Raw genomic sequence first — 144179 nt, 5'->3', positions numbered from 1 at the left:
CTTTCCTACAATGAGATGATTCAGATCAGTTTCAATAATCTTGTGATGAAGAGAGCCATCTACAGAGAGAGGACTGTGGGAAATGAGTATGGACCACAACATAGCATTTTCACTCTTTCTGTTTTTTGCTTGAATTTTGTTTTCTTTCTCATTTTTTTTTCTTTTTGATCTGATTTTTCTTGTGCAGCAAGATAATTGTATAAATATATATATATATATGCATGTATATATATATATTTGATTTAATGTATATTTTAACATGTTTAACATATATTGGATTACTTGCCATCTGGGGAGGGGGTGGGGGGAAGGGGGAGAAATTTGGAACACAAGGTTTTGCCAGGGTCAATGTTGGAAAATTATCCTTGCATATGTTTTGAAAATAAAAAGCTTTTATTTAAAAAGGGGGGACTGATGTAAGCAGTTTCTATAAGAGTCTCCATGAATATGAAAAAAAATAGTAATAAATTCTTACTGAGGTAAGGATGCACAGAAAGCAATGCCAATAACTCATATTTGGGAAGTATTTTCAGATTTATAAAGAACTTCCCTATTTTACAGATGGGGAAACTGAGGCTCACATTAGGAAAATATTTGAGTCTTTAGATCCTAAGACTAATGTTTGTTCTATTTCTTGATTTTTTTCTACTTCTTTGGTGAGGTAGCAAGGTATATTGACAAGAACACTGGGATACAATGGTCACTCCTTCCAATATAAGCCTGACTGACCTTGAGAAAATGACTTTGCCTAGTTTACTCTCAGTTTTTCCATCTATGAAATGGAAACATTGCCATCTGCTCTGCCAAAGGTTATTGTTTTTGTAATTGTTCTGATCATTATTTCCATGATGGTCTGCCAGTTCCTATTCTTTTGTCTTCAGCGCTCCTCACCCCCACCTCATACACCCCTCACTCTGACTCCCTTGGACAGGGTAGAAAAGGATATCTGAAATTAGATGCAAGTATTATTCCTTGGCATCCCCATGATGCCACGGGCATTCCTCCTCCCACCATTATTCTGAACTTACCGCTTATCTTCTTTGGGATCTTAATCAGGGTCCCAGGTAAAAGCCAGCTCCCCAGGTCAGACAGACAGGTGGGGACATTGAGCTGGCTTCAATATTACCTTGGGGTTAGATAATACCAGGCTTGGACCCATAAAGAAGGCATTTTTGAACTGTCTCTCCTCCTTGGAAATGGGGTTGGAGTGGGGAAGAAAGGAGAGATTGGAACAACAATTTCTTAATTCAGCTTGGTGAAAATCTAAGGACCACCCATGGACCCTAGGAGGGGTCCCAGAATGCTTCTGCCTCCCCCTCTCAGCAAATATTCTCAGAACAGAAAGGTTCACTTAGTACTGAATTCCAAGAATGCTCCTTCCTCCTTTTATTCCAAATGTCACCTCACCATTTCAGCCTCTTTTCATTATGTTTCCATTTCATTTGTATTATCCCTTTTATCAATAGTTCTCCCTTTGTCTCCCCTCCTCCTTCCTTTTTTCACCTCTCTTCTCTGATTCCATCCCCACATTTCCATCTGTCCTCCTCTAATCTTTCCTTCCCTTCCTCCCCCTTTGGCTCCTTCCTCATCTCTCCCTCCCTTGTCTCCCAGTGCTCACCCTCTCTCCCTCTCCTATATTTAGTTCTAAGCAGAGAGTTTAGGAAGGCGCCATCAGCGTCTGGTCCTGACAGCATTTCCGAGCCAGACTGAGCTCTGATGGGTTTATAGCTGGTCTGTTTTCTTTCCCTGCCCCCATCAGGCCCTGGACTAAGAGTCTCAGGACTAGACATCACTTCCCATCCTGCCAGTCCCATCCCCACCCTTCCCTAGGTATATTTACTGTTTAAAAGAAGGAAACTTAACTGAGACCTATCCCATGAGAGAGGATGGCTGGGTGATGCAGTGGATCGAGAACTGGGCTTAGAATAAGGAAAACTCATCCTTATAAATTCAAATCTGGCCTCAGACTTACTAGCAGGGTGATCCTGAGCAAGTCACTGAATCCTGTTTGCCTCAGTTTCCTCATCTGTAGAATGAGCTGGAGAAGGAAATGGCAAATCACTCCAGTGCCTTTGCCAAGAAACTCCCCAAAATGAGATCTTAAAGAGTTGAACACAATAGAAATGATTCAAAAGCAACAACAAATCCTCTGAGACTCAAGAGTGGTGGGGGAATTGTGTGGAGGAATTCCTTCCTCAAGAAAAAGGAATTAGTCTAGGTTATTTCCAAGATTCATTACCAATTGGAGGTTCTATAATTCCATGACTGAAATAACCCTGAGTTTCTATATGGGGCTGAAGCTCAGGAATGTGAAAAGGATCTGGCTCCTCTGGTCATTGCCAGCAAGATTGACTGAACATAAAACATTATGTAGGACCCATTCTAAATGTAGACAGAACTGCACCACAAATTTCTCTCCATTTGGCCCACCACTGAAGGGGAAATTTGCTATTTTCACTATTTTATATTGAGTCATTTAAGGATCCTTCAGAAATATCTAAGATACACACTGGATCCTGAAAGGTATCACATCACTACCCATTCCACTCATCATCCCATCAAATTAAAAGGATGGGAAAGAAAATAGATTGTTGATGAAATTGGAGGGTCAGGGACAATCTTATGGTATTGTTTAAAAGGAAAAGACCCGTTGGTGAGAAAGGATCCTGTTAGATGGTCAGGAAAAAACAGGAAAGGAATGCTCTAAAAGAACTGAGAGAAGGGGTTTTGATGAAGGACGAAGTTAAGCTACCTACTGAATGATAATCTCACAAATTATAACTGACGTGTGCTTGGTCTTGCCTCAAATAGTTGCATATATTATCTAATTTTATCTTCATCAAAGTCTAGGGTATAAGGGAGGGTTGGAAATTGGAAACCCTGTTCCCATCATCCCATGTGCTACGAATAGTTCACAGTTACATGTGACCTACTCAACCCCGAGGTAGAAATAGCTGCATTTCAGGGAGAAGTCAAGTACTATCCCTTAAATTGATTTTTCTCTTTCCTCCAACTTCAATATTCAATCACTCAATAAATCTTATTGAGAGGATTCTACTTTCACAAGATCTCTTGCATCCACCCCTTTCTTTCCTCTCATAGAACCAACACCCTAGTTCAGTCCTTCATCCTCTCTCACCTATACTACTGTAATAGCTTCCTAATTGCTCTCCCTGCCACCATTCAATATCCTCTCCAATCTCATCACACAAGCATCAAATTTTTATTCCTAAAGTACCAGTATTACAAAATTTCTCTGCTGCACAAGAAGTTTCAGCGACTCCCTATTGCCTCTTGGATGATTTCCTATTTTGGGCTTTTAAAGACATTTACCATCTGCCTCTAACCTATTTTTCTACACTAATTTCATAGTAGTTCTCATCACGTGTTCTATTTTCTGGCCAAACTGGTTTCCATGCACAATATCCCATTTCCTGCCTCCAGATCTTTGCAGATGCTATTCCCCACTCTTTGAATGTTTTCCCCCTCCATTTCTGTCTCTTCATCTTCTAGATAAAGATTTCCTTGATTTCTCAGCTGTTAGGGCTCTCTTTCCTACATAGATACATCTACCACTTTCCTGTTGTTTGGTATTATTAACTTATTTAAGTACATGTTTTTTCTTCTCAAGAGAATGTAAGCTCCATGAGGTTAGCAGTTTTTACATTTTTGTCTTTATATTCTTCTCTGAGAGGTGAGTGGGATAGACCAATAGAAAGGCAGAGAGGGGAGGGAGGGAAAGAGAGAGAGGAAGAAGAAGAGGAGATGGGAGAAGGGGGAATGGAAGAGGAAGAGGGGAGAAAGATTGGGGGAGAGAAAAACATACATGGAAAAAAGAGAGGTAGCTCTTTTCATGGTGGCAAAGAATTGGAAAATGAGTAAATGCCCATTAATAAGGGAATGGCTGAATAAGTTGTGGTATACGAAAGTAATAAAATACTATTGTTCTATTAAAAATGATGTACATTCTGATTTTAGAAAGGCCTAGAAAGATTTACATGAACTAATGCTAAGTGAAACAAGCAGAACCAGGAAAACATTGTACACTACAGTGACAAAATTATGAGATGATCAATTATCATGGCCTTGCTTTTTCTCAGTGGTTCAGTAAACCAACGAGATCCCAATAAACTTTAGATGGAAAATAAGATCCAAGTCCAGAAAGAAAATTATGGAGGCTGAATATAAATTGACACATGCTCTGTTTACTTTTATTTCCTTTTCTTCTGTTTTTTTTTTCTTTTACGGTTTTTCCCTTTTGTTCTGATTTTTCTCTCCCACTATGGTTCATAAGGAAATATGTAAAAAATTGAAAGTACATGTATAACCCCCCAAAAAATTGTTTCTACATGTAACTTGGAGAAGTAATTTTTAAATATTTTTAAAATGAAATGAAATATTGGCAGAAAAAATAAAAACAAAGAAAGAGAAAAAGAGGAGAGGGGAAAGGCAGTGAGACAGGGGGAGGAGAGAAAGACACAGAGACTTTGAATATCAGTCTGAAGCCCTCTGAGACTGAGAGACCTTGGGGCTTGCAATTCTAGAGTCTGTTGATAGAATGAAAAGTTTCACATCTAAAGATTTCTAGAGAAACTCAATTACTGCTCTCCTATCCCATGCAAGGGAGCCCATCCACTTAGTGATTAGTCAGTAGGGTTCCTACTAGGGGCATGTTCAGGACATTTGGTTTTACCCTAATCTCCTAAGACCCTCTCCCCCTTACACAGTCTTCATAAGCTACCTCCTCTTGAATTCCCTCATTCATGTTTTCCCCTTCCCCTTGATCCTTCAGTTTCTCTCCTACATTCTTCCTTTGTTGCCTCACTTCAGTTTTTATCTCTCAACTACCTGTCAAGGAGGAGCTGGGACAGCACCAGACTCTGAGGGAAAAACAATTGCCACTGACTAAAGCTGGGGATTCAAATTCTTATTCCCTGCAACGTCAAGGGGAAGTTGGGATGGGGAGGGGAGAAAGGTGAGGAGGAGAGAGAGAGAGAAGAGAGAGAGAGAGAGAGAAAGAGAGAGAGAGAGAGAGAGAGAGAGAGAAGAGAGAGAGAGATGAAAGGAAGGAGGGAGAGAAAGATGAAAGAAAAAGAAAGGAAAAGAGAGAAAAAGATAGGGAGAGAGAAAGATGAGAAAAAGAAAAGGGGGAGAAAAAGATGAGAAACAAAAAAGAAATGGTGGAGAGAGAAGAGAGGAAAGAGAGAGGGAGAAAGAGACAGAGCAGAAACAGAAACAGAGCTTGGGTTCCTCATTTTCGAAGTGGGCATCATTAGATCAATTTGCTGCATCCAACTGAGGAATGATGGAGCCCATAAAATATTGAAAAATGCTTTTTCCTTCTCCAGATGGTGCTCAGCTCACCACCATCAATTAACATTTATTGAGTATCCATGATGTGATAGACCCAGAAGAGGCAAAAAGGCTTTTTAAAGATCTTTCTCTGCCTTGGGGAACATATATAAACCAGCCAACTTTGACAAGAAATAAGACAAAAATCACTGACTTACTAAATTATTTTCCTTGCTTCCTCTGCCCCAAGGAGGGGTCATGGAAATGGCATCTTGTTTCCTTTTTACTGTCCTGGCACCAGGGGGTTATTTACAAGGCGATTATAAAGAAACTAGAAGAATTCATGTCAAACCATGACTATTATTTATTCAGTCAACATATCCAATTCTATAAATTCCTTCTTTACAAAGTCTGTTGTGTTTTTAGGGACCTCAGAGCCTCTCACCACCCCCCCCATTTTAAAGATAAAGAAACTGGTCCAGTCACACATATTGAGAAAGAATTTGAATGGAACTCTTCCCTCTTCAAATCTGGTGCCCCAGCTGCTGCACCGTATATAGTTCTTTGACTTTTGCTACTACCCCAGACCTTCAAAATCTCATATATTCATGCCTGAAAAAAATAGCTGCAAACGAGTCTCTCTGCTGTCAGGTCTCACTTCTCCAATCTAGCCTGCCCATTAGACTCAGAGGAGTCTTCCTAAAACACTGCCTTCCTGCAATGGCTCCCTATGGTCTTTGGAAGGAAAGAAGATAATCCAAATCTCTGAAACCTTACTCAGACTCCATGAAACTGCTGCTGACTATTCTGTTTCATATTACCTTTCTCTTCTCCTAGCTGCTATCTTAGGACCAAGGAGGTAAAGAAGAACAAACTATCAGACCTGAAAATTGCCTCCAAACCCCAAAACTTTTAGAAAAACTATAACTTTAAAAAAGTAGAGGAAACTTTAGAGGATAGTTCCTCTGTGTACCAAGAGGCATAGATTACTGCAGGAATTTCTTATAGTTTAAATAATAGTAACTGAGATGGAAGGTTTGCAAAGGTGATGCAGTAGATAGAGGGCTAAAGCTGGAGCTAGGATGAACTCAAGCTGAAATGCAGCTCTAATCATTAACTATGTGGCCCTAGGCAAGGAACCTAATCTTTGGTTTCTTCAGTTTTCTCATCTGTAAAATGTATAATAATAGCACCTACCTTTTGAGGTTGCTATGAGGACCAAAGGCAATCACAATTATTAAGGGTATAGCAAAGTGCCTGGTTCTACACTAGTAGTTGCAATCTAAATATCAGTTATTAATTACTATTACTTAACTTCTATCTGCCTCAATTTTCCCATCTGTAAAATGGGGATTGTCACAGTGTCTATCTTATTATGGTATTATGAGGATCAAATGAGATAATATTTATAAAGCCTTAGCATCGAGCCTAACACATAGTAGATATTTAATAAATGCTTGTTCCTTTTTTTCCCTACAAAGCACTTCACATATATCTCATTTGAACCTTACAATAATCTTGTAAAGTAATATGCAGCCTGGCACTTGTGTTTTGTTTCCATTTTACAGATGAAATCATTGAGGTTCAGAGAGATTAAGTACTCTGACCATTATCACATGGCTAGAAAATGTCAGAGATGGAATTAGAATGCAGGTTTTCCTGATTCCATGTCCAGTATGCAAACAAATTACCCTGTCTCCCAAATCCAGAATGTGGCAGGAGAAAGACAGGGTGAACTAGAAAAGGAATCTACTAAAGAATGGGCTTGGGGTTTCCTTGGCAGAGATACTGGTTTGCCATTTCCTTCTCCAGCTCATTTTGCACAGAAGGAAATTGAGGCAGAGTTAAGTGACTGAGGTTAGATTTGAACTAATGAAGATGAGTCTTCCTGATTCCAAGCCCAGCACGCTATCCATTGCACCATCTAACTAACCTTAAGTCTCGGCTAATTTTTGGTCAATGCTGATCACAAATTTCCCCCAATTTATAAAATCAAGGCTCAGATTAAATGACTTGCTCAGAAACACAAATGTTAGTGTCAGTAACTAGACTGCAATCCCAGACTTCTGATGCCTGGTCCCCGGATCTCAGTGTCTCTAATCCAACCCACACCTGAGAAAGAAGCTCCTGGATGTCTCCCAGATAATTCATCATCTGGCTTTTGTTGACAACATTCAAGGACACCCGCTATTTCCTGAGGTCACCCATTCCACTTAAGGAGAGCTCTAATTACTAAGAAATTTTTCCTTCTATCAAGGATGAAGAGCCCATTATTTCCTGAGGTCACCCATTCCACTTAAGGAGAGCTCTAATTGCCAAGAAATTTTTCCTTCTATCAATTTTATGCAGCTTTTACCCAGCGCTCCTACAAAACAAGTATAATCTATTTTTCAGGCAACAGGTTGTGTCTCTTCAAATCTTTAAAGACAGTTGTTAAGACCTCTTCTTCCTTCCTTTCCCTTTGCCCTCCCTCCACCCCAGTCTTCTCTTCTCTACTTGTATTTCCTTCAACCTGTTCTCACTAAAATCCATTTCTCAAGTCGATACCCTTGTGATGTCTTTGGTCTCCTTCAAGAACAAAAGACAAATAATAGCAAAAATAGCCACAGCTCTGAAGATCCAGAAAAGAAAATTCTTTCCAACAAAAGTTCTCACCAAATGATTTAGCATCAGAATTTGGCAGTATTTTAGCAGTGAAAACAACATGAAATAAGACAGAGTACCGTCATTAGCCTCCATGTTCTAAGGACCAGGAGACTCTTCCATCTGACTTACAGCTGAAACCTTCCATATGTACCATTTCTCCCATTGAAATGTGACATCCTTGGAAGTAGAGTGTCTTCCTTTTCTTTTGTATCCACAGAGCTTAATATGATGTTTAACATACACTAAATGTCATCCATTCAGTCATTCATTTCATTCATTGGCAGCGAATTTTCATTTATATGGCAGGGACTTAAGACTCTCATTTAAATGCTCTCTGGCTTTTCAATGATCTCCTTAAAATGGGACACACTTAATATTCCAGATTGTATTATAACTGACCAGGCAGAATAGGAGACCATTGCTTCTCTCGTTCTGGACAATCTGTCTCTCTTATTAAAGCTAAAGATCAAATTACCTTTCTTGGTTCTTAGATCATATTGTTGACACATAGAGTTTGCAGTTCACAGAATCCTTCAGTTTTAATTTTTTTTAGACACAATGCTGTCTAAACATGCTTTTTTCCTCTTGGACTTGTGAAGCTGTTTTTTTTTTTTTAACTCAAATGTGATACTTTACCTATACCCATGACCAAAGTCTACTTATCAGTTGTGTGACCCTGGACAAGACTTGCCTCAATTTTCTCATCTGTCAAATGCACTGGAGGAAGAAATGGCAAACTACTCCAATATCTTTGCCAAAAAAACCCAAATATAGTCATGAAGAATCCTATTGACAGAAAACAACTAAGCTACAATAACAACAAGGTCTAGATTAGTTAGATAGTAATCCTGAACAGCTGCCTAGAATGCCAGGGGATGCCCAGACAGTGGAAAGCTATGGGATAGTTAAGCCATAACCATTGTTCAAAACATGTGAAACCTAGCAGGCTGGTTATTGCCTGGTTATTATCCTGTGGGGAGGACCTCATGTTGATGTGCTAGGGCAGTTACCGCCAGCAGTTATAACCCCTGACTATGATAACAGGTGATTGTCATTAAATCATTTAAGTTGTGTCTGACTCTTTATGGGGACTTGAGTGTTTAGGCTCCAGTGTCTTCCACAGGCAAGGCAAGGAAGGACAAAAGCATCTGGGAAAGATGACTGACCTAGAAGGTAGGAGCCATGGGGTGGAAGCCAACTGGCTTTGGCATCAGAGGACCTGGACTTAATCCCAGCTTCACCAGCTATTAAATGTGTGATCCTGGCTAAGACCCTCTGAGACTTTTTTCTCTATAAAATGGAGCGTCTGGTGAAAGCTGATCTGTAGGGTCCCTTTTAATTCCTAATCCTATGATCCCAGCACAGAATCTCAAAAGCAGAGAAGGGATTCTAAAGAACTAAATCCAACCCTCTGATTTTTACAAAAGAGTTAACTGAGACCCAGAGAGGCAGCAGTATTGGAACATGAAGAGGGAAAGGGTTCTGATTGCTAGACTGATGAACTTTTCCCTGTACCAAGCTCTGGAGGTTCCTAAGTGTCTAGAGCACAATCTGGCCAGATGTTTTCAGCCTATCACAAGGTTTGGGGAGAGCAGCATGACCTGAGAAGGCTTGAGGCAGCTCATCTTATCTTACATCAAAAGGGTCCATTGGTTTCTGGATCTGAGGTTTGGCTTGTTTCCACCTCAATTTAGTCTTTGCCCCAGGGAGCCATATGTCTTAAGAAATTAGATTATTTTATAATCCTACCTCTTTAAGGAACCGGATGAAAGGGGTTTCAACCAACTGGATTTACAGTAGCTTTGGGGGTGGAGCTTAGAGGGAACAGGGAAATGAGTTGTTTAGAAAGCTCCATCAGTCTAGAAGTGCATGCTAACTTTGACAAAAGGAGACTGTTACATGAATAATTGTAGCTGTTCAGATGGCATCATCGCACGGACATGGAATTTAGATTTGGAAGGAGAAGTTCTTAGATGTTCATAAATTTGGATAGAAAAAAATTATGTCTTTATTTTCATTACTTTCTTTTTTATGTTTATTTTCAGTTTCAAATTTTTTCACCTGTCCATCCCAAGCAATGAGATTTCTATTATACATTTCACTAACTTCCAATTGACATCTAGAATTTCCTTCAATTAGAGATTTTAAAAATGTGATTCTGACACAGAGTCCCAAAGCTTTATCAACCTGCCAAAGGGGTCCATAATACTAAAGGCTAAGAACCACTTCTTCAATCCATTTCCCTCATTTTATAGGAGGATCCCAAGTTCTAGAGCTAAGAAAACTGAGAGATTATCAAATCCAACCATTGATGAGGAGGAGAAGAGGGAGGAGTATGACCATATGGTGTTGGCGATGATAGCTAACATTGATATAACACTCTAAGAACTTGCAAAGAGCTTTACAAATATTGTGGAGGGTCTTTAACAACAAACTGCGGGGTTTGGTCATGAAAATTTCATGATGAATTTATACCTACTATGAAGAATCTTACCAACATCTTATATGAATACAGCTTGGATATGTAGTCTTGGATACAGACATATTAATTATAGCAATTATATTACATGATTGTTGTGAGGATAAAATGAGATAATATTTGTTTTTTTTAAAGTTTAAAAATGTATATTCTTTTCTTAAATTCTTTTTTTTTTATTTTTATTTAGTAATTACTTTATATTGACACTCGTTTCTGTTCCGTTTTTTTTTCCCTCCCTCCCTCCACCCCCTCCCCTAGATGGCAAGCAGTTCTTTATATGTTGGATATGTTGCAGTATATCCTAGATACAATATATGTTTGCAGAACCGAACAGTTCTCTTGTTGCACAGGGAGAATGGGATTCAGAAGGTATAAATAACCCGGGAAGAAAAACAAAAATGCAGATAGTTTACATTCGTTTCCCAGTGTTCTTTCTTTGGGTGTAGCTGCTTTTGTCCGTCATTTATCAATTGAAACTCAGGTCTCTTTGTCAAAGAAATCCACTTCCATCAAAATATGTTCTCATACAATATCGTTGTCGAAGTGTATAATGATCTCCTGGTTCTGCTCATTTCACTTAGCATCAGTTCATGTAAGTCTCGCCAGTCCTCTCTGTATTCATCCTGCTGGTCATTTCTTACAGAACAATAATATTCCATAACATTCATATACCACAATTTACCCAGCCATTCTCCAATTGATGGGCATCCATTCATTTTCCAGTTTCTAGCCACTACAAACAGGGCTGCTACAAACATTTTGGCACATACAGGTCCCTTTTCCTTCTTTAGTATTTCTTTGGGATATAAGCCCAATAGAAACACTGCTGGATCAAAGGGTATGCACAATTTGATAATTTTTTGGGCATAATTCCAGATTGCTCTCCAGAATGGTTGGATTCGTTCACAACTCCACCAACAGTGCATTAGTGTCCCAGTTTTCCCGCATCCCCTCCAACATTCATCATTATTTTTTCCTGTCATCTTAGCCAATCTGACAGGTGTGTAGTGGTATCTCAGAGTGGTAATAGTTTCAATTTCATCCTCTGAAAATTGTCTGTTCATATCCTTTGACCATTTATCAATTGGAGAATGGCTTGATTTCTTATAAATTTGAGTCAGTTCTCTATATATTTTGGAAATGAGGCCTTTATCAGAACCTTTAACTGTGAAAATGTTTTCCCAGTTTGTTGCTTCCCTTCTAATCTTGTTTGCATTAGTTTTATTTGTACAAAGGCTTTTTAATTTGATGTAATCAAAATTTTCTATTTTGTGATCAGTAATGGTCTCTAGTTCATCTTTGGTCACAAATTTCTTTCTCCTCCACAAGTCTGAGAGATAAACTATTCTATGTTCCTCTAATTTATTTATAATCTCGTTCTTTATGCCTAGGTCATAGACCCATTTTGATCTTATCTTGGTATATGGTGTTAAGTGTGGGTTCATGCCTAATTTCTGCCATACTAATTTCCAATTATCCCAGCAGTTTTTATCAAATAATGAATTCTTTTCCCAGAAGTTAGGGGCTTTGGGTTTGTCAAACACTAGATTGCTATAGTTGACTATTCTGTCTTGTGAACCTAGCCTTTTCCACTGATCCACTAATCTATTTCTTAGCCAATACCAAATGGTTTAGGTGACTGCTGCTTTATAATATAATTTTAGATCAGGTACAGCTAGGCCACCTTCATTTGATTTTTTTTTCATTAATTCCCTTGAGATTCTCGACTTTTTATTATTCCATATGAATTTTGTTGTTATTTTTTCTAGATCAATAAAATATTTTCTTGGAAGTTTGATTGGTATAGCACTAAATAAATAGATTAGTTTAGGGAGTATTGTCATCTTTATTATGTTCGCTCGGCCGATCCAAGAGCACTTAATATTTTTCCAATTATTTAAGTCTGACTTTATTTGTGTGGAGACTTTTTTATAATTTTGCTCATATAATTCCTGACTTTCCTTTGGTAGATAGATTCCCAAATATTTTATGGTATTAACAGTTATTCTGAATGGAATTTCTCTTTGTATCTCTTGCTGTTGGGTTTTGTTGGTGATGTATAGAAATGCTGAGGATTTATGGGGATTTATTTTGTAGCCAGCTACTTTGCTAAAATTATGAATTATTTCCAATAGCTTTTTAGTAGAATCTCTGGGGTTCTCTAGGTATACCATCATGTCATCTGCAAAGAGTGATAGTTTGGTTTCCTCATTGCCTACTCTAATTCCTTTAATATCTTTCTCGACTCTTATTGCCGAGGCTAGTGTTTCTAATACGATATTAAATAATAATGGTGATAGTGGGCAACCTTGTTTCACTCCAGATCTTACTGGGAAAGGTTCCAGTTTTTCCCCATTGCATATGATGCTTACTGATGGTTTTAAATATATGGAGATAATATTTGTAAGGCACTTAGCATAGCTGGCCCATAACTATGTAACTATTCACTATTATTATGTATTGATAAGTTTTACTAAATCCTTTTTTATTCTTTGGCATAAGGGATAGTTTTCTGAGAAATAGAAGGGAAAAGGATATATTGAGAAATATAAGTAATGTAAAAACAGAAGAGCAATATCATTTAAACATCATTATTTGAATGCTTCTCCCGTCACTTTCACTAGTACAGCAAAAAGAGCACTACATTTGGAGTCAGAAGATCTAGATTCAAGTCCTCACTCTGCCACTGACTTCATGGGTTTGAGCAAACCAGCTAACTTTTCTGGGCTTCGTATTTCTTACCTGAAAATGGGCATAGTAATACCAGAGAGGGCTATTGTGACAAGAGTTATATAAATGTAATAAATTTTGAGTGCTTAGCAATCCTCATCCCTGAGAAGACAGCCCATTGTTTTTTCCTCTATCCAATGATCCCACCACCATCATTTCTCCTACCATCCTTATTTAAGGCACAAAGAAATGGAAGGCACCAATGTCCAGCATACTCCAAAACAGCACAGGGCAAAGTCAGGCATTAAAGCAATAGCTGCAGTCTGAATTTGAAATAAGAGGATCTGGGTTTGAATTCTATCTTTGCTACTCACTAGCTATACAGCCAAAAGAAAATCCATTTTCTCTAGATTTTAGCTTCCTTATTGTAAAATAAAAGAGGACAGGAGGGATTGTCATATATTTTTTAATGATGTGAATCACTAATAGTAAAAGAATTGTAAATTAAAGCATCTTTGAAGCTTCATCTTATCCTTTTCAAAGCAGCAAAGATGATGAGACAGAAATAATCAATGTTGAAGAGCCTGTGGGAGGACAGGTACACTAAAATACATAGTGGACTTATAAATTGGTCCAACCATTCTGGAAAACTCTTTGGAATTATATAAGGAAAATCACTGAACAGTTTGCCCCAACAATTCTGTTATTGGGCATATTCTACAAGGAAGTCAAAGACAGAAAGAAAGGTACCCTATATCTCCTGTGAATACAGCTGTATTTGTGGAAACACACATATTAATAGCAATGCTTTGTATGGTAACAAAAAAAAAAAAACTGGAAACAAAGCAGGTGTCCATTGACTAGGGAACAGATTGATTGTGGTGTAGGAATGTAATGGGATATTACTGCTCTGTGAGAAACAACAAATGTGAGGAAGTCGGAGAAATATGAGGACATTTGTGTGAACTGATGCAAAAGAAGTAAAAACAAATAAACCTAAAAAATGACTTGTTCAGTCGTTCCAACTCTTCTTGACCTTATCTGGGGTTTCCTTGACAAAGATGCTGAAGTAGTTTAGCTATTTTCTTCTCTAATCATTTTATATACTACAAAACTGAGGCAACCAAGGTTAAATGACTTGTCCAGGATCACTTAAGTAGTAAGTGTCTGAAATGATTTGAACTCAGGAAGACAACTCTTTCTGATTTTAGGTCCATCACTCTATATATTGTGCCAATTAGCTACCTATTTAAAAAAAATAACAAGAATAATGCAAGCTACATATATACTATACATATATATGCAAACTGTATAATATATATATGTATATATATATATGTATAATATATATATATATATTATCATTTATCTGAGTTCAGCTGCCTTTTAGTGATATATATATATATATATATATATATATATATATATATATATATCACTAAAAGGCAGCTGAACTCAGATAAATGATAATGAACCTTTCTCAGTCCAGAGACCAGATGATGAAACCCACCTTCCTCCAACTGGTAGAGAGAGGGAGCACACCAGGTGGGAAATATTACACATTCTGAGTCAGTTTGATTTTGATTATTCTGTGTAACTGTACTTTATTTCAAAGGAAGATAGAATGGGGACTGAACAGATTGGAAGCAGCTGGGATCCATTGCTAGATTTTTTGTGTGAGCATTTCTGCTTTGGAAATCTGCAAATGTTACAAACTGGAGCTTAGTTTAAAAAGTAATGGAGAAAGGTTTCTGATAAAAGCCTCATTTCTAAAATATATAGAGAATTGACTCAAATTTATAGGAATACAAGCCATTCTCCAATTGATAAATGGTCAAAGGATATGAACAGACAATTTCCAGATGAAGGAATTAAAGCTATTTCTCTAGTCATATGAAAAATTGCTCTAAATAACTATTGAGAGAAATACAATTTTTTAAAATTTTATTTTATTTACTAATAACTTTATATTGACAGAATCCATGCCAGGGTAATTTTTTACAACATTATCCCTTGCACTCGCTTCTGTTTCGATTTTTCCCTTCCCTCCCTCCACCCCCTCCCCTAGATGGCAAGCAGTCCTATATGTGTTAGATATGTTGCAGTATATCCTAGATACAATATATGTTTGCAGAACCGAACAGTTCTCTTGTTGCACAGGGAAAATTGGATTCAGAAGGTAAAAATAACCCGGGAAGAAAATCAAAAATGCAAATAGTTCATATTTGTTTCCCAGTGTTCTTTCTTTGGGTGTAGCTGCTTCTGTCCATCATTTATCCATTGAAACTCAGTTAGGTGAGAGAAATACAAATTAAGACTACTCAAGTATCACTCTACATCTCTCAGATTGGCTAAGATGACAGGAAAGGATAATGATAAATGTTGGAGGGATGTGGGAAAACTGGGACACTGATGCATTGTTGGTGGAGTTTGAACTTATCCAACCATTCTGGAGAGCAATTTGGAACTATGCCCAAAGGGTTATCAAACTCTGCATACTTTTTGATTCAGCATTGTCTCTACTGGGTCTATATGCCAAAGAGATAATAAAAAAGGGGAAAGGGACTCACATGTGTACATTGTTTGTAGCAGCCCTTTTTGTAGTGGCAAAGAACTGGAAATTGAGTGGATGTCCATTAATTGAAGAATAGCTGAGTAAGTTCTAGTATATGAATGTAATGGAATATTATTGTTCTATAAGAAACAATCATCAGGATGATTTCAGAAAGGCCTGGAGAGACGTAACATGAACTGATGCTAAATGAAGTGAATAGAACCATATACATAATAACAAGATTAAGTAATGATCAACTGTGATGGACTAGGTTCTATTTCAACAATGAGATGATTCAAAGCAGTTCCAATAGATTTGTGATGGAGAGAGCAATCTGTATCCAGAAAGAGGGACTGAATGTGGATGACAATATAGTATTTTCACCTTTTTTGTTGCTGTTTGTTTGCTTTTTTTTCTTTTTCATTTTCCTCCTTTTTGATCTGATTTTTCTTGTGCAGCATGATAACCTCACCAGTTAGACAACTCCAGGTAAGTAACTTCTCTTAAGGAAGATCACCAGTGTCATCCTTAGGGGCATTGAGATGCGAAGTGATTTGTTCAGTCCCCAAGCTTGTATGTAGAAGAGAAGAGACTTTCTGACCTCAGGACAGCTTTCTCTTAGCATAGTCTTGCAGCATCATTTTTAAAGATATCAATAAAACTTTAAAAATAAAATACAAGGAGATTTGAGAAGATGAGCTTTAAGGTCCTTGGGAGGTTTAAATCTTTGCCCATTTAGCAGAGATCGGATTTTGCATGCTGTAGATAAAAAGCCACAACCCATCTAATAGCCCTGGTGCAGATTTAAGATGTCTAAAACACCTCTCCTTTTCCCCTCAACAGTTTACTATCTTCTTTCCTTACCTTCTCCCCATCTACTTCATTGGGCATGGAATCAGAAAGTTCATGGTTGTTCGTCATTTCTGTTGTGTCCTACTCTTTGGGATCCCATTTGGACTTGTTTGGCAAAGATGCTGGAGCGGTTGGCCATTTCCTGCTCTAGCTCATTCTACGTATGGAGAACTGAAGCAAATTAAGTTAAGAGATTTGTCCAGGGTCACATTGTTAGTAAGTGTCTGAAGCTGGATTTGAACTCAGGTTATCCTGACTTCAGGGCTGGCACTCTGTCCATTGCTCCATCTAGGTGCCCTGGAGTGGGGAAGACCTGAGTTGAAATCTGACTGTAGATGCTTAGTAGCTGTGACCTTGGAAATATCACTTACCTATTTGTTCAGTGTCCTTATATGTAAAATAAAGATAATGATAGCACCTGGGAGGATCAAATCAGATAATAATTATCAAGTAGCTAGCACACTACCTGGAATATAGTAAGCACTATATAAATGTTAGCTATTATTGTGATTCTCCAAACAGAACAAACAAGTTACTAAGCTAAGGGATCTAGAAAAAGTGAATGAAAGAAGGTTGGAAAGGCAGCTTGATGTAGTAGGTGTTATACTGGGAATCACAAAAACGTGGGTGCAAAACCTTCCTCTCATGCTCACTTGCTTTGAAATCATGAGCAAATCAGTTCGTTGGCCTGAAGCTCAATAAAGATAATAGTACCTATAGTGCCAATCTACCTATCTGAAAGATTATTGTGAAGCTCAAACAAGGTAAGGGAAGTAAAGTACTTTGCCAAATGTAAAGCCAAAGATAAATCTGAACTGTTGTCATTCTGGAGTTGATCAGCATTTTTTGAGTGATTACCTTCACTTTTATCATTTTCCTGTCTTCAGTATCCCTTTTCTTCCATCTGTCTTTCACTTCACATTCACTGTGGGCAAAAGAAGGTGGGAGGAAGCTAGTGGAATTACTTAAGTTTAATTTTTGCCACTAGCATTTAGGTAAGAAGAGACGAGATTCAAGAAACTCCTTTACTGTGTGTCCTGTAACCAAAATTTGGTCAGAAATTTTAGTGAGGTTTTGTGGTTAGAGTGAACTTTCTATTTCTAAGAGGCATGAAAAATGGGAATGTGTTCCTCAAAAATGCTACCAGATTTTCTTTGGAAATAGTAAAGAAAAATGGTCCTTTGCCTGGACTATTTGAATTTCATTTCTGCTTGGGAATAGGTAAACACTTGGAGAGAGACTGTGACCCACTGACCTCCTTTTCCAGAGTCAATTAAGATGGGTTTTTCCAGGTTCCTTCCAGCAATGAGTGTGTGTGTGTGTGTGTGTGTGTGTGTGTGTGTGTGAGAGAGAGAGAGAGAGAGAGAGAGAGAGAGAGAGAGAGAGAGAGAGAGAGAGCTAGGAAAGGAGATTTGAGTGGAAAGCAAGCTGTTCATAGAGTCATAAATTTTCAGGGTTGAATAAGATCTTAGAAACCTTCATTTTACAGATGGAGAAACTAAGTCCCAAAGACATTAAATGATTTGCCTAGTATCACGCAGGTTGTAGACTAGAACCCATATTTCTACCCTAATTAACATTTTTTCAATAGCTTTAAAAAAATCAATGACTAGGGATGATGATAACCTATTTGAACTCATTCCACAAAGATTAATACCATACCACACTGTCCACATTTTTTTATTTCCCAGTTGCCATTGTTCAAACATCCTTCTCTGTTCTCTCTTCCCATGATTAATCTCATTCCCATCTTCCTCCACCGCCTCCCAACCAGACCTACCCACCCCTCCTATTGTGCTCCCTGGATTAATTGTTCTATGTCAACAGTCTGGCTTTCATCTTAAACCTTTTCCTTTTCTATCCATTCTATCTTCTTGTTCTTACAGGGACCCGTGAGATACATTTATACATTTCCTAATGATATAGTTCCCTAGATAGCCTTTCCATTGAAGGTTGTACTCAGACAAGCACCCTCCCCACTCCTCCCCACTATCTACCTGAGAGAGGGAGTTGGATTTCCCCATATTATTTTCTGGACACTTCCAGACTCTCCTTCAATCATGAGTACCCAATAATCTCTCCTCTACTAAATCCATATTTATGACCCAATCAAGATTTTGAGAAATCTTAATAAATTGTCCTCACTTTCAAGACAATCTCCTTCCTCCCTGAGTTTATGCCTGGCTCATGGTCTTTTTCCTTCTCTAATAAGGGAACCTTAACATATATATAATTTATAATTTTTTATTTATAAAATATATGCATGGGTAATTTTTCAGCATTGACATTTGCAAAACCTTTTGTCCCAATTTTTCCCCTCCTTCCCCCCAGATGGCAGGTAGACCAATACATGTTAAATATGCTTAATTAATTAATTAGTGCTAATTTGGATGCTATTTGGAACATCATTCCTTCCCAGTTCCTCAACTTTCTAATTTCTCACAACCCATTCCTTCACATACCTTTTTTTTCCTTTTCTTTTTTTTTATTGGTGAGGTGACTTGGGTTAAGTGACTTATTCAGGGTCACATAACTAGTGTCTGAGGCCGGATTTTAACTCAGATCCTCCTGACTCCACAGTCAGTGCTCTAGCCATGGTGTCACTTAGCTGCCCTTATACACAGAGATGTTCATACCCTTGATCTTGCCACCACCACAAATGCACAACTTCCATGTTTACAGATTTTGAAAATTCCTTCTGATCAAAATCTCTTGTCATTCTACTTTTCCCTCTGCCTGGCAACTCCAGAATTTTCCTCACCATAATCCTAATTCTTAAACTCTACTTTTTTTGGGAGAGCATCCTCTTTCCATGTGTACAAGATAAATGAGGCATGTTTACATAAACATCTGGGGGTTTTGGAGAGCTCCTAACTCAACATGAATCAACCTTGTGGCAGAACAGCCAAATGAGCTAATGCAACCTGGGCTACATTAAGAGGGGCTATAGTTTCCAAGAATAAAATAATAGCGGTAATAGTCCCTCTGTTGTGTGTCCAAGTTAGAACTTATTTGTAGTGTTGTGTTCAGTTCAAAGGTCAGAATTTGGGAGGCAGGATGGTACAGTGGAAAGAGCATCACTTAGGAAGGTGTCAGAGAACCTGCATTCAAATCCTACCTCCAATGTTTACTATCTATGTGAACTTGACTTCCCACGGGTCTCAGGTTCCTTATCTTTAAAATAGGAGGAATGAACTAGGTAGTCTCCGAAATTCTTATTTTTAGATCCTACGATCCTATAGAAAAGAGATGCTGAGATGTAGTGTCTGAAGGAAAGCCACCAAGATAGCGGTGAACCCAAAATATCTGCCATATATGAATCCATGGAAGGAATTGGAAACAGTCAGTCTGAAGAAGAAAAGTCTCAGGAGGACGCATGATAGCTGTTTTCAAGTATCTGAGAACTGTCACGTGGAAGCTGGAATTGCCTTGTTTTCCCAACCAATTGAATGCTGTGATTATATACTTAGTCAATATCATATTGTGTCCCAATACAATGGCTTTATTCCAATTCAAACTGGTTCACTAAGGGTTTGGCACGATAGCTGTTCAGTTTATAATTCCACTCTAAAAAATCATAACAGTGTTTACCACCCTTACCAGTGAATTCAGATTCCTTCTGATTCCTTGGATTGATAACAGCTTGGGATTCCTAATAGGGAAACAAAGGTAAGTCAATCAATCAAATAATCAGTACCCATTATTAGGCACCTACCAAATCTTAAGCCCTGTGAGATATTGTAACCTGGGGATACAGAGACCAAATTCAAACAATGCATCTGCTCTCAAGGACTTTGTTTGTGGGTGGGTAGTTATATGGATCCAAAAAAGCCTCATGTAGATCAAGTGATAATTTTTTAAAAACAACTTTTACAGCAATGATAAGGTTAAATGATAATCAATTCTCTTGGATGTGGCTCTTTTTAACAATGAGGTGATTCAGACTAATTCCAATGGTCTTGTAATGGAGAGAGCCATCTATATCCAGAAAGAGGACTTTAGGAACTGGAGGTAGCTCACAACATAGTATTTTTGCCTTTTTGTTGTTGTTTGCTTGCTTTCTCTTTTTTTTTTTCCTTTTTGGTCTGGTTTTTCTTGTGCAACATGATAAATGTAGAAATATGTAGAGAATTGGAATATATATATACTTATATATCCTTTCAGTCCACAGAAGGAACTGGAAATGGCCAGTCTGAAGAAGAAAAGTCTCAGGAGGACACATGATAGCTGCTTTCAAGTATCTGAGGACTGTCACATGGATTACTTGCTGTCTAGGAGAAAGAGGGGGGGAAAGGAAAGGGAAAAATTGGAACCTAACTTTTTGCAAGCATGAATGATGAAAACTATCTTTGTATATATCATGAAAATAAAAAGCTATTATTAAAAATAAATTTTATTCATATTCTACTGTCAAACACATTTTGAGAGTTTATCAAACTAAATTATATAGAAGGAAACCCAATATATGTGATCCTTTCATTTTCTTCTCCCTTCCTCCACACATAAATACACACAGAGGATCACAGGATTTAGGGCTAGGAGAGGGCTTGGAAATCATCTTGTTTTTAACTCTAGAAGAACTAGGTACATCATCTGAGGTTAGGATTTGCTTGGTCTTTAGAGGTATTCTTAAATTTCAGTCCACTTTTAACCTGAAATCTGTGGATTGTTTTCAGTGAGTCTATGAACTTGGAAGGAGAAAAAGGATATTATATTTTTATTGTAGCTGAGATCTAATTGAAATTTTGCATTTTCTACTACAGAAAAGCTTTAAAATCTTTTGTTCTAGTAAAAAACCTCCCATTTCAAAAGTGGGAAAATTAAAGATTGGAAAGGCCTTGTTCCAGCATCAAGGAGACGGCAAATAGAATTGAATTCAAATTGCTATGGCCATTTTTGAAGATTGAAGTAACCCAGGAGGCCAACGTGCTTAGGAAAAAAATGCTAGTCTAGAGCAGGCCAGTGTGGGTGTTAAAGCCTGACACTTTTCCAGGAAATAGATACCAGTTCTTCTGGTTCTCAGACAGGTCCCAATTCCTCAAATTCCCCATCTCCCCACCCTTCTGACCTGGGAAAATCCACAGGCAGACCTTGCCAGCAATATGGGAAATAATTGGCTATCAGACCCAAGTAAGTTATTCTGCAGTTCAGCCCACCAAGCTGTCTCTCCCATTATTGCAGTAGCTTCCCAAGGTCCATCTCGGCCATACAATGTACATAAATTTGTCATAAGAGAGCTGATGTTCATGACAAAATCAGTTGGGTTTTTAAGGAAACTTGACTAGACTACAGGATCTCACGTTGAGTGCTGGTACATGTCTGCCTGAACCTGAGCATCCCCTGTGAAAGACTTAGCATGAATCCCTGGGCTTGGTAGACCCAAGGTCATCCATTGATTATGGTCATCCGCAGATGGGTCCAGTAGTACCAGAATGGGGAGCAGCCACATCACCTATGCCCCAGGTCAGGCTGTCTTATGTCCCTGAGTCTCAACTTTACCCTTGAGAGGAGGCAGAGGTCATTGGAAACAGCCATCAGGAGGTATAAATGGAAGAAGGCAGACCCAAAGAGGCGAGGTTCACACCAGGAGGATCCCAGAGGTGACAACCATGAACCTCAGGAGGATAGATGTGGTCACACTGTATAGTACTAGACCACCAGGGACCGTGGAGTGATGAAGACAGTGGACTAGAAGTGCAACTCCTCCCCTCCACCAATGTCACAACCCTTGGCTACCCCACCTAGAACTGGCTTTGTTGAGGTCTTCCCCAGCCCTAGTATGTTTGGAAGCCTCTGTTTCCCCACTCTACTGCCCCTAATCTAAGTGTGATATGAATTCCTTCGTATTTACCCAATATTAGCTCAATGTTTGGATAGTAGTTGGGGAAATTAGAGGGTTCTTTCATTGATCCCAAGCTGTTTCCTATAACAAAACCAATGTTCAATTTTTCAACACTAATATTCTTCTAGTGATGAGATACAGAATAATGGAATCCTGTAATCTCCAAAAAAATCTGATGTTGAGACCCACTCATAGGGCTTTGGAGAGATCCTCAGACGGGTCTAAGCAGATGAGGAATCACCCAGGAGGTATTAGGGAGCGGTATAACTGTGGGGGGGATAGTGGGGCTCTTCCTATCATGAGATGAGGGAACAATTAAAGGACAGATTGTGCATTCTATTTGTAAAAAAAAAACAAAAACAAAAACAAAAAAACAAGCAATATCTAGAAAATCAGGGGGAAGACCCAGAATCTAATAAATAGACTCCAAAGGGTGGATTTAGAGAAGGATAATGGCCACACACAGAGAATGGACAGATATGGATGGGACATGACCAGCATCATTGCAGGAGACACCCACAAAAGTATGATCACATATACATTGACCTATTGAGTATTTGAATAGCTAACATTTACTTGAGTCTCTCTCATTTAAAAAGTCTGACATTGTTAAAACACTAGATTTTCACAGAAAGGACAGAGTAAATAGAGAGAATAGAATGATGGACCAAATTTAATAAGATGACGTGTATAGAGTGTAACATAAAAGCCTATTTTTATCCAATGGGGGACTGGTATGTGTGTAGACCCCCTTTGATGCCAATTATGTGGGAAGAAAAGGCTAAGGACTGTGTCTCTGGGATGGTTATGGCGCCATGTAATAGAAGCACCTTGGACACCCATTTATCAATAAACATTTCTTTACTATTTCTGGTTTGATCATCACCAGTGGACAGCAGTCGCTTTGATTGTTTGTAGTTTTTTGCCACCTAGAATGAGGAATGCCTTCAGAAAGGCTTAGATGGCCTCAATCCTCTCTCTTTCTTTCCCTCTCTTTCCTCCCTTTCCTTTTATCTCTTTTATCTCTTTTTGTCTGTCACTATCTCTCTCCCTTCTTCTCCTTCTCCCTCTCTCCCTCCATATCTCTCTCTCTTTCTCTCTTTTACTCTCTTTTTTCCTCTCTCCCTCTCTTTCCCTTTCTCTCTCTTGCTTTCTCTGTCTCTGTCTCTCTCTTTCTGTCTCTCTGTTTTTCTCTGTATCTCTGTATCTCTCTTTTACTCTTTCTCTTTTTTCCTCTCTCCCTCTCTCCCCCTTTAGCTCTATCTCTCTCTCTCACTCTGTGTGTGTCTCTTTCTCTGTCTGTCTCTGTGTCTCTGTGTGTCTCTCTCTTTCTCTGTCTCTCTCTCTCTCTGTGTCTCTCTCTGTGTGTCTCTCTCTTTCTCTCTCTCTCTCTCTCTGTGTCTCTCTCTGTCTCTCTCTCTCTCTCTGTCTCTCTCTCTCTCTCTCTGTCTCTCTCTCTCTCTGTCTCTCTGTCTCTCTCTCTGTGTCTCTCTCTCTGTCTCTCTCTCTCTGTCTCTCTCTGTCTCTGTCTCTCTCTCTCTGTCTCTCTCTCTCTCTGTCTCTCTCTCTCTCTCTCTGTCTCTCTCTCTCTCTCTCTCTCTCTCTCTCTCTCTCTCTCTCTCTCTCTCTCTCTCTCCTTTTCAAAGACTTTGTCAACTACCCCACCTAACTGCTCAAATTTCCCTGGCATCAATGCATTGGGGATTAAGAATTGACTTTAAAACTTAGTCACGAAGTAGTTAAGACAAAAATGAGAGAAGACTAGAGTAAAGCTAGCTACACATCCCCCTTAGAGTCCTGGGGGGATTCAGGTATCTTCTAATAAAACATTTGAATAAAAAAATCAACTGTGAAAGTATATGATGGGGGATAGATATGATGTGAAAAAAATATAAAAAAATTTTTGGGTGGACTCAGCTCAATATGAGTAAGCAATGTGACATGGTAGCTAAGAAGCTAAAATGATCTTGGGCTTGCTTTCAACCAGAACACAGGAGGCCTTTGTGCTACACCCTGGTCAGCCCACCTTCAGAATATCATGTTCAGTTGTGGACTTGCATTTTAGGAAAGATATTGATAAGCTGGAGATCATCCAGAGGAAAGCAATCAGGGTGGTGCATACCAAATGCAGATCTGTTGAAGAAATTGGGGGTGTTTGGTCTGGAGAAGTCCCACTCAGGGAAGGACATAATAACTATATTTGAATATTTGAAGGGCTGCCATATGGAAGACCATTAGATAGTTGGTCCCAGAGGTAGGAACTAGGAGTTAATGGTGGAAATTTCAATGGCAATTGTGGTTTAACATAAGGAAAAACTTCCTAACAGAAATTTCTGGAAGTGGAATGGGCTTTCTTGGGCCTTACTGAAAGCCTTCAAGTAGGGAGTGAATGCTATTTGTTTATTTGTTTGTGTGTTCATTCACTCATTTGTAGGTATTGAAATTGTTCTCTTGAGGTGAAGACATGATTTTGGAAAAATCCTTATTCTGTGATTCAGTGACTTGACTGTTCCATTTAGTTTGTTTGCTTTTTTCCATTGTGAGCTTTCAGAGGAAAGAGAAGAAATCTGTGTAATACTTTGCATTAGATGCCCAGATTATTGTTGTTGCTCATTCATTTTTTAGTCATGTCTAACTCTTTGTGATCCCCATTCAGGGTCTTCTTGGCAAAGATACTGGAATGGTTTGCCATTTTTTTCCCCATCTTGGTTTACAAATTAAGAAACTGAGGCAAATAGAATTAAATGACTTCACAGAGCTAGTGTCTGAACCCAGATTTGAACTCACGAAGATGAGTCTTTCTGACTCCAAGCCCCAGCACTCATCCATTGTGCCTAGTTGCACCTACGTATTCAGAACAAGGAAGTTAACAAAGGGCGAAGGAGGATGCAAAAGCTATCTTCAAATGAGATAATATAAGCAAAATGCTTTGCAAACTTTCTGGCTCTGCATAAATGAAACAATTATTATTATATAGGGAAATATTGAACCAGAGCATCAAAACATCCCTTAAACAGAATTAGGACTTTGTAGGATCAGAGATTTGAAATTGCAAGAGACTTTATAGGAGAGCTGGTCCAAACAACCCATTTACAGATTAAGAAACTGGAGCCCAAAGCCACATAAATAATAACTATCAGTCAATCAACTAGCATTTTACTAATGAGTATCTGCTTTGTCCAGGCACCATGCTAAATGCTGGTGATATAAAGAAAGGCAAAAAAGAGAGAGAGGAGCAAAATCAGGATATAAATCTTTGACTGTAAATCCAATCCTCTTTCTATTGTACCTTTCTGCCTCTGAAGTCTCCTTTTTCTCTTCTCCATACTTCACTTAGATTGAGTCCATTGATCCAAATTATAATGATAATAATAGCTGACATTTATGTAGCATTTTAAAGTTTACAAAAAATGATGTCATTTTTGTCCTTATAACAAACTTGGGAGGTAGGTGCTATTATTATTATTCATATTTTACAAGTGGGGAAACTGAGGCACAGAAAATTCAAGTGACTTGTCAAGAGTCATATAACTTGTAAGGGATTGGAATTCAGGCTTTCTTAACTCCTGGCACTGCTGTGCCATCCAGATGCTTCAGTAGGAGAGCACTAAGTTTCAGTGGGAAAGTGACTTAATTTCCTGTGGGCTCCCAGGAAATTAGTGGCAAAGCCAAGATTAGAATCTTAGTTTTCAACTTCCTTTTCGCTACACTATAAACACTGGATCTCTGAAGCAGAGAGTGTAGTATTTGTAAACTATCTTCACGTGACTGACTTCCCTTTTTTCCCCTACTCTTCTTCCCTGTAAAAGTCTGCCTTCCATGAAACTGTATTCTAGCATCACCAGGAAACTTGCCTTCAAGCCAGGACCAACGTGTTAGGGCAACAGGACAAAGAATCAGCAGAGACGCAGAAAATGAGTCCAGCTATGAAGAATGTTGTAAGCCCCCCTGTCTAAGCAGCCTTTTGAGAAGGTCAGCTCTAAGCCTGTAGAGAGAGTATGTCCTTTTAATTAATTAACTTTGAATTCCTGCTGTGGGGATTGAGACAGAGTTCCTGACAATTTACATCATCCCTTCTCCGCTGAAGCAACAGAAAATGGAATAAATGAAATTATCACTTGTCCAGCTCAAAAAGGGGTGAGCCCTGAGGTAGTCTTAGTCTTCCTCTATGATGTCCAGTTGGATGCCTTGAAGGCACCAGAGAAATTAGCTTAACTTGTGCAATTTCTACGACTGCTGTTGATTCTGATACCACGGGGCTTGGATGTAGAATAATATGATATTAATCTATCCACAAAATAGAAAGGGGAAGATAAGTTTGTGGAAGAATGCGAGCTCCAACCCATCTCCCTTTCTTTATAAGATCTTCAGCATCTGCTCTAGCCCACCTTTAACTTCCCCTTCTTTGAACCGAGACAATACTATCTACATTACCCACTTCTATTGGTCACTTGTTATACTCTGCCTTATTTTTATTTATATTTATTATTTATCAATTTGATGTGTATATCTATATATTTATCTATTTGATGTGTACCAATTAAATCTCTATAACTAAAAATAGGCAGCTTGAGGATAGAATCCATAACCTTCATTTCTCTTGGATATCCCACAGCTCTTGCACTGGAATGATAGAAGGAATGAATTTCAGTAGAATGAGTAATTAAGCAATAGAAATACCATGTACTGGTAGAGAGTGGGGGAGGGAGTGAAAATAAGGAGATGGATGAAGTAGGAGATACCTTCCATCTCTAAATGTCTAGAAATCTATGATGGTTTAGAAAAATCAAGTTTGGAAAATGAGACATATTACCCCAGGGGAAATAGCAATAGTAATAACATACATTTTAAAACATAGGATGACAAAAGCATCTTATATAACTTGTCATAGCTGATGGAACACTGGATTCGAAGTTGCGAATATCCGAGTTTGAAGTCTGCTTCAGACACTTACTATCTATATGACTTTAGGCAAGTCACTTAACCTGTTTGCCTCAGTTTCCTTAACTCTAAAAGGGGGCATAATAGCAGCATCTATGTTTCACAGTTGTTTAAGGACTGAATGAGATAATATATGTAAAACTTTTCTAGTTATTATTAGGAAGGAAAGAATAATGGGATAATATTTATAAAGTGTTGCTCGCTATTATTAGAAAGGAAGAAATAAGCATTTATTAAATATCAACTGTGGGCCAGGCTCTGTGCTTTACAATATTTTTGTATTGTAATTGTAAAGTTTTGTTTTTTTGCAAAAGCTTTACAACTTTACAAATGTCTTAGAAAAGCTGTGACCACTAAAAACTATACAGCTCAAAGGCTATGAACAGCTAATTCTCAGATGATGAAATTTAAGCCCTCTATAGTGATATTAAAAATGCTCCAAATCACTATTGATTAGAAAAATACAAATTAAAACAACTCTGAGGTACCACCTCATACCTCTCAGATTGGCTAAGATGACAGAAAAAGATAATGATAAACGTTGGAGGGGATGTGGGAAAACTGGGACACTAATGCATTGTTGGTGGAGAATAGTGTGCTAGAATTCAAACTTGCATCCTCTGGTTCTAAACCTTATCTTCCATTCCATGTTATAGAAACTGCACTGTTCATATTTTCTTAGGAGATAAGAGAGGCCTGAACTGCTGGCCACTGCCCAGTCCCAACCTCCTCTGGAGAGACTTTCCTACCTCATCTGTAAAATGAAGGGAGTTGGCTGGGTGATCTATAAGGGTGTATTCAATTCTCAAGTCACTGGATCACATTCTAGTCTCCGATCCCTCACTTTGAAGAAGTGGAGGACACGAGGCAGAGAGATGTTAGGAAAACTGAATCACATCATACAGAAACTAGAATTCAAGCCCAGGTTTCTCATGCTAAAATCCAGCATTCAATCCGGTGATCTCCACGGGGGATAAAACAGGACAGAGAATTGTTTGGAGAGTAAGGAAAGGAATCAGCAGCTGGGAGATGGGTGATCTTGGGAGTAAGAAAAAGTTAAGGCTGAGGGGAAAGTAGCCAAGCTAGCCTATGATTCTCCAGCTGCCTAAAGGCAGTGCCTAAGGCCACAAGGGGCAACTTGACTTTCCCACATTAAGCTGCTATTTTTATGGGTGGATTTATTTTTACCCAGCCTTCCCCTCTAACACAACAGGTCTCAAACCTGCCTATGGAAATCAGGTGTCCAGGCAGCTAGGGTCATTGAAGAACATGGGATGCAGCTGCAGGCCCTACAAGCCCAGAAGTGATGGGGTCCACCTGGTCTCTTTATACCCCTGTGCTTGACAAGGTTGCTTCAGACACCTAAACTCACCCAGTCTGAGCATCTCCAGTGGAGGACAAGACAGCACTGAAGGCCAGACAGAGACAGGGTACAAAGGAATTTGTATAGAAGATTTCTTTGTATAATAAAATATAATATGAATATTAAAAATAAAATAGAAATAAAGTCCAAATATAATATCAACCGGCATATTTTCTTTCCCCATCTCCTCCTGAATTCCCATATCTGAGAGAGGGATCCAGAAAGCAGCCAAAGAAATGGACTTAGTCTCTGAAAGGCCTCCACATTTGGCTTCAATTGTGACACTTCATCCCCTGCGAGGACCAGGATATTGAACAGCCAGGCAATGATGCCATAATAAATGACTATAGACAAGCTTTATTTGATGCATTTGTCAAGGATCTCATCGGGTGTTTTATGGGCTGGGTTTCCAGTGATAACAAAACCACTGATGCTTCGCATGCAAATAGAAAACTAAATTGTTATAATGTACCTGGAAATCTGAAAATAGGTAAAATGTGGGATTCTCTAAAAGCTCTTTTTTGTTCATATCACTGCCATCTTGTTTCCCTTTTTTTTCTTCCCAGGGCCAATACTTATGTTCACATCCTAATCATCACCCATCTGAATTACCATAATAACTTTCAGAAGAAACTTTCCCCTTGAACTGCTGTTTTGATCTGAAGGCCACTGATCAGCTCTATTGTAACAGAAAGGATATTGGAGGGGAGAAAAATAACATTTCTAGAGATTTGGGAGTTTATATCATTAGTCTATCCAGTAATCTCCACACCATTTCCTCCATCCCAGACTGCCACTTGGGAAGAAAAAAAGCTGGGCCCCGGTACCCAAATAAGTCAACTTCATTTCCATCCAGACTTCAGCCAGTCTTTAGTGTAGAAGTTAACAATTAAAGCCTGGCTCTTTAAGGCCAGGCTCAAGGGGCAGTGATTGGATAACTAATCTAAAATCATATAGTTAATTAGGTGGTGAAGTCAAGACCTGAAACCAAATTTTCTGACTCCTATATCTTGTGCTCTTTTCATTAACCACTGTCTGAGCTGTGATATTGGTGATGGTGGTGGTGAGAAAAATGATTTTTAATAATCAATGATTTGAAGAGGTCCAGGGTTCCCCCTTTTTCTATGGTCTCATTTCAAAATTCAGTCTCTGAAAGGTCGACTTAACTTTCTCCTCTGTCAGACTCTATCTAACTTTACAAGGAATCTCTAATCCAATATGAATTCTAACCAATTCAGCCTGGATGGAAGTAGATCTTTTTCTATTCTCCCCCTTTTCACCAGAGAAATTTTCACAAGACCCTATATATAGGTATGTAAAATAGGTATACAAATCAACCATAATTTGATAATAAATTTGATAAATTTTGCAACCCCCATATTCAGTTACAAGACATCATATGGGAACTTGAACCACAGTTTAAGAAACTAGAGTTTAGATTGCCTAAGGATGGAGATGGAAAAGATGTCACTCTTAACCCCTCTTTGTAATATTTATTCTCTCATTAATTGTCAACCATTCAGAGTTGATTACCATTCTCAGTAACACCCTCCTCCCCTTCCAAGGACATATAAGCTGTGAACTGCTATCAAGAGGGTCTTTGGAATTTGAGAGAGTCACTGATCTATTTTTATTAAAATGGTGCCATTATTAACAAAATGACTTCTTAGCCAGAAATTATGTCTCTTGAACTTTTTAACATCACAGTGGGCAAGTCATCTTACTTTTCTAACCCTTACTTTCCCCATATATAAAATAGGAATAACAATTACTATTGGAAGCTGTTTTGAGAGAGAGAGACAGAGACAGAGACAGACAAAGACAGAGAAAGAGAGTGGGAGAAGGGTGGAAGAAGGAGTGAGACAGACAGAAAAAGAGAAAAGATAGATCAGATAAATAAATAGATGCATACATAAATAAATACATGCATACATATGTGCCAAGTACTGTGTTAAGCACTGAGTATACAAATATATATTAATATGGTTCCTACCTCTGACTTCATATTATAATAAAGGTACCTACATCTAAGGAGATCCGAGTTCAAATACAATAGGATAAATCCTCCTAAAACTAGGTGTTTCAGCTCTTTTGAAATGAATATCTGTATGGGCAAGAAACAGGGGTTCTTACTTGAGTAAAGGGAAATAATAGTACAAGTAACCCAAAGCCAGGTGGGAAGAAATAATAGTTTCTGCATCCTCCCAGGAGAGTGAAGAGAATGAATATTAAAATTCAGGAAGAAAAGAATCCTTGAAAAATTATAAATGGATTATGTCCATGGACACTGTACTAGTAAAGTTTCAAGCTAGATTCCCCCCCCCCCATTCTCTTCTATCAACTGTGCTGTATTTGGGATGGGAGAAATAAGTACAGGGGGCTATTTTGGATATTCCCAGGACAGATGAAGTCAGGAATGCTTGGGCAACAAAATGAAGGATGTTAAGTTCTAAGCCTGGCTTAACAACTAAAAAAGCAAGTCCTTCCATCTCTCTTCCTTCACTTTTACCAGCTTTAAAATGGTACATGTATCCCAAGAACTTTGAGCTAGAAAGGACTTTAAAGATCATTTAGTCCAATCTAATTTTTATTTTTTACAGATGAGAAAACATGTCCAGATTGAAATGACTTGTCCTAAGTCATGCACCAAATTAGTGGGAGAGCAGGAAATAAAAATTAAGTATCGATTCTATCCAGAACTCATTCCATTGAAACTATAAGGGGCCTCCAGCTGTGGGGGAAGAGAGGACACACACAAAAAATGGGTCTAATTTAATTAGACATGGGCAGAGATTAGCTGTACATTGGTTTTTAGAAATCCTTGAGAAAAGTACTCAACTTCTTTTCATTATCTTACAAAATATACCCCCTAGAAACTAAAGGACAAAAAAAAAATGGTGAAGAAAACCCCAATGAAGTATCATAGATAGATGCTGATTGAGAGATCTCTTTTCCCAGATCAGTAAGGCTCTAAGGTTAAATGAATCTGGACCTGATTTTGTGCTCGTGGAATTTGCTAGGTCATTCTGGTATGGGAAGATCCCCTGAAATGGTAAGTGGGGATCTTTGGAGATTGAATGAATAGAAAGAGGACATGGAGATTTGGTAAGTAGAGGCAGTTCTAATGATTCACTGTTTTTTCCCCTTCTTTTAGAGTTAAACTCAATTTGTAAGTAATACAGGCTTTTCTTGAAGCTGAGTGAATGGCACATATTTTACTTCATTCCTTCAACAAGAATATAGTAAGCAGGTCCTGCTTAATAATGATAATAATTGTGATAAATATAGTGATGCAAAGATTTAAAAAAATGAAATAATCCATGCCTCTAGAGAACTTCCAATCTATCAGGGATATGGTGACGACTAGATATGAGAGGAGCTAGATGTGCCTCTACCTGAACTCAGTTGAATCCAGCCTCAGACATTTTACTAGTTGTGTGATCCTGGGCAAGTCCCTTAAACTCAGTATGCCTCAGTTTCCTCATCTGAAAATGAGCTAGAGAAGGAAATGACAAACCATTGGCTTTGAAGTTGGAAAGCTGGCTTTCTGAACATGATCAAATGATTTTCAGAACTACAGTTTCCCTCTCTACAAAAGGAGAGGATTGAACTAGATGATTATAAAGATGATTCTGATCTATTATTCTGTGGTTCTATGGTTAGCAAGGGAAAATGATAGGTCATTTTTTTTCCCCATAGCATAAATAGCTTAGGTGTTAAGGCTGTCTTCTGTCAAAGTGTAAATGTTTGTGAGTTAACCTGGAGAGTGTATGAATGTATCAGGGAGTGAATATGTGCAACTGTAAATAAATATTGGGTATCTCTGGGAAAGCATGTAAGGGAAGCTGATTAAAATAATGAGAGCAATTATCTGTATGTGAAAATGTGTTGACTAAGTGTGTATGAATACATCTGGGTGTATATGGGCAAAGGAGCTCTTGTGTGTCTATACAACTGTGTCTATCTATCCCTAGTGAGGATGTATGCCAGATGGTACATGATGGTGGGGAGGAGGCTATAGATGTGAGTATGTATATATGTTCTGAGGAAGAGTGTGGATGTGTGTTCATCCAAGTAACTCCTTCTCTTCCTACAGAGCTAACTATCTAGTTACAGGCTGGAGCACAACCATCAGGAGTTTTCAGAGCTCACACTGTACCCTCCAGGCTAATTACGTAGAGGGCAGGGAAGACACCAGAAAGGATATCTCCCCTTTCTTTCCCCTGATTCCCCCTTAAAAAGATGCCAGGAAGCAGTCAAGGAATCAGACCACCTTAATAGGAGAGTAATCACTGGGCTGGCAGCCTAGTCCCACCTCTCCTTCTCCTGCTCCTCCTCCTCTCTCTGCGCTGAGAGAGAGTGAGAAAGAGAGAGCCAGAGAGAGAGAGAGATTGGCAGGGTTGGCACTAGCTGTTGCCATGACAAGCATTTTCTGAAGAAAGATCTGCGATGAAGACCGTCCAGAGTTGGGGGGGCCACTAACTTCTCAGGACTAACCCTCTGGAAAGAGTAAGGGCCAGCGAAATCCACCCCAATCTCCCCTCCACTCGTTTTCTTCCAGGGCTCCTCAGGACCTTCTCTCTTGGAGGGACAGAGTAGGAGACCCAACCCACTCCCAAACCCAAACCGGGAAGGCGAGCAAGCAAACAAACATCTTTAGCAATTATTACTATATTAGGAGGGCCAGTGGGTGGTCCTCCCCACCCCATCTCTCCACTCTATGGAAACCCACAGGGAGATTCTCGCTTGCAGAAGTCTGGATTATTGCTAGGACAAGAGGTAGGCTTGTGGAGAATGAATTGACATGGGCTTTTCAAACTTTGCTAGCTTCTTTTCTCTTCCCAATCCTCTTGACACACCCCGGACTTTCCCTTCTTATCACACCTTGGGAGGGTCAGGGTTTGAGAGATTGTTTTGTTTGGGGTTTGGGGTGTGTGTGTGTGTGTGTGTGTGTGTGTGTGTGTGTAAGATCATCATTTGGTTTGGGGTGCAGAGATTTGTCCGGGCTTCTTTTCCCAGGCTCAGTTCGGAGGCTCTGAATAGTTGGTTTGTTTTTCTTATTATTCCCTTTCAGTTTTGGACAAGGCTGGGCCAAAGGGACAGGAGGAGGATCGGGGTGAGGTTGAAGAGCTGGGATAAGTCTCTGTTCTTGCAGTCCGGTGCTGGTGGGGGTAAGGGAATAAGGGGGAGGGGAGTAAAGCTTTTTGGAAAAATGCATATATTTCTCTTTCTTCTCCCCCGCGCCCCCCTTCCCCCCACTCCACTTTGGCTCGGGAATGAGACGCAGAATGGAAAACTGTTGCAAAAATATTTTCCGCGTCTGTTCCTTTTCTTGAAAGCCCCAAAGAGAGAGATGGAAAAAAATAACCCGGTGAGAAATCTTCAGCAGGGAGGAGGAGCCTCAGTGGGGACTGGAAAGGGGGTGCCGAGGGAGGTGGGTGGAAGCTGAAGGGGGGAGGAGTTAGGGGGTCGAGGGGATTGCAAATTGAATTTCCTTGGCTTTGCCTAGAAACCTCAGCAGTTTTCCCTCTGCTTCTTGCAAAACAGTCTCGGAGCCCTTCAGACTTTCAAGTCTATAATTAGCTGTGGAAAAAGCAGGGAGTTCCCTTGTACCGTTGTATGTGTGTGTGTGTGCTTGTGCGCGCGCGTGTATGAGACTCTTGTTGAAAACCAACTGTAGGAGTGTATTCGAGGGGTGAAGCCCCACAGATCTGCTCCCGAATGGAAATATGGAATGTGTGTATATTCCGTGCAAGTTGGAAAGTTTTCGATTTTTCAGGGATAGATATTAAGATTGATGGAAGATGAAGCTGGCGACTATTTGTCCCTTCGATTTTGACGTGCGGGATCTTGGGGAAGGCCCCCGAAGCGAAAGGAACAGCTTTGGGGGGGAGTGCAGTGTTTTCCATATCAGGCTTGCTCAGGAGCTCGTTTTTCACACACACACACACACACACACACACACACACACACACACACACCCTCGACCCCTCTTCTCACTGTGGAGAACGAATCTTTTTGGTAGCTTTCTTGTCCTTCTCTAGAGGAGCTTTTCCAGAGGCGCTGATAGGGAGTGAATAGGGCGGGCGATGGTGTAGACCACTGCAACGAAGAGTGAACTGTGTACTGGCCAAGGCTGATATGTCTCCCTCCCGCACTTAAGGGGAGGAACTACGGTAACTTACAGGCGTGATGCCGGCTGGGGAGCAGTGGGGGCAGCTATCAGATGGGGGGATAGACAGACTTCCGGAGAGATACAGGCAGGGAATATAAAATCCCATTCAGTTACGCATCATCTGGTGGATAGAAGAGGGAGTCTCACAGAAACACTGATTCTCAACCCCTCCCCAATTCCCTGTTCCTGCGCCTTTTCTACGCCAATCCGGCCCCCTTCCTCTACCCTCCCTACCACAGAAACCACATCTGTGGAAGGGGAGAAGTAGTGGCCTGAGTTGGGCTGAGGGATCCGATGTGATGAAGGGAATTTGGACCTAGGACGTTGGTTAAAAAGGGCATTGAGTGTTGGGTAACTGGAAGGAATACATGGTGGGAGCAGCATGAGAGCGTGCGCTGCCCACCTTGTAGAGGAAACAAAATACATGTTAGAGCTGGTTTGTGGGGTGTTGTGAGCCCCGGCTCTGGGAAAGCTGAAGGAAGGGTGGCCATGCAGATTTGGAGGGTGGGGTTCAACTCTGATTGAAAAGGGGAGGACACTGAATAAGGTTGCCGTATCAGAAGAGTCAGAGGTGGGTGGTGGGGCGGGGGAGGGGGCAAGTGAGGTGGGGGAAGGAAAAGGGAGGCGGTGCCTTCAAGAGATGAGTTGCTGAGCAAGGTGCAGGTGAGTATGGGGAGGGATGATCAGGTGCCTGTTCCATGAGTTTTCTGCCGCAGGCTTGGGGGAGGGAGACTGAAAAAGTTGCCCCTTCTATTTCTGGTCAAGCTTGATTTGTGTGAGAAACAGTCTAGTCCTATGGGGTGTGAGTTACCTGAGGACATGAGAGAGAGGACACATTAAAATGTTATTGTGGAGAGCTCTTAAGATGGATGAAGGAGGGCTGGAATGTGTATAGGAAGGGACATGAGTATCTGATTCATTGGAAGGGTGGAAAGAAGAAAAGAATCTTCATATTGCTTTATCTATAATGAAAAGAGGGTACTGCATTGGGAGATAAGTTTTGGGTTCCAATTCTACCTTTGCTATACTGTGGCCTTGGACAAATTGATAATTCTCTTTTCTGGACTCAGTTCTGAATCTCTAAAATTAGGACTAGATTATCCTAAAAAGTCCCCTCTTCCTCAGTGACTCTATATTTTGAGGAGAGGGTAATTTGTTGTTAGATAACTACCCTGAATTTGATCTCTGTTGGAAGAAGTGGAGGAGTTCTGGAAAAGTGGGAAGGAAGGGTTTGCATAGTTTTGGGCACATTTTGTTGTTGTTCAGTGTTTCAGTCCCATCTAACTCTTTGTGATCTCATTTGGGGTTTTCTTAGCAAAGATACTGGAGAGGTTTGCCATTTCCTTCTCTAGCTCATTTTCCAGATGAGGAAATTGAGGCAAACATGATTAAGGGATTTGCCCTGAGTCATAGACACTTAATAAGTCTTTGAGGCTGGATTTGAACTCAAGTCTTCCTGACTCCAGGCCTGGTGCTCTATCCAGTGTTCCACCTAACTGTCCTTTCTTGGAACATAGTAAAAGCTTAATAAATGTTCTTTATATCTGTGTGTGTGTGTTTCTATCTAAAGACAAACTCATCTTCTTTCTGAGAGAAACTTGGGAAAGACTGTTTTTCTCACCTGCATTGCCCAGTGGCCCCAACTGAAATGTCAGGGCCAAACTCACTAGTTCATCCCTCCAGAACTCTGTCATCGTCTGAAAAAGCTGAGGGATCGCAGTTAATCCTGGGAGGAATGCCAGTCTTTTCATGTGAGTAATTTGAGAAGAACCATACATGACCTACCTGAAAAAAGAAAAAAAGTAAAGAAGAGAAAAAGTAAGGAATAAAGGAAGGAAGGAAAGAAGGAGAGAGGGAAGGAAGGAGGGAGGGAGGGAAGGAAGAAGGGAAGGAAGGAGGGAGGGAAGGAAGGAAAAAAGGAAGGAAGGAAGGAGGAAGGAAAGAGGAAAGAAGGAAGGGAGGGAGGAAGGGAGGGAGGGAGAAAGGAAAGAAAGAAGGGAGGGATGGAAGAAGGAAGGGAGGGAGAAAGAGAGGAAGAGAGAGAGGGAGGAAGGAAGGAAGGAAAAAAGGAAGGAAGGAAGGAAGGAATACTTTTTCTTCCTCCTGTCACAAAAGCCTGAAATTTCACCTTTAGAATCTTGGAGGAATTTCTGTCTTTGGTACCTTTTTTATGATATCTCACTGGGAGAAAGACTCTTCCAGAATAGGAGGAAGCATTTGACAGAAGAGGCAGGGATATAAGAGAATAGACCTACAAACCCCAAGCTTGTATTCCAGCTGAATGGAATCCAATCCTTGTCTCTCTGGGAAGAGAAAAAAGAAATTCAGTCTTAGAGTGGTTTGAGGGATAGGAGATAAATTCTTGGATAATAAATTTATCATGAAGAATTGTTGAATTCCATGATAAGTGACTAACTAGTTAGAGCTGAGCCAAACTGAAGAAAGGGTAGAGGGAGGCTTAGGGATAGTTCAAGTAAGAGGGATGGTAGAGATTACAGACAGTGCCTTCATAATTAGAATATCATGGAAGGATCATAGACATCTCTATTATGTCCTGTGAAATAGGTTGGGGTAGGGTAAGGATGACCTAGAATCTTCCTAGTGCCTATTAACTTCAGTCCAAATTCTTTTCATTCTGGATCCTAAACTGGAGAAGTTAAGAGACAGCGGCCAAGCTGGCTGGTCTGTCCCACCAATAACTTGCCCTTCCCTATTGTCTCTGTTTCTACTTTGTCTTTAATCTAAATGCTGGCAAAGAAGGTGCTAGTAGCTGGGGAGTGGAGGTAAGAGGATAGACACTTTCTGGCTGTCTTCCCTTCCTCTATGCTATGAATTCGGCTGGTTTCCTAAATTCTTGGCAACTTGGACTGGCAGGGCTTCATTTATTTCCTTTGCTGTTTCCCATTCCTAACCCTAGTCTCAAGGTTAAATTGCAGGGTGCAAGGTTCTGAGCCCTTAATGAGTGGAAATATAGAAGACAGAGTTAGAAAGTAAAGTTTAGTCATTTTTCAGTCTTTTCTGACTCCTGGTGACCCAATTTGGGGTTTTCTTAGCAAAGATACTGGAATGGCTTGCCATTTCCTTCTCCAGCTCATTTTACAGATGAGGAAACTGAGATAAATAGAATTTAAAAGGATTTGCTCAGGATCAAACAGTTAGGAAGTGTCTGAGGCTGGAATTGAACTCAGGATGGGGAATCCTCCTGACTCCAGACCAAGTACTCTATCCATTGTGTCACTTAATACTTGCAATCAAATCCCACTTCTGCTTTTTTACTACTTGTGTTATCATAAGCAAGTGACTGAAATTTTCTGAGTCTCAATTTCCTTATCTCTAAAATGAGGGAGGTTGGATTAAAAACTTTACAGCTAAACCTTATAACCACATTATGGAGATTAAAATTTAGTAGGGGACACAGGAGCCTGTTCATCCCAGAGTAACTCCTTTTCTGGATGAAGACTTTAATTCTAGAATGCATCTTCTGCATAATAAAGAAAGCAATGTCTGCCTTTGCTAGCAACAATACAAGGGCTAATTGTATCTAAGAGTAGTGATCTTTGATTTTAGGAGAAAATCAAAACAAAATCTGTTAGGGACAGGGCATAAAAAGCTAGATTTTATTTGCCAAGATGTGGGTTAAAAAAGTGAGGCACTAAGCTAACATCACACTAAATATGGTTATGGGGATAGAGACAAGGAAGTGACTAGAATCAGAATCTTCTAACTAGAAAGATTCTTAGAAATCATCTAACTTAATCCTTCCTCTGGCATCACCAGATGAAGACATTAAAATCCAGAGAGGGGAATCCATATGCAAAAAGCCAAACAAGTAGTTAATAGTAGAATTGATAATAGAATTCAGCTCTCTTAACCCTCAGTCCAATTCTCCCTGCGTTAAATCACATTATCTTTCAGAGATCCCTGAGAAAAGGAGGTGGAATTTCCTCCCTTCCACTTCCCCGATGTCTAGAGATGGGATGAAAAGGAGGATGTCTTTGTCCAGTTACTCAACTTGACTCAGGTCAGCACAGCTCTCAGCTTTGCAGATTTCTCTCAGAATTTATATCCTGTCCCCATTCCTCTGCTCTCCTTTTCTCTTGAGCCTCTCGCTTCCCCTATAATTCCTAAGTGCAGGTCAGTTTAGCCCACCTCGATATTCAGATCCAGGAAAGACTGTTGGTGCTCTAGTCACCCACTCCCCTTGACCTTTGGGACTCTGGACCTATGACCTGAAACTTCTATGCAGGGTCAAGCAGTATGAACTACTCTCCCTTCCGTGTTGCACCTCAATTCCCCTCTATTCAAGCCAGATTGTTCTCCCATACCCCTTAAAGATCCAAGACTTTCAGCAGGGCTCTGGGAGCTTACATGGGTGGTTTGGATCTCTAATCTGGGATAGGGAAGTGATAAACAGACAAGGGAATAACAGAAATATTTATAGGTCACAATAATCATTTATAAAGTACTTTTATTTAGAACATCACATTTAACTGTCCTAACAATGACTCCTCCAACCCCAGGTGATAGACCAGACATTGATAGTTCCAGATTATTTCAGATAACTGAGACTCTAAAAGGCCGAAGGCCGTGCAGGTAGGGAAAATCACAGCTAAGGCAAGCAGAGAAATTAGGACCCCCAAGTCTTTAATTTCAAGCTCAGTACCCTTTCTGTCATATAATACTAGGACAGAAATACCTTCTGTTTGTTCTGAACCCGAGGCATACCACTAAAGCAAATTATAGAAAAGATGATGGCAGCCAGCCTGTGATCCAGTGGCTCCAGTGTTGGAGGAGGTGAATTCAAACCCCTACTCTCAAGTTCAATAGAACGTAAGCTCTTTGAGGGCAGGGACAGCTAACATTTACCTTTATATATTCAGTGTATATAGTAGGAACTTGATAAATGCTCCTTGACTGATTTGTGACCAGTAAAATGAGAAGGTTGGACTAGCTGGCTCCCGAGGTCCTTTCCAGGTCTATATCTGCCTACTGTTTTGAGCCTGACCAACCTGTAGTAAAGTCCTCCCATCCTGAAAATGGGATCACAATGGCAGAACAGGCCCGTGGGGCTGATGGTCAAAAAAACCTTGATGTTGTCCCTTTCCAGCCCTGAGACTGTGGTAGTCTACGAGTGTTTCCCATTCAGCTTCCTCTCCCCTTTGTCTCCTTTTTCCTATTTCCCTCCTGGGAACCATTTTTGTTCCACTGACTTATTTCCTCTGCATGTGTTGCAGCAGAAATTGTAGGGATTTCCTCCCTATTTATGTTACTTCAGGCCAGCCTGTAGAGTCCTGTTAGCCTGTATGAAGATCTAATGGAGAAAAGCCCAGCCAGAAAGATCCAATCAGAACAAGAACTGAGAATGTGAAGAAACAGGCAGGGAGCCAGTCTGTTCTGGCCAGCATTGAATTAGCTCTGGGAATCCTGCAGCTCCATTTTATGTTCTGCCACAGTTTGTTAGAGGAACAATTGAGGTATCCCCTATATCGTTTTTTCTATTATCTTTTTTCTTTCTGGCCTAGGTTCCCTCTCTCTTATCACTTCTTTGCTCTAGTTTCCAGTGTTTGGAACATATACCTGGGAGTGCTTGGAGAACACTTTCAGGGATGGATTCAAAAGGACCCCAGCATTCTTTGCCCTGAACTGATTCAACAAGGAGGTTCAGAGTGAATGATAAAGAAAGGGGGTTACAGGTGAGAAGGTTAGGGACTCTAGAGGGTGACCCCTAAACAGAAGAAAGATGATTTCTTTCATCTTTCAGTTCCAGGATAACTTGTTTTACTTTATTTTAATAAAATATTTGTAAAGTGCTTTGCATGGTACCTGGCACATAGTAGATGCTGAATAATGTTCCTTTCTCATGTCTTCCCTTCTAACTCAGTCTGCTGAGGAACACCAAGTAGAAAATTTTTAGACTTCTAAGTAGTGGTGGTCCATTATTAGGTGATTCCTCTTCATCTGAGTATCAATCTTTCTGGAAAAAAAAAAAACAATTGCTACTTACATTCACTCTTAGCTTATCAAGGCTCAAACAGTGACCAAGTGGGGTTGGTTGGGGCATATTATTGGTCAATCAAGGAGAGACAGAATGATTTAGGGTCTTCCTCTCCAAGACTGATTTTTTTTGACCAAGTAAAGAGGCCATTCTCTGCATCATTTCTTACCTAGCCTTAATCTTGAATGGCTATTGTCTCAGTCAAACTGAGAGCTGTTAAACACCTTAGCTTTCTAAGGCTAGGGTCTTCCACTGTATCCAGGATCCTCTCCAAGGCCATGGAGGAGAAAATGAACAGGTGACTTTGCACCACCCCCCCTTCTGAAAGCATAAATGCATACTGTTGGAGAGCACCAAGTAGCCAGATTCCTGTCTCAGAGATGAACAAGAGTGCCCACAATGCTGTCCTAACCAATCCTGTGCTGGAAGCTAAAAAAACGGTATCCCAGAATTGTCTTGGCAGTGACAGAATACATATAATGCCTGCCTATGACTCAAATCAAATCACCAACCTGTTCTCTCTTGCTCCAGGGCAGTTTCCCTGGTTCAAGGCTTCCTCTGATTGTTCACATCATTGTGAAGTTCCTAGGTCTCTTCCTTTATCTCTCTTCATTTCTGTCTCTAAAAATACACTGGGCCCAACATGATTCGAGGCTCTTTTCATTATGAACATGGTTATTAATCACTTAGTTATTCCCCAAATATCTTCCTGGGAAGGCTCAACAGAGAGAGAGAGTCATGAGAAAGAGAATTAGGTTCCTCTCTAGTCTGAGGAGGAGGTAGAAAGGCTTTTAGAGGTGGAGGTCATATGAAATCTATCCGGAGAAGCATTGGGAATAGGAATGCTGGGAATGTACTCTTGATTTGCTCTATGATCTTGGACAAGAGTCAACCTCCATCTTACTACAAACAGAAAAGATTAGGTAGGTAGACTTTTGATTCTCCATTCTGCCCTAATTTCTTTCCTTTCTCTCCTATCTTACTTCACCTCCCATGCTCAATACAGAGGGTTAGTAATTTATATAAATTTCCTCTTTGATTCGATCATTATAAATAAAAAATAAAATAAATTTATATAAAACTAGGTCTTCACAGCAACCCTCTGAGATGGACTTTGATAGTTACCTATTTTTTATTTATTTTTTACAGATGAAAGGATTGAGGCTCACAGAAATTATAGGACTTGATGAAAGCAGAGCCTGATTTTAAATCCCCTAACTCCAAATCCAGTCTCTTCTCTGCCTTTTAACCCTAACTTCCTCCTCAAGCCAAAACTCAAAACTTTCAATCCACAGGCAGCTGGGAGTACTCCTTCCACAGACCCAACTGTCCAGACAGGTATAGATTACCAAGCTGACATCAATCATTGCCTATCACCTTTGCCCAGTATGATACCCGTCAGGAGAGATATTACAGCAACAAGGAAGAGGTAGGTGCTAGAAAGTTGGCTTGGGAAGGGAAAAGTGGCCAGCAATCACTTAGTGTCAGGGAGTAAGAGCTGAATTGATACTCAAATTCCTGTTTTTACTTGTCAGGGAGGATTATTTTAAAATAATAAGATCATAGAATTTAAAGCTAAAGGGACATGTAAGATCATTAGTCCTCCCTCCATTTTTTCAGATGGGAAAAAATGAGGCTCAAAGAAAGGAAGATTTGTTCAAGATCAAAGAAGCAATAAGGAGACATTTAACTCATTTCTTCTGACCCTCAGATCATCAGTGTTTTCCCACAATACCATTTTGCACCTATAACTGCAAGACCCTGAATTGGCACAGTGCAGAGATGGATAAAAGACAGGGAATGGTGTGGAGGTGAGGGAGACAAAGAGATAAGATATGATATTGGGTCACTAATCTTAGAAACCATACAATTTAAGTAAGCAGAGACAAAAGGTGCACGTTTAGATAACAAAAATATATGTTATGTCTGAAAACTGCCTAATGAGTTAAACAGCCAGGTTAGCAAGATTTTAGAGAAGGGAGACATTAGATTTCACTTCCAGCTTGAGATGGCTCTCTAGAAACCCTGGCACATATTCCAAGGCAATCCCTCTCCACTTCCTAAGTATTTATCTCAAGTAATAAATCCATTGAATGGACTCTCTTCCCCTCATGTTATTTTTGTTTATATTTTTATATGCTAATATACATGTTGTTTCTCTTGATAGAATGAATTCTCCCTTAACAAATTAAACTGCTTCATTTTTGTCTTCATTGTATTTCTAGCAACTAGCATGGTGCCTGGAACTGAATTAGTGCTTAATAAATGCTGGTTGATTGATTGGCCTTTGTCACTATCTTGGTTAAGGAATCCATCCCAAATCTCCTTTGGACTACTCAAAATAACTCTATTTATTATTGGCTCTAATATCTTATAAGTCTAAATCAGTCTGGGCTTCACTTTCTCCTTCTTCACTATGGGGATAATATTTTCTTCTTTCAAGAGTGGAATAAAGTTCAAATGGGATCTAGTTCCCTAGAGTACTTATGTCACCTTGCTGCCCCTAAGTCCTGAGAGTGTTCTGTATACAGAGCCTCATAGAAGCTGAGAGTGGGAGACAATGATGAAGGAATGGACAGAGACCCTGCTCTCTAGGAACTTCAAATCTATTGGGATAAAAAGGCATTCATGAAAATATATATGGGCAACATCTCAGCAAATCTATAGCTAAAAATAGTAATGCTAACAAGGAGATAGACAGCAGGTGGACTTGGATTTGTTCCCCAATCTGGACAAATCAAACTCTGTCCCAAACTTTGGGCAAATCAGTGAAATGGGCCAGATCCTTCTATTTACGCATTCCTACTTGCACTGTGTGGGGCATGAGATTCAAATGAGATTCCAAGAATGAAGCTAGAATTAGTCCAATCTGTATCTGAACTGGAATTTCCCTACTGGAATCCCCTTTCCTCTACTCCTCTACCCTCCCTATTCCCTCCAATGTAAACTTCTTGTGGGCAGGAACTGTTTTGTCTTTTGTCTTTGCATTCCCATAGAGCTTTGTTACAGTTGAATTGTCCCACCCTGGTCAGTGATGAGGGGGAAAGCATCGGACAACTCCAGTTGTTGGAAATCTTCCCTTATATCAGGTCTAAATGTTTCTCTCTTCAATGTCTCTTGCTTCTGATTCTATCCTTAGGAGGCAAGTAGAACAAATCGAATCCGTTACTCTCTTTCTTAATACTTCTTTGGATAATTGGAGACAGATATCACATTCCCTCCAAGAGTTCTCTTCTCTTAAAAAGACACACCATTCCCAATTCCTTCAACCCATCCTCAGATAACACGGGCTCTAGTCTTCAACAGTTCCCTTTCTGTGGACTAATCTGTCAATATCCTTCATAAAAGCACGTGTGTAGATAATGGGTGTAAAATGTGTTATAATTGTAAAGTTGCAATTATTCGAGAAACCTGAATCAGGTGGAATTAGTCTGAGAAGGCTTTCTGGAGGGGGTGACCAAAAAAGAAAGGGACAGGGTCAACTGGAAAGAATGAAGAACCCTACCCAATTGAAGAAATTCTGAACAGATGGGGAAGGCTCTATCTACTTACACATACTTGAAAGCATCCAGCTTCCTTGGGATAGAAAACAGGATGGCATCTCCTCCTGCTATACTCCCCTTCCCCCCACACCCGTGGTCCATGTCTTGTCTTTCAGCTTGCTGACTGCCCTCTTTTTGCTACCTGGCACTCAGAGACCTTTTGGGTGATCTTTTAGTATTTCTTCCCTGTTGTCTTGGCTGTCAAAGCTGTCTGCTCTTTGAGGGGATAAATAGGACATCCATTAAGATGCCAGTCCAGGCCCAGCTCTCATCAAACCATCAACAAAATTTCTGACCTTGGCCCTGGAGAAACCACCTTAATTTGGTGGAAGTAAGGAATGAGGACAGCCCAAATCACATTTAAGATGAGTTTGGACGTGATGGGAATTGTAGTTTGTCAGAATGTAAACATCTAGAAGGGATTTTCAGTATAGAGTCTCTCAAATGCACTGGATCACTTAGTTCAACACCTTCTTTTACAGATGAGGCAGTTGAGATCAGGGAGAACAAGGGACTGGCCCTCACATTACCTAGCTAGATTGTGATAGCATCCAACTGGAACATGGGTTTCCTGCCTTCCCATCTTCCACTCCTCCCATCACATCATACTGCATCATGTCTGAGGCTAAGCCTAATATCTGAGGAATGGGCTTAAGTGACCTCCAAAGGATCAGCTGAGTGATTCCTCCAGATACTAAGCCACTGGACAGTGTCCTTTTTCTCAGTCTGTGGCTGGATCTACTCTTTTACTCTGAAAGTACATGTTGTTCTCATAAGCTATCAGGTCTGGATAGTTATAATCATTATCATTAGCTACTTACCTTACACCACCGTTTAAGATTTATAAAATGCTTACCACAAAGAGATGGATGAAGCACACAGGATTTGGGGTCAGAAGATCCAGGTTTGCACACTAGTGTTGCTTTTACACTTAACTTCTCTGAGACTCAATTTCCTCAGAAATAATGCTTGCATTTTCCACTTTACAAGACTGTTAAGAGGAGAATGTTTCAGAAACCCTGAAGTCTTATAGAAGTAGGAACTAATTAGTAATATCTTGAAGCAAGGAAAGTTTTGGGGAAATCCACTTCAGAAAATACTGAGCCATGTAGTGCCAAACAAAGAACAATACACCCGGAGAATCAGAACTTCCAGGTTCAGCTCTGTAGTCTATTAGATGTGGGACCAAGTCAGTTTTTCCTATGCCTCATTTTCCTCATCTGTAAAATGGGTTAGTAATAGTTTCAAAATCTTATATGATATACTTTGGTTTTATATCCTCTTCATTGCCAATATTTCCTTTCCTCTTCTCCAACTTGGAGAGCTATCCCTTATAACAGAGGCAGCTAAGTGGTATAATTCTTAAAGAGCTTTAGAGTCAGGAAGACCTGAATTCAAAACCTGTTTCAGCTGGGTGACGTTGGCCAAGTCAATTAACTTCTCTGCCACAGGTTATCTGTAAAATAAGGATAACTGTCCTGATCTCTCAGGATTGTTGTAAGGATAAAATGAAATAATATTTATAAATGCTTTGTAGTATATAAATACTATTATGTTATATTATATAATTAGGTTATTATTTTATATGATATCATATATTATTACAAGAATATCTAACTTATATTAAGTGAAGTTGAGGTTGTTCTAATTCTCTACTTCCATATAACGAATTATATTATTGTTATTGATTTAATTTTTTATAAGTAATAAAAAAAAGAGGAAAAACAGTTCATTAAAACTAATATGGCAAGTATAACTGATAATTTATTCAGGGGTCCATACGCACAATCTTCCATCTCTGCCAAGAAGAGAATGGTTAATCTTTCCTTGAGCTCTATCATTGATTTCATTTTGTTGTTTTTACTTATAATATTGTAGTGCTGTGTATTGTTTTTCTGGTTCTGCTTACTTTAACTTTGGAACTGCTCATCCAGGTCTTTTTGTGCTTATTCTTCATATTCACCATTTCTTTCAGTACAGTAATATGTAATAGTAACCTTTCTACTCCTGTCTCTTCCAGTTTATTGTAAAGCTTATTGTATAAAGTGCTCTGTAAACCTTGAAGAACTATACACAGAGTAGTTGTCAGCTTATGAATATCTTAACCATAGCTGGCTAACCACAGACACAAGTCCCAGTTCCTGACTCTGGGCTGAGCTTGGTTAATGGTGCTGACTAATTTTGAGTGGTAGAGTTTGCCCTCTGACTTTTCAGAATCCTAAACCCTCTTTTCATCTCCTGATTGCTATATTTTCCCAAATCAAATTATATTTTTATGTATTGTTTTGTTTACAAGAAGGAAAAAAGATCCATAAAAACCTCAAATGGATATAAGGAATCACAATGCAGAAAAAAAAAAAAAAACTTCTGACTGCTGTTCTAGCTTATGAAATCCACACTAATTATAATAGGTTTATTTATATAACCTTTTAAAGTTTGCAAAGCATTTACATCATCTTATTTTTCTTCACAACAAGCCTTCACAATAAATCTTATAGATATTATCCGCATAGTACAGCCCAGAAAATTGAAGCCCAATGAATTAAAGTTGTCTAGTGATCTAATAGCCCCTTTACTCTAAAATCCTTCAGGGTCTTGCCTAGTATGACAAAAAGAGGACTTCATTGGAATCAGAGAACTGAGTTGCTGCTCTGTTACTCACAACCTATTTCATCTTCATCTGTAAAATGAAAGCTAGGCTAGGTGGTCCTTTGCAGTTCTAAGTTCTATCAAATAGTCATCCAGCATTTATCAAGTACTTACTGCTTACTAATCATCATGCTAAGGATGGGGAATATAAAGATAAAATAAAACTCTATGATTCTATGTTTCGGTCCTAGTCTTGTGGCAGATATGTTCTAATCAAGCCCAGAAACCTCTATGTAGAAGCTCCTGTCATCATGGACCTCCTATCCACAAATCATCATGATTCAAATCCAGTCCAATTTCCTAATCCCTAAATTTTGTCCTTTATTAAATCCCTGTTAAATCCTGCACCTTGCTACCCAGTGTGCCTGTTCTTAATCAATTTAACCTTATATATTTTATCTCCTGTGGCATTTAGATGTCGCAATGGATACATTTCTGAGCCTGGAGTTAGAAAGACTTCTCTTTCTGAGTTCAAATGTGATCTCAGAGTCTTACTAGCTATGTGATCCTGGGCAAGGCACTTAATCCTGTTTGCCTCAGTTTCCTCATCTGTAAAATAAGCTGGAGAAGGAAATGGCAAACCACTGCAGTATCTTTGCCAAGAATACCCCAAATGGGATCAAAATAGGACATGACTGTATATTTTGTAGGTGTACTTCCTAGCTGGGCTAAGCCTTCTTAGGCCCATCTCTGTTACCTAAAGGTAACAACCCAGCTAAAGTCATCATGATAGACCAGAGAAAAGGTCTTGATGAGGAGATGAGTGTTTAGCAGAATGAATAAATGCCAAGCTTAGAATCTGAAGCCCACTTGCCTCTTAACACTTTATAATTATGTGACTATGGACACTGCATTTAATTTTTCTGATGCTTCAGTTTATTCAATCATAAAATGGGGATAAGTTGCCTATAGTACTTGTATAAAGTTCTGATTCTCAACTGTCTGTTAATTGTTCAACTAAAGCATTATGTAAATGTCACCTAGTATTATTTTAGGGACCGAGAGAGGGCCAGAAAAAACTAGGTAGTCCCCCAAGCCCTCCCCCCCCCATCACCACCATACTCTTTTCTCCTTTTCGAGTAAGGAGTGGCTGAGTAGATCAGACTTGATGTAGGTACCTAGCCCATAGTAACTGCTTAATAAATGTTTGTTGAATAGAATTGTCCAATAGTGCCTGTAATGCCCTAAGTACTGATGGAAGAGGGAATCACAGAATCTAAGAGTTGGAAAGAAATCTTGAAATTTTGAATGGGAAGAAATCTTCCAGAGCATTCAGTCTATATCAGCCCCCCATCAATATATTAGAAGAAACAGAAGTCCAGAAAGAGGAAGTCAAGCAAATACTTATTAAATGCTTACTTTGGTTGCAGGTAAAGTGCTAGATGATGAGGTTACACAGACAAAAATGAAACAATTCTTGCCCTCGAGGAGTTCACATTCACCCAAAGGGGAAAAAAGTGTACATGTATAAACTTATTTGTCTGAAGTTCAATTTGCAGGTCCAGGATTTAAATTCAGATCTCCTAACTCTCAGTTTGTTATCCTTTACTAGGCATGGCATGAGAACTTTGGGGTTAAATATTGGTGTCTCATGGCACTAGGAACCCTAAGTAACAATGAAATATACATTTATTAAGCATTTACACTGAGCTACATACTTTATAAATATTTATCTCATTTAGGTGCTGCTGTTATCCACAGTTTAACTCCAGCCTGACTTTCAAGAGTTATTTCACATTATTCCTCTTTACACATTCTCCTCCCTACTCTTCATCTGAATGGCCTCAAAGGCATCAGATTTATATACTCTAGCATTTGCCCCTCATTTCAAGTCTCCCCACCCCCAATTCCTTCTGGGACTACTTCCTCCACGGAGCCTTTCCCTGTTCTCTTGAAAATAAAATGGATTTCTCCCTCAAATTTTCCTAACACTTTGTCTAAATTTCTCCTTTTCCCATATTATGTTCTGCCTTCTACAATGCCCATTTCTGTGTGTAGCTGTGCTCTATTAAATTTGAAAACAAAGAGCTACTCTTTTTTCCAATTTAGTCTCCATCTTGTCTCCCACTTGGACAAGTTTTTAGTCTTTCTGTGATTCTACCAGAAGGTGGGGGGACAAAAGAGGGGAAAGTAGGGGAGATAAAGGCTAGAAGGAATAGCTCTAGTAGAAGACCAATAAGTTTGCTAAAGTTCCTTGCTCCCTTTTAAAGACAGCTTTTCTTCAGTGGTCTTAGTGATAGATTTTTCACAATTGGGGTAGAAGTTTTTTGGACAAGTTCCTCCCCAGTTCCTGCCTCAAAGCCCTTTCTGCTTAAGGACTCTTGGGTTTTTGGTGGAGAAAGAATTCAGTTCAAGTCAACAAACATTTATGAAACATGTGTGCTAAATTTTGAGGAGATACAGAAAATTCATTTAAAGTTGGATCTTAACCTTCTAGAAGTTTACTTTTCTAATGGGAATGAAAACCGATACCTAATTAAAACCGGTAATTACATACTCAATTAGTTCATTTGATGGATGCAAAACAATGAATACACAATAATCCACAATGAGTACTTTAGATAGGAATTTGGCTTTGTCTAATTATTGGGAGAGGTTCTTGGGGCAACAAGCTCAAAAAAAGGAGGGAGCCTTTAGAATTTGGCTTTTAGTTGGACGGATATGCTTTCTATTGAAAGGCTGAGAGAAGGCCTTTCAGGTTGTGGAGACCTGGGCAGACAAATCCAATTCAATTCTACAAGCATTTTTTATGCATCTACTTTGAGTCTGATACTAAGCCCGATACCTAGGATATAAAGAACATAAATGAAAGTCCCTGATCTCAATGAGTTTCCATTCTCCTGCAAGACAAGGAGTGTGAGAAACCACTGGAAGTTTTCCTGGCCCTGGGAATGAGTTGAAAGAAATGAAATTTCTTCCTAATGAGTAAGGATGCACTGAACCAGGGAGATAGGATTCCTGAGTCCAGAGCTGCAAAATAAACTGATTCAGACCTCATTTGGGTTTGGATCCCAGAGGTCTGAGGGCCACCATTGCAGAATCCCAACCCAATGGCTACCCAGTATAATAGGGGGCAATCTGCTGGGATGCTAGACCGCAGCCTGGCTTGCCTTGGGGGCTCAGAGCTTTTCTTCATCTCATTCCACAACAACCTGACAGACTGGAGGCCCGCTTGCCAGGCTCCTCCTCTTCTCCTCCCCCACTTTCACCTTTCTGCTGTTTTCTCACCACATCGGCCAGCGAGTGCCCAACCGTTCAGGATCTATCTTTTCCTGACGCCGAGTTATTCCCTTAGTACCACCTCCCAAGATCCTGTTACTTGCTGTTTTGCTGCTGGAAGATCAGATTTAGCAACAAAAGGAGGAGAGGGAGGAGGAGGAAGGGATAGCAATTGTGGAGAGGTGGGGAGGATGGGGAAAGGGAGGGAGGAGAGAAGTTATCTCATCACCTTGTTTGCTCATGCCCTGAGCTCCCTCCCTGGAGAACAGACGCTGAGAACACTGCCGGGAAATCTCCTGTTGATGGGGTGAGCTGGGCAGGGTGATGATAAATCATTTTCTTGAAGATGCTGTTACAGCCCAAGGGTGTCATCCTGACTTTATGCCCCCGGACCCAGCTGCTAGCTGCCGTTGGAATAAATCAATCTGACTGCTTGTAAACTGGAACCAATACCCTTGGGTGATACCCTAAAATAGATACTGGGAAGTTGCATGCTGACCACTTTGTCAATGGGCACGTACATGTGTGTATGTGTACATATATACACATATACATGTTTGTGTCTGTTTACGGATGCTGCATAGAATTTAGACTCGTGACAAGAGCTGATTTTTTATATTGGGCAGCTAGATGGTGTGGTGGATAAAGTGTTTCATTTACCTGGATTCCGGAAGACCTGAGTTCAAGTGTGACTGTGTGTCACTGTCTGTGTGATCCTGGACAAGCCATTATTTTTTATCTGTCTCATTCCTCATCTGCAAAATGGGGATAATTAGAGCACTTCCCTCCTAGTGTTGTTGTGATCCTAAAATGACATAAATATTTAAGAAGCTGTTTACTTATCTTAAGGTGCTATATAAATATTAGTTATTGTTACTAATGTGATTATTCTTTGTCATTTTACAATTGGGTTGAAGCCCAGAGGACACAGGTGAATAGTATGAGATAAGACTAGAAACATTAGGTGGTGCCAGATTATAAAGGGATTTGAAATGTTGGAGGGAGGGGAGTTTCCTGAATACTAATCATGCATGTCTAGATCAAGAATTTATTCATTCAAAACGAGGCATAAGCAAGATTCATTGCTAAGGAGAAAATAGAAAGCAGAAACACAAAGGTTTTTATAATCTAGCTTTGACAATAAGAGTAGGATAGTAAATTGGATCCGTGTTTTCCTGGTATTAGGGAACTCTCTAGGCAGCTAGGTGGTGAAATGGATGAAATACTGGCCCTGGAGCAAGACCCGAGTTCAAATCCACTCTTACATTTACTAGCTATTGTGACTCTGGGCAAGGCACTTCATTGCCTCAGTTTTCTTATTTATAAAAAAGGGCTGGAGAAGTGCCTATCTTCCTTGAACTCTTAAATTTTTGACATTACTGACCACCTTCTCAATATGATTATTCTCTCCTTCTTGGATACTGAAGCACACTGTGTTCTCCTATAATGGAGAGAGTTCTGGGCTTAAAATCATGAAACATATTATTTTGAATATGCTAATTGACAATAGGGAAGACACTATCTGAGCCTTAGTCTACACGTGTATAGAATGGGGATAATAATATTCTATTTTAGAGTATTTAGTTAACAAAATATAATTCCTAGAAACAAACTGGAGTAAAACATGTCTCTTGTCTTCATGCAGTACCTCACCCGGTTGTTGCCAGAAATATACTCCACTTAGCCTGGTTCATTGGTCCTGTCTGAAAATAAAGGTGAACAACAATATTTCATTTAGCTTAAAGCGCTATGTACTATGGTAGAAAAGCTAGTTTTGGAGTCGGAGGACTTGCACCTCGAATCTTCGCTCTGTACTATTACCAGGATCACACAAGTAGTCTTGGACAAGTCATTTATTTTATCTGGGCTTTATATTATGCCTTCTGCAAAATAAGCAGGTTGGACTTAACGATCTCTTGTGAGCTTTCGAGTTACTATTATCATGACTCACCTTCCTCTTTTTCCCAAACCTCCATGTTCTGTTTCCCTTTAATCCTCTGATCTCTCAGCAGTCTTATTCACTTTCCCAGCTTCAACCACACAAATGACTGCCAAATCTCTATCACTGAGGTTGACCTTTCTTGTGTTTTATAGACCACATGTCCAATGCATAGAGGTGCCTCTAGGCTCTGGGGCTCAACCACATCCTTATAACTATGAGCATGATCTTTCTCCCAAATACTCTTATCTTTTCTAATTTTTCTATTTCAGAGGAACTACCATGTTCAAAACCTTCATGGTATCTTTGAATCTTTCTTCTTCCTCCTTTCTTTTCTTGAGTTACCAAGTCCAATTCAGTATTTCTCCTATTCTCTAGATTCTCATGACCATCAGTCTAATACAGGCAATCAGTGAGCACTCTTTAATACTAACTGCCTTCCCACGTCTCTCAATCCACAGCTTTCCTCCAATCTTTCCACATCACTTATAGGAATCCTCCTCATGAAAAGATCTGGTCATTTACTCATCAGCTTAATTTTCATGATGGTTCTTATAATGTGTGCCCATTGGATAAATTTCATACTAACGTACAAGACCCTCCATAAAGTGATGTAACCTTCTTTGTGTGTGTGTGTGTGTGTGTGTGTGTGTGTGTGTGTTTTGTGTAGTCTCTGTGCTTCAGTAGAACTGAACTGCTAGCACTGTACTCCTACAGTACTTTTCCTTCTTCCATGCTTTTATCTATGTTGTTTCCTAGACCTGGGCTATCTGTCTCCCTTCACCTACTGACTTTTTAGTCATCCTTTAAAATTTAGCTCAAATACCTCTTCCTTCAGTCAATAATGGATTTTTCTCTCAGATTCCACTTACAGTTTCCTACCTATGTGGGTACTTAACATTATTCAATGATGAAAGCTGAAACTATCTTACCAATCTAGCACATTGTAATCTTTGGATAAACCTCTTTCCATCCCTGTGCCTCAATTTTTTCTTTCTGAAACATAGTGGAGAGGGAACAGGTTAAGTACATTAACTTTTTGGGGAAGAAGACTTAAAAAATACAAAGTGGCTTTTTAAAAAGCTTCATTAGCTGACATAGAGCCTTTTTCAGGGCTCTGGAAGCACAAAATACCCTAGTCAAAGCCTTATATTTAAATTGTGTGTGGGGGATTATTCACTGATGACTGGTTCCTCACTATTGTTTTCCTCTCTCAAATTTCTCTTTGCAGAGATATTTGTGAGATTCTTCTGCCCTTATTCTCCTGAGTTTATGTCTGTGTCTGTGTCAGGAGTGTTTTATATGTGTTCAGTTTTTTAAAAATTCTCAAAAAACAGCTAAGAATTGTTCAGGAAGGCAGAGAAAGAGATGGAGAGGCCAAATAACTGCCATCAACTGTTTGATAATGAGCAAGGTTGGGATTAGAGATGAGAAAAAATTCCTAGGGTAATGGAGGACTCTGGAATATATAGCACCAGCTCAATGCATTCTTGGTGTTTCAGAGTGATGGTCCACCATAGGCATGAGGAGGATACCCAGGAATGTCAGCTGAGTCAAGGTGAAATCATCATCTACAGAGCGACAACAGAATGTCGGGGGGTCTTGTAATAAATTCAGCCATTTTAGGAGTGCAGATAGTTATTCTGCAACAGTATGAAGGGTTAGGGCATTTGTTTTCAACTTTATTCTTTTATTGACATATTCATGATGTGTGACCTTAGGGAGATCCTGTGGTCACTCCATACTCATGCTTTCCCTACATCACTTGGACATGGTACTCTTAAAAATAGTGAAGGTTTGTGGATTGACTATACAATACTCCCATTTTACTTACCCTTCAAGGGTTATGTAATCTCACTAATATGGTTACTCTTTCCATGACAGCCCATACAAGCCACCTCATTGTGTGCACTCTTGTCTCCTTAAGGCCTCCATAGAGATCTCACTCAATTTGCCCCTACCATTAGCTTGAAACCAGTGTGGAATTGACTGTGTGACATGGGAGATACTGGCATAGGACTGCCCAGCAAGGCGTGCCCTCATCAGAGAAAGTGTTGTGCTCTATGAGCAAAGTGAACTAGCTCACAAGAAACGCAAGAATTCACCCCAAATGTCCATAGGGACCATTTCTGTCCGACCTGTGGCAGAGCATTCCAAGCTCCTATTGGTCTGATCAGCCACAGTCAGTCACATTAACTTGACTCTAACATAGTGATGTCATTTTGGTCCTATTCAAGAACAAAGGACAACAAGCAACGATGTAGCCCTCAATCTATCTGTCTTATCTTTTGCTTTCACTACATGACTGATAATGTTACATAGTTACCAGTGGGACTTAGTCTATGCATCTCTTTTCTTTTGCTATTGCTACATGACCGATCTACCTCCTTTTTGGAGGACAATGTTTCTTGGTTGGTGTCTTCTACGCTACTTGTCGCACTGAAGCAATTTTTGGCAATAAACTGTAGTCAGCTTCCATCCTCTGTATGTCTCCCCATTGTTCTTTGCATCATGAGCAACTGTGATTCTTCTAAGATTGTAGAATTTATGATTCATAGCCATATGGCCTCCCACCTGCATTTCAACATGGTGTATCCTCAAGCTCTCTTTGTAGAAGAGAGTTGGAAGTATAGTAATTTTAATGAGTTTTTTACATAAAAAAGTAATTTGGATTCATCAAAATCTTTGAACAGTATTTCTAATGCTATTCTAGATTTCTCTTTCCTGTTCAATTTGGAGGCTGGCTCATTGTCCATTTGCAGAACCTGTACAGAATATGTGTAATGATAGGCTAATTTCAGTGTGCTTCCCATCAACATATTATAATCAGGACAACTTCATTACTATTGCTCTCCCAAGACACTCCATCTGTCAAGTCTGAGCATTTTCATTGGTTGTATCCCATACCCACAATGCCTCTTGATTTCCCTGGCTTCCTTCAAGTCCTAGCAAAAATCCCACCAAAAATCCCACCATCGACCTTAATGTTAGTGCCTTCCTTCTGAGAGGATCTCCAATTTATTCTATAGACCAAAGCTTCTTAAACCATGGATTGCAAAATTACGGTTTATTATCAGTAAATGTTTAATTTGCATGCCTATTTTATATACCTATTTACTTAAGGGTTACATAAAAATTTCTCAGGTGAGAAGGTAAAATTTTCTAAGGTATGAGTGGAAGAAATTTAAGAGGTCCAGCTGTAGATAGAGAAATGGATAGATAGATAGATAAAAGATTTTTGTATTTATGTATAAATAGATATAGATAACTATTTTCATATCTATATAGGATAAATTGGAGATACTCTTATAGGGGAGGCATATATATGCACAAAGCTATAGGTATATAGATATTTATATCTATCTTTATATGTACATATACATACATATAATATATATATTGCTTATTTGAACATAGCTGTTTGCATATTAACTCCTCCATTAAGACTGTGAACTTCTTGAGGGCAGTGATCATCTTTTGGTCTTTCTCTATATCTCCAGTGCTTAGTACAGTGCTTTGTTCTCTCTTTAGTGGTTATAGATATCTTAGAGGAAACCCTATTGTAGCCCTATTCCAGAGCTTGAGGCCATCAGTACATTGTCTTCCAAAAATTATTCAGTAATTCAACTGTATCCAACTCTTTCTTACCCCATGCACCATGTCAGGTTCTTCTCTCCTCTGCTATCTCTCAAAGTCTGTCCAAGCTCATGTTTATTGTTTTCATGACAATATCTATCCATCTCATCCTCGGCCTTTGCCTTCAATATTTCCCAACCCTAGGGTCTTTTCCAGTGAATTCCATCTTATCATTATGTGGTCAAATTTACCATCTGTAGAGAATCCTTTTTTCATTTGGATTCTGCCCAGGACTCCCTGTGCTTGTCCTCCATGAAAGTGGAAAACATCTTGGTGAGCAACCATCTTCTTTTTATATCCTTTGCTCCCTATTGATACTCAAACATTTGTTGAACAAAAATGTTTCTGTGGTTACAGCTGTCAAAGAGTTTTGTGTAATCTTAACATAAAGATGTAAAATCTTTTTTGAAAAGAGCCTTTTCAATGTGACATTTTGTTCTACCAAGTCAAATGTTTGTGGGGTTTTTTAAATGACGAATAAAACAAAAAATCCATTGGGAGCTTGTATTTTTTATGTTCTTCAGTAATTGTTTATGATCTTATTTTACAGACAATAAATTATAGCTCATGTTTTTTTTTTACATTTTTTACAAAATGTGTTTTTTACAAAATGATTTCCTGCCAACAACTTTGTAAAGAGATTTCAGGGTAAGCAATGTAATTGCTATTCTCCAGTTAGGAAAGGCCTAGAGAACTGAAGTTATTTGCCCAAGATCACACTTAAAAAGTGATATTAATAGAAGCAGGACCTTCTGGCTTCAAGCTCAGTGTTCTTTCCACATCCTCTACTGCAGTGTTTCTTGGGGGTTTTGAGAGAACAAATCTGTCATTTGGCCAATTCTTTAAAATTTGGCCAATATTTTAAAAGTTTCCTTTGTATTATAAAATGCTCATTATTTGTAACGAACCCAAGCATTTCCAACTATGGTGTCTATTCTTGAAACACTCATTTCTACCTCTTAGAATCTCTTGTATCTTTCAAGACTCAGCTCTAATACAACCTTCTGCTGGAGGCCCCTTATTCATTCCCTCAGTTCCAGTGTCCTCCCTTTTGAAATGAACTTCTGCTGGCTCTGAATACATCTTGTATGTGTTGAATTGTTTACATATCCTCTCTCCCATTAGAAGGTAAGCTCCTTCTGGACAGAGACGGTTTTGCTTCTTTTTGGTTCCCCCAGTGTTTAGAATTGTCTGGCACATACATAGTAAGAACTTAATAAATGCTTGTTGATTGACTGATGGAGAAAGAAGAAGCACTAGACTAAGAATCAAAAGATCTGGATTCTAATCATACTTAATTCTTACTATATCACTTCTTGAGTAAATCATTTAAGCTCTGAGTCTCATCTTTAAAATAGGGATAATAATACCTAGGACACTTCCCTCCAAAGATTGTTTTGGGGATGATGTGAGATAATGTTGTAAAGAAGGTTTTAAAAATGCTAGTTAAATGAACCCTTTCCCCATACAAACTTTGACTCATTCTCCAGAGTGTTAAGTGTCTATCAGATCAGCTGGAATTTATATAACAGTTTCCCATTTCCATTTGATTTATATTCAAGACTCTTAAACAGATTGAAATGGAGAGAATGTAGGACTTATACTGAGGAAAGTCTGAGTTCAAAGCCTGCTTCTTTACACTTCCTAGCTGGGTTCCTTTGGATTCCTTGTGTTTATGATCTCATTTTACAGAAAATAAATAGCTCATGATTTTGTTTTTTACAAAATGAATTTGGATAGAAATTTTCAACCTATTTATACCTCAATTTCTTTATTTGTAAAATGAGGATAATAGTAATATCTATGCCCCAGGATAAAAGGAGTTCGCACCCACAGAGTGTTTTGTAAACCTTAAAGCACTAAATAGTTTGAATTATTAGTAGCAGCTCAGGGGATAGAACACTGAGCTTGAAGTCAGGAAAACTCCTGTTTATGAGTTCAAATCCAGCCTCAAATACTTACTAGCAGTGGGACTCTAGACAAGTCATTTCATTCTGTTTGCCTCAGTTTCCTCATCTGTAAAATGAGCTAGAGAAGGAAATGGCAAAACCAATCCAGTATCTCTGACACAGAAATCCCAAAACTGGGTCATGAAAAGTTGGATAAGACTGAAACAATTGAACAACAACAACAAAAATTATAATTATTAACACATCCTTGTGGAGAAAAGAAGAATGATGGTGATCAAAAAGTTAAAGCTGGAAATAACTTTAAAGATCATCTAGTACCGGATTTTTATAAAGGAGAAAACTGAGGGACAGGGAAAGACATGACTAGCCCAAGATTCACATGGGTGGGTAACTCCTAGTTGTTGAACCAGGTATTCCAACTTCTAAATTCAGCATTCATTGAAGGTTTCTCCCTCATATCATAGCTGGGAAAATTCATGTCTGCAAATGTAGGACAATTTTCTCATGGCTAATGAAAGATCTTGGGAAAAGGGCTGGGGTGGATCAATGTCTAGGTCATTTAGTCCAACTCCTTCATTTTATAGGCAAAGAATCTGAAGCCGAGAGTTAAGTGACTTACTCAGAGTCACATGAGTAATAAAGAAGCAAAGGAAGAATTTTCATTCAGGTTTTCTCATTCCAAAACCACCGTTTTTTCTCATTCTATCCTTCCTGGAAGTCAGGATGCCCTGGGGAAAAAAAAAAAAAAGCCAAGCCATTTCAGCTACATTGCTCATTCTGCTGTATGATCTTGGAGAGTGATTTTACTTCTGAACTTCACTATAATTTTCTAATTTATCAAATTAGAATAATATCTGCCCTGTTTACTTCACAAATTCATTGTGAGGTTCAAATCTTATCATTCGTAAGAAAGTGCTTTGAAAATAATATATTGTAAATACATAAGGTATTGTTATTTTTTTCATTATCATTATACCTTCAATTCAAAGCTATTGAAATGTCTTAAATAGGAGAGGATGAAATTGAGGAATGGGGGGATGGGGGAGTGGTCATTTGGCCATCATCCCCACTTGTGAATTGTGTCATTGGGTTTCAATTTCTCTGTGAGTTTAGCTCTTGGTAATAGGAGATAGAGCTGGAGGGGAACTTCAGAGTGATTTCCTTCAATACCTTCCTTTCCCAGATGAGACCTCTAGAAGAGAAGGGACAGAATTTAGTTATTAAACACTTTCATCCAATTCAAATAAGAGTCTTTCCTTCCTTCTCACCCCATAGCAATATATGTTGGTTTTTGTTGTTGTTTAGACTTTTTTCAGTTATGTATGACTTGATGACCCCATTTGGGGTTTTCTTGGCAGAAATATAAAAGTAGTTTGTGATTTCTTTCTCCAGCTCATTCTATAGATGAGAAAACTGAAATAAACTGGATTAAGTGACTTTCCCAGGGTCACATAGATATTGAATGTTTGAAACCCAGTTGAGGTCTTTGTGACTCCAGGACCAGGGCTATATCCATTATGCCCCCTAAGTGCCCAAAAATATACACACATCCCCTAAAATAAAGTGATATAGATAGATCGATAGATAGGACAATTTACATTTTCAGAAAATAAAGTGTATATTTAATAGTTAAAATTCATATAACACTTTGCAAATATGATCGGATTTTGGCCTCATAACAGCTGTGGCAGGTAAATGATGAGGAAATTGAGACACTCTGAGGTTAAAAGATTTATACAATTATCTGGTACACAGCTACTGGGTAAGTGAACCTGCATTTGAATTCAGGTCTTCCTGATTCCAAGTCCAGCACTTTGTGCACTATGGTGCCACCTAGTGGCCCATAGATATGTAATGAAAAGCAGTGCAAAGTGCAAGGTTGGGAGACCTGGCTTGCCCAAGCATCTTTGAACCTCCCTAAGAGATGGCTTTTGGTGAGTAAGCTTTGGGGAGGAAAGCCCTTAGTGAGGTGTGTAAAATTCGGAGCCATTACTATTTATGTAGCTTTGTAAAGGGGAGTAAGTAGCCTAAGTCTGAGTCCTGATTTGCAGTTCAGAAAATCATGGTCACACACATGAAATAACTGATTTTCTGAAGGCTATCAAAACTTCATAAATAACAATGACTCAAGCCCACTAAGATTTAACAAGCACTTCCCTCTCCAAAAGCCATCTCTTAGGGAGAGATGCTCAGGTACTACTTACTTAAGTTCTCACACCTAATAAATGGCTGGGAATTTATGTATCATATGTGTATGTATTATACATATACATATACATATATGTTATATACATACACATATCTATAACAGAGCATAATGTCCCTTCATTATAATGCCTTGAAATAACTAGACTAGCTTGCCTTCTGACATCAATATTGGATCTAATAAATGTCTGAGAGTGGATTTAAGTGTAAGATTTGGAATCTGAATCCAGATATGGCTCCAGAGCCAGAAAAAAAGGCTGGGAGAATGGGAGAGAATAGTATGAAATAGTAAGTTTGGGAAATCTTGTCTCCCAGGATGGCAGGCGCAAAAAGGACTAAATAGGCTTGGCAAGCTCTCATCTTGGGGCAGAGATCTGAGCATCCTCCTTCACGTGTGATGCTTTGAGGCACAATATCCTGGGCAAGAGAGAAAAATTGGTTTCTTGAGTGTCATTTTGAGTCATTAGCCTCCATTAAGTTAAGAGAACCAGCAATCTCCAATTCCTATAGGGTAGTCAGGGTGTGACTGGGTCAAGCCTCCAGCATGGATCTTCCCTCTGGGATGGAGTCTTTTCTCTCATTCTGGCTCCTCCTTGGGCTGGAGGACTGAAGTCTGTGGATGGGGATTTGCAGGTCTGAACTCAACTCTCCCTGGATGTGATAGAGGAGTGGAAGAGGGGCTTACAATGGTGGAGGGAATTGACTATAGAGGAGGGGCCTGTCCTGGGCTGGCAACCAGCTGAGTTCCTCATGGATAAGCGGGAGCCCTGCTTATTCGAGGTCTGCCCTATCTGGCCCACTGAGGCAAAGGCACTGGGTGTGGTCAGGCTGGCTAGAGAGAGAAGCCATGTTAAGTGATAGCATATGGGAATGCAGCTGCAAGAACAGGCAATGGCCCAACCACATGGCTCTAGGTCTAGCTCCCTATTGGCAAAATAGTGATGGAAGTGATGTGGCATTAGGTGGGGGACTGGAGGCTGGGGGGTATGAGAGAGCTTTTCCTAGGGCATTCTCCAAGCTAGAGTTTTATATATACCTCCAGTGTCTGCCATGGTCTGAAACCTGGATCCATTATCTTCTTGGCCCCAAAGAACTCTGCTCACTTTCCTCATCTTTATAAAATGAGGGATTGACCTGGATAATTCCTAAGGCTTCAAGCTTTTGCAGATGGGGGAACTAAAAGGAAATGAAGTAGCTTGATCACCGTCTCTGGTTCTTTCCCAATAGAAAAGTCTCCCTCCACTTGAGACTATACCAATGTAGCTTTGAACATCTCTTTATATGATAATTTATCCATATATTTTGCTTGCTAATTTTTGTGAATTCTTATTCCAATTTAAATTATGCCAGCAATTGGCAGGAATATGCCAGCAAGATGGCAGAGAAGAGAATAATAGAGAGATTTTCCATTAGAAATCCACTAATTTAGGGACTCATTTGTATAGATGGCTACTGTACTCTGTTTCTCTCTCTTGAACTCATGCCCTTGATCAATCTTCCTTCCTGGCTTTCATTCTGAGATTCTGAGGAAGGGAAAGATGATGTCTGATTGGGGACTTTATTTATTTGAGAAACATTCACTGAACAACTTATTTCCCCAAGGCTTGTGCCAGTGCTCTTTTAGTCATTTTTAAGACAATAGGAAGTATTTCCCCTAGGAATTTTTGCCTCATAGCATCACACCTGGAGGAGGACTCTCAAATTTATCCCTCCTACCCCACTGTGTGTGTGTGTGTGTGTGTGTGTGTGTGTGTGTGTGTATGAGAGAACTGTGAGACTGGAGAGAATATTGTAAAAAGTGTAAGAAAAGGCACTCTTCAAATATTTTGGGGGCTCTGAGGAAGAAGAGAAGCTTTGGGGGAAGAAAGGTAGGAAATGCTTCATTTGAGCTGGGTCCTGAAGATTTTCTAAAGGGCAAAATTGGGTAAGCAAAGAGGAAAAAGTTAAGCAGGTCATTTTAAGAGTGAAGGTTTTTGAGGAGATATACATTGCAGAATATATTTCTTAAGGAGATGGCTCCTAAATATTAAAAAAAAAAAAGTAATCACCTGTTGCTTACAAAGCTCTATCTTCCCAAATGAGGCTAACCAAACCTACCTCTATTTGTTTTTAGAATAAAGTTATTAGTATGACTGAGAGTAAGTTTACTTTGATTTTAAGCAAATAAACACATATTTGTGAATTAGGTGTGAATTCACACATTGTGAATAGGGAGTTGAATAATGGAGTTAATGTGAAATTCTTTTGAGTACATACAATATGATTAGCAAACATGTCATTAGGCCTGTGACCACTGCCTGCCTCAGTGTCCTCTTCTGCAAAATGAGAATAATAGCACCTACTTTCCAGGGTTATTATCAAATGAGTTAATATTTTAAAATTCTTTGGAAACCTTAAAATACTAAGGATAGGATGCAAAGAGATAACTGTATGGGCTGCTGAAATTCTAATGTTTAATGAGTGGTTCAGCCTAGAGAATAAATACTCCTCTTTCATATTATTTTATTTCCCTTAGATATTATTCAATTCAAATGTACTCCTTCTTTGAGTCCTAGACATTTATTTAGTTCTTGCCCTGCAGTTATGCTTTCTCTCAGAAGTATTATTGTCTTTCAATTATTTTTTACGTGTTCCTTTCCAAATACCTATAAATATAGTTCCAATATTGTTCTTTCCTCCCTTACCTCTCCCCTCCTGAAGACAGCAAACAATCTGATATAGGCTGAACATGTAAGTCTTTTTAAATATATTTCTATATTTGTCATGTTGTAACAAGATAAATCAGACCAAGAAGGAAAAACCAAGAGAAAGAAAAAGCAAACAAAAAAGGAGAAAATATTATGTTTTGATCCACATTCAGTCTATTTAGTTCTCTCTTTGGATGCAGATGGCATTTTCCATCCCATTTCTATTGAAATTGTCTTGGATCACTGTATTACTAAGAAGAGACAAATCCATTACAGTTGATCATCACACAATATTGCTGTTATTGAGTGCAATGTTCTTCTAGTTCTGCTCACTTCACTTAGCATCAGTTCATGTAAGTCTTTCCAGGCTTTTCTGAAATCAGCCTGCTCATATTTTCTTATAGAACAATATTATTTCTGCTTCTGGTTTTACTATAAATGAGTTCCACTTTAGTTCTCCAAACTTCTTTATGATCATTTCATTCACATATACTTTATCCCTACTCTTCAAGGGTGACACAAAGGACTCTTACACATTTCTTTCTCAGTCCCTGATCTTTCTCCTGACTTTTGGACTCTCCACAAAACATCACTATCCTACTGATACCTCAAACGCAACAAAGGATCCATGAGGCAGGGCATAGAGGGAGCCCTGCTTGCCACATATTGACTCAAAAAAACCACAAATCAATATTGTCTTTGCTTTGTTGTATTTTTAAAATTTTGTTAAGTATTTTCCAATTTCATTTTAGTTTAGTTTGAGTTTCATTTGAGAGTGTTGCTGCCTTGTGTCTGACACCTCTGGTGTCATGTTTTACTTTGACTCATGAAGACCCGAGTTCAAATCAGACACTTACTAAAAGTAAGCTTTAGTATCCTAAAAATAAGAAATGATAACATCATAGATTTAGGACTTGAAAGGATATTTTGAAGGTGATGGACTTGACTTCAAAGGTCCCTTTCAGTTCTAAAGCTATGCTGTATGCAAACAAAACTTATCTTTTCTCCCTGAGTATATCTCTCTTATAATTTTTAAAATTTCTTTCAATCATATATTTCATCCGGTCTCCCCACTCACAGGGTGTTTTGATCAAACACCCTGTACTGTATAAACTTTAAGGTGCACTAAGACTTAGGGTATACTTCTGACTTTGTGCCTCTTATAAAATATTATTGAAACATATAATAAATGTATTTACTCACTATTAAACTTTAAGTTCCAGAAGATTAGAAACTATGCTTTATTTAGACTATATCTTGCTAAACACCTAGTTATTGGCATTTTAACCTAAATTTAAGGTTAATAAATACTTGTAGATTGTTTCAATCTGGGGGTGTGCCAAGCCACAGGGCTCTGTTTTTGACTTTTTTTTTAAATCAGTAACTTTCTTGAGACAAGGAAATCATTTTTATCTAATCTGCAGCTGAAACAAAACTGGGAAGGACAGCAAATATGATTAGCAACAAGATTCAAAGCTATCTGGACAAGCTGGAACTCTGGACTAAAATCAAGATTATATTTGTCCCTAATTAAATTTCAGACAAGGTTGAAAAAAAATCAATTGTACAGGGCTATTATGGAAGATACTTGTTTTGGCAGCATCTCATGTAGAAAAAGAATCTGGGGGCTTTAGCTGACTAAAAATTCAATGTGAATCAATAGTATATATAATGTGGCTGTTAAGAAGCTCTTGTAATTTTATCTTGTATTAATAGAAGTCCTGTCTAGTAGCCAAATCAAGGCAGATAATAGAACCACTGTCCTCTGAAGGGAGGAATTTATTCAATAGAAGAGCATTTTTAATGACTTAGAGTTGCCCCTCAGTAGAATTATAAGTTGCCTTTCCAAAGAGCGAGCTCCCTGTCACTGGAGGAATCCAAGGAGAGATTGATCATCCAGGGACTGATGATAGAGAAGGGATTGATAGATCGATTATAGGTTGCATTAGAAAACTGCCAGGTTCTATTCCAACATTAAAACTTATTTTAATTCTTTCCTCATGTAGGTCTCAAAGGAAATGGTTAAAGTATCCCTTCTCTATTCCTCACTATCCCCATTCCCATTGGTGAGCAAATCCTGTTTCAGCAGATGAGGTTGGGTGGATGGGATGGATATTAGGGCTGTCCCTGCCCATCCTGGTCTGTTTATCAAAAAAAATAGTACTATCCCATCCATTCCTCTGAGGCATCACAGAACTAGGCAACAAACTTAGGATAAAACTATCTTCTGTTTCTTATCCCTTTTTGTTTGGTTTCCATGGAATTTTGATATAAGCAAGGGTTTGTACATTCTGGAGCAAGAATATTGGGGGCAGGACAGAATCCGTGGCTAACCTTGTTAAAGCTCTAGGCTGACCCATATCCAGAGAGATAAGTTGCTCCCATTATTTTGTCCTTTGCCACCCAGCTTTCTTTGTTTCCTAGTCAATCATTAGATGCTCTGTTAGACTGTTCTCTCCTGGTCCTGGGTATGCTGGGGGCTACTTGCTAGGGTGAGTGACTCAGCTGGACTGTGACTCCTCCATTTTCTATGAGCTGCCATCCTTGCAGCCTGGGCTGCAGTGACATCACCAAACCCAGTGACAAAGGTCTAATTTGCCAAGTTCTTCTCTTCTCTGCCCCCCACCCCCTTAAATAATGTTGCTTCCATGTACTTCTTTCCCTTTAATTAAATTCCTCATAGTCTGGAATACTTTGTAGTTATAAATGGAATAGCTTTATAGGAGAAAGGACAAACCCAGGAGGGGGCAAATGATCTATATAGAGGGTGAGGGATAAGTGGACACCTATCTCAGTGACTCTATTCTGGGAAGTCTTCACAATGCTATTTTCTTTGGCACGGACTGCCCCAATTGTCAGCAAACATTTGTTAAGCACCTACTATGTGTCAGGCACCTTATTAAGCAGTGGAGACACAAAGAAAAGCAAAAAGCAGTTCTTTGTCTCAAAGAATCTAATGGAGGAGATAATGTAATAGCAACCATATACAAATAAGACATATACAAACAAAGTCAATCAGACTAATCAACAGAGGGAAGGCACTAGAATTAAAGGGGATCAGGAAAGACTTTGTTAGAAGATAGGATTTTTAACTAGGACTTGAGGAAGTAGATAGAGATGGTGATGGGGAGAAGGAAAAGCCAGGCAGGTGCCCAGAGTCAGGATGTGTTATTCTGGTTCCCAATCAGTACATCCAAAGCACTGTTCCATACCCCAAGAGAAAATATTTGGGTGACATCTTTGACTTTTGCTATCCTTATCCAAGAAAAGACACTGATGTTACTGGGGCCAAGAAGGCCACGTTCTATTTGTGGCAAGTGGATAAGACATAGGAGTCTGAAGGGAGCTTGGACTATCTAGCCCAATTCTTTCATTTTATAAAAACACTGCTAGATAATACTCTCTATGCTTTAACTCATTTGATTTCTAACGGTGGATTTCAAATATAGCTTTGGACAGTTATAAGTTTTATGGGACTCTGGGAAAAATCACTTAACCTCTGTCTGCCTCAATTTCCTTGACTATAAGATGAGGATAATAATAGCACCTACCTCTCAGGGATTGTGAAGCTTAAACAAGATATTTCTCAGTATATAGTAAATATTTAATAAAGTTTGTTTTCTTTCCCCCTGTAGAAACCAGTAAGGATTATTTGTTCCCCCTTTACAGATTCAGAAGATGTAAAGGTAACAATAGTTAAAACCTAGTTCTGACTCCTCAAGTTTTTATTTTGAAGGGTTAATAATTTCCCTCCCTTAAATCTGCCTCTTGTATTGCAGATTCCCCAGTTTTGTCCATTTTCTTTTCCTGTCTTGTTTATATGGGTGTGTCCTGGCTCTTTTACGTTTCAGAGTGAGAGGTCAGGACCTTCTTTTCTAGCTCCCTCCAGTCCCACCCCACTCTTGACTTCTCTGGACTGGAATCTCCATTCAGATTGATGAGAGCATGACACACCCATCATACGTACTAGCTGGTGTCTAGGAATTTCCCATCCAACGAGTCAGAGCAGGAATCTCCCAGCTCTCAAGCCCAAAACTGACTGTAGGATGATCTCATTGTCAAGGAGTCCTCTTGTTTTAGGCTTTCTACTCCATCCTGCCCAGGTTATCTCTTTCCCAGACACAATCTGTTCTCCATTGTGCTGATTGTTCTCTTAACTACATCCTCCACCAGTGATTCCCCCTGCTTTTTTCTGTCTCTGTATTTGTGTCTCCCTTTTTCTGTGTGTCTGTATCTCTCCTCTTCTTCCTCTTCTTCTTTGATGTTTGTCTCTGTCTCTGTGTGCTTCTCTGTCTTTGTCTCTCAGTCTGTCTCTTTCTGATTCTCTCTCCTCTCCCTCTCCTATCTCTTTCTGTCTCTCAAGCTCTCTCTTTTTCTATTGCTCCCTCCCTCTCAGAGTCCTTTCCTCTCCCATTCCTCTCCCATTCCTCTTTCCTCTCCCTCTCTCCCTTCTTCCCTTTTCCCACTCCCTCTCTTTCTGCCTGTGTGTCTCTCTCCTCTTCCTCTCCTTTCTTCTCTGTCTCCATGTCTGCCTTTCCCAATCCCCTCTCTCCCTCTCCTGGTCTCTGTCTCTGCCTGACTGTCCAGGTGTCTTAAGTCAGACCACTAGAAAGGGAAGCAGGGAGGGGATTGGTATATTTTTTTAATGGTCTTGATCCTAGGGCCCAAGAGGTAAATTGGCACTAAGGGTCCCAGAAAGATGGAGGATATAGATAAAAAGGATGAAGTCTCTCACATCTCTGCCTGCCTACCTGACCTGTCTTTGTTAATAAGTATTACATGAAAGAGATAGGCCTTTTTTCTGAAACTGCATGATGGAAATTTTGGGAAGGGGAGAATGATGAGCATGTCGGAGTCAAGAAAAAGCAGGTCAGAGACCATTCAAAGTAAATCTCAGTGACCATCTATTGATAGGGAAGCAGTGGGAAGGGGGAGGCCAGATTTGGAGTCAAGAGCATCTGGGTTCAAAATCTACTTCTACAACTTTACTACATTTGTTATTTTGGACATTGTTATTTCTCTGCCCAAAGTTTCTGTCCAAATTAAATTAAATTTGAAAATAAATTATTGGTCAGAGAGTTTTCAGAGTCACTGAGAGATTAAGTAGTTTGCTGTAATGTTCTTCTTTAAAATGTAATCTTCTCTGGGAGCAGATTTCTTGGGGGGCTTCTGGAGGCAGCCTTAGTTTCAGTTCTGTGTAATCACCCCAAATGCAGCCAGGTGCTAAAGTCCAGCTCCTTTATTTTTTCCTTCAAAATAGCCCGGTTAGTTTTCTTAGAGGCCTATCTTTCTCCTTGGTTCTGAGAGTTTAAGCTGCCTTCTCTGCCTTGCGAATCTCTCGACTGAATCCTGGCTTGTGAATCTCCCGGAGTCAATCCTGGTTGAGGCTCCTAGCTTATATATGCTCTCTTAAAGGTGTAAATTTTGTGGAATTGTAGTAAGTACTAAGTACCATCTAGGGAACTGTTAAGCACACTGCTAAACTACCATTGTCTTTATCAATTCCACTGACTTAGCACTTTGGAAGAATTCTAACAGTTTGCTTTTGGTCATTGAGCTAGAATTGAACCCAGGCCTTCCTGGCTCTAATTTGGATGCTTTTTATCCATCCAGAGTCAAAAGATGAGTAGTTGTTGATTAGGAAAATGCATTGTTGGCAAAAATTGATACATGAAGTTAATTAGATTTAATTTAAATTGAAATAAAAACAAATGAATTAAAAATAAAAGAGTTGATACATGCATGAGAATCCGAGGAATCCTTCTTGAGGTTTCATCAGGAAAGAATTGTTAATCTGATCCAATTTCTACCCCTTGCATTTTACAGATTTAAAAAAATGAGGGAATGCAGAAGGGAAGTAACTATAAAGAAGGAAATATTTATTAAATGTGCCAGAAAGCAGCTAGGTGGCACAACAGAAAGAGCACCAGACCTGGAGTTAGGAAAACTCTTCTTCCTGAGTTCAAATGCAGATTAAGGCAGTTACTAGATGTATGATTCTGGGCAAGTCACTTAACTCTGCCTCAGTTTCCTCATCAGTAAAGTGAGCTAGAGTTAGAAATGGAAAACCCCTCCAGTATCTTTGCCAAGAAACCCCAAATAGGGTCATGGAAGGTCAGATGATGACTTAACAACAAAAATAACAATTGTCAGGTACTATATTAAACACTTCATAAATACAGGTGCACTTGTTATCCTTAATTGAGAACTGAGGAAACTGAGGCAGGCAGACATCAAGTGACTTGTCCAGTGTCACATAACTAAGTATCTGAGTCTGGATTTGAATTCAGATTTTCCTGACTCTGGCTTTATATCTACTGCACCACCTAGTGGCCTCTTTAGTAGAGATGGTAAATCTGGGATTTGGGCTCATTTTCTGACTATAAATTCCTTCTTTTTTTCTATCTAGAATGTCTCGGTGTGTGTAGCATTCTTAGCTCAGAGAAAAGGAAGCATACAGATCTGATATTACCGAAAGAGATTTCAGCCAGCAAGCATTTATTAAGTGTGAGGATGAATCATGATGGCTATCTTCAAATATCTGAAGGACTATCCTGTGGGGGAAGAGATTTGATTTGCTCTGTGGGATCCCAAAGGGCAACATCTTTGTGGAAGTAATGGGTAGAATTTTCAGGGAGACCAATTTAGGGTTTATGGAGGTAGGGCGGGGGGAGCCGGACACAAACATTTTTTAATGAGAGAGATCCAAAAGCAGAACAAGCTGCACGGAGTTGGGCTGGGCTCTCCTCAAACCGAAGCCGAATGAACACTCACTGGGTAGGTAATAGAGGGGATTCCTATCAGATATGAGTAGAACTAGAGAGCTGCTGAGGAACTTTACAACTGTCAGTTTCTGTGATTCTTTGTTTCCCTTTGAGATTCCCTGGAGACTTAGTTGCCTCTGTGTCTAAGGAGGAAGGAACGCCTTAGTCAGTTGGATATATTCAGCTGACAGCTCCTGCGGGGCAGGACGCTGGAGCACTTCGGCATCTGACACCATTCCAGCTCAGCTGTGTGTGTTGTCTCTCTGTCTGTCTATCCCTCTTTGAATCTGAGCCAGAAAGAACCAATTCAGAATCTTCCTGCTGGCTATGCCTTAATGGCAGTTTGTATAGGGAGAAGTTGGGGTTAGTTTGGCCCTGGGAAGATAGTTTCCTCAATCAAGTGCTGTTTGGGGGCCAAAATCTCTTTTTCTGCCTCTTACTGGCGACAGATGCTGAGGTCACCTGATGTTTTTTAGGCTCCCCCCGCCCCTTATATCCTGCAGTTCTCTAAGGCCAGTCAGCCCTTCTGGAATGGAGGTTGCCAATTCTTGGGCTTCAGCTGTCATGGGGCTAAGGTAATAGGAAGCAGCTGTGCTAGAGGTACCATTAAATCTATGACTCTCTGTCTCCATGTGATTAGCGCTTTTCTGTAATTATCAGGAACTTTAACATAAATGGCCTGCCTTTATGCACCACTTTAAGATGGCAAAGCACTTGATGTCCCTCATCTCAAGTAGGATTCTTAGAGACCATCCAGAAGGGATACATGACTGAGAAGTCCTGGATTTTTATTTTAATGTACATTGAGAAATGAGGAACTTGATTTTTGGATGTTTCTGTTATCCAGTTTACCATTTTCTTCTCAATCTTCCCTGATTTCACTAGGCCCAAGTGACTGTTGGTTTTTTGGTTACCATGGCAATGGGGCCTAGGCAGGACCTCTACAACTGTCTTAGGAGTGGACGTTCTGAGGCCTTGTAATAAAAGTCAGGAGCTCAGTAACCACTGTGTTTTTGTTTGTTTTATTTTGGTTTTGTTTCTTTCGTACTGATAGTTAGGCCTGAAACTCTTTAGATATGTTGAGAGGAAAACATTTCAAACACCCTTTCAGTCCCTTCTTTCCACTCCCTCCACTCCTCCCCAACACATAAGAGTCACTTAATCTCTCTGGGCCTCATCTGTAAAACGAGGTGACTAGATTCAGTGTCAAGTATTCAAAATAGGGAGATAACAGTAGCAAAAGTATATATTTTTAAAAGATACTATATTTAAAGATACCATAGCCAAAAAGATTGGGGATGAGTTCGGCAGCTTTTATTCCTTGATTAGTCTTTTTTTCTTAGTTTTTAAATTAGCTTTTTTAGTTTTAGTTTTAGTTTTTCCCCCTTAATTTCCTTTTTAATGATTTCTCAGAAACAGAAATTAGAGATGGATGTTTTCAACTGTTACTTTCTGCCTTTGTTTCCAACTACCCCATTCCCACTTTCACTTGGCGCGTTTGTCCTTCCTATTCTAGGGATACCTTTTAAAGGCCCATGCTGGAAATGCAGGGATCTGGGATGATTAACTAACTGCAGGAACAAGGAAAGAGAATTCCACAGCCTTAGACGGCAAAGTTTCCATGGCCTCATTGCCCTGAGACTTCCCCCCTCCTAGAGGAGACTCCTCTGTTCTTGGGCTTCTTTTCATGTTTAGTTAAAGAGGAGGGGAGGAAAGGGGAGGAGAGGAAGAGGAGGAGGAGAAAAGGAAGAGAAGAAGAAGAAGAAAAGGAGAAGGGGGAGGAAAAAGCAGGAGGGAGGAAGGAGGAGTGAAAAGTCGGCACCATACAGAGTTCTGGTGAGGGAAGGCTGAGCTTCCTTGATGCCTGAGGGCACTGTGGCAGCAGTTCCAATATATAGGACTGAGACATTGGACAGATGAAGGACTGGAACATGCTTTCTTTTTGTTCCTTTTGTTGAAGCAGAGAGCAGCATGTTAATGAAACAAGATGATGTTTACATTAATGGGGAAGTTCTTTAAGGTTCACCTGTCCGAACTGTTTTGTCCCCAGTCCAAATCAAACATGAAAATCTTCCAGTGTGTTGGATTCAAATTGTGCTAGGAATGCCCTTCCCTCATTTAATACTCAGCTCTGTTGAGAAATGATTTCCTTCTTATCCTTTCTTCCACACATATCAAGATGCCTCTTCTTTCCCGCCCCCACAGGATGATATTGGAGTTGCTAATGCCCCCTCCTCCAGGCAGCCTGGTGGGGTAGTAGATAGAAAAACAGGATTGGAGTCAGGAAGACCAGAGTTCAAATCTGATTTCACACATTAGCTGAGTGACCCTATCACTTCAAGTCATTAACTCTGTTTACCTCAGGTTCCTCATCTATCAAATGAGTTGGAAAAAGAAAAGGCAAAACCACTTCAGTATCTTTGCCAAGAAAACCCCCAAAGTCAGACATGACTAGAAATGATTGGACAGCTGCTATAAGATCAGGAAAATCAGGAAACTAGATTTCTATAATATGCAAGTTCTCCATCCTATCATATCAAAATGACTGAGATAGGATGTTGTTGGATCCCTGATCCAGTTTGTTGCGTTTTTCATCTGCCTTCAGAGGTTTATTAGCCAGTGCTGTCTGCTACCCTTCTGTATTCACAATTGTGCTAGCCTGAGAATGACAAACTCCTTCCATTTCTGACAAAAGTTTGGCTTGGGTTTTTATTTTTGTTCCTTTGAGCCAGAATAATATCCCATTGACTCAGGAACATAGGGCTGGATTACATGCTGCTATAGATTGATGAGCTTAGAGCCTCTGATACATTCTTGGCACATTCAGAATAGCAATGGAATAGGGTCCATAGTCACATAGTCAGATTCCCTTTGATACACCCAGAGTGACTCATGAATGGCACCACCTGGGCTGGAGCTGTTTCCAATCTTGACATCTACCCCACCATACCTTTTGGCCTTGGGGACACCCCCTGAAAGGATACTATGACATGTGGATTGATGATACATGGGAAGTACTTGTGGAACTGTGCCTGAAGTAAGGAGGGATTAGAGGGAAAATGGATTTTAAGCTAGGAGGAATCTTAAAAGGTCAACTCATTCAACTCCATTTTACAGACATTGAAACTGAATGACCTTCCCAAGATTAGAGAGGTAGGAAGTATATAAGCCAGGATCTGAATCCAAGCCCTCTAACTCAGTATTCTACTTCATGTTGTTCCTCCTAGTTATGCTTCCTATCTCTGCAAAGATTGTCAAACTTGGTCACTAATACATTTAATGTTTATTAACCACCTCTTGTGTGCAAAGCTTCATTGCAAGCTTCGTGACATGATTGGAGAACTCTTGACCTCATGAATTCAGTTCAGTAAATTTTTATTAAGCACCTACTGTATGTCAGGTACTTTGCTTAAGTGCTGGGACTTTAAAAAGGGACAAATGACAGTCTCTGCCTTATCTAATGGAGGAGACTACAAGAAAAGAAATATTAAGCTTATGAACAATTCTTAACCCCATTTGAGTTTTCTTAGCAAAGATATTGGAGTAGTTTGCCATTTCCTTCTCCAGCTCATTTTACAGATATGAGGAAACCAAGGTAAACAGAATGAAGTGATTTGTCCAGGATCATGCAGCTAGTGTCCGAGACTGAATTTGAACTCAGGAAGATGAGTCTACTTCCAGATCCGGGATTCTATCCACTGTGCTACCTAGCTGCAAGCTCAGTCTCATGGGGAGTAAAATACTTTGAGTTGTACAATAAAGTGTGTGGGATCAAAGGTGGAAGATTGTTGGATCAGGAAGCCCTCATAGAACAAGTACTACTTAAGATGGGTCTGAAAGGACAGCTAAGGTTCACCCTAACCTGAAAGGCTTAGAGCATAAAGTCAGATTTGTTGATGGCTAGGAATTATTCCTAAGATTTCTGATGCTCATCATTTTTCTTTTTAAATAAAACTATTCTCCCTTTGTCTTCTCTAGTAAATTTATTTTAATACATATTACTTTATGAATCACGTTGGGAGAGAAAAATGAGAGCAAAAATCATGGGAGAGAGAAAACATAGAAAAAGGTGAACATAGCATGAATTGGTTTATATTCACTATTCTTAGTTCTTTTTCTGGAAGAAGATGGCATTTTCTGTCCAAAGTCTATTGGGATTGTTTTGGATCTTTCCTTGTCTTCTCATTTCCCTCCAAATTTCCTTCTCCCTTGGAGTTTCTATAGTAAGTGATCAGTGTGTGGGAGTCTGGAGTCATTAAATCTTCCCTGAGAGTAGGTGGGCTCCAGCAATAAATGGTTGTTCCTCTACCATTAATCTGAAGCCATTTTTTTCTACTCTAAACAGAAATACCCTATAAGTATTCTGTTGACTGGGCAGGAGGGCATGAAGAGAGAATGGGATTAAACTAAGAAGAAAAATCTTTGGGAATTGACAAATAGGAGAAAATTTTGAAGGCTGGATACTCTCCAAGGAGATGGAGAACATCTGAGCATGGATCATTTGTCATGGATTCATGTATTCTGCAGAGGGATGAACCAGATCTTGAATCCTCTTTTTTTCCCTCTGGAAATTTCATTCTCCTCCACACTTTAACAATATGTTTCCAAATATATTCTTCTCCCTCCTTTATCCCAAGATCCATACTTTTGAAAAAAAATAGTTCAGCAGAATCAAGTTCAAATAATTTACTCTTCTATTTTTTTCTCATTTAAAAAAAAAAGTTTAATGCCTTCTGTGTTTTATGTCACAGTTAGATATTACCTCCTTCCCTTGCCACAAAGGAAATCTGTTAAGCAAAACTATGCAGGAAAAGCATTTGGTGGACATTCAACTTTCTGCGCTCAGAGTCCCTCACCTCCCTCCCAAGAGAAGGAAAATGTTTTATTGACTCCTGCATTGGCTTTTAGGTCTGGTGAACATTATCTTTCCATTGCCAATGGAAGCAGGCTAGAATATAGCAGTGGGATTGTCATTTAGGCAGAAAAAGGATGCATACAACTTCATGCATGCTACTGAGAGAGATGTCATGATGTACTTCACAACTCTGCTAGCTCCAAGATCATTAGTAAGGGATTCTCAACATAGTCAAGGCTAGCCCAAGTCTTAGTCACCTCCATGCTTTCCCATTGTCTCTCAACAACGGGTTCTGTGTCAGATACCAGGACACTGAGCTCTTATAAATAGATGTTCCTTTGGGCAATGGTTTTAGGGTGGGGGTGCATAGATTTGCTTCCCTGCTGAGTCCAAGAAGGAGGAAGAGAGGAAAGGAAGGAGAAAATAAATGCACCCTCTGAGTTGAAGAGATAAATGAGTTTTTTGAATCCATTCTGAAGTCCAGACTACTCCATCTTGATTTGGTACCTCTCAGACTCTGGAGACATAAACCATGCATGATTAGTACCTCCTAACAGGATACTCTCAATACTTTTGGACCTACTGTCATCTTATCAGGGATATATGTGACCATTCCTGCCCTAAGGAGCAAACGATCCTGGTGATAGTTGTGAAGTCTTGGAGGCTTAGCTTTCCATCTTCTTTGATCCTTCAGATACTTCTGAAATTGATTTCTTTCTGAAGATCTGATCTCTTCCACCAAGTCTTCATCAAGTAACTTGAACTATTAATTATGGAGGCTCTATTTACTTCTTCTCCACGCATAGAGGATATAGGCTTGGATCCTAACTGCCATCCTGGTGATCCCTTAGATTTCTTAGCCACTCTGAGTCTCAGCTATTTTATCTGCAAAATAAAAACTTATGAAGCATTTTAAGGTTTACAAAGCACTTCTTGTTGTTCAGCTATGACTGATTCTCCATGACCCCCTTTTGGTGCATAACCCCATTTTAGGGAAAGAATGCTGGACTTGGAAGACTCATTGACTTTTCCACTGGGATTCAAAGCTCATACATTGAGATAGGACCATCTCCCACATCCAGAGTTCCTTGAGCAATGAGACTTCACTGGTGTGAAAAAGGGAGGCATTTAATGTTTGAATATTCCACTTCTGGCATTCCCACAGGCTGGTGCCCATGATCCTGCCAACAATAGAGGAACTAGTCTGTGCTTGGGTGGAAAGTTTTGGATTGGTTGTCATGTCTTTGGCAACATCTGGGATTTTTACTTTCTCTATGGTGGAAGAGAAGGCATGTGGAATGGGGTTGATTATTGCCTGCTTTTGAAGAATAATTTTAGGCTGAAGAGACAGTCACTTGAATTAGTGAAGAAGTAAGGTGATTTTGACTATTTGGCACCTTCCTTCATGTAGTAATAACAATGAGGCAGAGTTTGGATTGTTCATTAAGCTGTGTTGAGTTAAGTGAATGGGTGAAGGGAGTGGAAAGAATTGTTCCTCGTCTCAGATCTCTGACTTTGTCTATATAGCTGACTCTTTTCCTCCTCCAGCTTAAATTATGCTCTTTGATTACTGGCTTATTCTCCTAATTCCTGAGAAGACTGTTTTTTTTTTATAAAGAACCATTAGAAGATGGGGCTGGGTAAAGGGAAACTTTGAAAATAATACAAACAGACCACTTTTCTGTTACAGGCACATAAATAGCATCAGTATAGCCAGGCTGTACACTCTCTTTGCCATAGCAACCTCAAGAGTGTGTTTATAACAGCCTGTCACCCATACTGGAAAAACAGCAGCTGCTTCTCCTGCTATATCACACTGGTGCTGGCTGTTTGGGCCCTTCCAGAGCCCACTATGATTGCTCCCAGGGAGGTGATGCAGTCACAGTGAGCCCAGCCCTTTTGCTGGGACTGTTACTTAGCAAGGGTGGGGTTTTGGCGGGCTGGGAAAGGAAAAAGGAGCCTGGGCCCCAGATGTGAACAGAAATTGTGGCATCTCAGAAGCCAGATGTGATCAGAAAAGTATTCTGTAATTTTTTTGTATCTGGTCTGTGTCTCTCTTGTATCTTTCTTCTGAAATCTCCTGAGAAGAAAGGGAATGGGGATGGGGGTTTCTGCTGACTTGGGGACTAAGATGCCCTGGCATCTTAACCTGACAAAGTAGCTGTTGTTTACTTTCTGGGACTCAGCTTTGTCCTCTGTGCTGGCCTGTTATGTTTTAAGTCTTTCCAGAATTGTTTACTTAAAGCCTGGAGAGCGGGGTTTCAGTAAGGAGAAAGGTAATTCACTCCAGAAAGCTGACGTTCTCTTCCTTTAATAGTGAGATTGAAGGTGGTGGAAGGAAATTGCCCCTTTCCCAGAGGTAGAGTTGGAACTGCTGGTATGGAGGATCTCAAAGAATGGTACAGAGAACTATGGAGAACACTGGGAAAGTGGATATACAAAAAAAATTCAGGGTGATATTGCATGGGGGAGCAGATGTTCTCACTCAGCCTGCTAGCACATGACTAGGAGGCCTCCTGCCTTTCTCCCATTTGCTTACAATATCCAAGAACTAGTCTGGGAACAGGAAAAATCTGGAGACTCATAAAGATCATGGATGTAGAGCTTTAAGGATCCTCAGAATCTATGTGTTCCAACCCCGTCATTGGACATTTTCCAGGAATCTGAGGCACTCCTTGAGAGGTTGTGAGATTAACCCAAAGTTATAGAAGTAGTAAGAACTATTATGAGGATGCAGGCCTTTTTATCCCCAAATCCAACCTTTCCCTCTCCCCTCCCCCATTATACTATAATGCATCTGGAGGAGAGACAATCCGGGACTGGGGTGCTCTCATTTGCGCCAGATATCCAGCCAGTGTTTTTGGCTGTGGGTGTCATTTTTTTTTTCCTTTACCTTGGAGAGTCCTATGAATCAAGCCACCAATCATTTAAACCATGGCCATGGGGGTGAACTCATGCAGTTAAACCAACCAATCAATGAACTTTTATCAAAGGCCTGTTGTGTGCCAAGTACCCAATGTGGTGCTGGAGATAAAAAGATAGGGAAAAGCCTTTTTGGAGCACAGATCCCACTGGAACCTTCCCTTGCCTAGGAGCTCGTCATAGTAATCATGACTAAAGAAACCCAGGGAGACTAGACTCCTGAATCCCAATCCCTAGCATGGCATGTCTCTGCTGAAATTTGCTTCAAAAAATAATATTGGAACCAATCTGGCTGCTGAAAATCCCCTTTGTTCCCTGGTAGCCCAAACCTGCAAGAACCACAATGGCCCCAAGAAAGACAGTTTCTATAAAGCTATAGAGAAGGAGCACTTAATGTTTTTGTTGGAAGCTTCTGCTCTGTACTAAGTCTGGAAAGGTTGGGTTGTCCTTTGGAGAAGCACAGGGTCTTGGTAAGGTGGGAGCAATGGGTGGGCTCCAATGCCCCCCTGATGTTGCAGCTTACCCAGGGCACCAGAAGGGTCTCCCCTGCATCCCTAATCTCTCTACCTCCTAATATCTTCTAGAATGTTAGAGGGAACGGCTTCTCTGCCAGGATGATACAGACTGGGTAGGCTGTAGGTAGTCTGGAAGAAGAGAACAGATTGAGAAGTGTATTCAGGACCTCTGGGGGAGGGATAACCAATTATATTCTTTTTTGATCACCTTGGTATTAATAGGAAGATTAGGATGATGAGTCCTGGAGGTGTGGCCTGAGGGGAAAAAATGGATTTAATTTAGAAGACCTGAGTTGAAATCTTGGGCCTGTTGCTTCCTTCCAGTGTGGTCTTTGGAAAATCACTTTTTTAGTGCCCCAGGTCTCAGTTTTCCTTCTTCCATCTACACACACGCGCAAACATACACACACACTGAACTGGTGCATGCGATTATGACCTATTGTCATTGAAAGATCTAGACAAATAAGAAAAATACCACAACCTTGGGAAAAAGCAGATGTTTCAAAAAAACAAAATAAAGGAAGAATATATGGTTTGGGAAACTATAGGCAAGTAAGCTTGACTTAAGATTCCTGAAAAAAAAATTCTTCAGTGTATTAATAAAGAGATGGTTGGCAAACATTTAGAAAGGAAGTCATGCTGACAAAAAGATGGCCCTTGAGTTCAAGAAGCTCCCAGTCTTCCAGGGAAGACAATATATAGACAACCATCTACAAACAAGCTCTCTATAAGATAAATGGAAAAATATCAACAGAGGAAAGGTACTAGAATTAAGGGGCACTAGGAAAGGTTTCCTATAGAAAATGCAGTTTTAGCTGAGATTTGAAAGAAGTTCAGGAATCCAAAAGGCAGAAATGAGGCAAGAGAGCATTTGAGACATTGGGGTGAGTGAGTAACAATGCAAAGAATCAGAAAATGGAGTGTCTGCTTTGTTGCTGTTCACACGACTACAGGGTACAATGGAGGGGGCAGTAGGAGATGCTCTATATGATGTAAAAAAAGACTAAAAAAGGTTGGCACTTGGGGGAGGGGCATGCTGTGAATGGTTTGAATGCTAAATGGAAGATTTTATATTTGATCCTGCAGGTGATAGGGAGTCATCGAGTTTATTAAGAGAGGGGGTATTGGTAAGATTTGTACTTTAAGTTCACTTTGACAGATGAGAAGAGAATGGAACTGGAGTAGGGAAGAGATTTGAAGCAGGGAGACCAACCCTAGAGGCTTTTGAAATAGTCCAGTCATAAGGTGACTTACACTAGGGTGGTAACCATGTGGGAGGACAGAAGGAGGCAGCATATGGTAGAGATGCTATGAAGGTAAAAATCAATGGGCCTTGTCAATAGATGGAATGGGGCAGGGGTCCTCAAACTATGGCCTGTGGGCCACATGCAGCAGCTGAGGACGTTTATCCCCCTCACCCAGGGTCATGAAGTTTATAAGGCCCACAAAGCAAAGTTTTTGTTTTTGCTATAGTCCAGCCTTCTAACAGTCTGAGGGACAGTGAACTGGCCCCCTATTTAACAAGTTTGAAGACCCCTGGAATGGGGGAAAGAGGAGTTAGAGTGTGAAAAGGTGAGGGTGATACCCAGCTTTCTAGCGTGGGTCATTGGGACAATGGTGGTCTCCTCAACAATAATAGGGAAGTAAGGGGGATTGGAAGGTTTGGGAAGAAAGCTTTTGAATTCAGTTTTGGACATAATTTAAAATGTCTATGGGACATCCACTTTGAGATGACCAATAGGCAAATGGGGATGTGAGACTAGAAGTCAGCAGACAGGTTAGGATTGGATGGTGGATTTAAGAATCATTATTACAGACATGATCATTGGGTCCATGGGTTGGGAACATCTAGGACTTGGAATATAGTCTTCAGAACTAGGGGAAAAACCATCACCACTGGGTCTGGGAAGAACCGATTGTCCAGCATTGTAGTCAATTTTAACAACCCCTTTGTGGCTGAGCTCTTTACTTTCATTTTTAAATGTGATGCCTGCCCACAAAATGACCCCATGGCCTTCCCATTTACCTCCATGATTAGAAAGTAGCCTTGAAGAGTCATGGGCTACTTTGTACAAGCAGTCATAGGATTTTAGATCAGGAAGAGCCTACCCTTACTTTCCTCTCTCCTCTTCCCCCAACCTACCTTTCAGGAGAAATTTTACAAATTAAAGGAAAATGAACCCAGGAGATGAAGTGACAGAAATTATCTCTCCAGGATCACATACAGGTAGGAAAGAAGCAGAGCCAGGTTTCGAATTCTCCAACACCAAAGCCAAGCAGGCATAGGAACAGAAGCAATAATCCTTTCAGAGCTAAATGATACTTTAAGTCTGAGTAATTAAAAAGGGTCAGGGTGTGAAAGGAGGTATACCTGACTCTATAAGCTTCCTGTCCTCAGGAAAGTCTTTTTAGAAGTGTAAGAACATCTCGAAGAATGAACCTCTGGAAGCTCCCAGTAGCAGCTTAGGAAACGTGGCAGAGATGGTCTAGGTTGCAGTTGAATGTCAAGGGAGACTTTGTTCTCCATTTCCATGGGGTCTTCCAGTCTGATACTAGTGATGAGTGGCCCATTTGAGAATGAGTGAAATTAAAATATCCAATCACTCCTCAGCATTCTGTATAGGTTGTGGAGGAAGGGCCAGGGGCCTTCTGGTATAGGAAGAAACTACATTTTCTGGAAATGCAGAAAGAGCAAGGAGAAATTTGAACATAATTACCATCTTTAGAATACTTTAGGGGAACTGTGTATGTCCTTGAAGATCTCCACTAACTTGTTTTTTGTTGGGCCTTCCTTCCCAGCAAGCTATAGGAACTCGATCCTTATGGCCTCTTCTTTTCTCCCCTTCCTTCTCCCTGCCCAAACCAGATGGCTAAAGTACCTATGGATTACCATGAGTGACCACACTGTCAAGAGAGCAGGACTACATTATAGGCACAAATGAGACAAAGGAATAGGGAGGAGGGAAGTCCTAAAGATTACAGATGTCTGGCTTGGACTTAAAGTTACCCTTCCTGCCTTTTCTTCCATCCTCTTTAGTGTTTCACATGCTGACATCTCAATAGATATCCAATGAGCTTTTCAGGGATATGTCCAACTTGCCTCTAAAGAGGTCCAGGTTGAATGATGAGAACAATGAGTAAGGAAGCCTGCAGTTCCTATTGTCCTCCTGCTGCTGGGAGGCCAGAAATGGAATATTGCTGTTTATTATTCCAGGCAGGTTTGTCTGCAGTACTGCATCAGCCAGGAGTCCCAGCTCCCTGGGTCCTATTGCTCCCTTCCCTACATCCCTCAAATTCTAGTCTCTGATCTTAACCAACTTCAATAAACCTGTGGTAGGAAAACTGGGGTCTATGTGTGGGGAAGGAGAATGCCATCAAAAGGGGAGAAGTTTCCCTCATTCCAAGTGGATTTGGAATGTTAGAGAAAGAAATAGGGAAAAGGGTCAGGGAGGAGAACAGGTCTGTGCATTAAACTGAATGATTGTCTTTTTCTAGTCTGGGAGAATCCTTTCAATGAGGAAAAAGGTGATAGCCCCTCAAATAATGGAGGGATTCAGCTGATCCAGACCAAGATTCTAAACTACTGCTTAATGGTTTGTTTGCTTCAAATAGCAGTGGGGTCTAATAGTGAGAACATTGGAACTGGACTGCTGAGAACAGAATTCAAACCCTAACTTTTTTACTTATGAGACAACTTACTCTCTACTCTGTTCTCCAGTTTCCTCATCTGTAAGTTTTATTTAGCTTCTATTTAGCTTCAAGGCCCATGAAACTCAGTGGTCTTCGGTTGCCCCTTATTTCTGACATATGATAACAGGCCCAACAGTGGAAATTTGAGGAAGAGGAGTGTTATCCTAGAGGGAGCACAGCCTTTCTGACTTCCTCTATGCCCCTGGGTAAACTGCTTAATCTGAGGGAGACCCACTTTCCTATGTAAAATGAAGAGCTTTCTCTAAATGATCTCTGAAAACCTTTCTAATTTTAAATGATCCTAGGTAGTGTCACCAAAACATGGAGTGTTTTGTGTGTGTGTGTGTGTGTGTGTGTGTGTGTGTGTGTGTATCCATAGCACTTAGCTCACTGTTTTGTTTTTAAATTTTATTTGCTCAAAATTTTATTGAATTGAGCATCTTTGCTAAAAAGGAAAGGATGCTTCCTATTCCCAGGAAGAGTCTGCATTTTTTTAAAATAACTTTTTATTGACAGAACCCATGCCAGGGTAATTTTTTACAGCATTATCCCTTGCACTCGCTTCTGTTCCGATTTTTCCCCTCCCTCCCTCCACCCCCTCCCCCAGATGGCAAGCAGTCCTTTGCATGTTAAATAGGTTACAGTATAAGGAGTCTGCATTTTTAAAAGAGATTCCTAGATTCAATCTCTCAGATCTTTCGTACCTTTTCTATAAGCTAGGGATAATAGTATCTTCCCTTCTTCATAGGAATGTTGTATGTGAGCATAGATCCCTCATGCATTTATTAAGCCAAGATCCCCAGAGGGCTCTTCCAGAATCCAAGATCTGAAGCTGATGTAATCCTAGCACCTTGGGAGGTTCAAAAACCCGTGGTAGGAAAGGCACTACAGGGTAGTTAGAACAACTTAGATTGGAGTGGCTTCAATTCTAGATTAGATATTTGGTTAGCCCATGGGTTACCCCTCAGAACCTCAGTTTTCTTATCTGTAAAATGGGGATAACACACAACTTACATCTATAGCTTAAAGCTACCCTATCAAATGTGACTTTTGCTGAAGAAAATGATCCAGACTCCTTTACATAGACCCTAATTGTAATTAGGACTTAGAGAATTCAAGAAAAGAAAACAAGTTGGCTAGGAGAGGAGGGGGAAAAAAACCTTCTACCCCAGTAGTCTTGTGTAGATAGAATTCTCTCAAAAGGTGAAGGGTGTCTATTGTTGAGAGGTTGGGTTGCCTGCCTACCCCCAGTGGGGAGGAACTGGGCTGACTGAAAATAGTGAATATTCTTTGTCCCTAAGATTCTTGGAAGGCTCATTAGGGACTCTGCCATCTTGATTTCAATTAGCTTTCAGTTCCTATGACTCTTCTGAAGGTGTAATTTCCTCATTAGAGAATGGAATAAGCAAGACTTCCTTCCCCACTATCTTAACTCTAGTCAGCTGGAATCACTTAAATGGGGCAGAGATCCTTTTCTGCCAGAGACAAACAGCTTCATTCAATTTTGTTGTTGTTGTTGTTGTTGTTGTTTTTTCCCCGAGGCAACTGAGTTTAAGTGACTTGCCCAGGGTCACACAGCTAGGGAGTGTTAAGTGTCTGAGACCAGATTTGAACTCTGGTCCTCCTGACTTCAGAGCCAGTGCTCTTCATTCCCTTTTATGTGATTGATGTGTGGCAACATCTCCAGCAGAAAAACATGCCGCCCACCTTCAAGGGGGAGGCTGAAAAGGTTTGGCTTCCACCCCCCAGCCAACTTTTAGTTTATGTGTTGTGGGAGATCTGTTACTCTGACTCTCTCTAGGAAGAAAATTATTATCTATTATTATAATAGTTCATATTTATATAGGCCTCTCTAATTTACAGAGAGTACTTTCTTAAAAAGAAGGAAGGATACATCTTAATCTCCTTTTGCAGAGCAATTAGCTGTGGTCCAGAGATTAAATGATTTACCTTCAGACATGGACTGAGTAGGTGACAGCTAGAGCTTGTATCCAAAGGCTCCTGATTTCCAGTGCCCTCTTTCCCAAACACGCCGAGCCATTTCCTATTGTTCAATTATTGAGCTGATTTGTTGAGAACTCCCAGATGTGCTCATTCCAAAGCAGTTGAGATCCGCATCCCCCACCCCCTCCTGCCCCGTGCTGATGTTAGTTTGGCCCTTTGCACTTACATACACCTACCCTGCTAAACATTTTATCCCTATTGCCCAGAGTAACCCTCTCTCTGACTTGTAAAGATCTAAATTCACTCACTCTCTCCTTTTTGGAGAGGGAGAACCTTGGAGATTCTGCCATCACTCCTAAAAAAGACCCTGTATCTTTAACTGCCAGAACCTTCAACCCACCAACCAAAGGAAGGGAACTGAGACTAGATTCCAGAGTCCGGTGCTTAGCTCCTGATAAATCATAGCTGGGGGGATGATTTGGGCATCATCTGCTAGACTCCCTCATCCCTGTTGTGGGGGGCACACAGGTGAGTCTCCTAATCAAGGACTTCCACTTTTCCTAACCCCTCCAACCTCTAGAAAACAGATCCTCCAGTAGGATCTTTTGTTGTGTTGCCCCCCCAACAGGCAGGGAACATTCTGAGTTTTTGAAAAAAGGTGTCTCTGACCTCGTGGAGGTGATTTGTTGCTGCTGATGGTACTTTTTTTTTTTTTTCAAGACATTTAAAGAAATTAAGAGTTTCTTTAGTTCTTTTCCCCTTTTCCCCTTTTTCCTTTTGCTTTCAGAGAAGGGTAGGACCAGCCGGACTGTGTGTGTACACTTCTCTAAGTCCTTTCATGCCCATATGTGAGAGCCATAGAGGAAGCTTCCAACCTCCCCCTTCTCATCTCTCAGCAACCAGAGAAAGGGGTTGTTGGAATGTTCAGGGAATATTAGTGGTAAGGGAGAGCGGGAAAGGAAGCACGGGCCGGATCATTCCCATTCTTTTCCCCAAGTGTCTGAGAGCCACCGGGATCTGGACTCGGGAAAATCTGAGTTGAAATCTGGCCTTGAACCCTAGCAAGCCACTGTAAGCGCTCTGTGCCTCAGTTTCCTCAATTGTAGAATTGAAGAAATCGACCTCCCCGGTCGATTCAGACACTTAGTGGTGTCTGGTGCATTTCCCCCCAGGATGCAGGGTAGCTGGAGGGAACAGAAGCCCCTTCTGGTTCTGGCCTGGCCCAGAACCCCTACACTGACTGCTGTTTCTCTGTCTCTGCAGGTGCCTCCAGTCTTCAGGGAGCCTTCATCCTTGCCTCCATCTTGACCTCCTTCCCAGAATCTTCCCTACCCCCCCCAAGCTGGTCTCTGCTATTGCCAAGGATACCCCCCTGGTAACATGTCCCTCCTATTTGCCCTTGGCTCGCGGGAAGTTGAGTCAGCTGGCCCCAGGGACTAGGGATGCTAATCACCGGACACCAGCAGTGAGCACTCTCTCCCTCCCCCTTTTCTCGTGTGGCAGGACCCTCCCTTCCCCCCTCTCCCACCCTCAGCCAGAAAGGGGCCCAGGCCGGCCGCCCTCAGGAGAGAGACCTCACAGGCCTGAGCCAGGCCTGAGCCCAGCCTCGCCATGGCCGGCATCCTGTCTGGCAAACGCTCGAAGAAGAAGAACGTGCAGACTGCACCAATGACTGAGGAAATGGAGAAGTATTTTGGCTGTACCCTGTGGGAGATGAGGAAGCTTATGGAATGTCGTTCCCAGGAGGCTGTGCTTCACCTCCAACAAAAGTTCAGAGGGGTGATCCACCTCTGCAAGCTGCTGAAGACCTCTCCCGTGGAAGGTGAGCAGTCCCCCGCCCACAGCTGGCCCCTTCCCCAACTTAGGGGAGACGGCATTTGTAAAGGGCCCGGCATAGGGCCTGGCACACAGTAGGTGGTCTCCAAAGCAGGGCTCTTCCTGGTGCAGTCAAGCACTTAGCACAGCTCCTGGCACAGAGGGAGCACTCTCTGAATGGTAGCTATTATTATTAAGCACTTAGCACAGCTCCTGGCACAGAGGGAGCACTCTCTGAATGCTAACTATTATTATTAAGCACTTAGTACAGCTTCTGGCACAGAGGGAGCACTCTCTGAATGTTAACTATTATTACTAAGTACTTGGCTCAGTTCCTGGAACAGAGGGAGCACTCTTTGAATGTTAGCTATTATTATTAAGCACTTAGCACAGCTCCTGGCACAGAGGGAGCACTCTCTGAATGGTAGCTATTATTATTAAACACTTAGCACAGTTCCTGGCACAGAGGGAGCACTCTTTGAATGTTAGCTATTATTACTAAGTACTTGGCTCAGTTCCTGGAACAGAGGGAGCACTCTTTGAATGTTAGCTATTATTATTAAGCACTTAGCACAGCTCCTGGCACAGAGGGAGCACTCTTTGAATGTTAACTATTATTACTAAGTACTTGGCTCAGTTCCTGGAACAGAGGGAGCACTCTTTGAATGTTAGCTATTATTATTAAGCACTTAGCACAGCTCCTGGCACAGAGGGAGCACTCTCTGAATGTTAACTATTATTACTAAGTACTTGGCTCAGTTCCTGGAACAGAGGGAGCACTCTTTGAATGTTAGCTATTATTATTAAGCACTTAGCACAGCTCCTGGCACAGAGGGAGCACTCTCTGAATGGTAGCTATTATTATTATTAAACACTTAGCACAGCTTCTGGCACAGAGGGAGCACTCTCTGAATGGTAGCTATTATTATTAAACACTTAGCACAGTTTCTGGCACAGAGGGAGCACTCTTTGAATGTTAACTATTATTACTAAGTACTTGGCTCAGTTCCTGGAACAGAGGGAGCACTCTTTGAATGTTAGCTATTATTATTAAGCACTTAGCACAGCTCCTGGCACAGAGGGAGAACTCTCTGAATGTTAACTATTATTACTAAGTACTTGGCTCAGTTCCTGGAACAGAGGGAGCACTCTTTGAATGTTAGCTATTATTATTAAGCACTTAGCACAGCTCCTGGCACAGAGGGAGCACTCTCTGAATGTTAACTATTATTACTAAGTACTTGGCTCAGTTCCTGGAACAGAGGGAGCACTCTTTGAATGTTAGCTATTATTATTAAGCACTTAGCACAGCTCCTGGCACAGAGGGAGCACTCTCTGAATGGTAGCTATTATTATTAAACACTTAGCACAAGCTTCTGGACAGAGGGAGCACTCTTTGAATGTTAACTATTATTACTAAGTACTTGGCTCAGTTCCTGGAACAGAGGGAGCACTCTTTGAATGTTAGCTATTATTATTAAGCACTTAGCACAGCTCCTGGCACAGAGGGAGCACTCTTTGAATGTTAACTATTATTACTAAGTACTTGGCTCAGTTCCTGGAACAGAGGGAGCACTCTTTGAATGTTAGCTATTATTATTAAGCACTTAGCACAGCTCCTGGCACAGAGGGAGCACTCTCTGAATGTTAACTATTATTACTAAGTACTTGGCTCAGTTCCTGGAACAGAGGGAGCACTCTTTGAATGTTAGCTATTATTATTAAGCACTTAGCACAGCTCCTGGCACAGAGGGAGCACTCTCTGAATGGTAGCTATTATTATTAAACACTTAGCACAAGCTTCTGGACAGAGGGAGCACTCTCTGAATGGTAGCTATTATTATTAAACACTTAGCACAGTTCCTGGCACAGAGGGAGCACTCTTTGAATGTTAACTATTATTACTAAGTACTTGGCTCAGTTCCTGGAACAGAGGGAGCACTCTTTGAATGTTAGCTATTATTATTAAGCACTTAGCACAGCTCCTGGCACAGAGGGAGAACTCTCTGAATGTTAACTATTATTACTAAGTACTTGGCTCAGTTCCTGGAACAGAGGGAGCACTCTTTGAATGTTAGCTATTATTATTAAGCACTTAGCACAGCTCCTGGCACAGAGGGAGCACTCTCTGAATGTTAACTATTATTACTAAGTACTTGGCTCAGTTCCTGGAACAGAGGGAGCACTCTTTGAATGTTAGCTATTATTATTAAGCACTTAGCACAGCTCCTGGCACAGAGGGAGCACTCTCTGAATGGTAGCTATTATTATTAAACACTTAGCACAAGCTTCTGGACAGAGGGAGCACTCTCTGAATGGTAGCTATTATTATTAAACACTTAGCACAGTTCCTGGCACAGAGGGAGCACTCTTTGAATGTTAGCTATTATTACTAAGTACTTGGCTCAGCTCCTGGCACAGAGGGAGCACTCTCTGAATGGTAGCTATTATTATTAAACACTTAGCACAGTTTCTGGCACAGAGGGAGCACTCTTTGAATGTTAGCTATTATTACTAAGTACTTGGCTCAGCTCCTGGCACAGAGGGAGCACTCTTTGAATGTTAGCTATTATTATTAAGCACTTAGCACAGCTCCTGGCACAGAGGGAGCACTCTCTGAATGGTAGCTATTATTATTAAACACTTAACACAGCTCCTGGCACAGAGGGAGCACTCACTGAATGTTAGAAAATACTTAGCACAGCTCAGATACGGAGCACTCTCTGAATGGTAGCTATTATTATTAAACACTTAGCACAGCTCCTGGCACAGAGGGAGCACTCTTTGAATGATAGCTATTATTACTAAGTACTTGGCTCAGCTCCTGGCACAGAGGGAGCACTCTTTGAATGTTAGCTATTATTATTAAGCACTTAGCACAGCTCCTGGCACAGAGGGAGCACTCTTTGAATGTTAGCTATTATTACTAAGTACTTGGCTCAGCTCCTGGCACAGAGGGAGCACTCTTTGAATGTTAGCTATTATTATTAAGCACTTAGCACAGCTCAGATAGGGCGCACTTCCTGAATGTTACTTATTATTATGAAGCACTTAGTACGAAGCACTTAGTACAGTTCCTGCCACAGAGGGAGCACTCACTGAATGTTAGCTATTATTATTAAAATACTTAGCACAGCTCAGATACGGAGCACTCTCTGAATGTTAGTTATTATTATTAAGCACTTAGCGCAGCTGAGATAGGGAGCACTCTCCGAATGTTAGCTATTACTATTAAGCACTTAGTACAGTTCCTGGTACATAGGGAGCACTCTCTGAATGTTAGCTATTCTTATTAAACTCTTAGCACATTTCACATAGCTATTCTTATTATTAAGCACTTAGCACAGCTCCTGTCACATAGTAGGTGCTTAATAAATGCCATTCCTTTCCCTCCTCCTGTGTCTGTGCCCCTCCCAAATCAGTTCATAGAAGCTACTCAGGCACCTGTTGTGTGCTTGCAGGGCATAAGCCACAAAAGAACTTTACTCATGACAGAAACTTAGAACCCTTGCTGGGGAAAATAGAGGAGAGTCACAGAGTGGTTAACAAATAAGAAGTTCTTAGTAAATTACTGGATAAAGATAATTAGAGAATTGTTGTTGTTTGGTCATCTCAGTAATATCCAACTCTTTGTGACTTGGTTGAGGTTTTCTTGGCAAAGATACTGGAGGGGTTGGCCATTTCTTTCTCCAATTCATTTTATAAATGAGGAAACTGAGGCAGACAGACTTACGTGACTAGTCATGGGTCATCCAGATAGCAAGTGTCTGTAGTCAAATTTGAAATAAATTCTTCCTGACTCCAAGTGCAGGGCTCTATCTACTGTACTGCCTAGCTTCCCCTAAACTGAAGAAAAGCCTACCATATAATGTGTAATTGGGCCATTCTCTTCCTCCCAATCATTGAGAAGTTTTTCTTGATGACATCGATTGTGTTTCATCGTAGCATTTTTCTTCTCAAGGATAGATTTCAGTCCTTTCTTGCCTAAATCATCCCCATGCCCACTGAAGCTTGAGAACAGGAACTATTTGCCTTACAAGAGGTCTTCTGGGATTGAGACAAATACAAGGCAATTCTCCCATTGGAAGTCCTCTGCTGAGACTTAAGTAATATGGACTTAGAAGTCCAGGGGAAAGTGGAAATGAGTGAGGGGGGTGGTCAGGAAGCAAGGTCTTTACTCTCCCCTCCAAGAGCCTTGAGTCTCTCATTTTTGAGCCTTTTTGGAAGGCCATAACTTCCATGAGAAGAATTTTGGATCTCAGGCCATTGCTAGTGACTTCAGAGTCAGATCTCCTTGGAAGAAATCTGCTATCCTTAGATCTTATTTTCCTAAAGTTCTTATCCTGCCCTGACTGAGCTGTCCTAAATGCCCATTTTTTCTATAGGTTTACTGACTCCTTCCCTTGCACCCATCTACTTTCCCATACCTATATTTCTGCTGCCTGTCTGAGTGGCTAGAAGGAAGATGTCCAGCCTGGCAGGCATGGGAAAGGTGCCCTTGCTGTCTACCTTTCAAATCTTTTATTAGGCAGAGACTTAGTGGGTCTGTGGACCACCTTCACTTTTGACATTGTTCTTTGTCATCATCTTTGTCCAGCAGGTGGTGGTCATCATTATCTAGCAGAGATGCATTTTGGGGCACTATATCTACCTTCTCCCCTTCCTCAAACATCACCCTGACTCATTTACTTTCCTTAGCTTTTGTTGTTTTGAAAGCTGCAGAGTTTTGTTTCTGTTATTTCTGCCCCCCTCCCCAACTAAACTACCCTTGTTTTTTGTTGAGGAGATAAAGTTACTCTGTAAAACTCTCTAGGGTTTGAAATTCTGTTTGTGCTTTTGTTTTTCCTACACCACTTTTTTTTTTCTGAGGCAATTGGGCTTAAGTGACTTGCCCAGGGTCACATAGATAGGAAAGTTAAGTGTCTGAGATCACATTTGAACTCAGGTCCTCCTGATTTCAGAGCTGCTGCTCTATCCACAGCACCACCTAGCTACACTGTTAGCTACCTACCTACCTACACTGTTCTTGAACCCTTTGATCAGATTCTTCCATCACAAAGAAGGACCTGGAAATTTTGATAATTTCATTCAGCAAATGTTTGACTACCTATTCTTCCTAAGATAGTGTGGGGAAATACAAAGATTATAGACTCAGTTCTGGAAGGAAGTTTAAAGGTCATCTGATTCAACCCCCTCATTTTGTAGATGAAAAGACCAAATGATTTGCCTAAAGTTATCAAGATAGCAAATAGCAGAACCATTTTGGAAACGAGGTCCTCTGACTCCAAATCTGGGCTTCTTTCCTTTTCACCATGGTAGCCCTGGTTCTTCTTCACAAGGGGGAAAATCAGTGCCCATAAATTAATTATAAGATATCATGTTAATAAGCCACATTTCAATTTACAAATTACTTTTCAGAAATAAACCAAATGTCTTAAGGGGCCAAAGGAAAGGGGCAGACTGACTTTCTGCAGCTGAGGAAGTAGAAAAACCTTCCTAGAGAGTAGATGGTGTTTGAATTGGCCTTCAATAGTTGAAAGGATACCCAAATTGTTTTGGGGAAGCCATTAAGAGTCAGGAGGAAAGAAAGTCAAGAGATCAATTAGAAAACAGAAAATAGTCCAGTTTGGCTGATATATATGAGAATGGATCAGCTAGATTCTCCTGAGCTCCCAAGAGCACCAAGATACCCTGCCTCCAACTTTGTAGAGTCTTCCCCATTGCTTATATTGCCTGTTATCTGATTCCCAAAGAGCTCCTCTTCCAAAAGCCAGAATTCACTGGATATTAAACAATTAAGGCCCAAGTTATATTTGCTATCTCAATAACTTTAGGCAAATCATTTGATCTTTTCATCTACAAAATGAGGGGGTTGAATCAGATGACCTTTAAACTTCCTTCCAGAACTAAGTCTTTCATCTTGACTTTACCTTGACTTTCATTGGTGAAAGTTACCATTTCTACCAGGCAGTACCTCAGTGCAACAGAATATGGATAATATAGTGCTTCCACCTAAAATGAGCTCAGTCTGGCATATTACACTACTAATCTTCAGCCTATCCAGTTTTAGAAGAGTTCACCTTTCTTTGCTTCAATGGAGAGTCTACCATAAAGTTGATGTTTGAATTAGAAAGCCTGAGTAGCTTTAGTAAGATTATTCTCATTAATAAGAGTAGGAATGGGAATAGAAAAAAAGAGAGCAGGGACCTTTTCTCACTAGAGAAAAAAGAAAAGCAATGTTGTGCTAGTTTATTGGACAGACAGAATTGAGAATATCAATATTCATGAGCTCCAGTGAGATGAGGCTATTAAAAAAAACAAACCTGTCTCAATCACAAAAGATGGAACTGAGATATCTGATGGCTTAGCACAACTCGTCACCTCTGAGAGATCATTGTAGACTAATAAGAAGAGGAAAATCTACCTGGTGTTTGAAGTCTGCATTCTGGGACTTAGGACATGATAAAGTAAAAGAAATTAATCTTGAAGAGTCTTGAAAGATCTAAAGTTTCCCTCTCCCCTGCCACCTTTCCCTATAGCTCTGCTCTCCCCATGCTCTATTATCATGGATTGAGGAGAATTATTGTTCAAACCCCTCGAGGGCACAACTTGGCAGATGCATGATCTGCATTGTAGGAGAGTCCTGACAGAACCACAAAAATGTTATAGCACTCCAAGCAACTTCTATTAAAAGTCATAGACCATCAAAATTGAAAGAGACCTTGAAGATCATCTAGTTCAATTCATTTGTTTTACAAAGAAAAAAGTCTCTCCCCAAGGGGACTTGTCCAAAATAACATGAGTTCTAGTTCTCAGATACACCCCAAACCCCAAGGTTTTAGCTGCCAAAGTTCAATACTATAATGCTGGGACAGGGGCAGTGTCACAGATTATCCCCCAAGCCCATTTTAATTTTTTTATCAGTCAATAAACAGTTTTATTAAGTTTCTACTTTGAGCCAAGCATTGTGCTAAGTGCTGGGGATACAAAAAGAGACAGGGGCTCTGCATCAAGGGGCTCACAATCTAATGAAACAGTAAGCAAACAAATATATACAAAACAAGCCTTATACAGATGAAAAAGGAAATAATCAACAGAGGGAAGGCACTGGAACATTAGCAAGAGCTTCCTGTAAAAGATGGGATTTGGAATTGAAAAGCACAGACTTGCCTTCTGACTGCCCTTACCCTTCCCCACACTCACTTTAACTAAAAGTAAAGAGTAAAAGGAGCTAGATGGACTAAAAGGTATGTTGTATTTTTCCAAGACTTTTCGAAGCACCCCAAGGTTTCAGTTCGGTACTCTCCTAGTTCACCAATTACTCACTAAGGTCAAGGAGCAAAAAAAGTGCTTTTTTGAATTTTGACCCTTCTTCAGGTAGAAATAGTGACCAACCCTGGGATGCCTGGAGTGGAAAGTGGTTTGCCTACTGTAGCCTCAGGCCTGCTGTTCCTTCTCTCTCTTTTCGTGTGCCCTCCCTCTTTTCTTCCCTCTCCCTCAACTCCCCCCCGCCAATTTCCTGCGTCTGTTGTGAGCCTGTGACCTCTTTAGGAGTTAAGGATGGTGTTTTCAGAGTGGAGCTGGGCCAGGCCCCTGGGGCAAATCTTAGGCTTGGATCAGAAAGGGTGGAGAGGGGGAATCTTTAATAAATAGAGTGATCCAGTAGCACTGGGGCTCTTCTCAAAATTCAGAAGAGTGTTTCCATTTCATTTGGAGTGGACTGTGGTGGGATGAGATTTTCCGTTTGGTTCCCCAGTATATCCCCACCCCTCTTCGTTGCTTCTCTCCCTCAGCCCTGAGGAAATGACATTGTAGTAGAGAAAACACTGGACTGAGGAGTGGTCAGAAAACCTGGTTTGAGGCTTGGCGCTGATGCTTTCTAGGCAAGCTGCCTCATAAATGAGTCTGTTTCTCCTCCATTAAATCATAATGCTTCTTCTTCTACTCCTTACTCCCATAGAAATGTGAGAAAAGCATGTTACATCAATGTGAGAGTTATTATCTCATGAGGCAAAGATCCAGAGGGATCAGGAAAGTGATTCCCTGCCTGCTGAGAGCATCTGACATTCTGGGACATAGACATATCTCTGAAGGTTTAGGGACTTCAGCTTTGGAAGTAGCACACAAGTTAGGAAGCTTCCTCAAGCCCAGTATCTTGAGATCTGAGGCATTCTTTTCTTATTTAGGTGTTCTTATCTATGTCCTTGGTGCTAAATCTGTCCATTGGGATTCCCTAGCCTTAATTCCTTTCCCCTTCCCTTCACCCTGGGTTCCTTCTCTGAGAGTGAATACTAACCTGGAGACATAGCATGATTCTAATCGCCATGTGAATGTGGAGTTTCTGCTCTGGTTAGTCCCTAGAGAAATGAATATTTGGTGGAACACACTAGATGAGAAAGAGCTGATGTTCTGGGCAAGTGAAGACAGACTCCATCCGAGAGACATATTTGTTATCTTTAGGAATTACTTGTTATCTAGTAAAGCCTTTGGGTTCTTGAGAACCCTACCCTTTTTATATCTGCCCAAAACTGATCTCTGCTGGCTGCTGCTTCCTCATCATGCTGTCCTGGGCATCCTCAGCTGAGGCTTTGCCGTAGGAATTTTCAGAGAGAAGATCCAGGACAAGAGAGGATCCTGGATCTGCTGTCCAAGGAGAAGAAAGGGAACTTAAGGCAGGAGAAAAGAGAACTCTGGGGTCTTAGGCAGCTGGGCCAACAAGAAATGTATTAGACATAGAAGAAATTGTAAAGGAGATTCGGGCCAAAAGACTGTCTTTGAGTTGGCGGGGAGGAGCAGGAATGGAAGAGACAGATTGCTTCCAATGGCATGAAAAGCTAAGCAACTGTATGAATGAAGTAGGCATAACTTGAATAGGCTTAGAGTTAAAGAGAATGAGAAGTTGTCATGGATAGTGCAGAAATGAATGGAAAAGAGATGGAGGGAAAGAATAAGAAGCTCAGTTAATGAAAACCAACCAGCCCTTTCCTTCCTCCTTTTTTATCCCAAACCTCCCTTTCCTTTGAAAGAGAGAGATTCCACAACATATTTTGGAAACTCCCAAAATTCTATATGATTAACTTTGGAGCTAAAGTATCTGATTTAGAATAATTCTCCCTCCTGGGGTGCTGAGTAATATGTTCCAATAATCTCCCTCCTTTTCCTTCCCTTCCATGGACATTTTCTTCAGCTAGCCCCACCAAAATCCTCAAAACGTGAAGAGTTGGGACTCTTGAATTAGAGGAATTCTGTTATATTGAGGAATAAGGTTGTTTTATGTTTAGACCTTCCTGAGTTTATCGTGGAATCCAGTGCCTGGATTACTACTATAATCCTGAATCTCTAGCCCCAGAGTTGATGTGTTTCAACCTATTTTCCTTTGAGACCCAGTAGAAATCTCTGAAGATTTTTTAAAAACCCTTTTGCTAATAGGTTACATTTGGGTTATGGCCAAGGACCACACCTTTGGACTAGCAAATCTTATATTGCAGCTATGGTACCACTTTCTCTTTGCTCCTTTGGGAAATGGGACTTTTTTAAAAAAACAAAGCCATCAACCCCAACATCAGGGAATGTTATAATAAAATAAGCCTGGGGATACATAAGCAGAAGAGAGCATTCATGGGCACAAACACACACTGCTTTATAAAGCATGGCAGGTTTCAGTGCCCATGAAATGCAGAAGCTTACCCATGTACTCACAGAATGTCAGATTGGTAAGGCACTCTAGTCAGTCACCCCTGACCAAAAATCTTTCCATAGCTTCCCCAATAACTTGCTCTCTCCAATTGGATGCTACTTGAAGAGCATCTAAGAAAAGGAAATCCTTTCCTTCTTGAAGCACTGCTTGGGGTTTTAGGAAACAGTGGGAGAAAAAATAAAGTCAGGTTCACTACTTCCAGCTCAAGGTCACCTGCCCTCTGTAAATCCTGGGGCTTGGTTTCTGGCACTGTGAAAAGAAAGATTATTTCCTCCCCTTTCCTCCCACCTTCTCCCAGTGATTTTTTTGGCTGTGTGACCTTGAATAGATCACCATCTTTCTCACATCTCAACTGACAAACTTAGAACCACATATCTTTAATATTAAAATGGAGATGAAGCATGTGAAAGATCCCCTGAATCTTCCAAATGAGACGCTAGGACCACACCTGGCTATTATTTACTCTGGATTTAGAATATACTTTGCCAAGGTATAGTGAGTAGTGAGGTGGATAGAGCCCCGTCTGGATTCAGGAGGATCTGAGTTCAAATATGGCCTCGGATACTTACTATGTGACCCTGGGCAAGTCACTGAACCCCAATTGTGTCAGCCAAAAAACCCATAAAAACAAAACAGAACAGAATGTGCTTTGCTGAGTTAGAAGCTTCATTTATAGATCTTGAGATCTGGTCTTTTCTACCTTCCCAAATAAGATAGAATTCAAACAATCGGGGACCTTTCTTAAATCCCCATGGGAAAGAATGCCATTGCCTCCCTTGCCAAGTCAATCTAATAACCCTAACTCTCCAGCCAGAAGTGCCTCATGATGTCTATGTTAACCTCACCTCTGCTCTGCAGCTTGTTCTTGGGAAGTGTAAAGAGGGAGGAAGAGTGACCTTTCCCTGGCAGGGATGGATGGACCACTTTGGGCTGAGCTCCAGCTTCTCCTTTCAGTCTTTGGGTCCTGACCAGGCAGACACAGATTTTCCATCGAAGCTTTAGTTTTCTCCCAGCTCATGAAGAACCTGGGTAAGGGCTGCGGACTCTCCACCATGGGCTGGGGGAGATGACTAAACAACCTGACACGTTCTTTTTGTCTCTCCCAACCCATGGGCTCAGTCTGACTCTCCGAGCCAGTGGCATTTCCAGTACAGACCTAGGGCTCTTTCTCCAAAGGTGCTTAAGAGTGAGCTTTTCCTTCTCCCCTTCCTTCTGAGTTCCTCCAGGAGAAACCCTTTCCCTCTGGTTTAAGACCCTGGAAAACTCCCTTCCTTTATTCTCTCTAGGAATGAGTGAGTGTGTGTGTGTGTGTGTGTGTGTGTGTGTGTGTGTGTGTGCACGCGCGCACACACACACACACATTTATTTTGCAGTTGCTGAGATCAGAGACTAAAATCTGCTTTTGGCTAAGGCGTGTATGAAATTACAGCTGTTGAGATCGGGGACTGGAAAACCTTCTTGGGGCAGGAAGAATTAAAATGGAAAGTCCAAAATCAGGGGACTAGCCAAGCCGCTAATCCCATGTGTTTTCCCTCCCTATTTCACATGTCAGCGAGAAAAGATTCCCAAGTCCACGATGGGTCCAGCTTTCCTCTCCCTGTTACAGATCATTGTTTGGGCTCTGATTGGCTCCAAGTGAATGTAAATAGCAATTATTTTTGTTTTGGCCAGAAACAGAGAGAGAGAGAGAGAGAGAAGAGAGAGAGAGAGAGAGAGAGAGAGAGAGAGAGAAAGACAGAGAGAGAGAGAGAGACAAAGACAGAGAGAGAGAGACAGAGAGAGAGATAAAGACAGAGAGAGAGAGAGAGAGAGAGAGAGAGAGAGAAAGACAGAGAGAGAGAGAGAGAGACAAAGACAGACAGAGAGACAGACAGACAGACAGACAAAGACAGACAGACAGAGAGAGACAAAGACAGACAGAGAGAGAGACAGACAGACAGACAAAGACAGACAGAGAGAGAGAGAGAGAGAGAGAGAGAGAGACAAAGACAGAGAGAGAGACAAAGACAGAGAGAGAGAAACACAGAGAGACACAGAGAGAGAGAGAGACAGAGAGAGAGGAAAGGAGGGAAAGAGGGAGAGGGAGAGAGAGAGGGAGAGAGAGAAAGGAAGATGTCTGTATGAATACATCTATATTTATGTATATGTGTATGTGTGTGCGTATCAGACTAGGTAAAGGGGGCCATTCTCTGTCTCGATTCTTACCCAGCATCAATCACTGAATGGGCCTTGTCTCAGTCAGACTGAAAGCTCTTTAAGACTTTAACTTAAAAAGGCCAAAGTCTCCCACTGCATCCAAAGTCGAGATCTCCAGTCTTGATCTATATTTGGCCACTAGACCCAGATGGCTCTGGAGGAGAAAGTGAGACAGGTGACCTTGCACAGTCTCCCTCACATCTGATTCACTTGCATATCCCAGCATCAGAACCAACAACAGCTCTGCTACTGGACATGCTGAGAACTGGAAAATCCACTTGGATTTTTTAAGTAGAAACTTTAGGTGGCTTATGGTAGAGATGATAGAGCAGGAGTTAGAGATGCAGTGGGGTCATCTACCTCTAGAGGGGGAGCACAGACAAGATCTGCTCTCGGGTTTTTTTGTGAAGACTTTTGTCCCTTTGTCCTTCTCCTAAAATATGTAACTGGAATCTTTCCCCTTTCTACAATGAAGGGGTTGGATTGGATGACCACTTAGTAAGTCCTTACAGAACTCTTATCTTCTAGGGATCTACATTTTTCATCTGACTCCCCTCCATCTCTGGTCTGCTAGGAAAACAGCAGGGCTAATTCACTTTTGTTTTAAAGTGGGGCAGTGGAGTCAAAGAGATCATAAAAGAGAGAAAAGGACCCACATGTGCAAAAATGTTTGTGGCAGCCTCTTTGTAGTGGCCCCAAACTGGAAACTGAGCAGATGCCCATCAATTGGAAAATGGCTGAATAAGTTATAGCATATGAATGTTATGGAATATTATTGTTCTATAAAAAAGACTTACATGAACTGATGCTGAGTGAAGTAAGTAGAATCAGGAGAATTCTACACTAACAAGATTATGTGATGATCAGTTATGATGGTTTTGGCTCTTCTCAGCAAAGCAATGCTTCAAGGTAATTCTAATAGACATGATAGAAAGAGCCATCTGCATACAGAGAGACTGAATGTGGATCAAAGCATAGCATTTTTACCTTTTGTTGTTTGTTTGCTTGTTTTTTTTTCTTTCTTGTGGTTTTTTTTTCCCTTTTGATCTGATTTTTCTTATGTACTATGATGAATATGGAAACACATTTAGAAGAATTGCACATGTTTAATCAATATCAGATTACTTGCTGTCTTGGGTGGGGGGGAAGAGGAGAGAGGAAGAAAAAATTGGAACACAAGATTTTGCAAGGGTTGAAAACTATCTTTGCAGGTATTTAGAAAAAAGTAATACTATTGAAAAAAAACAAACAACAAAAGTGAGGGTGTCCCAGAGATGGCTATTTGATTTGCTTAGAGGAAAACTAGGATCATTAGTATGTTGGTCTCTTCTCCTTTAAGAAGAATTCAGATGGATTTAACTTAAGTTTCTTCTGAGGCCAGTCTGCGGGTAACTATGTTCTCTTTGCTGTGTTATGGCTTCACATTTATAATCAAGGCTGGCTCAGGTGGTCTTTGTACTTGTTCTCTGGACAGTGAATGACTTTTGATTTCCTTTTTTAGGGGCATTGGAAGTATCTCCCAAAGCCTAAAATTCTGGTTTTCCTTGGTGATCTGTTAAAATTTATCTGCAAATATTGTTTACTTCCCTTTATTCTGTGAGCCCTGCATGTCAAGGAGCATCTCAGCTTATCAGAAGGGCTTCAAATCCCTGAATCAACTTGGCAGTGCCCTACCATCTGAGGGCCCCCAGGGAGAGACCCGCTGGGCTCTGCCCCTTGGCAATACAATCTCTGCCTTGAGCATGATTTTCCCAGGCTCATGTCCTTTTTTCCTACTGGGAACTGAACCCCTCAGGCTTGAGGGAGACTGGGAGCCTGATGGGAAACACCCAAATTCACTTCTAATCCTGTGACTCAAATCGCACTCTACCCATGCTTCTTGACCTGAGGCAATAAAGAATTTATAATAATAGCTAGTTTCTATTGAGTTGGGGTGAGAATAAAATATGATTATGTCTGCAAACCTTAAAAATAGAGAAATTCTAGTTACTGTTGTTAATATTATTATTAATTTTTCTCATTAGTCCTTGTCATTAATTTCTCAGTATTACAGAACCAAATTGAATTAAATCTAGTTTATGATAAGTAATAATAATAATGGTAACCATTATTTTGTAGTATTTTATCTATATTATTTCATTTGATCCTTACAACTCTGTGAGGTAAGTTTTATTTTCAAACCCATTTTATCGATGAAGAAACAGAATTTAAATGACTTGCTCAGCATATCACACAGCTAAATGTGATCTCCCTTTACGGAGAGGTTAAGGCTTTATCTTCCCTAATGCATATGCTGGTTTTCTATTCTGAAGACCAAGCATAGACTACTAAAAAATACTCTTAAATCCTGAAATTCCTCATATTTGCAATCATAGCCTTGCCTCCTCCGGCCAGAATTCCACTTCTAGTCTTGTTGGATATTGGTGCTAGTTTGGTTTTTGTTTGGTTTTTGATCAGTTGACATTTTTGGCAGAGCCCCATCTGAAGATTCTTTCTAAATCTGTAGCAGGAAATATTTGGGTGAAATGTAAGATCTTTTCAGTTGATCCTTTCAGAAATGATCAGCGACTCTTCCATTTGCATCATAGTAGAGTAGCCCATCATTGTCCCTTACCCCCTTCCAAAGGCCTTTACTACTGGCCACAATTACTTGGACATAAGGTCATGCTGGGGTCTCTCCTGTCCATTAGTGCTGTCTTAGAGATCTGTGTTGCCTCCAGTCCCAGCTTCAGGGGAATTATAAAGGACTGTATCTAGCGATCTTCAGTGTCAAATTCATGACTAATTTGCTGTCATGTAAACGGATTAAGCACCAAGGGTAAGGAATTGTATTAAATTCTAATACTCCCTGACCAGTTTATCTAGGCAGTGAGGCTGTCATATTAAGAAGAGTGACTGAGGATTTCTGTCTTTGGGCAGCTTCAGGAAATTGCCTGGATGCTTCCAACTTCAAACTACCCTTTATTCCTTGCTTTGCTCCTTTTTTTTCCTTCTGCCTAAATAATCCCAGTAATCTTCATCAGATAGGGAGAGGGGCCCCTGGGAGGAGGGAAAAGACCAGAACTAGTACCCGAGATCCCAGAGCATCTAATATTCTCCTGTACCTTGGAAGTCTAGTGGAAGGAACTCTAGGTGAGAATCAGAATGTATCTTCCCTGCTTCTTGTTCTCTAAGAGTTATCAGGGAGGACAATTGAGAAGATGGAGTCAAATGATAATATGGAGTTTTTGGACTGTGACTTCATTGAATAAGTCAGCACCTTCTGCCAGTGCAGATCAGCACTTGGTCCCAAAGAGCTGTCCAGGGGTACTGGATTTTGCTTAGAGTGACATAGCCAGTTTTCCAGGTTGCCATGGTTCCTCTCAGTTTGGATACACACCTTTGGAAAGTGCTAATGAAACCCCTAAACCATTATGACTTGTAGGTTAACTCGATCCACGCCAAGAGGAGGAGGCCCTGCATATTCTTGGCACTCTTGGCTGGGTAGAAATAGAATACACATTTCTTGAAAAATCTTCCAGCCCAGAGAATTAGTCATTTGAATAGGTCAAGGAAGAGAGGTGATGGGAGGTGACTGGGGAAGGTGGAACCTTTTTTTCCTTTAAAGTTCCTTCTAACATCTTTACTTCTTCTTTCACTATCACCTTTCCTCTCTTCAGGACTATCTGGGGACCCTATCGATCTGGAGAGACGCAGGCTGGTATTTGGAAAAAACTTCATCCCCCCTAAAAAGGCCAAGACTTTTTTGGAGTTGGTGTGGGAGGCTCTACAAGATGTCACGCTCATCATCCTGGAGGTGGCAGCAATTGTCTCTTTGGGTCTGTCCTTCTACCGGCCTCCTGGTGAAGAAAACGCGGGTGAGTGTCTTAGAACTGGGCACAACTCCTAGCAGTAGACTTTTAATATCGATTATTGATCAATAATCGATATTAAAAGTCTACCGCTAGGACTTAGGTCTTTTTCCCCCTGTCTACCCAGAATGATTAGTTGAAGAACAGGACTGGGTAATTCAGACTGCATTTGGACATTTTGTCTAGTACCCGGTGAGGTCCACTCCTGCTGGAGCCTTCCTCTGTCTCATCCTTTATGCTTAGTGACAAATAGAATGTTTCCAGTCCCTCAAAGCCTGCTCCTCCAAGTTCAAGACCAAGAGCTCTTGTAGTAGGAAATTGTTCAGCCCGTTGGGCCAAAGTAGTCTGAGCCCTTTGGACTCAGGGGGTTGTTTACGTGTGACTTGCCTGCCATTTTCATGGGCCCACAGTCTGAAATACTGAGCCCCTGACTCCCTCCAGCTTACACTGTGGGTGATTCAGCTGCAGAGTGATACCGAGTCTGGTTTTCTCAGCAGGGGCGGCTCCTCTGCCTTCTTCCAGCCGGCCCTGGCCCATCTCTCCCAGAGAGGCTGGTGAGGTGATTAGCTCCCCTTCCTACACCAGCAAAGGCCTCGGAAGCGAGCCCTTCTCCTTTCCCTTTCCTCACAGAGTGTCAGCAAAACGCACCTACTGTAACAGAGGAATCGGAAGCAGACACAGGATGGATCGAAGGGGCAGCTATCTTATTCTCCGTCACCATTGTGGTGCTGGTGACGGCCTTCAATGACTGGAGCAAGGAGAAGCAGTTCCGGGGCCTACAGAACCGCATTGAGCAGGAACAGAAGTTTTCTATTATCCGTAACGGCCAGATCATCCAGCTGCCAGTGGTAGAGATCGTGGTGGGAGATATTGCCCAGATCAAATATGGTGAGACTCGCGTGCTGTACATCCTGGCTTGCCCAGTTTGTGGACGGGTTTCTGTTCTCCATAACGAGTGAAAGTCGTGTTTATACCCCATGACTGGGGAATCCAGGTAGGGATCCCGAGCTAGTGCAGGGTTACTGCTTGGGGCAGGAGAGTCACCACAATTGGAGGCAGAGCGGGAGAAAGGAGTAAGATGGGACAGGGTGTAATGACCGCGTATTTAAAATCAGCCGGAGTCAGGAATTCAGGTTAAGGGAAAAATCTTCAATATTTATTGAAGTGAAGAGGTGAATAAAGATTGCAATAGCAAATATAGGCAAGAAAGATTGCGATAGCAAATATAGGCAGTTGCGACAGGAAGCCAGCTAAGAGAGAGCGACGCAAGCCGAGCCAACAGTGGCAATGGCAGAAGTCTCTCCTCCCCTTCCTTTTCCACTCCCCTGCCTCCACCCACCAAAATCGTCATTTCCTATACAACACATCAGGACTTGCACAAAGAGTGGGTGGGGGCCATTCTTTCTCCAAGCTTACATATTAATAGAGTATGGTCCAATTACTATTTAGCCTCATGTGCTTGGGACCTCAGTGCATCAACTCAAGCCTCAGCCCATTACATCAGGGTAGAAGAAAACCCGACTTGGGGTGAAGCACCAAGGGTGAAGAAGCCAGCACATGGCAGCTTTATATTTTAATTATTACAATTATCTTTTTTTTTCTGAAGCAATTGGAGTTAAGTGACTTGCCCAGGGTCACACAGCTAGGGAGTGTTAAGTGTCTGAGACCAGATGTGGACTCAGATCCTCCTGACTTCAGGGATGGTGCTCTATCCATTACACCAACTAGCTGCCCCGATTACAATTATCTTAATAATTAAAATTCTCTTCTGATGAGCTGGACCTTTGGTTCTGTTGTTTCAGTAATACACTGACAGTGTTTTCAGTGCTGTTTTAATGCCCTTGTACAAGATCCTCAACTGATTAAAGTTCTGCTATTCTTCATCCTCCCTTGGATGGGCAAGGTATTTCTCTCCTCGGTCTTATGTATGAGGAGAGATCTACAAAATATTGAAGGTAGGTCCAGCTAAGTGGCCCAGGGGAGTGAGCACCAGCCCTGAAGTCAGGAGGACCTGAGTTCAAATGTGGCCTCAGATACTTAACATTCCCTACCTGTGTGAGCCTGGAGAAGTCACTTAACTCCAATGGCCTCAGCAAAAATAAATCAATGAATGAATATTGAAGGGAGCTGGATAGATTACATACTTCACTAACAACTTCTGGGTTCGAGTTCAAGTTGTACATCTTTTAGGAAAGGAATAGTCTGAGACCCTACTGTGGTGCAGTTTAATACAATCTTGCTGCTCTATGGAATGATCAGCATGGTTTTTTTTTTTTTTTTTTTTTTTTTTCTGGATCCCAAGGAGGAGTCATTGGGAGCAGTAATACCCAGAACCTTTGGACGTTGTCTCCCATTTGACAGGGACTTTGTCTGTGGTGCTCAGAGATAGTTTTGCCAAGAAATGCACATGGCAGGAGAATAGGACCATGCCTTCCCTTTTTCTTCATTTTCTCTCCAGGTGACCTGTTGCCTGCAGACGGCGTCCTGATCCAAGGAAATGATCTGAAAATTGATGAGAGCTCCCTGACTGGAGAATCTAAGCTTGTCAAGAAGACTTTGGCGTCTGATCCCTTGCTTCTTTCGGGTGAACCTCTGACTTTTCCACTCATTCTCCTCACTCTTCCTCATCACAGGAGATGTCCCCATTGGTCTAACTCTGCCTCTTCTTTGGATGGCTATCGTAGTGCCATGCAGATGGTCTTGTAATAATACCTAATAATTAACATTTAATAGCATTCGCTATGCTTCAGGCACTGTGTTAAGCTCTTTATGGTTATTATCTCATTTTACCCTGACAACTGCCGTGCAAAAGGGATGCTGTTATTATCCCCATTTTATAGATGAAGAAAGTGAGACAGACAGTAATTAAATGAATTGCCTAGGCTCATACAGCTAGTAAATGTAAGAGACTAGATTTGAACTCAAGTCTTCCTTTATCCATTGTTCCCCTGAACTGCCTCAGATCTCAGTAAATTTTGCAGCTTAGTTAGAGTTTCTCTGATTCAGTTATTAAGGGTGTGCAGAGGTTTTTTAATCACCTCTCATACACGCTGCCCTGAGGACTACTTGCTTCTACAGTATTCCTACCAAATAGTCTAACTAATTGTTGGAAAAGCATGCCCTCTGAAGGTGAAGAACTTGGGTTCAGACCCCACTTCTGAAGTGTTCTGCCCACATGGATGTTAACAAGTTACTTAATTTCCCTGTATTCCAGATCCCTCCTTCATGAGATGAAGGGACTGTTAGCTTTTTTTCTGAGGTCCTAAGGTGAACTTGGGCACTTTCTGAAGGGATTCCTGTGGAATTCAAAGACAGACCCTGGGATTAGCTGATTTTTGCCCTTTGCAGACAAGAATATTGAAGGGAGCTGGGTTTTATGGAGTCTCAATGCTCAGTTGCTACCCAGAGCAAGACTAAGAATACAGAAATATCACTTTTTCTCACTCTTTCCAGGGACTCATGTGATGGAGGGATCTGGCCGGATAGTAGTGACTGCAGTGGGTGAGCATTCCCAAACTGGAATCATTTTCACCCTTTTGGGAGCATCAGGAAGTGATGAACAGCAGCCAGCAAAAAATGGTAAGTCCCAGCAAGGCCCTCCAAGCCCCTTGTTGCCTCTCCCCTAGGTGCACTGGGCATCTAACTGTGAGATGAACGAAGGAGCTTGAAGACTCTTGGGGTAGACAGCTGGATTCAAGGGGCATTCCCTGCTGACATAAGGTTGGCACACCATCAAGCCCCGTTGGAAAAACAGAGAAGAAACCATTTTGGTCCCACCAGCTCTGACTCTGTGGGGAACATCTGTGAAACGAGACCATGCCTACAGCTTTCCAAATGAGGTTCTCTGTGGCCTTGATTTCCCATGCAAGTGGGGGAAGGTGATGGGCTCTTAAACATTACCAGGCACTCAACTGATTGAGGGCTCTGGTCTCAGCTGCCTGCCTTCTTTTCCCCATTCCCTTTATCCCTCAGAATGAACAGTCTAGGCTAAGGGGGAAAAATCAGTGGAAAAAGAAACCACCTGCACTCCAGAGGGTGCTAAGGGACAGCTAAGAAGCAGGGGACCAAAGCAAGGAGGTCTTTGTCCCTAGAGTGAGAGCTGTTCTGTCCATTTACTTGAACACCAGAAATCCTTGTTGCCAATGGCCTTATTAATGAAGAGGGATTGGCTGAGGCTGTGTGTGTGTGTGTGTGTGTGTGTGTGTGTGTGTGCCTGCGCTGGACCCACACCAGCCAGCTCTGGGTCCCCGAGATCCATTAAACATAGTGTATCAGTGTGTTGATTTTCCCCCTATGGCCTCTCTGCCCCCTTCTCCAACTCCTTGCTGTTCTCCTGGGCCTGGCAGAGCCTTCATTATTTGACCACCTGAGCTTTTAAGGATACTTTTGGCCTCTCAATAATACAATCAGAGGGTCTGCAGCTCACCTCTTTTTTCTTTCTTCTTCAAACAGGTAAACAAGGATCCGCTGAAAGTAGCAAAAAAGGTAATCTCTTTCCCAAACCATTCTCCCACTTCCCTCCGAACCAGACCTCCCAGGCTGTCCCTCATCCTTCCTTCTTCCTTCCCATGAGTCTGTTCTTTGCTGAGTGGGTGGGGGCATCGGGAGAGCTCACCGACTTAAGAGTTTTGGGTCCATCTTCCCTTTCTCGACCTGAGCTGAGGCCATACCCTCTGCTGTGAAGTTCGGGTAGACAGGACCTAGATTCCTTCTGGGACAGTTTGGGAGACTGATCTCGTCTCTCTCAAGAAAGGGATCTCTGATGACCTGGCAGATATTGGCACCTTTATGCACTTCATTCCCAGGAGAAGATGGTCCCTTTATGCCTGCAGGGATTGCATGTTCACTGCTTCCTTATGGCCTCTCCATCCATGTTCTCTCCTGATCTGAGCTACCTTCTTCCCAGATGGTGTTTGCAGAGCCTGTCTTTGCACTTCTCCCCACTGATTTTTCCCCCTTAGCCTAGACTGTTCATTCTGAGGGATAAAGGGAATGGGGAAAAGAAGGCAGGCAGCTGAGACCAGAGCCCTCAGTCAGCTGGGTGCCTGGTAATGTTTAAGAGCCTATCACCTTCCCCCACTTGCATGGGGAATCAAGGCCACAGAGAACCTCATTTGGAACTTCACAAACAGCTTTTTCCCCATAAGCATGGAGGTAGCACCTTTAAAAAGGAAGGGACATGGGGACAGTTGTACTGGAAGACAAGATGGTTCACAAAGATTTCTTCCTTTTCAGTCCAGATGACACTAATCTCTAAAAATAAAGCTGTCATATTTGATAGAGAACCAGGGCTGATCAAAGGAAGGATTCTCTTTATTTTAGGCTTATGTGTATTTATATGTGTGTATTTTTTTCTCTCTATCTCTCTTATGCTTTTCCAGTGGAACACTCATACCTGCTGCCTTGTAAGGGACTTAGCTCCAGGGTTCCTTCTGTCTCCCTTCCCTCATGGAGAACTAATCGTCCCTAACTTACATTGAAGTATATTAGAGATGCCCAGCTTTATGGTCTTTTGTTTGTTTAATGAAAGCATGTATATGGGAGGGAGGGAGGCATTTCAAAACAAAGAATACAAATTCTAATGTTGCTAGCATGTTTGCCTACTGCCTACCATTTCAGCCATCCCCAAAACTGGCTTCTTAGAAGGATGGTTTGAAATCCATTGCTTTTTTGTATGTAAACATGTAAATATACACATACATACATACACACATATATATGGGGATAAATATATATGAATATTTTTTTATTTTAATAGAGCAACATAGTACAATAAGTCCAATTCTAGATGCTGAGCTAGAGCTAGGAGGCTGACAGTAAGGAAAATGTATTCCCTGCCCTATATCTTGCTTCAAAAGATCTAACCAAAAATCCATATAGGCTAAATTCAAATGTCCAGCCCTCAGATCAGATGGGTCAGCTGGACTTCAGAGTATTGATCCCAAAGCGGGCTGTCCAACACCAACCTGTATTTCAAGGAAATGGGCAAAAAGGCATTTAGGTTTATTGGTCCTAATGTCCCAAGCCTCTGGCTTACCGCCTATTTATGTGTGCTCCAGCTAAAACTGAAGATGGTGAGTCTGTAGAAATCCAGCCCTTGAAGATCCCAGAAGGGGTAGAGGAAGAAGAGAAGAAGAAGAGGAAGGGGCCCAAAGAAAAGTCAGTGCTGCAAGGCAAACTGACCCGCTTGGCTGTTCAGATTGGGAAAGCGGGTGAGTAGATTGAACTGACCGGGAGCCAGCTTGGGGACAGGGGGAGAAGGGTGAAAAATGGAAAACAGCAAGGCCTGCTACAAGTCCTACTTTCCCCACTCACTTACACATACAGCCCGATTCATATCAGAAACCTGAATGTTGATTGTGAACAAGGAGATGAGATCCTGGCTTTGCTTCCAATTCTCTTTTGAATTAATGTCACTTCCCCTGAGATGAATCTTCACCAATAAGGAAGGCTCTGGAGTGCATCTGAGTCCTCGGAGCCAACTCTGAGAGTTAGAGAATGCGACCTCTAAGGAAAGATTAAAGTTCACCATTCACAGCCCAAAGAAAGCTGATGGAACCCCGCAATCATTAAACAGCTTTGATTTCACATTCTCAGGTGATGAAGAATTCAAAGCAGCCCATTCTAGGTGTTAGAAAGCATCTCCCCTGTCGTGAGTTGAAGTCATGTAATGGGCTGAGGCTCAGGTTGATGCACTGAGGTCCCAAGCACATGAGGCTAAATAGTAATTGGACCACACTCTATTATATATAAGCTTGGAGAAAGAATGGCCCCCACCCACTCTTTGTGCAAGTCCTGATGTGTTGTATAGGAAATGACGATTCTGGTGGGTAGAGGCAGGGGAGGGAAAAAGGAAGGGGAGGAGAGCTCAGGCCTCTCTCTCTGCTAGCTGGCTTCCTGTCGCAGCTGCCCATATTTGCTATCGCAATCTTTTTTCACCTCTTCACTTCAATAAAGACTGAAGATTTTTCCCTTAACCTGAGTTCCTGACTCCGGCTGATTTTAAATACGCGGTCATTACAAAGTCAGAATAAGTTTTTTAAAATGCTAATCCTAGCTTGTCAATACCTTTGGACCTGGCTTGTAAAAAATAAGGTTCACCCTTCAGTTAGCAAATACTGATCACCGGTGAAGAATTAGCAGAGTTGGCCCTTTTGATTATGACATGATCATGACTAGAGGGAAATAACAGAGTACTTAGACATTGCTAGAGGATATTTTTACCACATAAATTGCCTGCAATAGAATTTGGGATCATACTCAACCTGGCTTTCCGTCAGCTTGGCTGACTTTCTGCTGTGACATTCCCTGTGTACCACAAGGAAGAAGGACATCTTTCCTTCAAAGTTAAGACTGAAGATTTGTGATTTTTCCTTCCACCCTTCTCTCTGCCTACAGGGAGCTTGGTGGTGCTGTGGGTAGAATCCTGGACAAGGAGTTAGGAACATTAAGTTCAAATCTAGCCTCATACTCTTACCAGCTGAATGACCCTAGGCAAGTCATTTAATCTCATCTACCTCCCTTTCCTCAAGTATCAAATGTAGATAATAATAGCACCTACCTCCCAAGGTTGTTGTAAGGATCAAATGAAATCATGTTTTTTAAAGAACTTAGAACAGGACTGGCATACAGTAGCCATTTAATAAATGCTTATTTCCTTCCTTCTCTCCTTCATTTCTCTCCTTCCTTCTCTGACCATACTCCTTTCTCTCCCTCATCTTTGACTGTGGACTAGTCAAAGAGTCGATAAAATTTAAGAGATAAAGCTGATCTCTCTGCTTTGGTAGTGGCTGTCCCACATGTTTAGAAAGGACTTCCTCCTCACCTCTCTCTCTTAGAATTCCTAGTTCAGGGATTCCCCTCCATATGACATCTTTCCTGTTCTCCCAGCTACTAATGCCTCCATTTGAAAATTATTTTATATTTATTATTGTTGCTGTTGTTAATAGTAATAATAGCAAGCTTTTGCATAACATTGTAAGGCTTGGGGCAACTGGGTGCATAGTGGTTAGAGCACTAACCCTGGAGTTCAAGGAGAGTTAGAGAATGCGACCTCTAAGGAAAGATTAAAGTTCACAATTCACAGCCCCAGACACTTACTACCTGTGGGATCCTGGACTAGTCACTGAACCCCATTTGCCTCCATTTCCTCATCTGTAAAATGATCTGGAGAAAGAAATGGCAAAACTGCTTCAGTATCTTTACCAAGAAAACCCTAAATGTAGTGATGAAGAGCTGGAAACAACTGAACATCTTTTCTTTTTTTTTTTTTTAATTAATTTATTTTTTTGAAATAACTTTTTATTGACAGAACCCATGCCAAGGTAATTTTTTTTACAGCATTATCCCTTGCACTCACTTCTGTTCTGATTTTTCCCCTCCCTCCCTCCACCCCCTCCCCCCAGATGGCAAGCAGTCCTTTACATGTTAAATAGGTTATAGTATATCCTAGATACAATATATGTGTGCAGAACCGAACAGTTCTCTTGTTGCACAGGGAGAATTGGATTCAGAAGGTATAAATAACCCAGGAAGAAAAACAAAAATGCAAGCAGTTTATATTCATTTCCCAGTGTTCTTTCTTTGGGTATAGCTGCTTCTGTCCATCCTTGATCAATTGAAACTGAATTAGCTCTCTTTATCGAAGAGATCCACTTCCATCAGAATACATCCTCAAACAGTATCATTGTTGAGGTATATAATGATCTCCTGGTTCTGCTCATTTCACTCAGCATCAGTTCATGTGAGTCTCGCCAGTCCTCTCTGTATTCATCCTGCTGGTCATTTCTTACAGAACAATAATATTCCATAACATTCATATGCCACAATTTACCCAGCCATTCTCCAATTGATGGGCATCCATTCATTCTCCAGCTTCTAGCCACTACAAACAGGGCTGCCACAAACATTTTGGCACATACAGGTCCCTTTCCCTTCTTTAATATCTCTTTGGGGTATAAGTCCAGTAGAAACACTGCTGGGTCAAAGGGTATGCACAGTTTGATAACTTTTTGAGCATAGTTCCAAACTGCTCTCCAGAATGGCTGGATGTGTTCACAATTCCACCAACAATGTATCAGTGTCCCTGTTTTCCCACATCCCCTCCAACATTCCCCATTATCTTTCCCTGTCATTCTAGCCAATCTGACAGGTGTGTAGTGGTATCTTAGAGTTGTCTTAATTTGCATTTCTCTGATTAATAATGATTTGGAGCATATTTTCATATGTCTATAAATAGTTTCAATTTCTTCATCTGAGAATTGTCTGTTCATATCCTTTGACCATTTATCAACTGGAAAATGGCTTGATGTAAACATCTTTTCAATAGAATGAAGGAATCTGCTTCTTACTTTTATTTTTGTATCTTAGGTATCTAATAATGTAGAGTAGGTGTCTATTTAATAAATACTTGTTTAATGAAAATTGTTGATTTGAACTTAACATATCTGTATATAATTTATAGTCATTTTCCCATCTTAGTTTTTATTAAATGTAGGTGCTAGGACTACAGATTTCATCGTTCCTTATGCTTTAATAAAAGTATAAAACATTAAATAGATTTTTTGCCAACTCACATTCCTTTCCTCTATAGCTGAGCTTTAGAGTTCACTGTTTGCTTTATTGATATCATATACCCTTGTCATGGAATCACTTAGTTAAAGAACAAATTAGCATGTAAAAATAGCTACCATCTTTTTCTAAGAAAGTTCCTCCTGGCTTGTTTGAGATTCTTGCTTAAAATTTCTTCCATTCTTAATTCCATCTTAGATTTTATTCTTCAATCTATAATTCCTATTGGAGAAGAACTGGGATATGTAAGCAATAATTAGCTATTGTCCTGTCTAGAGGCAGAGTTGGATTAGTTCTAGCTAGGCAAGTTAGGTTTGTAATGAGTACATATAAACGTAAATCATGAATTAAGGAACATCACTATGGGTGAGCAATTGGGCATTTCTCCTTATTCAACAACATTAAACTGTATTCAGAGTACTGTGCTAGGAACTAGCTTTACACTCCAGGGACTTATTCTAATGGATGAGCCACCTGTAATGAACAGAAATACAGCAGCCATGTAGCAGTATGTCCAAGAGAAGGCCTAAAAATGGATCGCTGCATTGCAAAGTGATCGGAATGAGTTTTAGGCAGTTTTCTAGAGGAGAAAGTTTTAAACTTCCAAGTTGAGGGTCCCTAATTTCCTAGGAAGACTCTCTGAGTCCAGTCTAATGCTGCTTGTCTTCCCTGGACAGGTCTTTTCATGTCGATTCTCACCGTTCTCGTCTTGGTAATATCCTTTTTGATCAATACGTTTGTGCTGGAAGGTCAGAGCTGGACGACAACATGTACTCCCATCTACATCCAGTACTTTGTCAAGTTCTTCATCATTGGGATCACTGTGCTTGTGGTGGCTGTACCAGAAGGGTTGCCTTTGGCTGTCACCATCTCACTGGCCTATTCTGTCAAGGTGAAGTGGAGTCTTTATGCTTCCTTCCCGTAAAACACTGAGGGGATGGGAAGTTCAGGGAGAAGGAACTGCCCATGCCCACTTCATGTTGCCTCAGAATGTTAAATGAAATACGGCATCCATGATAGGGAGGGATCCCGATCCTATTTGATCACCATTTCAATGTCCTCAAAGGATTTTGATTTTTAATAGAACCCTCAAAATTCATCTTGGATTTTTTTTTAATTAAAAGGAAGAAGTTAGTGAATGGGATAGGAAAGGATAGAGTTTGAAATAGAAGTCATCCATCTCCCAATTTCTGTACTTAGAATAGTCCTGCCAATTCTCACAATTCTCTTCTTCTGGCAGAAAATGATGAAGGATAATAACCTCGTGCGTCATCTGGATGCCTGTGAGACTATGGGGAATGCAACGGCCATCTGCTCAGACAAGACGGGCACACTGACCTTGAACCGTATGACTGTGGTGCAGGCTTTTATAGGGGATGTTTATTACAAGACTATCCCCAAACCAGAGGACATTGCACCCAATATCCTGGAACTCATTGTCAATAACATCTCCATCAACAGCGCCTACACATCTAAGATCTTGGTATGCTTTCTCCTGACCTAGGTCTTAAGGGAATCTTTTACATCCAAAAAAAAAAAAAAAGTTAAAAATCTTGCCTGAGGTCACATTTCTAGTAAGTAGCAGTGTCAAAATTCAAACACATCCTCAGATAGTAAATCCAGCATCCCTTCCACTGCACTACAACCTATCATCCCTGTACAGAGCATGGAAAGACTTTTAGGGTGAGATTAGGAAATATGGATGCCTGAGGGGAGCCATGTGCCCTGTAGGTCCCTATCCATTTCCAGGAAGAAGCAGCCTTTTAGGGAAGAGATAATTGTGCTTATAGCAGAGAAAGTCTTACTATCAGACAATAGATACTCACCTTTACCCAAAAGTATATCTGGGCGCTCAGGCCACTGTTGTTCTTCCTCCCTATCCTTCCTTGAAACAAGTAAAATGTTACATAGTTGAGGAGTGACTAGCCAGCTGGTCCCTTCTTCCCTTGTCCCCCTTGGTTCAGGGCTTCTCATTTAGCCTCTTCTTTCTTTTTCAGCCACCAGAGAAGGAAGGAGGGCTTCCTCGGCAGGTGGGCAACAAGACAGAATGTGGCTTACTGGGCTTCGTCCAAGACCTTAAACAAGACTACCAGGCAATAAGGAATGAGGTGCCAGAGGAGAAACTCTACAAAGTCTATACCTTCAATTCAGCACGCAAATCAATGAGCACAGTCATCAAGATGCCAGATGGCACTTTTCGAATGTACAGCAAGGGGGCCTCAGAGATGATCCTGAAAAAGTAAGCCATCCCAAGTTCACTTCACAAGACCCTCCCTTCCATAGAGCTTCATCCTAGCCTTTGGGCAGCTGGAATCTCTACCCTGACTTTCTCCTCATGAAAGTAGTATGTGTTCAAATTCAAGCCACTCTTGAATCTCTCTTGTTCAATGGAGAGAGTTCTCTCTATTGTCCCTACTCTTCAATCCCCATCAGGACCCAGAAAAAGAAAATAAGATGGGACACAAGGGTTTGAAAGATAGGAATTAAACCAGAGTTTCTTGACCCTTTTTAGTGTCATGGATCCCTTCGGCAGTCTAGGAAAGTCTTGTTATAATAATGTTCTTAAGTCATAAAATAAAATTCAGAGGATACCAAAGGAAGCCAATTACATTGAAATAAAAGTTGTTGGGTTTTTCCCTTTTGGTCACCTGAAATCTCTCCATGGATCTTACCTAGGATAACAAGCCTTAAGTCAGAGAGAAGTTAAGGTTTTTAGTGTTATCTTCAACTCTCCAACACTGGGCATAGTACCTTTATGAGAGTACCCCTAAGCTGAATCTGGTTAAGAATGCAATCCCTGACCCAAAGGCAGGGATGTCTCTCATGGTGGGACCATGAGTAGCAGTCCTTCCCTTTCCCCTCCTTTCCATTGAGCTACACCCTCCCCTTAGATTTCCAGGACCCTTCTAAAAGGAGTAGCACAACCTCTCTGCTGAGAGTCCTTTAGATTGCTCTCTGGGAAATAGGAGTTCTCTTTCCTTTCACTAATAAAAGAAGCTTAATCACAGAGGGAAATTCTTCTTGGCCTGACTCCTCCTTCTCTATAAAGCAGAGAATCTAGCCTAATGAGCACAATTATTGATAATACCACGCACTGGGGGAGATATCAGGAATGTTCTTTTTGCTCCTAGCCTATCGCAGTTCTCCTGTCCAGGTCAGAACATGGATTAGAAAAGGTTAGCAAAGATGACCACAAGAAAGCCCATCATAATGACTCTTTAAAACTAAATTGAAAAGAGGTTGCCAGTCTGCCCTGGAGAGGGAATATTTGGATCAGATGCATCTCATGATAATGAAATCAATCACAAATCTGCATCCTCTTCATACCTTTCCTCCCTTCCTCTCCCCAAAAAAGCGAAAGCTCTCATTTATATTTATATATTGCTTAAAGATTTACAAAGGAGTTTCCATACAATAGCCCTATTAGATAAGTACAAATGTATTATTCAATTTCACATACCAAGAAACTAAGATTCATTGACAAAATCACTGACAAAACTTGGCCTCTAATTTAGATCCTAATTCCAGGACCAGTGTTCTTTCCAGAACACCAAGATAGCTCTCTTCTTTGATACTAAAACATCTAAGAAGCATTTTTGGAACTCATTGTAACTTCTTTTTCTCTCTTTGGGATTATGTTTCTCTTTCTAACTACCTGGCAGAGGCTATAGAATACTCTGGGCTATTCAATTAATACCTGGGAAGAGTGAGGAAGCCTAGAAATATTCAAAATATTGGAGAAAGTCATCTTAGAAGGCTTAAAGGAATCCGGGATTGGGAGTCTGAAGACAAGAGTTTAGCAGTTAGGTGTTCAGAGCCAAGCCCTGCAGCCTGTCAGCTGTGTACCACTGGGCAAGTCACTTTTCTCTCCAGGTCTCAGTCTCCTCATCAGTGGTCCCTCCTAGCCCTGATACTTTACTCTGAACCTGGGGTCTATGGACTCCCCATGGAGATGCATGGATAACTTTCAGGGAATCCATGAAGTTGGATGAGAAAACAATTATATCTTTATTTTCACAATATTCTAACTGAAATTGATCATTTATTCAATGATTTAGAAACATGATTCTGAGAAAGCAATCATAGGTTTCCCCAGACTCCCAAAGAGTGCCAAAGACTGCTATTGAATTCACAGAGGCAGGGAAACTTATTGATACAGATGGCTATAGATTTGGGAACTTATTAGTCTTAAATATGATAAAAATAAGGATTCCAGGAAATTTCAAGAAAGCAAGCTTTTGTGATTTATAACTGACTTTTTGGAGAAATGTATGGGAATAGGTACGAGTTCTTTTATTTTGTCAGCATGTTGAACTACTACTGTGGGAACTCTCCTTTTCTCACCTTCCCATCCTCACCCCCAATACTTCCCCAGATAGTGTGACTAATATAGTATGTCTGTGATTTAGTATATTAGTACTAAGTAGTGTGGCAATCTAAAGAGGAGATTCTTTGCCTTAATTGCTACAATCCAAATCATTTTGTGTGTCACAGCGTCATCTCCTGATGTCATGGATCTGTTCAAGGGGGACAGATAAGAACTACAGCATCTCAGCTGCTCCCTCCTCTGGTACAGATTGTGAATTGACCACTGTGGGTCATTATGGGACTAACTCTGTTACCTCATAACCAAACTGCTGGTGATAACTAGCTCTAAGTTTTACTAAGCTATTGAGAAGACAATGAGTATAGTCTCTTCCCAGAATCCTTCCAGTTTCATGAGACCTGTTGGAACTTGGGCTCTCATCCTGGCAATGGCTTTGAGACCCTAGGATATCCCAATAAGGAAACTGGAAGAGGATTTGGGATACAGGACAAACAGCCAGAGTATCCGGCTTTGTGGGATACTACAGCCTGACTCCACCTTTTCCCCAGGTGCTTCTGGATCCTGGACAAGTACGGGGTCTCACAGCCATTCAAGCCCAAGGAGCGTGAAAGTATGGCCCGCCTCGTGATTGAGAAGATGGCCTGCGAAGGGCTTCGGACCATCTGTCTCGCTTACCGGGACTTTAAACAGGAGCCGAACTGGGATAAAGAAAATGACATCCTCGCTCAACTGACTTGCATTGCTGTGGTTGGCATTGAAGATCCTGTGCGCCCAGAAGTAAGACCTGGGCTCTAGCTGAAGGAACAGACACACAGAAGTCTTGCAAATAGCTGTTGATCTTTTTATTTAGCATGACCTGGTGACAAAGGCCTTGGGGAGTCACAGTGACCTTGCTTCTAGCTCTCTCTTTCATTGTGTGACCTTAGGCAAATTATTCATGTCATCCATTTCTTTCTTGGCCTCTTTCCCCCCATATTTTAAGAGGAGGTAATTTTATATCCACTTTCATTACACAAGGTATTCATGGACATTGAAATATGATATAGTTTGTGTTGGTGAGTAGTAAACAAGGCTAGTTATTGGTTTGCTATCTGAGTAATGGGGAATAAAGTGGCTAGTCCTGCTAGTGGGGCAGGGTCAGCTTCACCCCTGCCTTGCCTACTTTAGTCATCAGTTTTCCACTTAGACAGATAATAGAAAGTATATGGTAGATATATATAGAGAGAGATATAGAATCTGTATATATAAAATAAATATATAGTATATAAAGAGTAGATAAAGTTAGTAGATAAACTAGTACATAGTATATAGTTAGAGCTATGAGAGCAGCTAGGTGAGGCAGAGCCTCGTGACTCCGAGTTCAAAACTATCCCCAGGCACTTATTTAGCTCCAGCTTCTTATGTTTACTTAGGGGTGTGATCTTGAACAGGTCACTTAACCTCTGCCAAATCTGTTTCCTAATCTGTAAAGTGGAGGTAATAATACTGCTCAGCATCCCAAAGTGGTTGTGAGATTCAAATGAAATAATATTTTTAGAATGTTTTGAAAACCTTGAAGCACTTTAGAAATGCGAGCCATGATTTTTGTTTGTTGTTATTACTTATCACATGCCAGATGAAATGTAGGTCTGTTCTATGACATTGGGTACAGAGAGGAAAAGATGTACCAAAAAGTTGTGAGAATTAAGTTTACCCTGAACATGCTGGTGCTGCTAGAAGGGGATGCTGAAGAAATGACTTCCAGGCAAGAAAGGAGACAATGGGTTAGGGCCAGAACATGATGCATGTACAAGGAGTCTCTTCTCCCCTGGACTTAAGGAACTTTCTTCCCTGGGTATAACTTCTTCCTTCTTTTTATTTTCTCTCTTCTCCTCCATATATTTCCATAGGTGCCTGCAGCCATCTATAAGTGTAAAAGGGCCGGCATCACTGTTCGAATGGTGACAGGAGACAACATCAACACAGCCCGAGCTATTGCCACCAAGTGTGGTATCCTGTCTCCCCACGAAAACTTCTTGTGCTTAGAGGGAAAAGAGTTCAACCGAATGATCCGGAATGAGAAGGGCGAGGTAGGGGCCGGGGGCTCTGAGCAGCTGGGGCTTGAGCTAGAGTGCCAGGGTAAAGAGGAAGTGGGACAAGGCTGTAGAATCGGCCCACAGATTGGAAACCATGCTGATTCTGCTGTTGCTTTGGAAGTGGGAGAACCCTGGATCCAAAAGATTGTGGGTTCCCAGAGTGGGAGTCTTAGGTTGGGGCCTGGGGTAAGACTGAGTGTTCCGCCCTTAAGGGATTGGGGTACCAGATTGACCTGTGAGGGCTGGGCTTGTTCACCATTGACAGGTGATGCAGGATCAGCTAGACAAAATATGGCCCAATCTTCGGGTGCTGGCTCGTTCGTCCCCTACCGACAAGCACACCCTTGTGAAAGGTGAGATCTGCGAATGCAGGCTATGGAAAGCAGAGAGCAGTGGGTATGAACTGCAGCAGAAAGGCAGACCTCTGTCCCAAGCACCTGGACAAGTATGGGGTCATACTTTGAGGGACAGATTTCTGCACTAAAGGGAGACTCGGGAGAGAGAGGGGGAGAGGCAGAGGGAGGGGGAGAGGGAGAGGGAAAGGCAGAGAGAGAGGGAGAGGTGGAGGGGGAGAGAAGAGGAGAGACAGGGGGAGAGGGAGAGACAGAAGGAGGGGGAGAGAGAGAGGCAGAGAGAGGGGAAGAGGGAGAGGCAGAGGGAGAGAGAGAGGGGGAGAAGGAGAGGGATAGGGACAGGGACAGGGACAGGGACAGGGAGAGGGAGAAGAAGAAATACTCTGCTTTTGAGAAGCTCTTAGTCCACTGGGGGATATATGGTATATACATAGACTTCAAATAGGGGAAGATAAATACAGAAGTCTTGCTCCAGAATCTGTTGGTTTTTCATCCTTGAAGACCATTGTAGACATTCTGGTCAGGATATAGCCACATGCAGAGGAGAAGGGAAAGAAGGGGATAAAGAGACCAAAAAAGGGGGGATTGGGGTGAGACACCAAAAAAAAAGACTTTGGTGGATGGGGGTAGGCAGAATACTTGCAACTACTGCACTTAGCACATGTGTGTTACAGGCATCATTGACAGCACTGTGGGGGAACATCGGCAGGTGGTGGCTGTTACTGGGGATGGTACCAATGATGGGCCAGCCTTGAAGAAAGCAGACGTCGGCTTTGCCATGGTAACCAGTTCTCTCTTTGGCTAAACTGCATTCTCCAAACTGGAAGCCAACACAGGTTTCTGGTGCCCTTGCCACTTCATGTCTCCTCATCCCACCTTCTCTGACCCTAACTCCCTCTCTTCCATACATTGTGTCATGGGCTGATGTGGAGCGGAGAAAACTAAAGAGCAATTTAGAAATACCAACTCCTAGTGAAGCTAAAACAACATTTCAATTTGTAATTCACCTAGGAGCTAGCCCTGCTGCAATACAACATGATACTGTACACAGTATCCCATCCCACAAGTATTTATGAAATACTGAATGCCCAGCTCTAGCTAGCCATGATGGTAAATACCAAGCATAAGAGAATCTCTCTTCTTAGGAGCTTACATTCTAGTTGGGAAAATAAAAGCAAGTTGGTGAAAAGACTGCTAATAGTACAAGAGATTAATCCCCAAATGAGTGTAGGCAAGAAGTGGGGATTGCTGTGGGTCATGTTCATGTTCAGCCTGGGACTTTGAGCTTCAAGTTCCATAAGATGTTGACCTTCCGCATATCACTCACTGCCCCGTGCAGAACTCTCCACTGAGTCTCTCTCTTGTCTATGGAATAATCTGGCAGAGGGGTCAAACTCAAATGGGGATGGGAGCCATGTGGAGGTGGAGAAGACTCTACATAAGGATCTCTATGGGCCATTTGTCGATTTAGAAAACCAAATATGAACATTACCATATTCTATTGTATTTTTACTTACTTTGTTACATTTTGATGGTTCATGAGGCTTGATACTTTTGGTATACAGGAGAGATGGGAGGGGAAAGCCTCTGGGCAGGATCTTGATAGGTTACGTGATGGTGGCAGTGGAGAAAAGAATGTAGGCGTAAGGGGCCATGCATGACCCACAGACCCAATGACTTCTTTTACTCTTTCATATTCCTGAATATAATCCTCAAGCAAAAAGCCCCAGGGAGAGCAATGACTTGAAGATCCAATCTGTTTAGCAAACAAAAAAAGGGGGGGCTGAGTTTATTCCTAAATTGATCAAGAGCTTTCTCCTTTAACTGCTCCCTCTCTTTTCTTCATTTTAAGTTACTGTCCAAAGAAAATCAGTCACTAAGACCTACCAGGTCTACCGCCAAAACCACCTGGTCACACATCTTAGCATCCCTAGTCCAGGCTCTTACTAATTCTAACCAGACCATTAATTGCCATCTTCCTGGTCTGATTGGCTCTCCCTTCTCTAATCCCCCATCATATAACTACTAACATATGCTTTAGAGGCATGAGTATAACCATGTCATTCCCCCTTGCTCAAAAAATTTCAGTGGCTTCCAATTGCCAAGAGAAGAAAACACAAATTCTTTGCTTTAGGACTATACATTTAAGAGTCTGCATATTCTTAACTCCAACTTGCTTTTCATGTTTATTTTCCTTTGCTGTATGTGGTAGCCAAGCTGCTTCAGGAATCACCTGACTCTGCATGTATACAAGCTGTTTCCCTCTCCCTGGAATGTACTCCCTTTCAGCATCTTGTTAGTTCTTTTAAGGCTCAGCCAAAGGTTCTATTATCTTGGCTTTATTAAAATTTGTCCTGATTCTCCCCTCCTTCTCCCTGACCCGCCTCCAGCCTCACCTGACTATCCTCTCCCTCTTCCAAATGTTCCTAGAGCATTCTGAATCTCCCTTTTGTCCCCTTTTCACCACCTGCTCCATAGAATATGAATTTGAAGGAGAAATCTTCCCTTTCATTTTTATCTGTTTAGCACCTATTACATGCCTGTTTCTCCTTTGGAGAATGGACTTTTCCTTTTATCCATTAGAGTGGAAACTCACTGTGGACAGGGATCATTTCCTTTTCTGTATTTGTATCCCCAGGTACTGGGGACCAAAAGATGCTCACTAATGTATTGACTCATGTTTCCCACATTGAAAGAACTTGACAGCTCTTTGGAGACCTTGTTCTCCCCGTCCTAGCTCAGTTACGAGGACGTGTGTGCTTGGAGCACCCTCTGGTGTCAGTGCCTGGTTCTACAGCCTCTCAAAAGTCAGAAAGGTTTCATGGGATCATAGTTTGGGGTAGAAAAGGAACTTAGAGGTCATAAAGTCCTACCCACTCATTTTACAGATGAGGAAACTTAGACCCAGAGAGATGAAGTGACAAAGTCACACAACTAGTAAGTATCTATTGAGATTTGAACAACAGGTCCTTCCAACCTGTGTTGTGTCATGCTGTCTCCGATCCATTGGACCAGGAGTCTGTAGAGTCATAAAATCATAGAATGTACTCTTGGAAGGAAATTAAGGACTATCTGATCCAGCACTACCATTTTACATATGAAGAAAATAGGAGTTCAAATTAATATGATTTAGCTAAGACCACATAGTTGATGAGTAGCCAAAGCCTGGACTCAAAGCCAAGTCTCCTGACTTGTAGTCTGGGGTATTTTCCAGAGCCCCAGACTGGCTTGTCCTATTTCAGTCTCTCACTGTCCCCTTTTTCTTGTGTCTCTCCCCTCCCCCCCCAGGGCATTGCCGGCACCGATGTGGCAAAGGAAGCATCAGACATCATTCTAACAGATGACAACTTTACCAGCATTGTCAAGGCAGTGATGTGGGGTCGAAATGTCTATGATAGCATTTCCAAGTTTCTGCAGTTCCAGCTCACTGTCAATGTGGTGGCCGTGATTGTGGCCTTCACTGGGGCCTGTTTCACCCAGGTACAGTGAAGGAGCCCAAGGCTGGGCCATGAGTCAAAAGGGGGCTAGGAAATGGGAAGGCAGACAGCTGAGAAGAATAAAGAAGAGCATCTCTACTACTAGGGCTATTTCTGGGACATCTCTTGCCCAGATTTCAGGTCCTTCTGAAGAACTCCAGTAATGACAAACAAGAGTTGCTTGATGGCTTACAAAGCATTTTGTTCATACCAATGTAGTAAAGGCATAAGATGGAGCTTCTTAGAAGCATATCAACCCCATCTTACATAAAGAAGACAAATGGAAATTCAGCAAAGTTGCGAATGCCTTGTCCATGGTCCCTAGCAAGGAAGTGTTAGAACTGGAGCTTGGTTTCTAGGTTTCCTACTGCCAGAATTCAGTGTTGCTTCTGTGTAAGGGCATAAAGATAAAAGGAAGAATGGGGATGAACAATGGGAAGGGTTTGGGGAGAACAGCAAAGAAAAAAAGTCCTCTTCTTTCTGCTAGGATTCCCCACTGAAAGCTGTGCAGATGTTGTGGGTGAACCTGATCATGGATACTTTTGCCTCCCTGGCCCTGGCTACTGAGCCACCCACAGAGTCACTGCTATTGAGACATCCCTATGGCCGTGATAAGCCGCTGATCTCCAGGACTATGATGAAAAATATCCTGGGCCATGCAATTTTTCAGCTGATCATCATCTTTACTCTTCTCTTTATTGGTGAGCCAGGGCAGGGGTGAGGAGAAGAGGCCCCAGAGAGTGAGACTTGGGGAGCGGGCAAGACATTTTGTTTTGTGAGGTTTGGGGTCCTATGTTCCCATGGTTCCCCCTAACCCTCCTCCCAAACTTATCCTGTCTCCCTTACCTAGGTGAAAAGTTTTTTGACATCGACAGTGGAAGGAAAGCCCCCTTAAATTCCCCACCCACCCAACACTATACCATTATATTCAATACCTTCGTGCTAATGCAGCTCTTCAATGAAATCAATGCCCGAAAAATCCATGGTGAGAGGAATGTCTTTGAAGGCATATTCCGTAACCCCATCTTCTGTACCGTGCTGATAGGCACATTTATCACCCAGGTAAGACAAATTTTGGTCAGGCAGGGTTCCCAGGAGCAAACAAGAAGGGCAAGAGACCACCCAGAGTGGTGTGGGGCTAAAGCTGGGAGTTCAGACATCCTACATCTGAGACTCTATATGCTCTCTGTATATTCTCTCTGAACCTAATACAGAATGTGATCAGGGAATGGGGCTTGGGTTGGGGGTTAAAAGCCTTGTGGATTTCCTTGATGTTGCTGTTGGTCCATCATTGTGGAAGGCACAATTATGTTGCAAGTAAGTACAGAGCACACCAATGCAATGAGATTTAATAGTAAAGTGAAGTTCCTGCCATGGCCATCATGCCATGTCACAGAAGAAACATGAGTCCTTAAGGAAAGAGAATTAGTATGTATGAAGAGTAAGAGAGCTATCCTTGACTTGCATATTATTGCACCTTTCTCTGGGATTCCATCTCTAACAGTGCTCACTCTGAGAATCAAAAGTCAGGTTTTTGCCCTTTCCATTTTTCTAGATTTCTAGAGTCCTGAATCTTGTTATTTTCATGGTTAAACTGGTGAGAGAGGGTTGAGGTGAGCATGATTTCCACAGGAAATCTTTGCAGAGTACTCAAAGCCAGGTGAAATCATTCTATTAACTCTGGCATCTCCATAGCACCCATGTTGATAAGTCTCTCTGATCACTGCTAGATCTGTCCTCATTCCTCTGTATCTTGTGTGTGTATGTGTGCGTGCATGTACATATGAATGTGTGTATGTCCTGTCTTTCCTCCTTTAAATCTGAATTCCTCCATTAAAAATGAGATTAATTTAAATCTGAATTCTTCCATTAAATGTGAAATTCCCCAAAGGCAAAGTTCTCCTTTTTCAGGTCCTCCACTTGTCCCCCTGTTCTCCTCTTTTCTTTCCCTTCTGTCCTATCCTCTGATCACTTCAAACAGGTATTTGCGTACTCATTATACAATGTTTGATGTGTTTGGGATGGATCTGGAGAAGCCAGATAGTATTGACTCTTAACAATAGAGGGGTTTTGAGGGTCCAAAGTTTTAAGGAACCTTCAAGATTCAGCTAATGTAGCCCCTTTATTTTACACATGGTCAGTCCTTTCATGTTACTGAAGCAGAAACAGGGTACTGGATTTGGAATCAGGAAGTCCCAGGCTGAAATCTTTGCTCATCCACTGTGTGCCTCTGTGCTTCTGTTTGCTTATCTGAAGAATTGAAAAGGGCCCTTTCAGCTCCTTTCCAGCTCTCGAGCTGTGATCCTATTGATCCTATGAAACCCAACTGGGATTTGAAACCAGGTCTCTAAGCTCATGCATGTTTTTTCCCAAGGATAAGGTTGATTATTGAATTACTTGCCATCTAGGGAAGGGGATAGGGGAAAGGGAGGGAGAAGAAAAAATTGGAATACAAGATTTTTCAAGGGTGAATGTTGAAAACTATGCATATGTTTTGAAAATAAAAAGCTTAAAAAATAATAAAAAAAAATACTGACTTGAAGTAAAAAAAAAAAAATGCTGAAACTCTGCATGTGTGACCTTAGGCATGGTCACTCTCTGAGTCTCAGTTTACTCTTCTGTCAAATGAAGACACTGGATTCATTGGTTTTATTTCTCAATCTTTTGAAGTCCTAGCTCCATTGGGCATTAGCTATGTGACCATAAAAAGTCACTTCACCGCTTTTCTTTAGAGGCTTCTTTGCCTCTAAAATGGTGGAAACACTTCCATGACCTGCCTCACAAGGTTTGTGGTGAAAAAAGTGCAAGAGCTGCCATTATTGAGCCACTCGTCTCTGCTTGGCCTGTTTCTTTTTTCTCACAGATCCTGATAGTGGAGTGTGGAGGCACCCCCTTTAGCTGCACCCATCTTTCCATGAGCCAGTGGTTTTGGTGTCTTTTCATTGGGATTGGAGAGCTGGTCTGGGGCCAGGTGAGTCACTTCTTCCCCTTATCCTATATATCTACTCATCTAATTTGAGGGCACTGGACTACATTGGAAGGGGTTTGCACTTCAGATGCAATCACTACGTGCTAAGGGGTTTATTAAGCTCTGTCGGTGCAAGAAACCCTGTCACTGACCTCAAGATTATCCCATTCAGATGACCTCCTCATCTCTCTGTTGGTTCCATTAGTTAAGCCTAGGATTCTAACATTGCCACTACTATGTCATAGCCTCCTCTAGAGTCTTTGAAGAATGGAGTCATTTTATTATATTCTTATAATACACTTACTTTTGAAAAGTGTGTTTATGTGTTTGTGGGGGGCAGAGTAGGAAGAGAGGAGGAAGAATGAAGAGAGAGAGGAGAGAGGGAAAAAAAGAGAAATTTATTTGATGTTAGAATGCACCCCCAACTATATCTATACTGTCTTAAGTACTAAGGTTTTTATTTTTACTTAAATAAAGTCCCATAGTTCAGTGCAAAGCATACTGAATCTGGGTTCAGAAGACCTGATTTCACATCTTATCTCTGACACTTCCTTCCTGTGTGACATTGGGAAAGTCACTTGCCTAGATTTTGTTTCCCCTTCAATAAAACGAGAGAATTGAACTAGATGGCCTCAGTTTCCAGCATTAGATCCTGCAAGCTGAATAATTTGGTGTCTGAAAGGTCCTTCCTTACAGAGCTTAAGTATGAACAAGAAAATGAAGATAGAGCCCTCAGGTACCTATTAAAACCTCCCCCTACTTAACACTTTAGTGCAGTGCATTAACCTCATTAGCCAATTGTTTCTTGGAAGATAGGAAGAGCCAGGACAAAGAAGGAGTGAGGTCTTACGTAGAGGAAAGAAAATTAGGAGTGGGGTATGGAAGCAGAAAATCCTTTTGGATGGATATACCCAGAGGTAAGAACTAAGGGTGAACAGTATCAAAAGCATGAAACCTTGAAGTTTCCAAGGCTAGCAATTTATTCTTCCTAGCATTAATTCTTCTGTTTGAACTTATGGAATATAATTCATACTATGGTTTTTAATAGTATAGCTATTCATATTCATATGAATTCATATTGGCTAAGAGCCATATGCTGCCCCCCATTCTGGTGGCACTCCTAATTTCTACTTTCCCATTCCCTTGACACATTATAATTTTGAGTTAATAAAGACCTTAGATCATCTAGTCCAACCTTCCATTCTTCAGATGGAAAACTGAGTCTCAGAGCACTTATTACTTGCCCAATGTTATGTAGCTAATATGTAAAGTCAAAATTTAAAGTCGCTTCCTCTGTCTCCAAAGCCACTTGGACTATTTGTATCTGACTATGACAGAGTATACCAAGCTCACATTGGTCACAGTCAGATACATTGTAACTCAACTCTTAACATAGTGATATTAAGTGTACTATGCCATACTACTTAGGAATAAATAAATTACTTTTCTTATAATTCAAAGGGAAGATTGAACTTCTTCAAAAGGAACTTTTTCTGAAACTCTTGAGAAATAAAACTATATATGAGAGACATGGAAACTAGTAATGATATAGAGCCACAGAAATCCTATGCTAATTTGTTTTTATGTCCTTTTCTCTGTATTGTATGGTCTTACTGGAAGAGCATGGGATTTGGAGTGAAAAAAAATGTTCAATAATTAACATGTGTTAGGTAGTATGCTAAGTGCTAGTTACAAAGAAAAAGCTAAAACAAGCCCTGCTTTCAAGAAGCTTATATCCTAATATAGGAAAAATCATGTACATACATAATTAATAACATGTATAGTATTTTTAAGGTTTATCCTCACAAGCAGCCTAGGAAGAAGGTGCTATTATTATTCTCATTTTACAGGTGAGGAAACTGAGGTAGAAGTTAAATAATCTGCTCAAGGTCACATAAAGCAAGCATCTGGATCTGATTTTGAATTCTGATCTTCCTGACTCCAGGTGTCATTATGGTGTCTCTCTGTTGCTCCCTTAGTATATGGAAGGTAGCCTTAGAGGAGAAACATGTGCAAACGCAAGAAGGGGGTATTTCCGCTAAGGCGCAAAGGAAAGCCAGAGGTCCTGGATAATAGACTTTTTTCCACTGACTTAACAGTGGAGGTATCTTGTTCTGGGCCATGGAAGTCATGTCCTCATCCTTGACTCATTTCACTGTTGAGTTTGCCTGAAGTTCATTCACTAGCCAGTCATTAAACTGTTACTATCTACCACTGTCACTTCTATACAGGGGAGTCTGAGCTCAGTATAGTAACACCTATTAGGTATATTATGTTATATTATATTGTATTATTGCCAAATGTCTATATGGACTATGTGTGTCTGACTATGGCAGGGCATTCCGAGCTCATACTGGTCATAGTTGGACACACTGTAACTCAACTCTAACGTAGTGATGTCATTTTGGTCCTCTTAAAAAAAAAAGATAACAACCAGCCATTAAATTATATTATTATATTATGTTATGTTGTATCATATATTATATTATTATGTTACATTTTATATAATAAGTATATTATTTAACTACCTATTGGTATCCCAAATTCAATACCCCAAACTGTAAACTCGCTTTCCTCTCCCTTTTTCCTCATTTCCTTGTTTACAGTCATTCAAATCCACAACTTCAACTTGATTCTTCACTTTCCCTCACTGTCATTTCAAATCTTCATAACATCTCTTGTATTCATTCCCTTCTCTCCATTCATCAATGAATATCATTGCCGCTTGCCTGGATTTTTTTTTTTTATCATGGCCTCCTGATTGGTCTCCTAGCTTTGACAAAGCTTTTACATAATCAAAATGATTTTCCTAAATTTTAAGTTTGAATCCAAGATTGCTAGTGTCATTGGGAAGGGGTTTGGAGTGGGACTTTGGACACTAGCTACACTTAAGTAGCAGAAAAGGAAAGATTAAGCTGAGGCAGGCAGAGAAACAGTTAAGTTCACTCATTAGAATGAACAAGCTTTGGGGAAAAAAGACAGAAGAGGGACCCCAGGAATCACTGGTGCCACAAATGGGCCCAGGAGAGGAGTTCAGAGGTACTTTGAGCGATAGTATTTCATAAACTTTATACCAGATCCTTATAAGACTTAAGTTTAGGATCAAGTCAACTAGAAATTCAATAAATTTCAGTTTGTATCTTTGGGCCAACTGCTATTTTGAATATTAGTACATATTTAGATGATTTTATAAACTTAAAGAACCAAATGGGGGAATAAGGACATCTATTTGCCTTCCCATAGAAGTTAGTGAGTAATGAATATTTCATTCCTTTTTCTATAAAGTACCTTATTCCAGGAACATCTCTGTGTAAGCATCAGCCTCATGAGCTACTCAAGGGAATTTTGATCTGTCTTCATGGCAATGAAAATTCTCCTTTCTTGACAATGGAACTCCAGGAACATATCTTAACTAATTTTGTTTACACAAAATCATAGACAATTAAACCTTATGCCTTGCTTCCTCCCCTCTTAGGTCGAGTTCTCAGATTTATCTGTAACCTGAATTTTTGCCCAAATTACACGATTTCATCTCTCTCATTGTCCCCATCCCTACAGGTAATCAATACAGTGCCTACTTCAAAATTGACTTTTTTGAAGGAAGCTGGACACGCCACGACCCATGAAGAAATCACTCAGAAAAATCTGGCTTTGGGTCTGGAGGAAATTGACCATGGAGAAATGGAACTGCGCCGTGGCCAGATTCTCTGGTTTCGGGGCCTGAATCGGATCCAGACTCAGGTACAATATTGGGAACCTAGCCTTCATCATTGACTTGGAAGAAATTCTTTCAAAACCAAAGGTGGTGGTGAGGGAGAGGAAGGAAGCTAGCATTTAAACTGACACCTCTACATTTCCTGTCCACCTCCACTCCTATCCACACCTGATGAGAAAGCTCATTGCTAATAGTCAACAAGCCTTTCATCCCTGCACACAAGATTGAATATCTAAGACGTAAGTTCACTTTGTGCTGAGTAGGTTAAGGTGGGCCCAGGGTTGGGACACTTAAGCATTGCTAGATTTTTTGATAGCAGGGTAGCCCTGGAATGGGCAGTGTTTATCCCCTCTCCAGGAAAGAACTTTCACATACTTTCTCTGTGATGACAAGATCCCAATCAGATCTTTACTGAGACTCCTGTTCTAAGTTGCTGCTTCTCTTTTCCCCACCATAACATTATGGTTTGGAAAAAGGATAAAAGCCCTGTCCCCTTCTCTGCCTTTTCCTTACTAATTTTGATGCTCTTGTGAGAAATGTGCTGGGTACAGGTGAGTAAAGAGATCTGCCTCTTCATAACTAAGAGTTTTTTTTGGCAGGATCCAAACTTGGCCAAGCTTTATCTCCGGCCCTCTATCTATCTCCTGGCCGTTATCTCTAGCTCCTTCCTTCAGCCTAGCAGGAACACCATCTAGTAATGATCTAGCAGTTCTATGAGTCAGCAAATCCCCACAAAGGGTACCGAAGTAGCCTCACTAGAGCAGAGACTCTATTCATACCATTTTCCAAATCAGTCCGTAAGAGCAGTTGAAAGGCAGCATAATATGGCAATCCTCTCTGGTTTTCAATCCTAGCCTTCTCTACTTTTGTGCCCCTCAGTTTCTTCATCTGTAAATGAGGAAATGAGATGATCAATGATCCTATCACCTGTGGGTGAGGGGGAGGGGGCTCTTTCTATCAGAACCACCTGTTTGTCTATTGGAGATAAAACTTCCTTTAGCTTTTCATGAATCTCTCACTGGCGAACAACCTTTTGATTAGTGTTATAGTTTAGAAATGCCTCAGTCTGCCTAAGCCACAGAACAAGATTGATAATGTTGAATGCCTGGCAAATAATCACCTTCCCCATGGGCAAATACCTGGTGTCTAGGCTGGTGACAGAGCTGGCTTTTTTATGAAACCTAATGAGGCCTTCTGTTTCTTGAGTTTGGGGAGTCTCCAGAGTCCCTAGTTTTTGGCCTCTTGGATGCACTTCCCTCTGAGGCATCCAACACTTTCCTCTGGGTCTGCTCTTTTTAAAATAACCTGTTTTTGCTTTTCCTTCTTTCAGGGTCTCCAGTCTCTCCTAGACAGATCCCCTTGTTGCAGTGTCTCCTGGCTCCTATCCTTCTTTTGGGGTCTAGGGTTTCCAGATTTTCCTCTCAATCCTTATTCTCTACCCTGCTTCCCTCCAAGTCATAAGATACACTATCTTATTTGATGGGACCTCTCCATCTGGTTCTGGATGTCTTGCCATCCTTTGAGGGGGAAGGGTGACAGAGAGTATAAATCTATATAAATATACACATATACACAAAGTTATATGAAACTCAATAGCTGATCTCAGAGTCAGAAAGCTCTGAGTTTTCTAATTCTTCCTCAGCATATGCAGAATTTTTTACTTTGCACAAATCACTTAACCTTAAAGAGAAAAAGACAGATCAAAATCCCAGGAAATCTCTCCTATTTTATAACTCAGAGACTGTCCAGATTTTGTAGTTTTTTGGATATTATAACAAACTTGTCATAAGGAAACTATTTCAATGTGTACTGAGCTTTCTGAGCACAGGGGTTAGAACATGTCTACCTTTGCTCATAATAACTAAAGGTTTCTTTACAATATAATCACCTCTTCTAGCCTCATTAGGGTATTATCAATATGTTTTCTAGACTCTTGATGTTAATATGCCACTCATTCCCTTCTTGGCTGAAACATTTGGTTAAGAAGGATAAGGGTCTCTGGTGGGGAATGGAGAATAGTTATTGAAACAATTTAATCTGGATTCCCATATTCTTTGATCCTACGTTAATCTTCCTCCTCTATTCTTTCTTATACTTTTCAAGTAAATAGAACTTGAATGCAAGAACACTTGAGCACTGGACAGAGCTTAAAGAGGAATATATTTGAGAGGAGGGAAGGCAGGTGAGCTCCCACTGCATTGGGAGACTTTGAGCCTCTACCCCCAATATGAACAATAGAGAGTAATTATCCTGGTTTGGATATGTTGTCAGAAAAGAAATGCTACTAGCTATGGGGAGCCATTCCTGGACACCTTACTTCCATATCTGTGCTTTCAAAGCCAATGGAGCATCAGATCCCTGCTGTGATGCGTGATGCAAGAGAATATGAGTAAACTGGGCAGGATAATGGAAGGGATGATGTTTGAATCTATACCATGTTCTAAAGTCAGAAACCTATTTGGAGCGCTATAAGTCTTCTCAGACAACCTTCGAATAAGAATGACTCAATGACCATCAGCTTTTCCCAATTTCTCCTTCCTCTATGGCCATGAAGAATAAAATGGGTAAAACCAGACCCTTTCTTTCCTAGTCATTTGGTTGATGTACCTGGGGAAGGAAGTGATCTGAGTGCTTTCAAGACTGTTTTACAGAATATATATGTGTTTTGGGGGTCGGAGGGTTCTGCTTTTTTACAACTCTGGTTTTGAGTCTTTAACATGTACGCAGTGGTGGGATGGTTTAGGGGTGTTGATGGGATCAAGTAGGAGAGGAATGAGTACCTGCCTATCATTGGGCTGACAGTAGATGGTGCTAGAAAGGCAGAAGAACTAATGGTATTAAAGCCTCTGCCTCTAGAAGAGCAAAACAATTTGGAAATCAAATATTCTCCTCCCATAGGACCACAGTAGCAGCTATTCACCATCATCACCTCTACCATCCCCTTTCCTTCCCCCTTTCTCAATCTAATCCTCAAATTATTCCCTACATCTGCTAGCCATGAGGATTTTGGGAGCGCTACCTCAGCTATGGCTGCTTCTGTAGAGTGGTCTGGTTCTTGTTTCTGAGCCAGAACTATTCGTGCCTTCAAGTGTAACCCCCCAAAAAAAGCTGACTGGGAGAAGAAAGCACTGTACTGGGAGATGAGCTCAACAATTGAAAGGCAGCATAATATTGCAATCCGCTCTGGTTTTCTATCCTAGCCCTCTCTACCTTTATGGCCCTCAGTTTCCTCATCTGTAAAATGAAGAAATGAAATGACCCCCTGGTCAATGATCCCATAATCAACCTGAAAATGAGGGGTCTTTCCATCAGGGTCATCTGTTTACCTATTGAAAATAAAACTCTTGTCTTTCATGGATATCTCACTGGCAAATCTATAATAATAAGCATTGTTTGGTTTTTGTTTAGCCATCACAAGATCAGAATTCAGCTGAACATCCCACCATCTGAAGTTAGGCCTTAATTTTGAGCAGTGGGGTCACTAAAATCTATGACATAGTTTCATAGATCGATACAGGCTCTATACAGGCTTCCCCCACTCCCCATCCCATCTCAGTTCTTTCAAGCTCTGTGTGCCCGAGCTCTCTCTCCAGTAAAGAGACAGTTAAGCAAAGGCAACCTGCTGTTTTCTTACTTCAGCTTAAAGAGGGGGGAGCATGTAGCTTGAGTTTGATCTTTAGACTTCATGGCAAACAAGATTTTGAATGAAATATAATAATTCCCAGTGAGTTTTCACCTTTCTTCCTGGAGAGAGTTCTGTGTTGGGAGGGCTTCTCTTTCTATGTCCTGCTTCCCTCTTTTTTCCCCTTGTTTCCTCCCTGAACCATCCAGCTTTCCATGCCCTCCTTCCCTTTCTCCCTGGTCCCTGACTGTGGAGCAAAGCTATCTCACTCTCTGATTCTTTGCAGATGGAGGTAATTAACAGATTCCAGATGGCAGTCGGCTCTTATCCTGGAGCCCTGATGAGACAGAATGCCCCGAGTCTGCAGGATATAAAACTTGTTTCTACCCCAACTTTTGCAACAATTTCTCCAGACATTTCTACTCCCAACACTTCTCTTCGTGCAGCTTCTTTGGGCAGTGAGTTATAGTTTATTATAATGCATGATTTGATAAAATGACCACAAGACAGCTGGTAGCATCCACTTGAACCAACTTCAGTTCTCTCTTCTTTTTGAGTTTTTTCCTTGATCTTTTGACTTGAGAGAGTGAAGGGGAAAAAAATCTCACCCACCCCCAACCAACCAAACTGTTTGAGTTTAATTTTTTTTACTTTTAAAAATCTGTTGCATCTTAACTATTTACAAAAGAATAACCACGATAGTAATACTCCTGTTTCCTGGTTGTTCTGCTTTATTTATTCCTTCCTTTTCATAGGTTTTCTTCCTTTATCTTCCCCATCTCCCTTCACCTCATCCCTGAGAAGAATGAAAACAAAATAGGCCCAAGATTAAGACAGTTGAAATATCAGTGGGAAAACAGTACCAGATTTTATTGTAAATCCACCTTGCCATTTCTAACTTACTTTTCTGAAACCTAATTAGGCTCAGGCCTGGTAAGAATTATGAGCAATTTATATTCTGGTGGACATAGTAGGGTGGGGACATGGATTGGTTTAGAGCTTCTGAATTATGGGTCAGTTTCTTCTGTGAGTTATCTGTGCTACTTCCTGTTTTGTCCATCTCTATCATTCTCAGCACAGCTAACTGGGTTGTCTAGAGTTCTTTAGGGGGATCCAGCAGGAGGTGTTTCTTTGGGTTCTTTATTTCTACCTTCCCACTAAGACAGGGCAGCAGAACCAGAGCACTCAGGTCAAAAACCAAACATCCAAAGGATACCAACCTTTCCCTCTCCTCCTATACTCTCCTCCACTATTTCCCTCCCCAGGTCCTAGGTCTCTGTCCTTCCTCTCTTGGTGGGAAGGTCTGCTGTTAATCTCTAGTTGAGTATAATTTGGGCAGAACCTGAGGTGAGACCTTACAGGATCTAATGGGAGGGGGGGTAGACTTAGGATCTAAGAATCAGTGAAGAGAGATAGGAGGGCAGCTTGGTACTAGCTAAGTGTGTCTTGCAGTTCTCAGTTTGAGTTCTGAGTTCTTGGATTTTAATTGTCCTTTTTTTTTTATCATGCTACCCTTCATGGGAGCTTAAATTCAAGGAATTCCAATTTCCCCTACACAGCCCCAGATGAGAGACTTCCAAGGCCTCATTCCATGGGACTGGGGGAGATGAAGGAAGGCTTTAATTTTCTCTCTTCCCCATAATTCTTTGCCCTCCTATTTCAGTTTCTAGAAGGAAAGAAAGCAGCAAAACAACAGATGAATAAATAGTGATCATCATCTATTCCCTAAGATCCAAAGAACCTACTGGCCATCAGCAGAGGCTTATCCTAGTTGGAGCTTATGAAAAAAAAAGATTTTCCACAACCAGCTTGCTTGTTCTCTCCTCCCCTCCCCAAGGGATAGTCTAAAAAATATGGGTTTAGGGCATCAAAACCAAATCCTAGGTATTGGATAGGAAAGGGGAGGGAGGGAGGACTGGCTAAGTGGAAAATGTCTACACCTGTCACAGCATCGGCTTCATTGGCTTTATCCTGCACCCCATCCCATCCTCCACCCCCACACACATTCATGTGCTGCTCACACACAGGGACACCATGCATCAGGTGGTGGGAGTTGGGAGGGTAGCAATGCTTGGAGATGGTTTTAATTGTGATTGGCGATCCTTGCATGTGTGGTTGTTATGAGGTATGTCGTGTTCTGCAAACTATGTGCTAGGATATGGAATGGGTTGTGAGAGTGGGCCTCCATCCAGCACTCAATAACTTCCTCCATGCATTTACTCCTTCCCTAAACTTTTCTTGCAGGTGGTTGGTATGTCCCTGGATTTTAGGAGGGCTGCAGTCTGGCTGAGTGATTGCTTCTTATTCTTCCAAAGAAATTACTTTCCTATTTTAGACAGTCTATCTCCCTCATTCTCTAGCTCTTGCCTTTCAACATACAGAGGCTGCTGGGCTGGGGGCATATAAGTAAATATGTCCTGCACTACTCCTGACTCCTTTGAGAGAGTGGAGCTCTCCGGAGCTCAGGTAGGGACAAATGGGTTGGATCCACATCTCCTATAGGGTGTTGACGCTTTCACTTGACCAATGCATGTCAGCAGCAGAAGGAAGCTTTTGAGTTGGGTCTATCCAATCCATCATGCTTACTCTGTAAGCTTTGGTACAAGTATCTATCCCAGGAACCTCTCAAGGACCAGGAAATGCAGGGTCATGAAGGTAGGAAGCGAGGACACTTATAACCTACCTTTAAACTTCAGATCTGAGGCAAAAAACAGTCCTTTAGAAATGTAGAAATTAGGTGAGATTAGGGAGGTTGAGATGGCAGTCTCACTGTGTGTTCCTTTGACTCTCCTGAGCCAGGGTGTTAAGTTGGCTTTATTGTCAAAGCATGTCTAAGCCTTCAGATCTATGGAAATCCCTACTCCCTGGATGACCGACCTACAAGGTTATTTGGGGAAAGGGAGGTGAAAGCTTGATCAGTAGTCTTCTGCCCTATCTGCTGGGACCAGGCAGAACAGGTGTCATCTCTTGCCAATTTCTTTTGAGAGCAGATGTATACATATAGAGAAGAGCAAAGAGGCAGACAACCTATCAACAGATTAATTTGTCAGTCTCCCAAATCACTTTCTGTTTGGATTTCTACTTTTGGGTTGTGATTTTCCATGTTTGTGTTGGATTTCTACTTTTTTATAAAGCTTTTGAAATATCATAGTTGGGTTGCCATCACTCTTTCTCCCACTCCACCCCCATGCTTGAATTTTGAGCCACATGTTTTTATTTCTAGTGTTCCATGATGTCCTTATTGTATATTTATTTTTAGTTTTTGTGGTTTTCATTTTATTTCTCCCTCAAGTATCCAATTCTTCTGCAGGCTTCTGCAAGTATCCAAATCTCACAAGTTTGTTTTCTTCTTCTTTTCTTCCTTTGTTATATAGTACAAAGTATTAAAAGCATTCCGTAGCTCCCTCTTTGAAGGCCTTGAAAAACCTGAAACCCGAAGCTCTATCCATAACTTCATGACCCATCCCGAGTTCACCCTGGAAGAAGATGAGCCAAGAACGCCACTCCTGGATGGCAGTGAGGAGGATGAAGGTAGCAAAGAGACTGGGACAGACAGATTCCCCAAGGCCAGCGAGAGCAAAGAATCCCCATCCTTTCTATCCAGCGATGAAAACTACAACGCTTTGGACTCTAGCCCCGTGCACATCACAATTTCTAACTCAGACAGCACTTTACACAGCCTGGAGACATCAGTTTGACTTTGAGAACTCTGGCTTCCATCCCTGCTTTCTCCATATTTCCTCCCTTCTCTGCCCCTTTCATGTGATATCCATGTGATAATGGGCCTTGTCGTCATGTCAAGTGCTCCTGTGGGTGCACCATCCATGGACTCCCATCCAGCCAATAGAGGAAAGAGCAGAAACATCCAGGAATCCCCCGATTTGACTTTGAATTGGATTTTTGGGGTCAGGGGCTTCATAGTTGATGCAAGCAGTTCTGGGGTCTCCTCATGTTGGGCTCTGTAAATCAATAGTGGTTTTTACTAGAATTTTTTTTAAGAAAGGCAACAGCCCCTGTTAGTCCTCAAATGATTTCCTTCTTTGTGGGCACAAAACACAGGAAAACCTCTTGGCTCCTAAGTGCCGTTGTGAGCTGTTAGCTAAATAAGGATGTAGAGGGAGAAAAATATCTATAAAAGGAAATAAAGGATTGGGGTGGGAAGGGAAGGGAGAATGGGATTTGCAGAATCAGCCTATTGACAATGATCATTTTTAAACAAGTCTTCCATTTTAAAAATTTCTACTTAAGCTCCTTAGCTCTTTCAGGCCTTCCTTACCTATCTCTCCTGAGTTCTTTTTAGCCCTTTCCTCCACTTTTCCCTTCCTCTTTTCTTAGTGGTAATAATTAAGAGAGCAGGGAAAACACTGAGTGAATTGAGTGACCAAATTTTAGTTTGGTTTGCCAAACCTCAGTTTGACTGAACTCCCTTCTGCCTCTGAAGCCAGGGGAGGCTTCAGTTATGGTTTTTGAAACCAATTTTAGTCCTGAAAGGACCACTTGAACAGTAAAGTAAACCAAGAAATCTGGGTGTGTTGTATGTAATGTGCCTTCTCCTCCAAACTGCCATGTGGTCAGAGAGAGGAGAGGCCAGTTTTTCAATGTCATGGAAGAAAGCCTTGACTTTGGAGGGGGTCATACATTTGAATGGTTGGTAGCATCTCCTGGGGCCCAAGCAGAAGGGGTGAGCTGGATGTGATCTTCCTCCAGCTGGTCATGTTTTAAAGACCAGAAACTGGCAGATCTTGGGCAAGACAGGCCCTTAGAGTGGAGAGAATAACATTGGGTTTTCTATCGACCAGTCCTTGGTACTTGGATTCTGCCAAGGCTTTGCCAACTGCAGGTGTCAGGACAGGTAAGAGGGTCGTGTTTAAGAAGCTCTCAAGGGAAGGTGAGGAAGATTGTTCAAGTCAGAGTTGGGGGAGGGGGGGGGACTTGCTTCACAGGGTTGAGAAGATCAGGGCCTAACCGCCCAATTAAAAGCCTTGAATCCATCTCCTCTGACTCAGTCTGCATCCTGAAAGTCCTGGGCCCTCTGAGGGGTGTCTAGTCTACCCCCCAACTTAGCTTAAAAACTTATCAACTAGGTGCTCCAGTAGTATTTGGCTAATTAAGACAGCAAGAGGAGCTCATCCTCTCACTCTTGGTTCTCCAACTCTACCCACCATGACGTTTTTCAGTGATGAGCTCTAATTGCTGCCCAGTGAAGCCCTGTGCCTTTCTCCCTACCACCACTCCTGCCCTCAACACTGCCAGAAGTCTCCCCTTCTGGCCTGGAAATCAGGACTTGGGGACTTTGCTGAGAGATTTTTTTATGCGTTCCTTAAAGGATGAGATGGAGCTGTGCTTTCTGAGAGCTCTATTTTTACCCTTTTGCATTGACTGATACTTTTCTGTATATAGGGTCAGACCTATCACTCATACTTGCCACTTTCCATCTCTATTGGATGATGGAAACCCCACCAAGAAAAAGGGACAGAAGAAGGGAGGGAACCTCGAAGCTCTAAGAAACTGCCAAATTGCCAAGAATCCAAATCACCAAATGCTTTTCCAATTGTGAGGAGAGGATCTTCCTGTTCCAGCCCTTCCTCCAGAGCACCTCTCTGCCACTTTCCACTTGAGCTATCTAACTTGGGAAAAATATGGAAATCATTACTTACTCATGACCACATTCCCCAACACTATATAATCCATCAGCCAAAGAAATAAAAAAAATTTGGTTTGGTTTTCAAAGGTTGTATGCTTCAATGATCATTTTTCTTATATTAAATACTTTTTGGGGGGGTGGAAGTAGAAAAAAGGTCAATTCACCCAAGGTGATATTAGAAGCTCACATCTATGTGTGTGCATATTTAAGAGAAACTGATAGTTAAATCAAATCTTTATTACCTCAGATATATTTAAAAACAACTTTGGAGGCTACTTTTCCATATTTACTCCCTAAAGAGACTAATAGGTGCCTGGCAGGGCAATCATGAGAGCCTTGTCTACTTTTTAAAATCAAAGGATTTTTGTGTTCTAGTTTCCATAGAAGAGAGAGACTATATAAATATGCAAAAATAGTTTTCTTTTGATCAGAAACTCATATTTTTGAGTCAGCCATATGTATTTTATTTAAAAGGATTAAAAATCAAATTGCTGTCATGTAGCCCAGCTAAAGAGTTCATGCAAACTAGCTGTTGGATGTGACAGTGACTTAGTATGTCTTTGCTTCTCAAAGCCAATAAACCTTTTCCTTTCTCCAAATAGCCATCTTTGTACTTAAGAAAAAATAAAATTAATTGGGTTATGGAGATGTTTTTATGTAAATTATATGGCTGGTTGAGTAAGAAGTTTTAAGTGTTTATGTGCATACTTTTTTATGTAAAATTGTTTTCTAGTTTCAGTGAAACAACTGGCAACAGATAAATATGGCTTAAGTTATTTAAGAAAATTTCTTCTCTTCCCTCCCCCCCCAAAAAAAAAAATAAAAATAAAACAGTGCTTTAGATTTCAAGTGGATAGCATAGGGTGGTAAGGGATTTCTCTCTAGACAGGACATAATGGATAAGGAGAGTCGTTAGTCTGCTAATGGAAAGGGAAAACATTTAGCAAGAAATTGTCAGAAAATGGAATTATCTCTTCATGTAGTCAGATTTCCATTTCCTCTCAGCTCTGGGTTTTCAGAAATTAGGAGCCTCTTGTTGGCTTTTGTTTTCTTGAAAGCAACTGGCAGATTGGTACCAAAAACAACCTTTCTTCTAGTCTACTGGGCTGATCTCTTTTAAAGTTGGCAATTTCTGCAGTATTTTTACTTTTTGTTTTCATGAGTGTTTAATATTAATACATAGAACATAGGATTTTTTTTACATGAGGATCTAAATGCCCCCCCCAGAAAGATTTCATGTTCAATGAAGAAGGAAGGATTTATCCCAAATGGGAAAAACACAAGTTGGTTCTTGTCATGGTTGGAAGTCTTGGGGAACTGTCTGAACAGAACTCCTCCAGTCCTCTGGACAATATGGCTGAGGAGCTATTCCCCTCTCCCTCACTTAGGAATGGGAGATTCACCTCAGAACCCCTTGGGTGGGGGGAACCTGGTGGACTCCTTTTAATTCAATTGAGGTTTTAAATTCAACCTTTTTCAGTTTTTTACTTCTCCTCTCTTCCCCCTTCCCCAAGTCCTGGAAAGGAAAGCTTATACAGTAGAATTTCAAACCACTAAAACCTAGAAAAGGCCTTGGGGAGTGGAGCTTACACGTGCCATGAGTCCTCCTAGATGAATCTTTTCCTCTTCCCCCATAGTTGAGCCAGTCAGTGGCTGCATTCAGGAATATCCTTGGTCCCACCCCCACCCCCTACTATTTCTAATGGGTCATCCTTTTGGAAAAAAGAGGTCACCTGTAAACATCCTTCAATAACTCCAAGCTTCTTTCCCTTTCAGTGGGCCAAATCCTTTTACTTTTAACATTTTCCCATCCCTTTCTTAATTTTGCCCTTTGTCAGTTCTACCACATCATTTCTGGTTTTAATCCAAAAGGAAGATATACCAAGATGAGTTCAGTCACCCTCCCATGACTAAATTGGCCTTGTCAAACATTTTCCATATCTATATGTATATATGTATCTGTATATAAATATATGTGTGCCAATGAATCTAATTCTTAGATCTTTTGCGAGCAGTCCACAAATAGGAGTTTTGAGTTTCTTTTGTTTCCCCAGTAACTCATAGCAAGTGCTGGTATTTTTGTATAAAAAGGAAAAAACAAAACAAAAGACTTAAGTATTTGTGGTATGCATGACTTAAAAAGTAAATGGTGGTTTCAAAGCAATATGTATCCTGGCGTGTGTGGCGATGCTCTGCAGTTCTGCTTAACTGTGTACCCAGTCTGTACCTGCAGTCTAATAATATTTAACCTCTATGTACCATGTTTTGCATGTATTTATATGGTTTTTTTTTGGGGGGGAGATAGAATGAACTGTCAACACTTCTGGGAACATTAAAACTTAAACGAGACAGTTCACTGAGATGAGAAGACTAAAAAAGATTTTTTGAAAGAAAAGAAAAATGATAATTTTATTTAAATTTGGGGGGAAACCCATAATGCTTTCTGCAGTGGAACAGAAACCAATGCTGCTGTACACTGAGAATAAAAACCCCACGTCCACTTCTAACTATACCGTCCTCAATGTGTCTCCACTTAAGGTATGGCTGTCTCCTGAAGTCGAGCAGAGTACATTTCCATAGTCTTTGGAACAACCCCTTCCCAGTAAATGGGTAGCTTCACATTTGCATCTCCCCAAACCAAATAGCCTTTGCTTTCTCGATTTCCACTATTGATGGCTCAAATAATTTCATTTGTTTTTTTACATTGTTACCAAAGCTCAGCAGCTTCTGATATGTGGCTCTCCCTTGCTTAGGTCTGGGGACAGAGAGTGGAGGGAGGGACTGGGGACTACCATTGGGGGCTGATTAAAGTAGATGCATTTGGAGAGAGTAGGGGGGGAAACCAAGTTTACCAAGTGCATATGTTTTCTTAGACCCTTTTTATTTGGGAAGTAATATGGAAAAGAAGAATCCCCTCCAAGGCCACATTGCTGCTGCTGGTGGTTTTGAGGATTTTTTAATTGGTTTTTCCTTTCCCTCCCTGCTGTGGAGTCGGCTGACTTGCACCTTTTTAAACCATAGTCCAGAATTATTCAGGTTTTGTTCATTGTTTCATTTACCAGTATTTTATTTCTATTCCTTGGACCTTCTTAGGCAACTCACCTTCACATGAGAGGACCTATTCTCTTCAAAAGCACAGCAGCTTCCCAGCTTCCCCTTTCTCTTATGTTCCAAGTGTATCTATCTTCTCACTGCCTTAAAAAATTTTTTTTTTTTGCTATTACTTGGAGAGAAGTCCACATTTCCCAATAAGCCTTCTAAGCAAGGAGCTGGTTTTGAAGAACAATACAAGTCTTGCAACTGACCCAGATAACATCTAGAAATCCTAAACCTAGATCTCCGTTAAGAGGGAACCTGTTCTGGAAGAGGCAGATTTGGGCAAGCCTCTTGTCCCTATTCCTTTCTCTAAGATGCTCTGTTTGCAATGGCTCAGTTTTATAGGCTATGACCCCTATTGATGATGGGAAGACTTTTAGCTGCTTCAGTGTATCTTAGCGGCCACTCCTCGACCCAAATCTCACCTTTCTGCCTCTAAATCCAAAGAGGCTTCAGTGGAATCAAAATTTCTCCCCAGTTGGGCTCTAAGTTGGCAGGATTCTCCAAACTCCACTTTTCCTCCTGAAAAATATGAGCAACAGGCAGCCTGGGAAATACTGCTTTCTCTTTATTCAATCTCAACCCTTTATCTTGCAGTTCTTGCAGCAGTTAAGGGTTTTCTCATAGCCTGGTACTTATATATTTCCATGAATATATCCTTTTCTTTAGTCTCCTAGTGCCTTTTAGTAAGCCCTCCTACAGGGGCAGAAACTCCACCCACTCCCACATATGTTTCTGAGATATCAAAGTGCCAAGCTGATTCAATATTATTGGATTGCCATTTCTTCAGTCAGTGTGGTAAAAGATTCCCCCAAAACAAAAAGCTTTTAATCCTCAGTCCTGCAGGAACCCGCTTGTCTTTTAGAAATTTATTTAAATAGGAAAGCCAGCCCAGATAAGGAACAGCCTGGGTAAGAATCAGGAATTAAAGTTTCTCTCTCTCCGGTCTTCTTTCCTGATCCCAGAAACACTTGCATTTAGCAAATATTTGGGGGCCTGGCTAAAATCTAACTCTTGGCAGTCAAACTGCATATGGTTTCCTCACCTGTCTTCTGTTGCCTTTTCTCTACCCTCACCCCCAAATCCCAGACATCACTCCTCCAGGCTTTTAGACAGGCCTTCCTATGTTGTCATTTTTTTTAAAATCATAGATACCCCTCCCCAAGCAATCCACTGCCTTACTCTCTAGCAAAGTTTGAGAAACTTCACTAGATATCATTGCTAAATATATACCTACCTTTGTCCTTCTGTCAATTAATGTTTCCACTAGATGAGGAAAGGCCATCAAGTCTTTTTTTTGTGCAAAATATTTTTTAATCCTGTTATAAATAAAGATAAATTAAAATGTCACCATTTCTTTCTGTGGTATCTCTGGTGTCCAGTTGTGTCAGAAGTGAGCCTATTTGTTTTCTGAGTCATGTCTGAGATGATAATTATGGGATGGGCTTTGGACCAACCAATGATTCTTGTGAGACTGTTTCCATCTCTCGTTCTCATACTGAAATGGGTAGAGTACTATATATGTGGAGAAGGGTAGGGTCTTTCCATCTTCCTAATTTGAGAAGTCAAAAGGCTTGAGATAGGCCTTGTATCCCTGATCTCTGGGTATTTCAGGAATTTGTGTCCCTTTTTTCTTCGGGAATTATCTTTGTAATTCTCTCTTTCATCCTAATACTATTTCTCCCCTCTGTCGTGTGTTCTCTGTGAGTTTTTCATCCTATATCCTTTCATCACATTGCATGGGGGTGCAGGGACAATATCCTGTGCTTTCTGACTTCTATTTCAAGGTACTCAAGGAACTCTGGTGAAGGGTGGTTGGTTTGAGTTGGTTTTTGTTTTGTTTTCTAATTTGAGGTAATATTAACAAAGAACTGATAATTAATCAGTCCTCTTGAGCCCCTCTTAAAGAGTGGCTAGGCCACATGAGAGGAGTGAAGTGAGCTGAATCACAGAATGTATTAAGGCTCTCTACTCTCAGATCCAGGGTGAGAGCTATAGGTTTAAACAGCACTCTGCTCCAAGGTTCTTGCTTCTTTTAGAATCAGACCTAAGTGGTAAGGATTAAATTTCTGGGTCAGATCTGCAAACAGGGTCCAACAGCCAACTTGCATTCAATTCCAACATTTATTAAATATCTACTGTGTTCTAGATGTTAGATTACATCCAGAGATACGGGTATCACTCAACAACCATTTATTCACTGCTTACTATATATAAAATATTGTGTTGGGCATTGGAATTCAAATGTAAAGAATAAAACAAATCTAAAACTTGGGCATTCAATTCGAATGAAAAGGAGGAATGGGAAATGTAAGAATGACACAAAGTAAACTCTGAGAAGAATTTCCAGTAAAGTGTATTATAGAGGGCTTTAAATTCCAGGGTAAGGAGTTCAAATTTTATTCACTAGGCAGGCAACAGGTAATCAATTAAGATTGGATATCTGAGTGCTCCTGAAAAAAAAAAACCCACAACAAATGAATAAATCAATTTCCTTAGTCCCTGGCATGATAGAGGGGGGTGGAATTCAGTTAAGTCTTCTTGAGTTTGAAAACCCAGGAAGTCAGGTCTCCTGGTTTCTAGATTTAGCTCCTCCATCACTCCCTGAAATTAGAAGAGAGATATCAAAAACATTTAATATGCTGCTGTGATTTCCCCTGTGTAAAAATGGATGGTTATCCAAATCTTTCTAGAGGAGAGAGAAAGAATATGATTGGGGAAAAAAATCCTCAATTGCACTGGAACTAGATGTGGTCTCCTCACTGGCTTATCAGGAACCAGTATTTGCTAAGTGCCCCAGTTAAACAAGGAACTACATGGAAGTTAATGAATAAGCATTTATTACTACATTTATTTATAGTGAATAAATATTTAGTAGACAGTCTTTGCCCTCAAGGTTATTGTTATTTATTCTTTGTTCTCAAAGAGAACCAAAACTTCAGGGAGATGATGTCATGATATTCAAGTGAATCAGATTTAAGTGAAGGAGGGCTATGCAAGGTCACCAGCTTCACGTTCTCTTCCAAAGCCATCTGGATCCAGTAGCCACACATAGAATAACTGGAGATGGTCCCTCTGTCCCCATGTAACTCATAATCTAATGGGGGATACAACATGCAAACAACTATGTGCAAATAATAGCTATACAAGATAAACTGTAAATAATGAATAGAGGGAATCAGATCCTCCAGACACTTACGCCATACTCTCTCCCCTTCCATCGTCTGCCCCCAAGACTCAAGTCATTTATGAAGCACAATTATGTAAAACAGGTGCACTATGTTTTACACAACAGGTATACATTGTCATCCTAGGATCCAAATTTAGAGCCAGAAAGGAACTTGAGGGTCATCTTAGAGATGAAGAAACTGTAGCTCAAGAGTATAAAGTAGTTTGGTAGTGAGTGTATAGTATCATGTCCCTGAAAAACCATATGCAAACCAAAATTTTTAAATGAGGTCATGCTTTAAAGAAATCTTAATGCAATGGACATTTTCTCCTTTAATTTATCTTTTGTAAATCCAACTCCAAATATAAATCTTGCTTAAAGCAAGTTACATTTGTGGTCTGAAATGATTTGGGAGAAGGTGATAAGGAACAGAATAAAAAACCCAACAAAATCCAACAAAAATATAAAACATGGGGAACTAGAATTAAAACTAATTCTGTGTATTGCCTTGGCCCCATAGGATAGGGAAAGCAGAGATAATCTATCAACAAACATATATTAGGCACCATCTTCCTGAGTTCAAATCTGGCCTCAGACTCTTACTCATTGTGTGACCCTGGATAAGTCACTTAACTCTGCCTCAATTTCCTCATCTGTCAAATGAGCTAGAAATAGAAATGGAAAACCACTGTCTTTTCCAAGAAAACCCTAATGGGATCACAAAGAGTTGAACTTAACAGAAAAACAGCTGAATGTGACGACCCACACACAAACTATACATGAACAGTTAAACAATTTCGCCAAAAAGGCCACTTGAAAGCCAAGTAGATTGAGATGTAAATATAAACATTCAACAAAATGTGGGTGAAGTTAAAATACAAGGGGACCAAAATAAGATCAAGATGCTTTGGGCGGATCCAGTACCTGGGGGACCCCAAAATTTATTGTAGCCATCTCTGGCATTCCTGGAGAGTTGCTGGGGCCAAGGTGACATTCTGGGCTCAAAGAACTTCTACGCGATGGGATTCTGAATGTTGCTGCAGCCCAGACCTGCTCCCTCCCTAGAGCACACCCCACAGAACTCCTCAATCACTAATTGGCAGGTACAGGTACAGGTGTATCTAACCTATGATTCCACCATCCATCACGTCTAGATATGCCATAGAAACCAACCAATAAGAAACCAACAGCAAGATATAGATCAGGACAATAAATCACAAATTAAATCTTTTCCCTGACACAGCTTCTGTGTACTCTCCTTCCTTTCTGTCCTTTGAGTGAACTTTTGACGAAGGCTAATTATAATACCATTACCATAT

At 40.8% G+C, this 144179-nt stretch overlaps 1 protein-coding gene across 10 annotated transcripts; it reads left to right on the top strand.

The window, feature by feature from the left end:
• Positions 1-33007: 33007 nt before the first annotated feature.
• ATP2B4 (ATPase plasma membrane Ca2+ transporting 4) lies at positions 33008-139102 on the top strand. Of its 10 annotated transcripts, none has more exons than XM_051998592.1 (23): positions 76152-76234; positions 79803-79879; positions 84550-84661; positions 84790-85108; positions 100654-100851; positions 101476-101733; positions 103304-103429; positions 104299-104424; positions 105298-105330; positions 106905-107057; positions 111093-111307; positions 111656-111898; positions 112413-112654; positions 115291-115519; positions 116632-116811; positions 117083-117170; positions 117845-117951; positions 120459-120650; positions 121134-121347; positions 121497-121708; positions 123510-123617; positions 127173-127355; positions 134326-139102. In XM_051998592.1, exons 4-23 carry the CDS (start codon positions 84898-84900, stop codon positions 134647-134649), a joined length of 3642 nt encoding a protein of 1213 aa, XP_051854552.1. In that variant the 5' UTR covers positions 76152-76234; positions 79803-79879; positions 84550-84661; positions 84790-84897; the 3' UTR covers positions 134650-139102. The 10 variants fall into 10 exon arrangements, with proteins under 10 accessions (XP_051854549.1, XP_051854554.1, XP_051854546.1 ...); XM_051998593.1 differs by adding an exon at positions 131238-131409 and having other exon boundaries at positions 84550-85108; positions 134326-134442; XM_051998594.1 differs by lacking the exons at positions 76152-76234; positions 79803-79879 and adding exons at positions 33155-33418; positions 131238-131348 and having other exon boundaries at positions 84550-85108.
• The last annotated feature ends 5077 nt before the right edge of the window (positions 139103-144179 follow it).

This window comes from Antechinus flavipes, chromosome 4 (assembly GCF_016432865.1).
Source record: "Antechinus flavipes isolate AdamAnt ecotype Samford, QLD, Australia chromosome 4, AdamAnt_v2, whole genome shotgun sequence".
NCBI lineage: Eukaryota > Metazoa > Chordata > Mammalia > Dasyuromorphia > Dasyuridae > Antechinus > Antechinus flavipes.
This window is presented reverse-complemented; position numbering and strand designations above follow the sequence as displayed.

Coding starts and splice junctions, on each gene's coding strand:
- ATP2B4 (XM_051998594.1), top strand. CDS start 84,898: ATGGCCGGCATCCTGTCTGGCAAACGCTCGAAGAAGAAGAACGTGCAG. Junction 101,734..103,303: donor TATTGCCCAGATCAAATATG/GTGAGACTCGCG, acceptor TTTTCTCTCCAG/GTGACCTGTTGCCTGCAGAC. Junction 121,348..121,496: donor CTTTACTCTTCTCTTTATTG/GTGAGCCAGGGC, acceptor TCCCTTACCTAG/GTGAAAAGTTTTTTGACATC.